The 144,179-nt window shown below is 39.9% G+C and overlaps 2 protein-coding genes and 1 non-coding gene across 9 annotated transcripts; 1 reads left to right on the forward strand and 2 right to left on the reverse strand.

The window, feature by feature from the left end:
• Positions 1-3,479: 3,479 nt before the first annotated feature.
• FAM114A1 (family with sequence similarity 114 member A1) lies at positions 3,480-72,175 on the forward strand. Of its 2 annotated transcripts, XM_047091481.1 has the most exons (14): positions 3,480-3,529; positions 13,881-14,233; positions 25,029-25,116; positions 38,640-38,753; positions 38,882-38,982; positions 41,822-41,956; positions 45,819-45,971; positions 52,179-52,302; positions 57,723-57,814; positions 59,506-59,667; positions 60,826-60,965; positions 64,142-64,214; positions 68,600-68,653; positions 70,480-72,175. In XM_047091481.1, the coding sequence occupies exons 2-14, from the start codon at positions 13,889-13,891 to the stop codon at positions 70,579-70,581; spliced, it is 1,683 nt and encodes a 560-aa protein (XP_046947437.1). In that variant the 5' UTR covers positions 3,480-3,529; positions 13,881-13,888; the 3' UTR covers positions 70,582-72,175. The 2 variants fall into 2 exon arrangements, with proteins under 2 accessions (XP_046947437.1, XP_046947438.1); XM_047091482.1 differs by lacking the exons at positions 3,480-3,529; positions 13,881-14,233; positions 25,029-25,116; positions 38,640-38,753 and having other exon boundaries at positions 38,882-38,944.
• LOC124521387 (U6 spliceosomal RNA) lies at positions 11,596-11,702 on the reverse strand. Its single transcript, XR_006964485.1, has one exon. It is a non-coding gene; the product is annotated as a U6 spliceosomal RNA (small nuclear RNA).
• Positions 72,176-89,260: 17,085 nt separating the features above from the next.
• Positions 89,261-141,771, reverse strand: TMEM156 (transmembrane protein 156). Of its 6 annotated transcripts, none has more exons than XM_047092368.1 (8): positions 141,610-141,771; positions 114,960-115,229; positions 113,174-113,434; positions 110,149-110,268; positions 106,967-107,014; positions 100,809-100,851; positions 92,710-92,812; positions 89,261-89,877 (listed from the first exon to the last, which is right to left on the reverse strand). In XM_047092368.1, exons 1-8 carry the CDS (start codon positions 141,695-141,697, stop codon positions 89,818-89,820), a joined length of 993 nt encoding a protein of 330 aa, XP_046948324.1. In that variant the 5' UTR covers positions 141,698-141,771; the 3' UTR covers positions 89,261-89,817. The 6 variants fall into 6 exon arrangements, with proteins under 6 accessions (XP_046948324.1, XP_046948323.1, XP_046948326.1 ...); XM_047092367.1 differs by having other exon boundaries at positions 106,967-107,050; positions 141,610-141,770; XM_047092370.1 differs by lacking the exon at positions 100,809-100,851 and having other exon boundaries at positions 141,610-141,770.
• Between the last annotated feature and the right edge of the window lie 2,408 nt (positions 141,772-144,179).

The following is a 144,179-nucleotide window of genomic DNA, read 5'->3' on the forward strand; positions in this document are numbered from 1 at the left end:
GCCCCATCCTCCCTCTGCTCCAGCCACACTGGCCACATTACCATTCTCTGAGTGCACCAAGCATGCCCCCACACTGCTCTTGCAGTCCTCTCTGCCTGAAACTGTCCCCACATATCACCATTGTTCACTCCTTTACTTCCTTAAAATCTACACTGAAATGTCACTTTATTGTCAAGACCTTCCCTGACCACGGTTACTCCCACCCATGATATTCTAGACCTATGGACACTATACATTGCTTTATGTCACCACCTGATATGTTACCTAGTTAGAGTCTATCTCCTTTTCAACAGAATGCAAATTCTAGAGCAGCTAGAGCAGATCTAGGCACATACTCAAAAAAAGTTGGGTTTAATGAATGGTTGTGATGTAGGCAGGCTGGGGCCATGGACCCAGAGGGGGTCCCACAGGACCAGCCAAGAGGGTCCTTGGCTACACACTGGATAGAAATAGCCAGGATGGAGTGAGAGCAGAGTTTGTTGATGATACAGAGACAGTGCACATACAGATAGAGCATCTGGAAGACTCAGAAAGGAAAAGGAAAGAGAGTCTCTTCTTTGTTCCCGGTCTGAAGTTTTTATTGAGGACTGTGGTCTGGTGTATGTGTCCTCTCAGGCATCCAAGAACTGGTTACAAGAAAGACAAGTGTCCAGGTATCCTCCATAACTCACTTATTCCTTGGAGCCAAAGGGTCTTGGCATTGAGATGTCTAGCACCAATGGTCTGGAATAGGCACATGATGGGTTTATCCGATCATTCTCTCCCAGTCCTTTCTTAGATGTTATCTATTGTGTTGGAAGACTAAAGAAATCATTAACTCCTTGTCCCTTACAAGGAGGGCATGCATTATTTGTACTATGAGGAACATGTATGAGTGCAGGTACTAGCAAGAATAGAAGCAAGAAAAAAAGCAAGAAGGAGATTTTTATGGAGTCCTTCAGCTTCCCTCAGTTGAACCAATTTGGAGGACAATTTCAAGTATCTAAAAAAGGTGACCTGGCTATTCCATTTCTAGCCTGCAATATAAGACAATATACACAAAGGAGGCCATTGCAGCACTATGTGTAATAGTGAAACATGAAATACACTAGATTTCCATCAATTGAGGAATTGATAAGTTGTGGATAATTGTACAATGGAATCCTATAAGGACTTTAAAATGAATGTACTAGATCTACAATCTATGAACATAAATGATTCTCAAAAATATAATGGCACATAGGATGTTATTTATACAATTTAAAACATTGAGGGGTGCCTGGGTGGCTCAGTTGGTTGAGCATCTGACTTCAGCTCAGGTCATGATCTCGTGGTCGGTGAGTTCCAGCCCCACATGGGGCTCTGTGCTGACAGCTCAGAGCCTGGAGCCTGCTTTGAATTCTGTGTCTCCCTTTCTCTGCCCTTCCCCTGTTCGTGCTTTGTCTCTCTCTCAAAAATAAAATAAAAACATTTAAAATTTTTGAAAAATATAGTATTTGTGGATAAAGAGATGTGCAGTATAGAAATATGGGTGGAGAGGATACACAACAGCTGGAGGATAGTGGGGACCTCCAGGGAAGGTGAAGAATGGGAGGGAGTAGATTTCAAACATATCTGTAACATTTTTTTTTCTTTTAAAAGAATGCTCTAGGGGTACCTGGGTGGCTCAGGCCGTTAAGGGTCCAACTCTTGGTTTTGGCTCAGGTCATGATCTCACGGTTGGTGAGTTTGAGTCCTACATTAGGGTCTGTGCTGATATCGTAGAACCTGCTTGGGATTCTCCCTCTCCCTATCACTGCCTCTCTCTCTAAAGAAATAAATAAATACACTTAAAAAAATAAATAAATAAAAGAAGGTTCTAAAATAAATATGACAAAAAAGAAAAGTTATTCAATCTTCATATTGTCATAATATTATCTACTTTTTTCTTATACAAACATTTGTCATATTATTCTCTGCTTTCCTATATGTCTTAAAGAATATTTTATTCTTTAATACTCCCAAATATTTTTAATGAATAAAAAAATTTTAAGTTGCAAAAAATAACAACTTTTGAAATAAATCCTGGTGGACTTAGAAGCAGCAGCATTTCAGTAAAAGGGCATAATTTGCAGTCAGCAACAAAACCTGTTGCTGGAGTTGCTTGCCCCATATTCTGTTATCGGAAAGGTGTGGTTTGGGTCAAAGGCGAAAAGGAAACCAGCCGTGAAGAGGGAATGTTTGATCGCGCCGCTACCGTTCAGGTCAGCAGGGAGGGCAGGTGTGGCAAAGGTGCTTGCTGTCCTTAGGCGCAGAAGTCACAAGCCTGGTGTTTGCGTCCATGGTTCACCGAAACACGCCTGTCACACCTTTCAAACAAAATCTGCTAACACTCACAATTGCAGAACTCAGAACGAATCACTTTTTTTAAAAATTTTTTTTTTAACATTTATTTATTTTTGTGACAGAGAGAGACAGAGCATGAACAGGGGAGGAGCAGAGAGAGAGGGAGACACAGAATCTGAAACAGGCTCCAGGCTCTGAGCTGTCAGCACAGAGCCCGACGCGGGGCTCGAACTCACGGACCGTGAGATCATGACCTGAGCCGAAGTCGAACGCTTAACCAACCAAGCCACCCAGGCGCCCCAGAACGAATCACTGTTTTTAAAACTGCATTGTCCCTAACTTATATAAAATATATGTACACGCATATATATTTACAAGAAAAGGTTTATACCATACATGACACTTTTGTAAACTTCCCCTGCCCTACACTTAATATTCGGCTATGGCCTGCCTTCTTTGCTGTCAACAAATCGGATGTAGAGTTATAATTTTTAATGGCTACAACATATCTGATTGTTTGAAGATGCTATGGTTTACTTCACCAATCCTTTATTGTGGGACAGATTATGACCGGGTTTTCTCGGGCACAAACAACCGCAATAAACATCCTTGCACATACATACTCGCACATTGGCTTAAGACAAATTTCGCAGACGTGGAACTCCTGGGCCAAAGCTACTGCTTTTGAATTCTGATCCCCATTTCCAAACTGGCCTTCTAGAAAGTGTTTTTTGCTTAGTTGGCCGATTTTAAATCGAATTACGCTCCCACAAACAAGGTAAGGGAAAGCTGTTTAACGCACAATCGAGGCATCAAAAACTGGCCGAACTTGAGCGATCCCTTCCCGGGGAAACTGTCCGCAGGGTTTTCCAGCACTTTTAAAGGTAGGAAATGGATGCGGAGAACCCCAAGACCTGCCCAGGGTGGGGGTGGGCATCCGTCCGGCTCTTCCTGCGAGCACAGAGCTGGAAAAGCCTAGTTACCCCGCGAGAATCCCGGCCCGGCGGAAGAAGGTGCCCGGGAGCCTCGGCTGCGCTCGGGCGCTGGGGCGGGGCGCCCGCGGGGGCGGGGCTCCGCTTGGGCCGGCCGCGGGGCGGGGCAGCTCGGCCGGCCGCCCCCTTGTCCCCCCTCCCGGCCCGCCCTCCGGCCGCGTCCCCGCCGGCCCTGCCGACGTGGCGGGGCGGGACCCGCCCGGCGCTCCCGCGCGCACTCGGCCGCCGGAGCGGTAAGAGCCCCGGGCACCCTCTCCCCTTCCCCTTCCCCGGGAGGGCGGGGGAGTGCGAGGACAGCCGCATCTGGGTGGTGGGGAGACCCTGCCGTCTCTCCTTGTCCTGGTCCCCAAATTCTGCCCTCCGCTTTAGTGGGAAGCCATCGACAGGGACTTGGCACCGCGCGCGGGACCCGGGAGGACCGGACTTGGGGGGTGAAGGTCTGGGGAGGCGCGGGAGGCGCGGCCGAGGGCCCTGTGTGGGTGCGGGCGTGTGAGTGTGTGTGTGTGAGTGTGTGTCGCTCCGGGTCCACGCTCATGCACACACCCACACGCCCGCACTCGGGGTCTGCCCCCTCGGCCGGCCTGAACCTCCGCGGAGACTGCCTTGTGTTCTCAAAGTATCCGGTCGCGGCACCAAGCAAGTCTGAAAAAGTTTCTTCAGTGCCCCAGGTCCGAGTCAGAGGAGGCTGCAGGATCCCTGCCGCCAGGGGCACAGAGGGAGCAGCTCCCCATAAGGCAAAGTCCTCCATCCCGGGGTTCGCCTGTCCTTGGCCCCGGAAAACCGAGCTCTGGCCTTGACCTCCCAGCCAACTTCAGCATCTCTCTTCCTTCAGCTTCACACGCTCTTCCACCCCAGACAACACCCTAAGCTAGTGCTACCTGGATTCACATCCCCCAGGCGGAGCCTACCCCCTGTCCCCCGCCCCTCCCCAGCCCCCCACGCGCTCACTCACTGATCTTCCACTATGCAATCTGGTGAGTATTTCCAGCTATCTCAGATCTGGCACCTGAACTTCACCGTCCTTTCCTAGAGTAGGAAGGCATCTCTGTCTGGGCTAAAAGCAGTATCTGTGCCCCATTCATCCCGTCAATTCCCATCCTGAGAATTAGAGTTACAAGCAGGTGGCTTCTAAAATCAGTCTCTCTTGAACTCCAATTTGAGATAACTAAGGAGACAGCCTGTCTGTTCAGAGGCCTCTTTCTGTCCTCTTTTCCTCCTAGTGCCCCTTTCTGACCTCACCCATATTCATTCCCAGTTCTCTCTGTCCTTTCCTCCCTCAGAACCTGAGCTCAGGAAAGAATCTGCTAACTGTTTACTTACATTGTAAGCTTTGAGTGAAGGAATGAAACTTCCAGGGTGGTATTTGAAGCACAAGAGAGCCAGTGCAGAAGGAATTTGAGGGTGAATGGGGGCCTTCTAGAAAATCAGAGATTCAGTTCATATAGGTAGCCCTTTATTTAGAAGTCCAGCATATATCAAATATTCTTCCTTAATCAATATCAAACAATATATTTCAATTCCGTAAACATCTGAGGGTTAGAAACCAAGCTAAGTGCTTGCTGGTCACAGTCCTGGAGGAGGAAATGACACAGAAACAAATACTCCTTATAAATGCCATAGAAGTTAGTGCAAAGTATCACTGTCTCTCTCACACACACACACACACACACACATACAGCATGGAAGAAGGAGCAATTAGTTTTTTGGAAAGAGTGGGGCAAATTAAGGAAAATTTCAGGGTAAGAAATACACTAGACATGGAGAGACAGATAGGAGTTTGCAAAGCAGTTGAAGGTAGGGCAGCCGAGGCAGAGGAACCAGATAGGCAAAGGCAAGGATGTGGGAATGTTTACAGGCTTGTTGGTAATGATGGGAAGTCTGGTGAGGCGAGTGAAGGGTGCATTAAGAGTTACAACAGGTGGAGAGATGGGAGCTGAATTACGAAGGCTCACAGATGTCATGCAAAGGTGTTTAAACCTAATGGTTTTTAAACGAGAGCAAATAGGTCCCATCTGTGTTTCAGAAAAATACGTAGGAGACAGGTGGAGGTGAGACCAGAGGACAAAGAGGCTGGGGCTCGGGCCCACCACTTGTTAAGCTTCATAGGTGGAGAACTCTTATAAGCTAATTAACCTCTCATCCAGAGGTTTTTTTGTTCCTGCTCCTTCACTGACCAGCCCCTTTAAAAAAATTTTTTTAACTTTTTTTGTTTAATTTTTTGAGAGAGAAAGACAGAGTGTGAGCAGGGGAAGGGCAGAGAGAGAGGGAGACACAGAATCCAAAGCAAGCTCCAGGCTCTGAACTGTCAGCACAGAGCCCGATGCGGGGCTCGAAATCACGAACTGTGAGATCATGACCTGAGCCAAAGTCGGATGCTTAACTGACTGAGCCACCCAGGCACCCCAGCCCCTTTATAAAATTGGGCGCAGTGATTTTACAGTCTATCCTGCTACCAAACTCATATCTTGCCAAATGAGACCGTTTAAAAAAAAATCTGTCCCCTGCACTACTATTTCATAAAATGAAAGACATTTTAATACCAAGGAAAGCATGCAGGCTAAACTTGCAAGATGAAGGCAGTCCTTTAATTTAATAAATTTAGACTGACAAAAAAACTTGCTATCTTGTCCTCATTTTTCTCTATCATCAGGAACTGGTCCCAGTCCTGCAGTTTTTGGTGTTCGGGAACCAAGTATCCAGGTCATTTTGTCCAGTTTGTCTAAGAGCAGGAAGTGAGGAAGCCCACCGACAGTGCGTTTTGTACCCACAAAGAGAGGGTGGGGCCAGGGCATGCTCTTTCCACCTCAGAATACTGTCTCTCTCTCTCCCCCCACTATTCCTCCATGCTGCCTCCTGGCCCAGCCACACATTCATCCTGATTATCTAGAATTCCTTCCTGATACTGGGCATTTGCACATACTCTGATCCTATCATGCCTGAGTAACCATAGCAAAACCATTTTCAAGGTTCTCCCTTGCACAAGGTCAGTCTAATTCGGGCACATCGTTCCCTTATTGGATGTGCCGTTTTTTTGTCATCATTTACCCATTTCATGTTAGCTGAAGTTGTTTCCTGGACCTTCATTGACCAGGAATAAAGTGAAAACAGATTATTCATTTTCTGAAGGATAGTAGTCATGGCTTCCGCTTTAAACTTATTTTTGGAGCCTATGATGTTGCTGCGCCAATACCTAGCATAGTTCTGGGAGCGTTTTAGGTGATGAATGAATTTACTCATGAAAAACTAACTTATTCCCAGCCCACAAAGCCTCCTTTATATGCCACTCTTCCTCTCCTTGAAGTGTTCTAAAGAAGCCTCCTTGTTTCTCTGGGTTCAGTTTCGCCTGCATCAAAACCACAAGACATGGCTGCAGTGATCAATGTTCCAAACCATAAATCAGGAGAGATTTATAAGTCTGATTGCTTCTGGGGCCCCCAGGCCGACATGGGGACTGTCCTAGGAAACACAGTGTGTATCACAGCTGTGGTCCTGGTGCACTCTGACAGTCACTGTGCAGACACAGCTTTCTATTTAAAACACAACAGTTTCTAATGGCCTCAGATAAGAGGGCACAGTGTTAAAACTGATTTCATCTCTCCTATCATAACGCCCAGAGTAGACAAAGGTCTATCAGAACAAACAAATGAAAACAAGTTTTGGTTTTGGTTTGGAGAAAATACAGACCTGTAACAGGCAGAAGTCAATATAGATTAAAGATACATACAATTAGAAGTTAAAGGGCGCCTGGGTGGCTCAGTCAGTTAAGCATCTGACTCTTGATTTCAGCTTGGATCATGATCTCTCGGTTCATAAGTTTGAGCCCTGCATTGGCTCTGCGCTCAGAGTGGGGAGCCTGCTTGGGATTCTCTTTCTTCCTCTCTGCCCCTCCCCTGCTTACACATGCTCGCTCACTCACTCTCTCTCTCTCTGTCTCTCTCTGTCTCAAAATAAATAAACATTAAAAAAAGTTTAGGGTAAATATTATGGTGACCATTTTGACTCTCTAAACGGATGTGAAAATACAGTCTTTTTGAAACTTGTAAGTTGTCCATAAATATTTTAACCAGTATGGGTTCAATACCTTATAGCTAATTTGGGGCATTTCTGAAGGAATGGCTTCCTGTAGCTGGTGGAATGCAGAGCAGCTCCAGGGAAGAGAGGTTTCTGTCTCTGCAGTTTTTCTACAATTGACCTAAGGCAATTTGGCCATCAGCTTGTTCTGAGAAGCTTGATGAAGTCCAAGCTCTCTGACCTTTAAGGCCTCTGGCATGGACTGCTCTACAGGCAGGACTCGGCTAACCCAGTCAGGTTTTGGGGTTCTCCCGAAAAGCATAACTAGAAGATCTCTCTCTCAAAGACCACTAAACTGCTGAACCCAATAGAATCTTATGCCCTGGTAATAGAAGGGTGGATTGCACCTGTATGTTATTATTTGCCAATCCACATATCTCAGGCATCTTCTGTTTCACGGGTGAAAAATGGCTTCTAATATCCCTTGTGCTAATTAGCACATCCTGGGGTTCTGATTAAAGGGGATGATGGTTAAACCGTCTCTAGAAGTGGACACCAAATTACAGATTTTAAATGCTAACTAAAGTCTTCTGGAGAGGACATTCCTGAATAGGGCACTTCGGTGTTACCCAGCCACCCCTAGGCTGTAAATTGCAGCAAACCTGCATACATGTCACACGATATATGCAGAAGTATTTTAGAGTACGTTACGAACAGCATTGCAACACATTTAGGGCAAAGCAGAATCAACAACAACAACAAAAAAAATGCTTTTTTATTTGCCCATGAACGTTTATTATAGCCAGGTTTATCCTTACGTCCCTGTTTATAGAAAAGTGAAATAGTTTGGAGTGCCTTAATAATCCAGATTAATAAGGATTTTCAAATTACCTTACAAAGAAATGAAAATATCAGACAGTGTCTATGGCCAGCTATTGATGAATAAAAAATGGGAACAAAAGTGATGTTGAAGCATCATTTATTCACAGGGCCATTCTCCTAATGCCCCTAGGACACAGGCAAGGATAGGACAAATTAAAACAAAAATTTCTAGATCATGGAAACCAAGCAATGTTCTAGACCATGGGTCAGCAAACATTTTTGTAAAAGGCCAGATAGTAAATATTTTAGGCTTTGCGACTTTATGGGCCATATGGTCTCAGCTACTCAACTCAGCTGTTGTAGCGCTAGAGAAGCCACAGACAGTACGTAAACAAATGAACATATCTGTGTCCCCATAAAATTTGATTTACCAGAACAGGCGGAGGGCACAATCTGGCCAGCAGGCTATAGTTTGCCAACCCCCAGCCCTAACCCAGTACTGACTCTGAGATTTTCAAGAAGATTTTATTTGTTTACAAAAGGACAGCAGCTTTTCAAGTACCATCACTCAGTTCTGCCTTCCTCCCACGACCCACAGCAACTGCCTTTTCTGGGCAGTGGCCTTGTTTCATTCTTTACTATTTCAACTAGGCATTGGCCTAATCATTGACACACTATCTCCAACCTTAAATATCCTAAACTTTATATACCAGCTAAAGGGAAGTATACATTTTTTTTTTTCTATTCCCACCTATAGACTTGTTTATAGGAGTGTTATTACTGAATCCAAGGATTTTTATTTCAAAGGAGACCTTCTAGGGGCATCTGGGTGGCTCAGTTGGTTAAGTGTCTGATTCTTGATTTTGGCTCAGATCATGATCTCGTGGTTCGTGGGTTCCAGCCCGGTGGTCAAGCTCCGTGTTGGTGGTGCAGAGCCTGCTTGGGATTCTCTCTCTCTCTTTGCCCCTCACTTGTTTGCACTGTTTCTAAAAATAAATAAATAAACTTTAGAAAAATAAAAGAAACATTCTAACTTAGTTAACCTGGAGGTTAAGGAACAAAAGAAAGACGATATGGATCATTTGGAACCATTAGCTGTAAGATAGCTCTTGAGTAGTAAATGGGGTAAAGGCATTTTCTGTTTGCTTTCATTTCAAATTACATTTAAAAAAACTTTAGGGGCGTGTGGGCGGCTCAGTCGGTTGAGTGTCTGACTTCGGCTCAGGTCATGATGTCACGGGTGAGTTCGAGCCCCGCGTCAGGCTCTGTGCGGAGCCTGGAGCCTGCTTTGGATTCTGTGTCTCCCTCTCTCTCTGCCATTAACCGATTCTCACTTTGTCTCTGTCTCTCTCAAAAATAAATAAACATTAAAAAAATTTTTTTAAATAGTAATAAAAAATATAAATAAATAAAAAAATTTTAATTCCAATATTGTTAACATCCAGAGTTATATTAGTTTCAGGTATACAATATAGTGATTCAACAATTCCATACATCACTGGTGCTCATCATGGCAAGTGCCCTCCTTAATCCCTATCACCTTTTTAACCCATCCCCCATCCACCTCCCTTCTGGTATCATCAGTTCTCTAGAGTCTGTTTCTTGGTTTGTCTCTCTCACTCTCTTTTTTTCTTTGCTTGTTTGGTTTGTTTCCTAAATTCCACATGTGAGTGAAATCATACAGTATTTGTCTTTATCTGACTGACTTATTTCGCTTAGCATCATACTCTGTAGCTCTATCCAGGTAGTTGTTGCAAGTGACAAGATGTCATTCTTTTTGGGGGGTTGAGTTATGTAACTATATATATATGCCACATCTTCTTTATCCATAAATCTACTGATGGACACTTGGACTGCTTTCTTGGTTTGGCTATTGTAAATAATGCTGCTATAAACATAGGGGTACACCTTCAATCTAGTTATCGTACTACTGGGTATTTGCCCCCAAAATACAAAAACACAAATTCAAATTACATTTTAATCTCAAGCCTCTGAAAATATTCATCAAACAACACACATGTTTGTTGAGCTTCCCACTAGGTTCAAACAACCATGTTAAGTGCTGCATAAAATCTGAAAACAAAACACGGGAGCTCCTTGTGTTCATAGAATTTACAATATACTGTGATAGGAAAACACTCAAGTGACTCTAAACCAAAGGCAAGTATAACTGTCCAAGGTGAGGTAGATGCAAAGCACTCTGGCAGTTCAGAGAAAGAAAAATTCTATCCAGTTGGGAAGAACAAAGAATGGAGGCAGTACTTATCTTAACTGGGTCTTGAATGTGTTAAGACAATGTATTGAACCAACAGCTACATGAGGGTCTTTTGTGAATGTCAGGCATTGCATGGATACTTACATTGTCTTGGTCCAGGTTTTGGAAGGGAATGGTGGGAGATACACACAGTGGGAACAGAGTACAGAGGTGCTTGGATGCCAGCTGAAGCTTCTCACCTCCTCCCAATAGTAAGTGGGAAACCCCTAAGGATGTATGAACAGGAGGGTGAGGGATGGGGAAGCGAAAGGGAGAGCGACAGTAGAGATCTGAGTCCAATGTTGAAGTCATCAACATGAACCATAATGAGACCCTGATCTAGAGTGGTGGCAGTGAATAGAAGTAAAAATAAAAGAAAAGGCATAAGTTCTGAATAAAGAGCCTCTAGGATTTGGGCACTGGGAGAGAAGAGGCTGGTGGCACTGTAGTTGGGCTCTGACATGGTTCAAATCTCAAATATGTCACTGAAAGTGTGACTTCTGAGCCTCAGTTGCCTCGTCTGTAAAATAGAGCTCATAATATCTAACTCACAGGAGAGAATACATGTAAGGAGCCTAGACTTAATAGGCGCCCAATAATGATAGGTATCGATATTACATATTCTTGAGAGAGTGAAAGTTTAGTTAATGACAGCGCTGAGGTTTTAAGCCTAGGTTATTGGGAAAATCTAGGCACCATTAAAAGGAACACAAAAGTCAACAGAAAGAACTAGTATTAACAGTAAGACCACAGGTTTCCTTTTGGATGGGAACAGTTGTCCAGCTGGCCATTAGAACTACTTATCCAGAAGTAGAATTTTTTTATGAATATAATTTGTTGTCAAATTGGCTTCCATACAACACCCAGTGCTCATCCCAACAAGTGCCTTCCTCAGTGTCCATTACCCACTTTCCCCTCTCCCCTACCCCCCCATCAACCCTCAGTTTGTTCCGTGTATTTAAGAGTCTCTTATGGTTTGCCTCTCTCCCTCTCTGTTTGTAACTATTTTTCCCCCTTTCTTTCCCCCATGTCTTTCTGTTAAGTTTCTCAAGATCCACATGAGTGAAAACATACGCTATCTGTCCTTCTCTGACTGACTTATTTCACTCAGCATAATACCTTCCAGTTCCAGCCATGTTGCTGCAAATGGCAGGATTTCATTCTTTCTCATCGCTAAGTAGTGTCCCATTGTATATATGAGCCACATCTTCTTAAAAATATGGAAGCTTCATGAATTTGCGTGTCACCCGTGCGCAGGGGCCGTCCTAATCTTCTCCGTATTGTTCCAATTTTAGTACATGTGCTGCCGAAGCAAGCACTAGAATTTTTTTTTATTAACAGCGTTATTAACATATAACACTATAGGTTATATGTATTATATATATTCTTAATATATTGAGATATAATTCACCTACCACAAAATTCACTCAAAGGAATTTTGAAAGTTCAGTGGTCTTCATATATTCACACAGTTGTACGGCCATTACCACGATCTAATTTTAGAACATTTTCCTTGTGGACAAAAGAAATCCATACCCATTAGCAGTCATTCCCTCCTCATTCCCCTTCCCTTCTGTCCCTGGAAGCCACTAAATTACTTTCCATCTCGATGGAATGAGGTAGATATTTGAAACTCACGACATAAGAGTGGTGTGTGAAACTGTGAGAAAGGAATGTGATTCACCAAGGGAGAGAATGTAGTACAAGAAAAGGTAACAGCCAGACAACCTTGGGGAATGGCTATGTGAGGGGACAAGAGGGCTACATGTGCACGTGATCCTAAGCCCGTACCTCCATTTGGCCAGTATGTTAAGTGGTTTCTTACATACTGTGGCTTTCGTGACAACTTGAGGTTTGACCAATTGGTAAACACCGAGGTCGACAAAAATACTCACTGATTTGACTGAGACTTGACTTCTGGTATAGTGAGAACTCTGTGTTTTCATTTTAGCCTAAGAAAATTATCATCTTGGGGCAACTGGGTGGCTCAGTTGGTTGAGTGGCTCTTTTTTTTTTTTTTCACCGTTATTTTATTTTTTTATTTTTTTAATTTACATCCAAATTAGTTAGCATATAGTGCAACAATGATTTCAGGAGTAGATTCCTTAGTGCCCCTTACCCATTTAGCCCATCCCCCCTCCCACAAGCGTCTGACTCTTGATTTCAGCTTAGGTCATGATCCCAGGCTTGTGGGATTGAGCCCCATGTCAGGCCCCATGCTGAGCATGGAGCCTGCTTGAGATTCTCTCTATCTCTCCCTCTACCCCTCTCCCCTGTCCTCTCTCTCTCTCTCTCAAATAAAAATTTGTTAATTTTTTTAAAAAATGAAAATTATCATCTTGAACTAGCCTTTTAGATCTGTACTGTCCAGTAAGGTAGCCACTAGCCACACATGCCTATGTAAAATATAAAATTAAATCATTTAAGAGTTCTGTTGAACAGTGCTGTTCTACATGACACACTAGCTTGCAAACTTGGTAAAGAGTTTTCTGCTTTGTAGGTAATTTCATAATAGTGACATTCCTCATTTGACTTAATACCTTACTTCTTTCCCTTCCAATTCATCCTGTGTTTCCCTGTGTCAACTATTGTCCAGCAGAACCCAGGCCTTCACCAGCTGGTGTCCAACAAAGCACACTTATGTATATATGTTGCTTTCTCAATGTGAATCTCTGATGACATCACAAAGCTAAATGTCAAGTCATTTTTGATCAGCTCCCAGGTATTTTCTATGCTTATTCTCATTATTGCTGTGATTGTAATTAATACAGTGATATTAAGTAATTTCACAGACACAGATAATACTCATAGTTCCATATACATATCCCTGCATACCAGGTACAAGATCCATGAAAGTTTAGAGATAGCATTGCACGGTTGCATTAGTTTCCTATTGCTGCTGTAACAAATTGCAACAAACTTAGTGGCTTATAACAACACAGATTTATTCTATTACAGTTCTGGAGGTCAGAAGTCCCAAACTGGTTTTCACTGGGCTAAAGTCAAGGTGTTGGTAAGCCTGGTTTCTTCTGGCATCTCTGAGGGGAGAAAGGTTTCCTTGACTTTTTCAGCTTCTGGTGGCCGCCCATATTTGGCCTGGCCCACGGCCCCTCCTTCGTCTTGATCACCCCAATCTCTGCTCCTGCTCTCTCCTCACCTTTTCCTCTCTGTAATCATATTTCCTTCTGCCTCTCTTGGAGGACACTTATGGTTTCATTTAGGACCCATCCAAATAACCCAGGATAATCTCTCCATCGCAAGATCCTTAATTTAACCATATATGTGAAATCCCTTTTGCTATGTAGGGTAACATTCACAGGGTCCAAGGAACAGGACATAGATACCTGTGGGGGCCATTATGCAGCCTACTCCAAGGTTATGTAAACCTTCTTATCGGTAGAAGAAAGTTTACTCCTACCAGATTTAATTATTGGGGGCTTTGAACAAAGTTTAGCAATTCCGATTAAGGCAGAAAGTATTTGTAATCATGTTGACAGATATTAAAATGTCTGACGATGCCGGTGACACCTCAGCCACTGGAGACAAAGCAGAAATTACCAAGATGCCCAATAGCAAGTTTTTACCCAAAGAGACAGAAGCACACTGTGATTCAGCTACAATTCCAAATGAGCCAACACCAGCTGACGCCACAGAAGATGGGCATGAAAATGCAACCATTCAGTGTGCAGAGACTGCAAACACCCAGCACCCTGAGTCCCAACACTCCAGTGCCACGCAGCATCCCCCCAATGGAGAAGTGACTGAGGATGCGCTTGCTGAATGCATTGACTCCGTCAGCCTCGAGGCGGAACCTGGATCTGAAATACCCCTGAAAGAGCAGAGTAATCCGGTAAGAGCGGTTCATTCGATTCGGTTCAACCTGGGTTCTTATTGACACCTACTGTGGGCACAGATTTGTGCCAAGCTCCGTGGGTGGGGGGTGGGGATTCAGAATATACTATGGCATCACCTCTGTCATCAAAAGTGTGTTGGGTGGTGAGAAAAGGCATACATGAGAATAATTGGTCATTATGTTATTTGCATTTTGATAATTACAGTAATACTAATAACAGCCACCAATGACTGGACACATCATTGTGCCAGGCACCCCACTAGCCACTTTCGGGTCAGGTAATTCACTCCATACGACAGTTCTTTGAGGTTTTGAGATGGATATTATTAACCTTAATTTATAGATGAGGCAATCAGGAGGCAGCTTAGTGAGATATTAAGCTACTTGGTAATAAATGGAAGATATTGAAATATTGGACATAAAGAGTCCAATTTATTAACAAGCCTGATTCCACCCTAAAGAAGTCAGTGTTTCTTTAATACCACTTAAATTTTAACACATATTTACAGATCTACTGTGGGATCTTAAACATTCAGATCACTATTTGATCATCAGCTATACCACTTTCCAAAGGACCAGAGGCAGAGCATGTTCATTGCCCCTTCCCTTCAGTGTCCACATCTGTCTTTTGAGGGATTAAGATAGACCAGTGTCTCCAAATTGGTACCGTGTACAACGTCAGTCTGACCAACGAGCTGGATTTTCTTGGCATTTTTACCTTCATCCACGTGGGGACTGGTGGGGATGGAGAGGCTCCCAGCATGAAAGAGGGAGGCAGGCCACTCCCCTCCAGTCCTGTGCTTTCCACAGTGATGGTACAGGATGGGGGGCGGGGGGGAATAGCGGTTTTCCTCAACCAGGCCCCAGCCCTGCTCATCTGAAGTATGCCACCAGAGACCACCTCCGTGTCTGTCCTTGAAGGGACAATACGACATGCAATGAAAGGGGGAAACTAAACAGAGAACCAGTGCTGGGCATTCCCTCTTGAACCTATCATTAACACCTATCATTAACCTATCATTAACTTGAGCAAGATACCTAATTTCTCTGTGCCTCAGTTTTTCCCTCTATAAAATGAAGAAGTTGCACATGAAGAGCACTAGGTATACTTCTGACTAATATTTTGTGATTCTTTTATTCAATATCAGGCTTCTTGTGCCTCTGTTTCTTCAAAAGGTTTGACTTTTAGAACTATTCTAAAATGAGATGGACTTCCTCAGGGAGGAGGGGGTTTCCCACGTCTGGAGATGTTTAAACAAAAGCAAACAGTGGTTTTGTAGGGATGTCATGGAAGGGATCTGAGGACCAGCTGAGAGTTTTTATGAGATATGGTACACATACAAGGAAAGTTGTGTTTGTGAGTTCCAAGAGTTCACAGACTTCAGAGCCACCATGGACCCCCTAAGGGATTAAGCACTCCTAAACCAGAGGCTCTCAACTCTAGTTGAACGTTTCAACCACTGGGAAATGTTTTATTTATTTATTTATTTATTTTTAATTTTTTTTTTTTTAACGTTTATTTATTTTTGAGACAGAGAGAGACAGAGCATGAATGGGGGAGGGTCAGAGAGAGAGGGAGACACAGAATCTGAAACAGGCTCCAGGCTCTGAGCTGTCAGCACAGAGCCCGACGTGGGGCTCGAACTCACGGACCATGAGATCATGACCTGAGCCGAAGTCGGACACTTAACCAACTGAGCCACCCAGGCGCCCCTACCACTGGGAAATGTTTAAAAAAATGCTTGGGGCACATAGGTGGCTCAGTAGGTTAAGCATCCAACTTCAGTTCAGGTCATGATCTCACAGTCTCTTAGTTTGAGCCTCGCGTTAGGCTCTGTGCTAACAGCTTGGAGTGTGGACCCTGCTTCAGATTCTGTGTCTCCCTCTCTCTCTGCCCCTCCCCCACTCGCACTTTGTCTCTCTCTCAAACATAAATAAACATTTAAAAATGCTGATGCCAGGGTCCGTATTAGTCTGGGTTCTCCAGAGAAATAGAGCCAATTGGATATATATTTAAAAATCCTATACCTATATATACCCATATGCCTGACTCTGGAGACTGTTTGCCCTGCACGCTTTCTATTGTGGGAAACATTGGTTCTCAATTTTTATTATAAAAGCAACTGTTAATAAGTATCTTTGTACATTAAGAAAACCATATTTTCTGCACCATTATGACCTGACCTGACCTAAAGAAACTATACTAGCTCCACTAATTCAAAGTATATATGTTCCTAATGGATAGATTATACATTCCAATTTCAGACTTCTAATAATGATAACAAGACTGCTAATAAAACTAGTACAAAAAAAAGTCAGTATGCTCCTACCTATCCCCCTTCTTAATTTTTTGAGCACACTGCTTTTGAAAGCACTTTGTAAACCTCCTTCATGCCACAGGGTTAGAGCCAATTAGTAGACAGGTATTGCCCTCCTTTCCCTACACGACACTGATAGTTTTCAAGGACTTGGAAAGGAGAGCATTTCTTCATAATGAAGCATCACAAAAGTATCTGGATGGAAGTGCAAATATTGGCCAGCCAGCTTGGGCCTGTGGCTCTGGGTGTATGTGTTTGGCATTGCACCAGAAGCTCAGTGAAACCAAGATGTGGGAGGAATGCCCATCAGTATGTTTGTTCTAAGAAGGTAGAAAGCCGATATGGCTGGTGGGAGGGCCGTGAGGAAAGAGGGTATTTCTTCCACCAAAGTCATATATAAACCCCAGGTCATATATAAACCCTTCTAAGTAGGTGCAAATTTAGTCTCTTTCTAAGGATTACCCAGAGAGGGGGTGGGTGGTTCAACTATCTCTCTTGGTAACCTATCCTTTTAAATTAAAATTGGAAGTCACTGTTGTGTCTTGTCTTCAAGCATTGTTCATTTGCTGTTTTATTGCCCTTGTTGCATACTTATTAAAAGAAATCCTTAGCAATGATGAAAGCAACTATTTTTCTGTTGATCCAGAAGAGAATTAATTTTGCAGAAAATCTTGAATCGAAAGTTCATTTACAAGTTGGCTGTTTGGATCTTGAACACAGGTCCCTTGAGGAATGGCGGGTCCAGTAGGAAAACACCCAAGAAAAAAGCTGACTTGATCCCAGGCATATCTGAGCCTAAAAGAATCTCATTATCCCTTTAAACAGCTTCTATGGGAAAATAACACTTTTAACAGAAGAAAAAAGAAAAAAAAAACCTGGCAGAATAGCCTTTGAGAATGTATAAACCAGTATCTTCTAGGACACACTGGATTTTGCAAAAATATGCTCAGATGTGTATATATTTTTTTCTTTAAGTGACTTGTATCTGCATAGTTATTTTGGGTCTGAGTCCCCTTAAAATCCCCATTATTAGCTTCACCTTTGCCTGAGTCAGTCCAGTGGTTGTAACCCGGCAGGTAGGGTGGTGTGACCAGGAGGGACAAAGAGAAGAGGAAGAAGCCAGTGGTTCTGCCAGCTGCTTAGCTGGCACCTCTGCTTTGAAGGACCACACCACTGACAGTTTATGTACTCAGAAAAGACATCTCTGTCTTTGATGCTACTTCTTTTTCTCATCCATTCTGACATACAGACTAGAGGTCACTGAGTTGAGACTTCCTGCGGGATCTACTCTACAACATCCATGAGTGATGATTCCCAGACTTACTTGAACGTTGGAGATTAGACTAGACTCTCTAAGGCCTCTACCAGCCCCATGACACCACGTGTTGTGCCTAGGAATCTGAGTGGTGCAACTATCTTCAGGATGCCTACAGTCTAGTTGGAGAAAGGAGTGTTGTATAAAAGTAATTATGGCATGTCTTATAGTACTAGATAGGACAGACACAAGGGAAGCCTTAGATGGGGCACTTAAATCGGTCTTCAGGAGGTGGGGATGTCTTCAGACTCAATTTAGAGATGTTTTTCTTAAGTGCTAGTCAGGAGTGACATTTATTTCCAGAGATTTTCTGGGAAGTTATTAGATACTGGCCCATCAGTTCCTGTAAGATCCAATCTAGACCAAATTTCCCTAAGTTCTGAACACCAAGAAATGTTACCCAGAGTGGGGAAAAAAGTCATCTCTACTGTTCAACGCCAATACATAAGGCCAATTATGAAAGTAAAGAATTCTAATGTTACCACTAAAGGTACTCGCAAAGGAAAACATAGACTACCACTGGTTAGTTCTCTCCCTAGGAAAGGAAAAACAGAATATATTACAAGCCATAAAATTGCTGTCAAGGGAAACAAAGAAGAGAGAACATAGACCAAGACTCACAGATGGCAGATTTTTGCCACTTAAATAAGTAGAGTTTGCTTCTGTTTTTGTTGTTGTTGTTGTTGTTGTTTTCTTGTTTTGTTTTTGAGTATTTCCTCCTTGAAGACTACTCTACCTGATGGCACTCAGTTTTTGGCTTTGGTGGATGCTGGTGCCATTTGGCCGTAGAGGGCAGTACCTCCTAAATCTGGTAGTATTATTGGAATAACCTGGGGAGCTTGTTAAAAATTCAGATTCCCTGGCTCTGCACTGAGATTCTTATTCAAAAGATCACAGTGGAAGCTAAGACTGTATTTTAGAAATGTTTTTTATTTGTTTGAGAAAGAAAAGGAGGAGCAGAGAGAGAATCCCAAGCAGGCTCTGCACTGTCAGCACAGAGCCCCACACGGGGCTGAATTCCATGACTCTGGGATTATGACCTGAGCTGAAACCAAGAATCAGATGCTTAATTGAGCCACCCAGGCTCCCCAAGACTCTGTATTTTTAATAAGTTCCTCCAAATGATACTCTTGCAGTCTGTAGACCAGTGTTTGGGAACCACTAATACTAGGACATGGAAACAGCTAGTTGAAGAATCAGGTGAGATTGAGAAGATGGTGAGTTCAGTAGTGAACATGCCATGGGACATCCAAGTGAAGGTATTGTGTGGGCAGTTGGTTATAACAGCCTGGAGCCCGGGAGAGAAATTTAGAAGCCATTAATATTTGGATGTTATTTAAGAAATGGGAGTGGGTGAGATTGTCTAAGTGGTATATGTGAATAAAGAAACACAGAGGCCAAGGACTTGGCCCTGGAAGTTTCCTGCCCCTGAGCCAACTTGGCTCTTAGATTCTTTTTGATATGTTGTGGTAGCCAGTAAAGTAGTTGAGACAGCGAGAGTTACCTCTTGTCTTCACGATCTTACCATCACATTCTATAAGGGAAATCAATCACAGATCTCATTGTACCACACTGACATTTTAAAATTGAACATTAATTAATAAGAAAATTAAAAACAGATCATGAGAACTGTTTTCATGTAGACTTGAGAATGTCCCATCGTTCTGTCCTTTCAGGTGCTTTGACCACCACCCTGAATGAGTTTCACTTAAGACAAATGCCTAGAATTCTAGAAGCAGGGTTTTCTTCCCTTAGAGCTGGCATCAAAAAAATAGAATTCCCTGATGTTCAGAGTTGGCTAAAACGCCATTTAGCACAGGGCAAAAACCTTTCTTATGTGCTATTAATAAAAAGAGAGGCTCTAAAATAAATGTAACCATTTGTAAACCTTGAATACCTTTAATATCACCATGTAGAACCCCTTTCAGATATTCAGAATGCTATTTAATAAATAGTTCATCAGTTAAAACCCACTTCTGCAATTCAGTATGCTAATTAGCAAAGCATCAGCTGTTAATAAAGACACAGATAATGGAAATGCTCATTATATATGTCTCTGGAGTATGGCTTTCATGATTAGGATGCCAGCTGACCACCCTGAACTCCAGCATATTTTATTAGGATGCGGGAAGCACTTGGATTATAACTTAATTAAGGCATTCCCCCTAATATCACAATATGCATTTGGCGACTTTCTAACATAAACTGAAATCATAAAAGATGGACCAAAAAAAGTAAGAGTCAGAAGATAGGGCATGGAAGCCATGAGTATAGAGCATTTTAAGAAGGTCAAAGTAGTTAAGCTTCAGATGCTAGTGAAAGGTCAAGAAATAAAATGACTGCAATGACTCCATGACTTTGGCCACAAGAAAGCCATTGTGGCATTGATGAGAATGGTTTCATGAAGCATGGTGGCTGTGGGAGAATACTGTGGCAGGTGGAGTAATGGAGGGGGGTAGATACAGCAGGTAGGCACTTTTTGTAAAAAGTGAAGAAGCAAGATGTGGGGCAGAAACCAGATAAGTTTGAGACAAAATTTCTGTCCTTGTGATTTTCATTTGTAGGTTTAGAGACGGAGGAAGCACGTACGTGGTTAAATATGGGAAGTAGCGGTAGAGAAAGGTTGAAAAGCCAGGAGAGAAGGGAAGACCAACCTATCCAGGCCCAGCGGTGTTCATGTGGAGGTGATAATTTTAACTGAGAAGACATCACTTCCATAATGCTAGATGCGAAGGAAGTAATTGCGAGTGCGGGGTGCAGTTAGATCGAATTTGTATTTAGATGGGTATTTGGTGTAGGCCGGTGTGTATTTTGTGCATAAAAAGGACTACTCAGGCTTTTAATATGGTTTTAAACAATTAGTGTTCAATGTATTAAGGTTATAAATTCAAAAATGCAATTCTTCCTAGACTTTATGTTCATCTCACGAATCTTATTCTATTTGGAAGTTTAGCAATATTGAACACTTTCAAGGGATTTTGATGAATGGTTTGTCCTTTTTACCAACTTAAATATGTTCAAATATCTTTAAATTGTGTCTATACGAATTTAATGTATTCTGTTTTCTGTTTAAGTACCTCATTTATCTACTCAAACAAAACCTTGCTGAGTCCATAGGAAGTGCTATAAATCTATTAAATAATGGGTTGGACCTAAAGACCTGTTAGATGCCAATACTATGCATCAACTTAGGAAGATTTCAACTTAAAATCATAAGTCTAATCATTCAATTATTCATTTTAAATTGTCTTTTTAAAGTTTCACTCTAATTTCTTAACCAATTGTGCAGAAAAGACCAAATATGCATAGAAATATTAATAGCATGACTTTGATGCTTTAAACCTTTCTATATTTGATTTTAAACATTCTCAGAGTTGAATGATGCATACTCACCAAGGAAAAAAATTACCTGGAAATAACTGAGGCCATTTTTAAGCAAATATTTTGACAGAACTTCAGGCATCCAGAGCAATTTACATCTTCGCTGAATGTCACACTGAGCCCCTTTTTAGAGCAGCTATGTCATAAGTAACAAAACTTAAAAAGGGTTTGGTCTCACAGATGCAAGCTGTGTGTAGTACCTAATTCTTGATTTACTTAAGACATAGGATAACCAGGTTGATCTTTGATCTTTACAACAGGTACCTATGTTACTATCTAACTGTTAAAGTCCTTTGAATTCAATGGAATTCTAATATTTGTACATTTTTTATGTCTAATGATACATGTAAATTTGATAGCGTAAAATAAATTAATGTATTTTTTATTTAATGATAAGGACCTTTAAATGGAACACCAGATATGTAAATATCTTTTCTACTTAAAGAACTTTGAACGTGATGGAATCCTGCATTCTTTGTATTCTTAGGACCACACAACAGCTGTGGATGTTTAAATGATCTCCAGTTGAGGGGTGCCTGGGTGGCTCAGTCGGTTGAGCGTCTGACTTCAGCTCAGGTCATGGTCTCACGGTTCGTGGGTTCGAGCCCCGCGTCGGGCTCTGTGCTGACAGCTCAGAGCCTGGAGCCTGCTTTGGATTCTGTGTCTCCCCTCTCTCTGTGCCCCTCCCCTGCCCATGCTCTGTCTCTCTCTGTCTCTCAAAAGTGAATAAAGATTAAAAAAAATTTTTTTTTAATGATCTCCAGTTGAGTTTTGGGTATCCCTCTTGATCAAGCCAAGTCTGATTTTGCTCTCGAAATGAAGTCATAATGTTCTGAGAGTTTATGAACAGGAACAGGAAGTTAAGAGAGTTTCCATCTGGTGGCTTCTGTGTTCTCTGTGAATTAGGATGTGAAGCTGACTGTTTGCTTTAAGTTTATTTATTTATTTTGAGAGAGAGAAAGAGAGAGAGAGAGAGAGAGAACAAGTGTGGGAGAGGGGCAGAGAGAGAGAGAGAGGGAAAGAAATATCCCAAGCAAGCTTCATACTGTCAGCGTGGAGCCTGACACGGAGCTCGACCTTGAGATCATGACTTGAACTGAAACCAAGAGTTGGACTTAACCAACTGAGCAACCAGGCACCCCAAAGCTGTTTGTTAAAGGAGGTGAGGGTTACATGGGGTGAAGGTGAGAAAAAAGTTTTAAAATAACCATATTTGTTTAATGAAAGATCTGAGTAGATCCATGCCCCCTACTTTATAGACTCATAAGCCATTTAAAGCAGAGACAATACTCAAGATGAGAATTCATGTTGAACATTTAGTTTATATGGTTTTTATATCAAATGTGCACATTTAGTCATTTGAGTATTTGCCATTGATAACAAATTTTCTTTGCAGCTGATCACGAGGTCGCAGCTCAATGTCAAAGGAGCTTTATTAATAAAGCAATTGAAGCATTTATACTGCAAAATATTCTAGACTCATTTAACATTTATTTTCATTTGCTAGTCAATTACCAGCTGTCAGAGCATATTAAGTATTATAAATCTGAGTCAAAAGCTGTCACCCCTAAGTGTATTAACTCTCCCTAATCACATAGGTAGTGATTTGTCCTGTAAAAGAATGATATTAATCACCAACTTACATCTGTCTTCATGATGGTATAAAATTGCCACTGGCTTCCATTGCAAAAGTGAAGTAAATCAATGTAGACACCAAAAATGAAAGCAGACAGTCATGAATCATGAGTATTTCCATTCATGTTAACAAGCTCCTCATTGTTTCCAGGCAGAAATAAATGTCAGCCAACTTTCAAAGCTTTTTTGCTCCTTAGTGTTAAAAATGTAGATGATGATGATCACTAGTTAACGTTGATGGAGTTTTTATTATGTGCCAGGCATTATGCTCAAAGTTTTATATGAATTATTTCTTTTAACATTGACAATAATCCTGTGAGTTTATTGGCTCTTATATTTATGGTTCTTACACTACCATACCTTTCATTTCATAATGAATAAATGATAGCTTGAAAGACTTGAATAACTTGCCCAAAATGGGAGAGCCTGGAGTCAAACCCAAGCAGTTTAATTCCATAACCTCTCCTCTTGACCAGTATTCTACAGTGATGGATGGTGTTTGATATTTACTAGGTGAATTGGTTAAGAATGCATTTGGGTACAAATAACTAAAATCCAACATATAGTAGCTTACCCAATAGCAACTTATTTTTTTCTGGCTTAACAAAAAGAATGAAGACAGGCGGCTACTCATATTGGTTTAGTAGCTCAGCAACGCCAGGACCAGTGACTCTGTGATTCCCTGAACTTTCTCTCATGGCAGCAAAAATGGCTGCTTCAGTTTCAAGTACCACATTTATATGCAGGGCAGGAAAAAAAGGATGACGGTAAGAGTTGGCACCAGCCATAACTGTGTAGTTTGTCATGAAAGCAAAAGCTTTCCCGTTTACATCTCATTGGCTAAAACTGTTTGACATGTCCACCCTCATCTGCAAAGGTAGAAGGCAGCAGGGAGAAGGGGGAGGCGGAGGCTGATGGACCAGCCTTGGGTCCAAAGTTATAGGCTCTACAACCTCCGTAGGAATATTTCACTGAACTTTCTCTTTTTTTGGAGTAAAGAGCTGTGATTCTCTAACACCTCATGTACTACTCCGAATGTATTCTTGCCTCATTTTCTAGAATGTATTCCTAAATAATAAGGGAAAGCTGCAGTTCCACTAATTGAGTCAGGGCTCATTGGTTACAAGCAACAAAAACTATTACACACTGAAGAAAATGGGTGACTTTCAGTCATTTATTCAACAAATAAATGTATTAAGTACTCATTGTATGCCATGTACTCTTCCAGGCCCTGGGGATATACCAGTGAACAAAACATTTAAAAAAGAAACAGACGGACAGACTTACTGACTATGCAGGAACCTCATGGAACCCAAAGATAGGAATGCGGTAGGCCCTTGAAGAGGGACAGGAACCAGGGGCCCAGAAGCTGTCAGGAATTCAACAGCTTCTCTCCGCATATCTCCTTCATCTGCTCACTCTGATTTCTCTTAATCTGTAGTCACCATGATGGATAGAATATGGTCCCCTACACGGCCTGACTTTTCATCTTCTATTCAAGCAGCCAGCTCAAGCTGAACCAGAGTCCCTCAATCTCAATCCAAATACTTAGGCAGAAGAAGTTGAATCCACAGAGCCCGGGGACAGTGAGAGATATAGTTACAGTGGTCACTGTGAGTGGAGTGGACACCTTGAACGGCATCTACCTCAAAAGGCTACCTGTTGCTGCTGCCCATCCCCCAGCTTATTGGTGCTCTTCTAGACACTTAGCCCATCATCCCTCAGAACTCCCTCCTGTCACCCCAGAGGTTAGTTACCTCTAACCTGGAAGAGGACATTTGCTTACCTATGTTAAAGTTGCCCATTTAAACTTTTTCAAATCACTTTGCACCCTAATATGGTAAATGTTTTCCCGCTCACAAGCCTCGTCCCTATCTTCCAGATAATGGGATATTTGGGTCTTTGTTAACATCAAACTTACTTCAAGCAGAGCCCTCAGAAGCCAACACCACTACTAATCAATTTTGTTCCAAAGTATGCATTGAAATGTGGGTCAGTGTATTCTGTTATGGCCCTTATAAATGCGAAGCCAGGGAGATATGGTTATTTTTTTTAACTTTCTTTTTGTTTCAAACCAATGGGTGTTTTTTCACTCATGCGTGTACTGAATTGCTAACCTTGGGGCTAATTTGTTTTTCTACAGGCTGTGGATTCCCCATCACATGGAGGGGGATGGGCAGGCTGGGGCTCCTGGGGCAAATCTCTGCTCTCATCAGCATCTGCCACAGTAGGTAAGAATTATATGTTGCATTTGAATGGATAAAGTTCAGAAGCCTAATAATAGCATTTGACATTTTGATCATACCATGTACTGATAGAGTTTAACATTAGCCCATGAGATAATAAGAGCAAATCATTTTTAGTGCTTGCAGCTCTAAGTACTTCATGTATATTGATACATTTTTCCTCAGAATAACCCTACAAAAGAGGTATTTTGGGGGAGCGTCTGGGTGGCTTAGTCGGTTATGTGTCCAACTTCGGCTCAGGTCATGATCTCACGGTTCGTTTATTCCACCCCAATGTCGGGCTCTGTGCTGTCAGCACAGAGCCTGGAGCCTGCTTCGGATTCTATGTCTCCCTCTCTCTCTGCCCCTTCCCCACTTGCACTCTGTCTCTGTCTCTGTCTCTCTCTCTCAAAAATAAATAACCACTTAAAAAATAAAATAAAATCTTTAAAAAAAAAAACAAAGTCAAAAGTAGGTGGGCTGAGATTTGAACCTAGTAGTATAGATTTAACCACTATATTATATTGCCCCTTAAAATGTAAGATTTGAGCTCTTATAATATATTCTTAAAGTTTTGTCCTTATCATCCCACCAGAATGTTTTAAAATATACAACTAACCTACTCTGTGAAAAGATTTGGGGTATTTCAATAAAATATGCAGGTATGAAGGATAGAGTAAATATCCCAAATTGATAGAGTTAACTGTAATTGAGCATTGACCTTGACTCTGAGCTTCTTGGCTGCCAGTAGATTATCAATATTTCATTGAATGATAAACCAAAACTTAGTTTATCTAGATAAATTTATTTTCCGGTGTTGAATTTTTGAAGACATTTCTTGTATCAGCTCTGTGTGTACAAAGAGAAAATATAATGGACAGTGTCTTCATCAGCATAGGTTTGGCAAGTATTCTTCGTGTGACCAATTCTTTTTTTTAAATTTTTTCTTTTAGATTTATTTATTTTTGAGAAACAGAGTGAGACAAAGGGTGAGCGGGGGAGGGGCAGAGAGAGAAGGAGACACAGAATCTGAAGCAGGCTCCAGGCTCTGAGCAAGCGGTCAGCACAGAGCCTGATGTGGGGCTCGAACCCACGAACTGTGAGATCATGACCTGAGCTGAAGTCAGACGCTCAACCGACTGAGCCACCCAGGTGCCCCTTGTGTGACCAGTTCTTATGTGCATCTTTCATGAAAACTGAAGGAATAACAGCAACATGTCTAAGATAATTTAACAAAGGCATTTCATCTTGAAGGTGGAGCAAATGAGGAGCAGGACAGGGAAGCAGTAGGTAATGTGGCTTTCAGATCATCTAAGTCAAGTGTTCTCAAGGTGTACTCCATGGCTGTAAGGATCTTGTAATGGGCCATAAATTGGTCCAATTCACTGGATAGGAGGGATAGGAAGGTCGAAGGTCTTTTGCCCCACTCTGATGGCCCATGGTCACAGTTTAAGGGCCAGCTGTCCAATTTGATAGAATTTAGACTGTCTGGAAGAATTAGATAGACTTCATTCCTCTCTTTCCGTGTCTGGAATATCAGGGAACTCTGGCAAGAAGGAGATGGTGGTCAAATAAATGTTGGCCTTTGGGGAGGGCCCGGAGAGCAGATTTTTTTCTGTTGCTGATTTAAGGGGCCAGGTATGCTGTGGATTCTACATATGCAGATGGAAAAATCAACCGAGTTGAAGTAGAGGAACCTGTTTGGTTTTCCAAACAGGAAAGAGTCTCTTCAAGAGAGTGAAGACAGGTACCTGCAGCCATCTTGCTTCCTAGGGAAAACATTTGAGCTTTTAGTGGCTCTCAGATGGATCTTGCCACTGACGATATGTAGGAATGACATGCTTTCTGACCCCAAAACTAAAAATGTGGAGTCCAGGAGCGCCTGGGTGGCACAGTCGGTTAAGCATCCGACTTCAGCCAGGTCACGATCTCGCGGTCCGTGAGTTCGAGCCCCGCGTCAGGCTCTGGGCTGATGGCTCAGAGCCTGGAGCCTGCTTCCGATTGTGTGTCTCCCTCTCTCTCTGCCCCTCCCCCGTTCATGCTCTGTCTCTCTCTGTCCCAAAAATAAATAAACGTTCAAAAAAAAAAGAAAATTAAAAAAAAAAAAAGTTCAAAGCTTTAAAAAAAAAAAATGTGGAGTCCAGAAGTTTTTGACATTTGTTAAATCATGGAACAGTAAATAATATGGTTTCCAAATTACACAGCTCTCCTCATGGTTTATGTCATAAAACATTACAGTCTCCTGGATGCTTCCAATAGTGGTAATGGTGTCCACATCTGCCCTGGCTGATAATGAATTTGGTGCTTTGAAAAGTTCTATTATAGACCAAGGATTTGCTTTCTTGTTAAAAATTTAAGTATAAGTTCCTTCCACAGTAAACACTGAAATCAACTGCCCTGTGGGGAGCAGTTCAGGTGTTTTTTGTACACTTACAAGTGCACCTACCTGAATCTGCTCTGCCCCCAGTTCAGTCTGTCATTGTTTCTCACCAATCAGTGGCTACACCTGATCATTTGACTTTGTGCTTCACTGGATCCATATGAAGTTTTCTATCCACCAACCGCCAGCCTGTTAAACTTACTACTCCGTTATCTTCTTAGGTGTCCTGTCATAATCTGACCTTTGCACATATACAGCCTAGTGCAGCTGTGGTCCAGTGGACTATGTTCCAAGGCCTCTGGGATTTGTTGCCCAGTTCATATGTAACCAGTAGACGATGCTGGCTTTACTGCTTAAAAAGCAGGATGTGATTCTTGTGGCAGGTCCCACCCCATACCGGTGGGCACTCATCTTTTAATTTGACCTGAAGTCAGTGTGTTAATCTATAACCTATGCTTGTATTTGGTGTTACTCTTGAAGTTTCCCTGTGTCTAAGGCACCACGAAGATGATAGCTGTTGGATCTTGTTAATGTTACAACCACTTTAAATTTCTGGTGGTTCTCACCTGGCTTTGTACACTGATTGAAAAAAGCCTAGAGGCGCCTGGGTGGCTCAGTAGGTTAAGCATCCGACTTCGGCTCAGGTCATGATCTCACGGTCTGTAAATTCAAGCCCCGCGTCGGGCTCCATGCTGACAGCTCAGAGCCTGGAGCCTGCTTCGGATTCTGTGTCTCTGCTCTCTCTGCCCCTCCCCCGCACTTGCTCTGTCTCCATCTCTCTCTCTCAGAAATAAACATTAAAAAATTAAAAAAAAATAAAAGAAAGCCTAGAGATATAACTGCTGTGGACCAGCAGGATCGCTGTGCCAGTCACTGTGGCCACTTTCTCTTTTATGGTTAGTGGAGATATGGTTCATCTGAGATTGGCATTTGCACATTGCCCCATAAAATAGCGGAATGAAGTTCCGTATAACCTCTTGTATTCGTTTCTATTGCTGTATAGCAAATTACCACAAATTTAGAGGCTTAAAACAATGTATCTTAATTATCTCGGTTTCCGTGGGTCAGGAGTTCAGGTCGGGGATTCCTGGGTTCTCTGCTCAGTGACTTTACCAGGCTGAAATCAGCTGTGCCAGCTAGCTGTATTCTCATTTGATAGTCAGGGTTGTCTTGCAAGGTTGTTCAAGTTGTGGGCAAAATTCAATTCTTTGAGGTTGTAGAGCTGACACCCCCATTTTCTTGCTGGGGATTGGCCAGGGTCACACTCAGCTCCTCCAGGCTGCCTTCAGGGACTTCTTCAAAGCCAACAGGATAATCTCACCCACACTTCAAATCTCTCCCGTTAGGAAGGGCCTAGTCCCTTTTAAAGGCTCACCTGACAAAATTCAGGCCCACCCAGGATGATCTCCTTTGATACACTCAAATTCAACAGATTAAGGACCTTAATTATAACTGAAAGATCCCTCCACCTTTGCCATACAACTGTCACCTAACCATGGGAATGAAAGCCCAACATTTTCACGATGACCCTGTCGTGCCCAGAGGGGAGGGGATTACCCAGGGTGTGTACGCCAGGGAGCAGAATCTCGCCCTTCCTACCCTACCCTACCACATTTCCCTTTTCTGTTTGAAATCCTCATCATTTACACCACTGAGTCCAGAAACTTCATATTTTTTGTGCCTCTAGCGACATGCTGGAATTGTTAGAAGCATTTAAATCTTGGCATTCTTCTCATTTGCAACCAGCAATGGCCAAAAGGCACATGAGGGAGCTCAAGCAAATTTTGAAATGTTGATGCTTCTCCTTAGAATCCTATTAGATAAATTGGAACTATTTTTAGAAGAGTAGAGCCTAAACTGGTCCATCACCACTGGTCATCGCACCCCCAATAAATGCAATAGCAATAACACTGAATACCATCCCTAAGTTACTCCTAAGGCATATTTTGGAGATTTCTGGCCAAATCTCTCTGGAGATGCTGTGACTCTGTGTAGTAATAGTACCTAAAATAATAGCAATACATACTTTAAAACTGGGTAAGTATCTCCATGGATGTGATAGAGAACTAAAACTTGTAGCATAAGGGGGTGGGGGTGGGGGGCTGAAGTTTACGGGTTCCAAGGCTGGAGACAGGCAATGGTGGTAGTTGGGAGATTGACTCCCAAAAGATAATATGGATCACAAGCGTCCCACAAATGGAGAAGTGCCATAGCCTGGCTCACAGCCTGAAACACAGGGTTGGAGTAGAGTTTAAAAAGTCCTGGGTGCCATCCTGGATTGTCGTCTATATTAAGTTGCTACCTAGGGAATGAGAGAAGCAAGTCAGGGACACCTTCTGTTATGTATGGCATAATATCCACCCAAGACTTTGTAGCACTAATAGTTTATTATCACAAGGAAAAGAGACATTGGAAAACAGAGCACTCCCAGCAGTAGATGAGCTCTTGAAGGTTTATAAATTGCCTGTGGAAAGTAAAGAAAGAAAATAATCACACATTCCATTGCAATTGACTCCCGCTCAGAAAGCTCATGTTACCCCCAGGGTAATTCTGGTTGCAGACACAGAAGTGCAAAACACGTAGTTGGTAACAAAACACAGAGCTGTCAATTGAGCACTAGAAATAGAAGCCAATACTTCATACACTTGTTGAAAAACTGCAGTCACAGTAGTTGGAACTGTTCAGAGTTTGCAGGAGAGTACTTGGAGAATTGAAACATTGGAAGGTGGTTCTCTCTTAGAAAGGGCGCTGGACCAGGAATCATAAAGATCTGAGACCTGGTCCTGACTGTTACTAACTTGTGATCTCAGAGGACAGTCACTAACTACAACACCATGCACCTTATTTGGATTAGATTCCTTATTTGGAAAAGTATGGGTGGGGGGACTTAAGAAATTCTCAGATTCCTTCCACCTTCCAGAATATGATGATTCGTTAGTCTATGACTATATATAGAAGGAGAAAGATATTTATAACCCCTATGCGAAATGGGAAAACGCAAAAAATGATTCACTTTTTGCTACTTTGTATTTTCGTATTTGGTCTTTTGCCTCACTACTTTGACCCCAAGGTTAAGGGAAAATGAGAAGAAATGGCCTCCCAATACTTGATATAAAATCAAACAATTCTCAGCCAACAATTATTTCTGGAGAGACTATAACTCTTACATTAGCTCCATCCACAGCTACGCTGTCATCATGTTCTAAGAAGACTTGATCACATGCCACCCGTGTCTTTGGACAAGTTCATAAAATGAAATTAAAATTGTTATCATTTGAGATCCAGGCCGAAGCCGGAATGAAAAAGGAAAATATAAAAAATAATGATTTTGATGACCATTTCAAAGCGATGCTGTGAGAACCAGATGTGATTTCCCGCCAGCATCTGAGAGGCCTGACTTTTTCCTACACGATAGACTGGTAATCAAAATGAAAGTCAACAATGCTGAAACATATACAGATAGAGCGAGGTACAAATTGTATAGTAGAATACAGCAACTTGTTTCTAGATATTACAAAAGTCCTAAATGTTTTTTTTTTTAAATTCTAGTTTTGACAGTTTTATAAGTCTAAACACCATACCTGAGGAGAGAGAGGTGTATCTGATGTGTATATTTTTACCTTTTCAAAATTACCATTGTTCCCCTTTCCCATCCTCTTCCAAGTTATACAGTTTTCCCCTTCTGCACATTTTAATGAAACCCTTCCACCAGCACTGTCAGAAATAATGACAGCGTTTATTCCAGAGAATGGCAAACTCGTCAAAATGATACTACAGTGAGAACCCTTAACTGGGTAAATCACTATCGATATCACATGGATTCATTTCTGAAGGTGACGTCACTGATCGTGTGAAAATTCTCCAGGATCATTAATACAGACAATTATAGGATGATAGGTCAGTGCATAGAGTTTGTTCACAATCTATGAATAAGACCGAGGGGTTAATGAATGTCTGTTTAACTGCCAGACACGTGCTATCGGTTCAGAGACATTTCTTGTCAATTTTGAACCTAAAAAGAAGTGAGTATCTGACTACGGAGTGGACACCAAGCCTTAGAAGGAAGGCTTTCCCAGAAGGAAGGTGGAATGGATCCTCTTTTTGCTGCACTGATGTTTGCTTTAGTTGAGCACAGCCAACATCATCTGTGTTTTTCCGAACAACTACTACTCACGACTTTTTATACTATCTTGAATTCCTTGATAGAAGTTGGAGATGCAGCCAACTTATTGCAGTTTATTTTTAAACTGTTGTATTTCTCAGGGCACCTGGGTGGCTCAGTCGGTTAAGCATCCGACTTTAGCTTAAGTCATGATCTCACCTTTGGTGAGTTGGAGCCCCGCGTCAGGCTCTGTGCTGACAGCACAGAGCCTGGACCTGCTTCAGATTCTGTGTCTCCTTCTCTCTGCCCTCTCTCATTTATATTCTGTCTTTCTCTGTGTCTCAAAAATAAATAAATGAACAAACAAACATTGAAAAAAAAATTTTAACTGCTGTATTTCTCAAAAACTCGCCCAGAGTTTAAACTGATACAACTTTCAGAAGAGCAATTAGCATTATGCATAAAATTTTAAATGCACATACCTTCTAACCCAGTAGTTCTGCTGATCCTTTGAAAAAATTCATTAATATATAAAAAGATGTTCAATACAGAATTCACTCAGCAAATGCTTACTGTTCCAGACACTATTCTAAGCACTGGAGATAAGGCAGCACAAGACACAAAGACCCTTGCCCTAGCAGGGCTTACATATGACTGGAAGGAGACAGACAATAGACAATATACATAATAAATAGGAAATTATATAGAGGGCTAGAAAGTGTAAGTCTCTGAGAAACATAAAGTGGAGTAGGGAGCACAGGTTAAGGTTTTAAAATGGTGGTGAGGGATAGGTCTCAGGGAGGTGATAACGGAGCAAAGACCTGAAGGAGGTGAGGGAGTTGGCCGGGCATATATGAAAAACTTAAAACACCTCAAGTATCCATCCACAGAGCATGTTAGCTATTTGGATGTAGTGCAATGTAGATGTTTGGAAGAATAATCTATGCAACCATTAAGCTTTTTTTAAGGCTTGTTTATTTGTCTAGAGAGAGAGAGCACAAGAGAGGGAGGAACAGAGAGAGAGGGAGACACAGAATCTGAAGCAGGCTCCAGGCTCGCAGCTGTCAGCACAGAGCCTGACATGGGGTTTGAATTCACGAACCGTGAGATCTTGACCTGAGCCAAAATCAAGAGTCAGATGTTTAACTGACCGAGCCACCTAGGCGCCCCTCTATGCAACCATTAAAAAGAATGAGGTAGGGGCACCTGGGTGGCTCAGTCAGTTAAGCATCCAAGTCTTAATTTTGGGTCAGGTCGTGATCTCACAGTTCATGAGTTCGAGCCCAGTGTCGGGCTCTGCACTGACAGCACAGAGCCTGCTTGGGATTCTCTCTCTCCCTGTCTCTCTCTGTTATTCCCCTGCTCATGTGCCGTCTCTCTCAAAATAAATAAATAAGCACTGAAAAAAAAAAAAAAAAAGAATGAGGCAGATGAGTGTTGTAGGTCAGATGCCTGGGGGAGACACAGGCAGAAGTTAGGCTGTGGAGTTTCACTGTGAAGTGCTCTCAGGATCAAGCCTTGCAGGAGAGTGAAGGATTGGGAAGCAGAACTGGGCCATCAGAGAAGCTGAACTGCAATGCAGGTTTGTCAGAGGCCTCAGTTTGTCCCCTAGGGAGCGGCGGAGGGGGTGGGGGGTAGGGTCAGGATGACTCTCCAGAGATGTCCCCCATAATGCACAGGGCACCACACTCGGCCCCTACCACCACCTGCATGTGCCGTATGTTTTGAAGTAGAAGAAGCCTGGTCCGGAACACTTCTACATAGATATATGCTTTTTAAAAATGTTCTTGAGGGGCGCCTGGGTGGCGCAGTCGGTTAAGCGTCCGACTTCAGCCAGGTCACGATCTCGCGGTCCGGGAGTTCGAGCCCCGCGTCAGGCTCTGGGCTAATGGCTCAGAGCCTGGAGCCTGTTTCCGATTCTGTGTCTCCCTCTCTCTCTGCCCCTCCCCCGTTCATGCTCTGTCTCTCTCTCTGTCTTAAAAATAAATAAACGTTGGAAAAAAAAAAATTAAAAAAAAAAAAAGTTCTTGAAAAAAAATCACAAGAAACAAATAAGGGTTGTTATCTTTAGAAGGAAATGGGGGACCAGGGGCGCAGAGAGGAAGGTAGGGTCACTTAAAGTCTTTTAAGAGCTCCAAGCACTTTTCCTTTTTGAAGTTCCTCTTGTATCACAGCAAATGTAATGAAACACAGCCCTATGCCTCATTAAATATATAATTTACAGGGGCGCCTGGGTGGCTCAGTCAGGTTAGTATCTGACTCTTGATTTCAGCTCAGGTCGAGATCTCACGGTTTGTGGGATCGAGCTCCACGTCACGCTCTGTGCTGACAGTGTGGAGCCTGCTTGGGATTCTCTCTCTCAACCTCTCCTTCTGCCCCTCCTCCTCTTGTGCTCAAGCACTCGCTCTCTTTCGCTCTCTCTCAAAAATAAAATAAACATTAAAAACTTCTAAAGTAAATAAATACATAATTTACATATGACTATGTAAGAGTTGAATTCATTGGAACTGTGGCTGACCCATTGACCTAATATCACATTTTGAATACATTTAAGTAAGTATTGATTAATTTCTATTTCCAATTTGCATATTTTCCTTTCTGTCTTTTAGAAGCAACATTTTTTTTCAGGTCTTAAACGTTTCCATAGGCTTTTATAAGCTCATAGACTCTACTGTCTATTATGTTAGTAAGTCACCAGAAGTAGTCTAGGGAGAAAGAGGCTGGCCCACCTTCTGTTGTCTGTGATTCTAAACTCTTTGAATTTGGTAATATAAATGTTTTTGTTTTAAAAATCAACCAGGTAGATCAGGAAAGTGAAATTATGAGTTTTTTTTAAGTTTCTTTTATATATATCCATTTCTTAAAGAAAAATAAAGAAATGGAAAAGAAGGAAACATTGTATTAAAAATTAAAATAGGGGGAGTCCTCTGAATGAGTTAGCTGGTCCCCTGCGTGCATGGGCTTTACCATATGGGACCAGTAGAAAGTACTCATGGAGGGGCACCTGGGTGGCTCGGTTGGTTAAGTGTCTGACTTTGGCTCAGGTCGTAATCTCAAGGTTCATGAGTTCAAGCCCCACATCGGGCTCTTTGCTGTCTGTGCAGAGTCCACTTCGGATCCTATGTCTCCCTCTTTCTCTACCCCTCCTGGCTCATACTCTGTCTCTCAAAAATAAATAAACATTAAAAAAAGAAGAAGAAGAAAGAAAATACTTGTAGAGTCAGCCAGTCATCCAGGGTGCTGCAGAGAACTACTCTTGCTTCCCTAAGTTACCTCTTGGCAACAAATTAGTTTCTTCCTCCACAAAGAGGGGAGACCTCGCTTTAATGGGTTTTAATCTTGGTGGAACTCACAAAATAATGGCTTGGTGATATCATGTGCTTTTTGAGGGAAAAAAAAAATTAAACTGATGTATAAGATAACACCACACAGCATCTAGGATCTGTGCCTGCACAGCATGGGGATGATTCTAAAAACATCACACCTGCCAACCCCTGACTGAAAGGGGCAGAATTAGAAGAAGATTTCACTCCAGAAGTGGCCTTTGCCTTGCTGTCTAGTCAAGGTAAGGGAAGGCCAGTAATTTTAGCATAAGCTAGTTTTTTAAAAATAAAAAATCAGATCAAGGATCTGATTTCCAAGAAGTTATAGAAATGGGACTAAAATGACATTTAATCCACTGTAAATGGCATATAAAACTTTCTTAATATAGCATAATGGTTAAGCGTGTAAATTCTAGAGTTAGGACTGGGTTCAAAACCTGCCTCTGCAGGTTTGGGACCATGGGCAAATTATTTCATGTCACCAATATCTCAGTTTTCTCCATTGTGAAACAGGCATAATAGTATCCCTTATCTCATAGTGAGAAGATTAAATGAGATAATTTACTTTACTAGAAATAACTAGTCCAGTGCCTGGGACATAGTAAGTGTTCAAAAAATGTTGGCCGATACCAAGGGTATCATGTATTTCTCCTTGGTGATTTTACAGAACCCTGGGAGATAGATGTTACAATCCCCCTTTCGAAGAAGACACAACAGTAGAGACTCAGAGGTTAAGTAACTCATGTAGATCACACAACTAATAAATGATGGAACCAAAATTCCTCCACAAGACTCCAGACTCCTAAGTTTAAGATGTTTACCACTAGGGTATAGGTGAGAAATTAAACACCAGCCAATCATTTAACATTTGCTTTAAAATGATACCATATCACAGCATATGTACAACATTATTTTGTTTTTCATTTATTTATTTATTTTTTATTAGAGAGAGAGCAGGGGAGAGGGGCAGAAGGAGAGAGAGAAAATATTAAGCAGTCTCCATGCTCAGCACCAGAGCCGGTCATGGGACTTGATCCTACAACCCTGGAACCATTCCCTGAGCCAAAATCAAGAGTGGGGTGCTCCACTGGCTGAGCCACCCAGGCGCCTCATTGTATAACATTCTTATCTTCTTTGCAATACTCACCTATTTTTGCTGCAATAAGTCCAGGGGTAAAGGATATTCCATCTTTAGACCCATGGAATTTGAAGGAATTTCATTTCTTTGAGGATACTTAGGGTTCACAATGATGTGTGAGGAATCCATAATTATACACTATAGTATTATTCGTATTTGTTGTTGTTGTTTTTCTGCTATTGGTAGAACCTAATCAGTATCTCTGAGAATGAATCCCTCACAGTCAAAAGGCAAAAATGATTCCATATATTACTTCCTTGTTCTGGGCACTAGATGTCACACTAAGTAAAGTTTTAGAAGTTATTCTTCAAAGTAGGGTGTGGCATCATTAAACCTTATCTGTGAAGAACCATAGCTTTCTAATTTTAGTAGAATGCACTAATGATGTACTTTCACTAACAAAAGAATTCAGAAAGAATATCAGAAAATATAATTGGGGCAAACTTAAATATGTGCAATTCTTTGTATATCAATTATACTAAGGAAAGCTGTGGCAGTATGGGGGGGGGTATGGATGGGTGTGTGTGTGTGTGTAAGTGAGTGTGTGCATAGGTGTGGGTGTGTAGATGTGTGTGTGTACGTGAGTGTGGGTGTATAGGTGTGTGTGTGTGTTTATGAGTGGCTGGAGTAGCAACGTAGTGTCATGTGTATTAAACAGACACATCCCATTTATCTGAACACAAAAATGGTATTTCCTTCCAGAAACAAAGTAACTTTTCTAGAGGCAATTTATGGGGACATACCCCTAATCATGTATGTTCTGAGATGGTGAGAAGCTGTTCTTCCCTAGGAAAAGAATCAGAGATGGTCCTCACGTGAAAGGGGTATAAAAGGCGAAATAGGAGATAATGACAGTGTGGTCCATTAAATCCTGCATGTTCTCAAGGAAGGATGTGGAATCATCTTTCTTATATGGCTTTCTCAAAGAAAATGTAGCAGACTCCTCCCTGTCTTCTCCAACTCAGTTATGCCTTTATGTTAGCCCTCAGAAATCTCAATGAGAATCCTATTTGAGATTTGTATGTATATTCTTTCCTTTTGGAAAATATGTGTGTTTTTAAAATATGGCAAGTAATATGGACTCATACGTAAATAGGCTAGATGGTATCTTGTAACTTGAAGGTGTTACTGAAACTTCAATAAATTTCCATTGAAATGCTTGGAATTTACTAGAAGCTAAAGAGAATGAGTTCAAGCCTTAGTTTTAGCAGTTATAGGTCATGTTTGTTCCAAGTAACTTGATAATGAATTTGAACTGTATCTAATGAGCTGCGCATGAATATAGGCATATGTTTCTTGTGAAATTAATGTTTTAAACATTGTAAATAATGTTATTTAAGTTTCCCTGTTTTCTAGATAGTGTATAATGACAGGTGGTTTCCACTGGATGTAATTAGTCCTCTGGTAAATATTAGTGCCCTGATTATGTTAAGATCACTCTGATAAATAAAGTTACAACTGATAAAATACTACTATTTGGGTTTGGGAGTCATCTGTGTCTTTCTCTTATTCAGGAGATGGACAGTGGGTCATTTTAATGGTGCCTTCTAAGACTAGGTGGTTCTCTTTGGCTCTCAAATCCTGCCATGACATGGGATTTTTTTCCCCCACATATTAATATTGCTGCTGCCTTTGGTTTTAGCAACTGATGTTGCCTGGGTCCCTGGCAAAATCGTTTTCCCTTTCTTCCTGTGATGCTAAGGGGGAGGTGAGTGCTGGGACAGTGGCATCCCAGGCTGTTTCTCCAAAAGAACTCAAAAAGCCATTTTAGGACAGTCAGTAGACCATTAATTTTTGTGTTCAGTGGAAACTTGAGAAAAGCTGTGGTTCATCATGGGGGCCTCTAAGGAGAAAAATTAATTGGTCCAGAATAAAATGTAGCCAAGACTATTTCTCTGTCAGGCCAGGGGTTGTTTGTGTGTGTGGCACACGGTGCTTGGATGAAGAGGTCAGCTCTGTGTTTACCAAATAGTTATTGAACACCCACTGTGCTGGGCTCTGGAGACTATAGGCATCTTGGCCCTGCTCAGATGGCGTAAAGCCAGTGACCTCCAGCCTGGCCGACGACTGTAGGAGCTTGCATGCAGACCGTTACTGCTTAGGACAACTGGCAGAGCCACTGGGTGCTCTTCCTGGTTTGCTCACTGATTGGACTTTTGATTTTGACATGTCAGCTCCAGACCTTGCACTCTCCGCACTGAAAGAATGACTAACACTTTGAAAGAGCATGCTGGGCCTCACCCGATTTCAGTTCGGTGACTATTAATTGAGTGTCTGTGACCGGGCTAGGCCTGCAAGGAATTCAAAACTGAATGATGCATGCCTGTTTTGAGGAGTTTAGAAGAGAGTAAAGAGGAAAAGACAGGGATCCTATTCACAGATATCTTGGATTTGGAATCCCAGGTTGCTAAGCAGACCGTCTGAGAAACAAATGAGAGGGATTGCAAAGTCCATGCTGTTAATCACTACATGCTCTTGCAACCGGGGTATACGCCTACAGCTTACAACAGCTCTGGAACATGAGCTATCGAATTGCAGACTGTGGGTTTCTATTGTATTGGGAACGGTATTTTTATTTCCTGGCAGGTCATGGATTGACAGCAGTCAAGGAAAAAGCAGGAGCCACACTACGGATTCATGGTGTAAACTCCAGCTCTTCTGAAGGGGCCCAACCTGATACCGAAAGTGGAGTCCCTCAAAGTGAGCGATCTGTTTATCTGGGGGCTTCTTGGACTTCAGCTGTATCGCACTATGTGCGCAAATAGAAGATTTCTAAGTCCGGATCAGTAGACTGAACTCTAAGAGGATGTTTCTCTCCTTACTAGCAGATGTGGCCACAGATCAGAGTCCCACAGAAAGCCCACCCACTTCTCCCTCATCCGGGTCTCGGGGCATGCTGTCCGCCATCACCAATGTGGTTCAAAACACAGTAAGTCGTTAGCTGCTTTCTCTGTTTTCCCTGGTCTCTCCCAGTGCCTTCTTTCGATATCTGTGTTTACCCGTGACCTAGATACATCAGAGAAAAGATGGTCTTGCTCATAACTTCGGACTATGGTTTTGTTATGCTTTCTCCTACAGAGTAGGCGTAACCTTGGCACCAAAATAATAAGAGCAAATGAAATACATTTTATGTTTAAAAGAAAGGACTGCTCAGAAGGAACGTTTTCAGTCTGCTGTAACAGTGTCCTTTCCAACAGCTGCAAGGACAGCCTCCGGCTGGGGAGGAGAGAGGGCTCTTTCTTAGAGCGGAGACAGCTGGTTTTCTTCGATGGTCTATGTTTCTTTTTTTTAAAAATTCTTTTTAACGTTTATTTATTTTTGAGAGAGAGAGAGACAGAGCATGAACGGGGGAGGGTCAGAGAGAGGGAGACACAGAATCTGAAGCAAGCTCCTGGTTCCAAGCTGTCAGCACAGAGCCCGACGCGAGGCTCGAACTCACAGACCGCAAGATCATGACCTGAGCCGAAGTCAGCCGCCCAACCGACTGAGCCACCCAGGCGCCCCAGGTCTATGTTTCTTAATCTTCAATTTGAAGATTATAAAGCCATTCAGATACCAAAAAAAAAAAAAAAAAAAAAAAAATGCTGGTAAGGAATTGGAAACAACATCCCGAGATGTTTCTGAAGTGTTTCCAGATAACTAAGACCAACATTTTTCCCCCATCTTAACCTCCCATTCCTACTCTCCCCATTCCTTAAATAACCCTAAGTTTATCCCCTGCCCCAGATCCCTGTCTGCCTCTTCAAGAAGCTCATTATTGGCAGCAAAACACTGATGAATAATGAAAAAGCGGGGAGACACCCCAGATGAGATGATACAGCTAGCCGGTCTTCAGTGTCAGGAAGAAAAGGTTTTTTTCTGCTGTGTAAAAACCAACCAACTACTTTTTCTAGAAGTATAGTTGATGTCCAATTTATTCATTCATTCATTTAAAAAACAAAAAGGTGGGGGCACCTGGGTGGCTCAGTCAGTTAAGCGTCTGACTTTGGCTCAGGTCATGATCTCACCGTTGGTGAGTTCGATCCCTGTGTCAGGCTCTGTGCTGACAGCTCAGAGTCTGGAGCCTGCTTGGGATATTCTCTCTCTTTCTCTCTCTCTGCCCCTCCCTTGCTCACGCTTTGTCTCTCTCAAAAATAAACATTAAAAAAAACTTAAAAGAAAAAAAGGTAATCAGCCCTCACTATGTGCCAGGAACTATGCTAGATGCTGGGCATATGTGGACAAACAAGAGGGCACAACATCCTGGAAGACAGAGCCAACTCAAAGGTGAGTACAGTGCAATGTGGGAAGAAGAGGAAGCTGTGGACACACATGTGAAGTCGTCTTACCGGACTTTGGGGTCAGAGCATGCCAGAATTAGAAAATGCGTGCTCTCCTCCTTGCAACTCAGGGCCCTCTAGACTAAGTAGGCTGAATGAGAAGCAGCAAATGTGTTTTAGGAGTCAAACAGCAACACATGTCCAGTATGCCTACATGTGGAGGGGGTCGGGTTGGGGATGGGGCGGAGCTCTTTCATATCCCCGGTTATAAGAAATGAATTCATCGTCTCCCTGAGTGACAGCGCAGGGCACTCTGAGTTTGTCTTCAGCACCCTCAATTCCTTTTTGCGTTCTCTCCTACCTTCTGATACTTTCTTTTCCCAAGTTCCAGACATTCCCACCAGCTTTGCCCTTAATCAAAGTCTCCATGTCCTTCTTTCTCCCATTTTATTCTCTACTGAAGTAATCCCTCGTAGAATATTAAAAGACATAAATCAAATCATGCAAAAGTATGAATTGTGATATCCCATAGTCCTTCCACAATATACGTGTGTTAAAATCTGTTTTCTGATGTGAATATTGAATGGCCCCCAAATCTGAAAACAGCGTCTAAATGTCCAAGATGGAAATGCCTACTAAAGTATATTAATTCAGCGAAGTCTAATATTGCTAATGAAGCAAAAATTATGAAGATTGGAAAATGTACACAGGCAATAATATCTTAATAAAATATAATGTGTATAGTTCATGTAAGGCAGAAAAAACACAGATGTGTGCATAGTATAATTGCAGTTGTGTAGTTGGAGTATATGAACAGAAGCTGTAAAGAAATGTAAGCAGTTCTATTTATATGAACAGTTTATGTGAGTAAATCTTGGTTGTTTTGATCTTTCTTTTTTAAGGAAAACAATGGCTGACAAGAGGATTTGCAGGATCACTGTATGATGGAACAGTTTCTAAAGGCAGCCGTATATGGAAATCAACCTGTCTTATTTCATGAATATACTAATTATAGGCAGTTATTGCTAGTTTCTGAAAGTATGCAAGGGCCATCTGAAACAGCCTGAGGGTCCCATACTCCAAGGCCCTAGATTAAAGAATTTGCTAAATTGGCAAGAGTATTTGACATTTTAATAGACTGCTCCAAACAATTCTGTTACTCAGGTTAACATTCTTTCAAACAAAAACAGTAATGGGATCACCTATTAATTTCATGTCTTAGATACGTATTCTATTCATACACATAGAGCCAGTAAAAATTAATCCCAAATATGCTTTGGTTTTTCCTAAGCATCCTTTTTAAATAATATTGTATGCCCTACAAATTATATGCCATATGTCCTTCCAAGGAAAAGAAAACAGCATTAAGTGGATGTTAAATCCCTGATGAGAAAAAATTGTGACTTCATATTGATTTTAATATTTGCACATAGTGCCTTCTGCGAGTTTCTGACTGCTGTGAAATTGCAAAAGGCAAAAGCTAATCTCATGTGATTATCTCATCTGCAGGGTAAAAGCGTCTTAACGGGCGGTCTGGACGCTCTGGAATTCATTGGTAAGAAAACCATGAATGTCCTTGCGGAGAGTGACCCAGGCTTTAAGCGGACCAAGACACTCATGGAGAGAACCGTTTCCTTATCTCAGGTGGGATTAAATACTTTTGCCATCCTTTCTTTCAGTCAGTAAAGTAAATACCTTTTTATTTATCTTTTTTAATAGGTATTTTAAAGCATGTGATTTAAATTCAAATGACCTAAGACAGTAGAGAATGAAAATTGAGTTTCTAATGCACCTGTTCCCCAGCCACTGGGTTCCTCATGGGAGGCAAACGCTATTAACAGCTTCTTATGGATTCTGTCAGAATTATCATATAGCTATAGATATGGGTATAGACATAGACAGAGATACAGATACATATATACTTTTGCAGACAAATGGTAGCATGCTAACCACACCCATTTGTACCTTGCTTTAATCACTTAATAATTTCTTGAAGATTATTACATTTTTGCCATTTGTCTTAGTCCACACAGGCTGCTACAACAACATATAAGACTAGGTTTCTTATAAGCTACAAACATTGATTTCTCATAGTTCTGGAGGCTGGGAAGCCCAAGATCAAGGTGCTGGCAGATTTCAGTGTCTGGTGATGGCCCATTCCTGGTTCATAGATAGCCATCTTCTCGTCTTCTCGCTGTGTCTTCACATGGTAGAAGGGGCAAGAAGCCCTGTGGGGGCTCTTTTATAAGGACACTAATCCTATTCATGAGGGCTCCACCCTCATGACCTAATCCCTTCCCAAAGGCCCTACTTCCAAATACCATCACATTGGGGATTAGGTCTCAACCTATGAATTTGGGGAGCGGGGCACCGGGGTGGCTCAGCTGGTCGTGTCCAACTTCAGCTCAGGTCATGATCTTACAGTCCTGTGAGTTTGAGCCCCATGTCAGTCTCTGCACTGACAGCTTGGAGCCTGGAGCCTTCTTCAGATTCTGGGTCTCCCTCTCTCTCTCTGCCCCTCCCCCACTGTGTGCTTTTGCACACACGCACGCTTTCTCTCTCTCTCAAAAATAAATAAATAAACTTAAAAAATGAATTTTGGGGGGACACAAGCATTCGGTTGAAAGCATCATTGTATGTATTCCAGCTCTACTACTTTCTAGCCACATGACCTTGAGCAGGTTACTTAATTCTTCTGTGCCCTGGTTTACTCGCCTGTGCACTGGGTGCAACATCAATACCTACTGATAGCTTTGACGTAAAGATTCAGTGAGTTGGAAGAGTACTGGACTCTTAGCAAACACTCAGGAACGGTAGTTATTGTTGTTGTATTACTGTGTGTCAATATAATAGGTGGAAATGGCATCTCATTGGAATTTTAATTTATAGTCCTCTTACTATGTGCAAGGATGGGCCTCTCTTCTCACACTTCAAGTTTTAAAGTTTTCCAACCCTCCTTGGGAAATACGATATGAAGAATTGAATCTGTGGGGCACCTGGCTTGTACAGTCGGTAGAGCATGCGACTCTTGATCTTGAGGTCATGGGTTTAAGACCCATGTTGAACGTAGAGCTTACTTAAAAAAAAAAAAAAAAGAATTTAATCTGTGTTTTGCTTACCTATAGTAGTTAAAGAACTTAAAAGTAATATTTATTTTCTTTTCCAAGTATAAAACCCTAATAGTGAACTTGCTTTTTCGGACGGCACATGCCCAGTTCATGCTCCACAGTGCGGACATGCTCCTGGTCCCTTCCTCTGTAACAGGCAGATATGCCAGGTCTGTCTCTGCCTTCCTGAAATCAGGAGCAGCTGATACAGCCCCAGATTTCATAAATTTCATAGGCTCAACACTAGGAAGTCCTGGCTCAACACTAGGAAGCCACTAAGGAGCCATCACTGACATCATGTTAGTGGCATTTCCTGAAAAGCTTTTGTTTTAAGCTATTTCCTCTGGTCTCTTCCAGAGTAACCTTCATATAACCACTCTGATATTATAGCTCAGGTCAGGACTTGGCAGGATCATCTAAACCACCAGCCTACTGATCCTGCAAAAGAAAATACATTTGTATTAATCAGATAATTAATACCAGATGTTGCAAAATGAAAATGAAACTAAAACACCAACCCCCAAGGATCGATGTGGCTAAGAGCAAAAAAATCTAACTTTCGCTCCTGCAGCGTGAATGTCCCTGTTCAGGGACTCTCTAGATAGCTCTTTTCTGAGTCCATTATCTTGTGGATCTGCCGTCCTAAAATCTTTACTTCCAGCCTCATAGAAGGGGAAGGAATATGGGAGGGCCCGGTAGGTAGGACACTTTAGGACTTCTCCCTGGAAGTGATATACGTCACTTTACCCTCATTCCTTTGGCCAAAACTTCCACAGAGTCTACCTAATTCAACTCAAGGGGCTGAGAAATATAGTTCAGTTATGTGTCTAGGACGGAAAGGGTATTTGGTGAGCATGTAGGAATATTGTTGCCACAGGACTTATATATAAAATTTATATAGATACATATGTACATACTATATATTATATATACACATGTACCTACCTATAAGCCTATATATGTGTCTATATATAAGTATATATGTATAGATATAAATTTCATTCTAGTTAAGAAGGTGATAATGTGGGGGAAATGTGACCAAGTCCAGAAACTGGCTAACTATGCTTCTTTGGCTGAAATTCACATACCTCTAAAATGGAGAATTTCAGGGTGCCTGGGTGGCTCAGTCGGTTGAGCGTCCGACTTCAGCTCAGGTCACGATCTCACAGTCCATGAGTTTGAGCCCCGCATCGGGCTCTGTGCTGACAACTCAGAGCCTGAAGCCCACTTCAGAATCTGTGTCTCCCACTCCCTCTGCCCCTGCTCCACTCATACTCTGTCTCTCTCTCTCTCTCTCTCTCTCTCTCTCTCTCTCTCTCAAAATAAATAAACGTTAAAAATTTTTTTTTAAATCCCCAGTGGTAATTTGATGAGATTGTTTTGAAAATTTAAAATTCAGAGCTTGTACATATTAATGTTAAAGACAGAGAGAGGGGAGAATTCTGTCTGCAGCCCAGTGAGTTTTTGGCTAAGCGCCTCAAGAACCCAAAAGGAGAAATGGGGTCGATTGTTTTATTGATGCACATTAAAAACCACGGTCTGTTCTTCCATGATCTTTCCCTTGTGAATTTGTGGTGGCCACTGTGTTTATGGTGCTCTCCATAGACACTAAAGAACCCTATAAACGTAATGCCCAGTAAACTTAATGAGGAATCAAATAAAAGAGGCTTAGAATCACAGAAAGCAAGTGCAGGAAATTGGGAGTGACTGGGGGACTCGGTGTTCACTTTGCTCTCTTTATTTAATCAACAAAAAAAATAACTGGAGAGCAATGATCAACATGGAGAGGAACTCCATTCACAGTCCTACTTCTCCAGCATCAATAAGCTAATATTCTTCTTTATACTTAGTATCTGATGAGAAATACGTTATGAGTTTATATTTTATTAATATTGTTCATCAAAGATGGTTAATAGCCACCCACATAAAATTTTTTAAAATAACGCAACTCAGATCAAAGCAGACCAGCTTGTGACTGCCTTGAGGTCTGCCTGGGTGCCGAAGTTGCAGTGAACCCTATCACAATAGATTAGACTTTCCTGGTGTGCATCGATTTGCTCGTTATAGATAATTTGGATATTTTAGAAAATAAGAAAATTAATCACACACGGAAAACACTTCAGCGGAAACCACGGTTCGGATGTGCTTCTTTCCAATCCTGTTCCCAGGCATAGAATTTTTGCTTTGTCTTTTCATGTATATAACGAACATGGAAAACTCAAAGTGGAATATTATGTAAAAATTGTCAGTAGGATCAATCAAAGAATCATTGTGTTAGAAATTCCCAAGTAACTAAAACCTACTCTTCACAAATACAAAGCCAGCCCTTATCTCCCCTGATTCAGGAAATGAGGCTTCCCAGCATACACCCAGGACACAAACACTGTGTATTTCTGCAGATGTTAAGAGAAGCCAAGGAGAAAGAGAAGCAGAGGTTGGCCCAGCAGCTCACGGCCGAGAGGACCGCACACTACGGGATGCTGTTTGATGAGTATCAAGGTTTGTCACACCTGGAAGCCCTGGAAATTCTGTCCAATGAAAGTGAAAGCAAGGTATGTCAGCCCTGCTCATGTATAATACCATGTTCACTGGGGCACCTGGGTGGCTCAGTTTGTTGAGCGTCTTACTCTTGATTTCAGCTCAGGTCATGATCTCAGGGTTATGAGATCGAGCCCCGTGTCAAGCTCTGTGCTGGGTGTGGAGCCTGCTTAAGATTCTCTCTCTTCTCCCTCTGCCCCTCCCCCTGCTCATGCTCTCTCTCTCTAAAAAAAAAAAAAAAAAAAAAAAAAAAAAATAACAATAAATAAAATAAAATTCCATGTTCACTAATTTGTTTTCTTATACATGAGAGAAACTGGAAAATCTGCCATTAAAATATCTCATGTTTAGGGCCTTGTTAGTAGTGTGCTAGGGTCACAAATATGATACAGTTTGATGATCCCTCATGCTCCATATTATTTCCTCTCTGTCCTATGCTAAGCTATTACTCCTCCCCGCCCCCAAGAGGGCCAGCAAAATAAGAGTCATCACCACCACACTTCATGGTGCCAAAGTTGCTCAGAAACTTGCCTGTCGGGCTCCTGGCCCTGTGCTTTCTTTTGGTGATGTACCCAGACCAGCGATGCCCTACTAGGCCACATTGCCATATCCACCCAATGAAAACAAAGCAGCTGATGTTTCTTCCAGACTGCAGGGTTTTAATAGAGTTTTATGGGCTAAATAGTGATGTGTTCACCCATTCGTTAAAAAGCTTGGGCCACAAAAGGCAGGATTATCTTGCTGGGGGTTAAAGGTCTATTGGGGGGGCACCTGGATGGCTCAGTTGGTTGAGCATCAGTCTTCAGCTCAGGTCATGATCTCACCATTCATGAGTTCAAACCCCATACTGGACTCTGTGCTGACAGTTCAGAGCCCGGAGCCTGCTTCAGATTCCGTGTCTCCCTCTCTCTCTACCTCTACCCTGCTCTCACTCTGTCTCTCTCTCTCAAAAATAAATAAACATTAAAAAAAAAAAAAAAAGTTCTATCTGGGAATGTTCCAGAATGGAAACCTGGGAATTACCTGATAGCCCTGTACATTCACATCCCCATCACTGTGATCTCAAGAAACAAAATAGAAACAGTAGAAATCAGCAGGGTTTGGGGATTTTTTTTTAAAGGATCTACGTGGGGAGTGGGGGAGGGTAGTTATTTAGCAAATACTCATATGATACTTATATAGTCACTATTCTAAGTGCTTTAAAACTATTAATTCACTTAGTTATATATACAGCTCTTTTGCCTGGTGTCAGGCTGATTGTACTTTGGGGTGTTTTTCTGGCGGAGCCACAGGGTAGCACCTGCTGAACGTCCTGGGAGGGGCCATAGCTCATCTCAGTGACGTTCACTGGGGACAAGCAGGCCCCCTGATGGCAAGAGGAACTTGGAAGTGAGCCTTACAGTAGAGGAGTGATTCTTGACTCTCTCTCGGCCATGTCCTCCATGTTTGCACTTGGAGGGGATACAGACATTCTTGATGCCCACCTAAGCCAGGAAACATGGCCTCTGCCCTATAAGAGGCAATCAAGAACCAAACAGGATGGAAATCCCCCTCCTTCCAGATGATTGAGTTATGTGTCACTTTTCTGTGTTTATTTCTTTTTTATTGTTGTTATCCATGAGCCATCAGGAACAGTCTTGTGGTTAAACTGTTAAAGGGGGTAATTTTTTAAGAACAAAATCATGCCTCATATACAGTTACAAAATGAACGTGAATTAAAGAATTTATTTAGCCTCTTAATTAAATGAAAGAACCAAGCAGATATTATAATTGGTTCAGGGGAAAAGCCAACACACATATTTACGTGGAGTAAAGCAATTTTGAAACCAGTGTGCAAATGGTCATAAACCACAGGAGGTGAGGCTGTTCCTCTGCTGGACAGAATCTATTCACACGTCTATAGACTAGAATTATTTTGCACTGCTCTCAGCTCGTGCAATCCATAGAGTTGTGAAGTTGCTCCCATAGACTCAGAATCAGATAACCTGGTAACGTGTGCTCTAGAAAATGTAGTTTTCCACTGAATCACAAATCTTTCCCTATAAAAGCTGGGCTTCGAGTCAGACATTATGCGATCAAATACCACTCAGTAGCTGTATGATTTTGGACCCATCTTACCTCAATCTCCTTATCTGTGAAATGGGATTAATAATAAAACCTACCTCATAGCAGCATTAAAGAATTAAATGAGATAATCCACGTGAAGCCAGTTGCAGCTTGCTGAATAGATAATAAGTACTCAATAAATGTTAGCTGCCTTTTTATACATGTTTATGTATATGCATATATGAGGTTGATGACATTTTATTTTTACATGCATTCTTATATGTGTGTGTATGTGTGTTGTTTTAATTAAAAACATAACACGGATGTGTGGTCTCTTGTAGTTATCACAGTGGTAGAGAGATTCCATTCTGGAGAGTTCCATTGCAGCTTTCAGCTGTGAAAGAGTCCCAGGTCCTTAGAAAAGAGCCCCAAACGACTGACGTTGCTAGGAAGGAGGTTTGGTCCCTGGAGGGATGCATTTCCCTCTGTTTACACACTGTTCTACAAGCTCTGCTTTTGTTCCCCCAGCCTAGAGATTTTTATAGATGCATAGTAGGGAATGCAGAACTTTTTCTTGGATTAGTAATGCGTTACTGGGTGCTATAAAAAAAAAGTCCTAAAAATATATGGGTCAAATCAGTAGGCGTTATCCTCATTCTAGAACCGTCCAAGATGGGAGTGCCTGGTCATCAGGCAGCTTTCCTGAATTAGGGGTTCAGGAGCCACGCTCTGTCCATCTCATGGCTCCACTAGATCCGTCCTGATGTTCACCTGCCTCAGGCAAGAATACAAATGGAGATCCTTACTGGGGTTGTCAGATTTAGCAAATAAAAATACAGGATGACAAGATAAGCTTTAACTTTTAATAAACAATGAATACTTCATTTTAAAATGTTTTTAATGTTTATTTTTGAGAGAGACACACACACACACACACACACACACACACACACACACACACACACACACACACAGAGTATGAGCAGGGGAGGGATAGAGAGAGAGGGAGACACAGAAGCCAAAGAGGTCTCCAGGCTCTGAGCTGTCAGCACAGAGCCTGATGCAGAGCTCGAACTCACAAATGGTGAGATCATGACCTGAGCTGAAGTCAGACGCTTAACTGACTGAGCCACCTAGGCGCCCCAACAATGAATACTTTTTTAACATAAATATGTCCTCTGCAATATTTGAGACACACACTTACACTAAGAAAATATTCATCATTCAAATTTAACTAGACCTCCTCTACACACCAAATTCTTGGAAGTTAAAGGAGTTTTGAAACAAACTGTTAAAAAATATATATATTCTGTCATCCTACCCTAACAAATACACTTTTATAATGACTTTGAAGGCCTGGTTCCCATTCAGACTTCTCACACTCCTCACATTTCCATACTACCCTCCTGCCTGCTCTCCTGTCTTTATTTCCAGCTATCTCTCACTTCAAGGGCTTTATATGTACATGTGAGGATACCCTAGTTCTAGTTCCATCCACGCCACTGCTAACAGCCACCTCTTAGACCTAGGGGTGCACCCTCCAGTGGATGGTCCTGCCATAAGGAGCACATCCTGAGTAGAGATCCATACAGGCTGAGGGAGGGAAACTTTAGCAACTTTAGTACCTAGAGAGTGGTTTGGAAGAAGGAGTGTGGGCTCTGGGTGGGCACATCCCTTTGGCCCTGTGGACTCCCCTGTGTCTGAGTCTAGAGCATTGGATTCTACCATCTTCTAGGCCCTCTTTGTTGTCTTTATCCCACCAGCACAAGGACAGAAAGGTGTAGAAGGTACACTCCCATTTTTTAAGAGCCTTGACCTGAAAATGATACACATCACCTCTGCTGACCTTGCTATTGGCTAAAACATAGACACATTATATGGAAATATAAAGAATTATTATCATTACTACTCTACTAGATTTAGGATGGCAACAGGCATGACAATGTGGTATACTATAAACCTTATGAAAAAAACTAATCATTTTAATTGCTATTATACACAATAGCTCACAAGAACAGTAAGCAAGAATCTTCAAAATGGCACTCTATACTCCCTCTCAGGGAAAAGATTTACAAGGCAGACTGTCTACCCTTGTGTTCCCATCAACACTTAGCAGAATGCCAAGCATATAGTCAGCATTCTATGAATATTTATTGAGGAGTGCATGATTATTTATTATTGGATTGAAATAAAGATTCAATGCTCATCACCTTGGCATAATGGAATGAACTAGGAGGAAGCAAAAGAGATACTGTAGTAGAAAGATGCTGACAATAGATTCCTTTGCTAAAAAGAATCCTTTCCAAAGGATGCCCAAGGCATACAACCCCAGTGCATTCCCTCCCAGAGGATGGCTCCCCTCCAGAAGACATGAGGAAACCATAATGCCCCACATTTTCACTAAGTGTTGTGCTCAAGCACATTTATTCAATAATTACCTTTTTTATTTTACTCTTTGAAAACTGCTGTTTAAAAATACATCTGAATTGTAGGAATCTGATGTGGGCCTATCTAGGACCCTGAGACCTAATCATGAATATCTGAGCTGAAAAGAAGCTCTTAAAAGGTCAGAGCCAAAGGACGTGGGGGCAGCCATCATGCAGGGTGCGTTTGCCTCCACCTGCTGAACTCCATGACTGATGGGTTTGTGTGGATGCCTTCCTGCCACACTTCCTTCCGGAGCTCCTTGCCATTGCATTCTGTCCTCCTGATATACATGACAACTTCTAGAAAATGTTTTCCTGGCATCCCTGATGCCCTCTCTAACCCTCTTGCTTACCCTGATGTGTGAATCTACAACCATAATGAATACAAAAACATATTCCAGGGGGCATTGCGGCTCCTCTGCTGGTTCTGGCTCCAGAGCAAGTGTTTGACCTGCAGAATGAAAACTTTACTACTTTACAGTCTTATGTCATTTTTTGTATGGTTTTTCCATGCACTATGGCCATTTTGAAAGTTCAAATCAGTCTTCAGATTCACAGAGGATGGCTGGCCATGTGTGCAAATAATTTTTAAGTGTTCACCGCGGTCAGTTTCAAAAGAGGGGCTCTGAAGACAATGAACAGGGAAGTTGTCAACTCAAGCATCATCCTCTGTGAAGTCTCCCTGCCCACCCTCTTGTCTCCCCAAGTGGGACTGAAGTCACCTCCCTGGTGCCCCACTGCCCCTCCATTCACATCTGTCATGGCCGTTAGCGGTTAGCCTGGGCTTTCCTCCTCTAGACTGCAAGATCTCTGAGAAGAAAAATGTCTCATGTGTTTTTGTAGCTCTGGTGTATAACCCACATCTGGCAAGTAATAATGTATGTATATCTGTATATGTAAAACATTTCTTTATGTGTTTGTTTATATGTATATGTATTATATATACATATGTTAATATTCTTTTATGTTAACATACATGACATATGTGTAATTTCTTGACTGTCACTGTAAGTACTTTTAAATACATTATCTCATTTAACCCTCAAAACAACCTTATAAGGGAGATGCTATTAGAACCCATTTTACAGATAAGGAAGGAAAGACATGGAAAGGTTAAATAAATTATCCCAGGTCACACAATTCATAAGTGAGGGACTCATATTTGTTTTTTTTTTTTTTTTGAGAGTGAGAGATAGCAAGCAGGGAAGGGACAGAGGGAGAAAGAGAACCTTAAGCAGCCTCCATGCTCAGCGCAGAGCACAGAGCCCGATGTGGGGCTCAATCCCATGACCTTGAGATCATGACCTGAGCTGAGATCAGGAGTCAGTCGATTAACTGACTGAGCCACCCAGGCGCCCCACGGGGCTCATCTTTGAATTCAGAGTTGACAACATGTGTGTTTTTAACCACTTGGCTACAAGAGCTACCACCACAATTTACTTAGCGTCTGCCTTTTGCACCTGTGTCTCTTCACGGTCACTATTTCATTTATGTCACAAAGGATCACAATGAAGTGTGGCTCTCCCTTTAAAGTTGTAAAAGCTGAGGCCCAGGGAGCTTATGTAACTCACCCAAAGTTGCAAGGTTCATAGGCAGTAAATCCAGCGTTCAACCTGGCATTGCCCTCCGCCGCCCCCCACACACACACCACCAATCGCCTGAGTCCTGGGAGAACTGGGGACGGCCCTGTGTAAATGTGAGTAATGAGAAGAAAAGATGACAGTTACGCTGACCTATTTCTGTTTTCAGGTTCAGTCATTTTTAACATCGCTTGATGGAGAGAAGCTGGAACTCTTAAAAAACGACCTAATTTCCATTAAAGACATCTTTGCAGCCAAAGAATTGGAGAATGAAGAGAATCAAGAAGAACAAGGTAAAGGAAAATAACCGGTTAAACAGCAAAACAAAGTGTTGGTATGATCCTTCAGAAACAGCTGTTAATAAACGCAGCCCTTTGAACAGGGGATGATTTAATGCAAGTGACCCTCCTCCTCGCTTCCAGAACACTCTGTACATCTGCTCTTGTTACAGGAGCTGGTCGCATTGATCTGTAGGGCGGGAACTCCTGACTGACACATCTTCATTTCTCTGGTGGGCAGCACAGTTCCTGACACATCACGGCACACAGTAAACGCGAATGGTCACATGGACCAAGAACGCAGTGCCCTGAGCAGGGCCCTGCTGACTGGAGTTTATGCTCTGATATCTAATTTCGTATCTGCATGCAGTGGGCAGGGCTTTTCATGGATTTCTTCTTGTATTTTTCTTTTCTTTCTTTCTTTCTTTTTTTTTTTTAAGAATTTATTTATTTTGGAGGGGCAGAGAGAGAGAGGGAGAGATGAGCATAGAGCCCAACGTGGGGCTCAGTCTCACAACCCTATCATTACTTGAGCTGAAATCAAGAGTCGGACACTTAACCAGCTGAGCCACCCAGGCACCGCCTGAGAGTAATTTCTTACTGAGGTCATCACCTAGCACTGCAACCACAGTTGTTCAGGTTATGCTAACAGGCAACCATGGCCACACAGGCTGACTTCTCCTGGGACTCTCTCAAGGTCCCATTTGAAACATTTCCGCCATTTACTGGCTGCATGGCCTTGAACAAGTTAGGTAACCTTTCTGAAACTCGTTATCTTCACCTGCTAAATGGAGACAATTATACAGATTCCCAAGGGCTGTTGTGAGGCTCAAGTTAGAGAATATATGTAAAAATATTTATTACAGAGCCTGGCACACAGAACTGCTCAAAAACATTAGCTGGTATTGTTATTTAAAGTGCTAAAACAATGCTGGGACAATAGTAAAGGTACAATCAATTGTAGCTTTTATTTATGATTGCATTTGTTATTACCCACACAGCATAGCGATCATGTGCCTTCATACCCATCAAAGAGCCGGAAGTGTTCTGTGCCCAGGTGTGTTACGTACCTTTAATCAAGGCTCAAGCATGAGAGCCAAGCGCTTCAGCCTCGTTGCTCAGGACAAGATTATTCTAGGCATTTGCAAACTTAGTTAAATACCATCTCCCACTTTAGTCCTTCATAGAGACCTTATGTGCCTTCAGTTTAATGAGGTTTATGCTCATTGCATCAAAATAGAAGACTCAGTTATACAGAACAATAGAAAGCAGTCAATATCAAAGAGACTATTGGAGAAGAATGTTTTTGAGATTTGTGTGTTTCTACAAAAGTCACAAAGGATGACAGCCTTGTCTTTGTTTTAATAATGAGAAACTAAGACACTAGCTGTCAAAGTTCACGCACATGGTATTATGGGCCCAAGATGAACCAATAGGGATGCCTGTTTTCCAGAGTAACAATCACCAGAAAGATCCACATTATTTCTCTTTGGTTTCATGATGCCTAAGGTAGACCTTGATCCTAATGGGGGCGTCATTGAGAACGACAAAAAGAAGATCCCAGATTTCCCCTAATGTCAGTACTGTTGCCAGTGCAACTTAAAGCAGCCCTGCATCCCCAACTAGGGTAATTTCTTAGAGAGGAACCTTGGTTCAATACTGTTAATACTGTTAATGCTACCATATATGATGTGTTTCAGTCGATACAGAGCTTTAGTAAATTGGGCTTTTTTCATATGACAAAAACAACAAAAATTGAAGTCCTGGACAGCATGCTTAAGAAATGGTACAGAACCCTATTACCACCCATAATATATCCATTTTCCCAAAGGGCATCTCCAGATTATCAAAACACTATTAATTTTAATTAATTTAATAGATAAATGTAAAACATGTAAAGAAAAACTGGGAGAAAAGAGTAGCGGGGTTGCCATTAAATCAATCCAGTTATGATGGAGCATGACAACTCCATAGAGGTGGACAGATTATCTAAAAGCTGTAAAGAGTTATCTCATCAGTGGGGGTGAGTGGATGAGCCAGGAACACTCTGAGAGAAACCAGAGCATTTGCATCCATTTTTTTTTCTTGTAAGCATTTACATTCCTAAAGACCCCTTAACATGTAAACAATGTATTTGCAAGTCTTGGAAAATATAACAAATTGTCGTTTTCAGCTAAACTCAACATCAGGCTCCTCTGCCTTTGATAATATTAGCTAATGATTTGCATGATTGTCTTTCCAGCAGTGTGTAATTTTATCACACTACTATAGGTCTCTAATTTGGTTTACCACTGTCATGAAGAGGTTCTAAAAGGCCATTTTCTATTTTTATTGCTTCAGTGAAGATCTTGACCACATGTACGAACCAAGAGTTGTAGTAATAGATATTCTTTGTTGCAACAGTATTGATCATCAGTTTTTATCTACTTCTGTTTTTCTCTACTTCCATTTTTCTCTGTGGCTTTTTTTCCCCTAAGATATCTGCTAAAAGTTATTGGTATCTTTTTCTGTTGTATAGAACAAATGCACATTTAAAAGCTGGAGAGGGGTACCTGGGTGGCTCAGTCGGTTAAGCATTTGACTCTTGATCTCAGCTCAGGTCTTAATCTCAGTGTCGTGAGTTTAAGCCCCGCACTGGGCTCCTGCTAGGTGTGGAGCCTGCTTCTAAAAAAAAAAAAAAAAGTGGAGCTACACAAAGTATTTGCATCCTAATTTAGCATTGATGACTCCCAAATATTTTTAATCTCCCTATGTTATTTTTTAATGTTTATTTATTTATTTTGAGAGAGAGAGAGAGAGAGCAGGGGAGGGGCAGAGAGAGAGGGAGAAAGAGAATCCCAAGCAGGCACTGTGCTGTCTGCACAGAGCCCAGTGCAGGGCTTGATCCCATGAACCATGGAATCATGACCCGAGCCAAAATCGAGGTTGGATATTCAACCGACTAAGCCACCCAAACACCCCAATCTCCCTATGTTTCTATCTTTGTAGCACATAACAACATAGCTGATAAAATTTTAGTGTTTACAAATACTGTCACATTTGTTACATTATTTGATCTTTACAACAGTGCTACAGCAGAGATGGATGGTTTTTTTTATCTAAATTTAGAGGAGGGTATGGAAGCCAAGAAGACCCATGACTAGCCCCAGGCCATATATTCTCTAAATGCAGGAGCTGGGGTAGAACCCATGCCTTCCACAACTAAATCCAGGGCTCTAACTTCCCTGCATCATTGCCTCACACAGAACAAGAAGTGAGAAGAACCAGGCAGTTTGGCAATGAGCCCTTGCTGATGCTGCACAGATGTGTGCCTGCCCCTCTTACTTTGCCTACGTAGGGAGGGTGAGACCAAGACCCCTGCCCAGCAGAGAGAATCTCAGCTTTGTCTCTGTCTCCCTAGCCCTTCATCTCTCCTTTCTTGCAAGTAGCTAATGAGAAGGCATTAGGTTGAAGACTAGGTTCAGGTAATCACCTCCTCCAGGAAGCCTTCTTAATACCCCTCTCAGGGCAAGATTTGGTGCTGTAAAAGCCTTCTCAATCAGTGCGCTTACCTCTTCGGGTTAGAACGATGCTTGTGTCAGCTTCATCCTGAACAAAGACAGCCATATCTCTCTCTCTCTCTCTCTCTCTCTCTCTCTCTCTCTCTCTCTCTCTCTCTCTCTCTCCCGCCAAGGTACACACCTCCCTGTCCCTGCTGCAGCCACCCTGGCCTCCTTGCTGTCCCTGCGCAAGCCAGGCACACTCCTTCTTGGACCTTGTGTTGGTGGTGTCTCTGCCTGGAGATCTCTTCCCGTGCCCCATCTGGTGTTGCTCACCATCTCCTCTTCTGTCATTACTCAAATGGTACCTTCTCAGTTGCCCTCTCACTTCCCGACCGCCAGCCACCCCCATTCCTCTTTCTTGGTTTATACTTCATAAAACTTTCCACCTGACACATATGTTTTACCTCTCTATTTTGTTCATGAATCTGTCTCTCCCCTGATAATATATGAACTCGGGTGATGATAAACTGATCAAGCCAAATGTTTTAAACAAAGACATACAAGTTACTCCGGCTGTCTTCACGAGCTGCTAATTAGCCATTTTGTCTATAAAACAGCAAAGGGCACATGCACACAAGTATTAGATACAGTTTTTCTCACATGGCTTAGTTCTCCCTGAAGGTAATGCCTTTCCCCACTGACACAAACCAGAGGATTTTCTACTCAGAGGGTTTTGAGATCATGTAATCAGGCCAGATTAATGATGCTTTTATTCTCCCCCAAACTGGTGGTAAACCCATTGTAGAATCAATTCTTTAGCACTTAGAAAATTTAAATATGGTTTCAATTCATACATATAAATGAGAAAAAGAAGTAAGATTATAACTTGTAAAAAAATCGTTTTTATTGGGGCACCTGGGTGGCTCAGTGGGTTAAGCATCTGACCGGCTCAGGTCATGACCTTGCGGTTCGTAAGTTCGAGCCCCGTGTCGGGCTCTGTGCTGGCAGCTCAGAGCCTGGAGCCTGCTTCGGATTCTGTGTTTCCCTCTCTCTCTGCCCCACCCCTGCTCGCAATCTGTCTCTGTCTCTCTCAAAAATAAATAAACATTAAAAAATTTTTTTTAATTTTTTATTGACCCGCAATGACATTAATTTATTTTTATTTGATGGTATATTATACATAACATGATATATGTGATCTATATATTATTCTATATGATATAGTTTACCACCAAACTGTTTATTTAATAAATACTCAGTTTAGTACCTATTATGTTCCCGGCCACTGTGTTGGATGCTCTGGATTCAGGAATGAGCAAAAACATATACCATGTCTGTCCTTAGGTAGCTCCCATTCTGGAGGGAAGATACACCGTTAAGAAGTAGTATAGGACCAACAGGTGTCCTCGGAAACCTTGGGAAATTTCCCAAGAGATACAGTGTAGTTACATCAGATAGTGTATGACCCACGAGACTAGTTCTGCTTGCTCAGCACTATGACTCTGTGGACAGAAAAGGGTGCCCTGGGTATTATTAGAGTTGCAGTGCTAAGCATAACAATACTCAAGGTCGTAAATACAGTGTTGTCCCAGGTCTCTTCCACCATTCGTTTGTTCATTCAGTCATTCTTTCAACAAATAGCTACCGATCACCTATAGCTGTCAACAAGACAGACAGGTCCCTTCCTGCCCTCACGCTGCCTTCAGGTCAGCCTGGGGGCACCCCAGCTACAGCTTTGAGCAACGAGGCTGGGGCAGCCCTCACGTGGCGCTGCCCGAGCATCGTGGTGCTTGGGAGCGAGCAGCTCATAAGCTGCCCTCTGGCAGCCGGGGAGCAGACTGCTGCAGCCCTCACTTTCACTTTGACTGCGGGCTGTAAGGTTCGGGGAGCTGCCACATTCTGAAGGAGGAAAAATAAATCACGTTTCTTACTTCTGTCATTTTCTATTTCCAGCCTTAGAAGAAAAGGGAGAAGAATTTGCTAGCATGCTTACAGAGCTTCTCTTTGAATTACATGTTGCAGCCACGCCTGACAAACTCAATAAGGTCAGCACTAAGTCTCAGTTTTTATTGTTGTTGTTGTTTTTAAAGTTATCGGTTGTAAAATTCAAGAGATCCACCTGAAATGGAAAAACCCCAAACCCCAAATGGCACATGGTGATGGGGGGAGGAGAGTATGAGGTCACTAATTAAGATTCCAGGAGGCAACATAATGAAGTGTGATGGGAGAGAACATGCTAGACTGTGTCAGGAGACCTGCCTTTTAGTTGCAACTTCACCAGTAATGACCCTGTGACCTTGAACAAGTCACTTCTCCTCAAAATAGAATTGTATATCAGAGCAGTGGGTATCTTCAGCATAGGGGAGGGAAAAGGGTACAGAATCACTAAGGGGTTTTTCAAACTCCGTCTCCCCTCCCACGCTGCAGTGATGTGCCAGAATCATGCAGACAGAATCCCCTCAGCCGAGTCAGCCACACGCCCCCTCCTGCACAGAATGCTGGTGCCACGTGGAGTCTAAGAACCATCCAGCTTTTTCAGTCTGGGTTCTTCTAATTGTACCACAGCATGTTTTGCAACTTAGTGTAAGGACTTGCCGTGGAGTTTGTTAATGAAGACACTGCGTATTAAGTACTTAAAACTGTGTTATTTTTCCCATTCTCTTTTTTTCCCTTCTCTTTAGCAAGCAGTAGTTGATGTAGGCCCTCACTTAATCAAGGTGGGTGAGGAAAGGGCAGGATGAGGCAGTGAGGGGGAGACATGAGTAATTTCTTTATCTCAGATAGAGGTCACCGATTCTGGCAGGTCAGTGACTTGAACACAGTGGGAAATTGCCTCATTTATCTCTGTGCAGCACCTGCCACTGCTGTGTGTGTGTGTGTGTGTGTGTGTGTGTGTGTGTGTGTGTGTGGTGTCTCCAAGGTCCCACTGGCTTGTGGACATAGTCAGCTAAGCTTTAAGATGAGAAGTAAGTTTAACATAAGCTCAGATACAACTTTCACTTAAGCAAACAGCTTTAAACCGTAATGTAAAAACTCGGTGAGTCTGCCCTTTCTAAATTCAGAGAATGACAGATGGGGAAGGGGGGTTGTTCTGCTTGTTCAATTTAGCCATAATTTTTTAGGCTTACAGGTTTCTCAGACTGCACTCATGTGAGATTAAACTAGTCATGGAGCAGCTCCAGGTCTTTCCCACAGCTCCTCTCCTCCCCCCTTGAGGTCTAATGTCTCCATGACGAGGGAAGAGAGAACAGATCCATCCTTCACCTTCACTGCATGATACATTACTAGGTTCATGAAACATTAAGGGTTTCATGAGCCCTATCAAATGAGGAAATTTGCTTTAGCAATGACCCTGGCTAAGTCTCTAACCTATATATAAAAAAGTACTGTTATTCTTTTATAGTTGGTCATGAAAAGTGAAAAATATACTATCGGTCTTTCAAGGTGACTGTCCTTTTTATTCTTACCCGTGTATCCTTTCACAGTGTGTTTTAAAAAGGTCCTGCAGTGTTCTCGCCATACTTTCTATTCTTTCCCCTTTTCTTACTTTATATTCACCAGAAAGCACCAACAATGTGCTTTTAAGGGGACTAAGGAATTGCCTCATCACTTTTTGAATGCACAGAGAATCACCCTTGAAGGTTTAGGGCAACTTTACTGTAGTCTGGGGATTGGAATTTCTTCGTCTCCCAATTTGCATAATAAACGAATTGCTTTGGTTGGGGGGCCTTTGCAGGCCATGAAGAAGGCTCATGACTGGGTGGGAAAAGATCAAGCTACCGTATCAGTAGATATGGCAGAAGAGGCAGAGGAGAACACCAAAAAGGAAGAAAAGGAAGAGAAACCAGAAAATCCCGAAGAAGACAAAAAGGAAGAGAGAAGAACTAAGACAGTTGAGGTAAATTTATTTGAGATTACCTAAAGAGCAGTAATATTACCTTTATTTCACTAGTAGCCGAATTTCAAGTGAGGAGAAAGCACTTCATTTTCATTTGTACCCTATTTCACATTATAGAAATATGAGTATTAATGGGATAAACACTAAAATTTCTCGATGCCAAGACAATTCGTGACTTAGCATAGATATTGTAGTTTTTCTCCAGAGCTTTACAATGAAATTTAAAGGAAAGAAGATCTTTAAGAACATAGTTGATTTATCATTAGGATAAAACTCCATCTTATATGCAAATTTGTAACTATAAAAGGTCTTTATGCCCCATAAACTAATGAGGTAATTGAAGCTTTTTCCAGAAAAAAACTTCATGGCCATGGTTTCTACTCTATAGTTTAATAAATTTATGTGAGCATAATTTATAACCTGTGTTCAAAAATGAGTTTGCAATAACTTCGCTTTTACATTGAATTTTCATTTTAGAGAAAGTAGATTTTAAATTCGATCACTATAAAGAAAAATGTCCAGTGAGGTTGACTTATTCAGCCATTCTTCCACAAGCATTTCTGAGCAGCTGCCTGTTGTGTGCCCAGAACTGCTCTGAGAACTAGGGATACAGATGTGAGTGTTTCCGTGACACCAGGGACCCGGCAACACCTCCATGTTATGGCAGCCTTTCTACTTAGAAAAGTCTCTGATATACCCATTCACCTTTGGGTAAACTTGTCAGGCCATTTTTTTCCCCAAGAAATATATATATATATTTTTTACAAGTTTATATATGTATGTGTGTGTGTATATATATATATATATATACACACACACACAAGTTTATATATTATATATATATATATATATATATATATATATATATATATATATATATATAAAAATTTGTCAGGCCATTTTTCCCCAAGAATTATATATATATATATGGAAAAAATTTATATATATATTTTATATATATAAATTTTTTTTCATTATAGGGTTGTTGTTGTTGTTTTAATTAAACTCTACCCCCCATTGTGGGGCTTGAACTCATGACTCAGAGATCAAGAATCGCATGCTCTACCAACTGAGCCAGCCGGGCCCCCCACATTATAGGATTTTCAACAAAGCTTCTGCTCCATGAATAATTTTCTTACTTGCATTTATCTGTTTCAGGAAGTATACATGCTGTCCATCGAAAGTCTGGCAGAAGTAACAGCACGTTGCATTGAGCAGCTGCATAAAGTAGCAGAGTTAGTTCTTCATGGGCAGGAAGAGGAAAAACCAGCTCAGGACCAAGCAAGAGTTCTGATAAAGTAAATGTTACTTTTAATTCTTATTTTTCCAATTTTACATGTATGTGCCATTCAGATACACACCCATAGAGGCATACACACACCCTAGGCTACTAAAGATTTAAATTATAAGGCAACTAATTCTATTGTTCCGTGGTCATCTTTAAAAATAGACTCTCTTAAGAATCACAAGATTCTCGGGGCGCCTGGGTGGCGCAGTCGGTTAAGCGTCCGACTTCAGCCAGGTCACGATCTCGCGGTCCGTGAGTTCGAGCCCCGCGTCAGGCTCTGGGCTCATGGCTCAGAGCCTGGAGCCTGTTTCCGATTCTGTGTCTCCCTCTCTCTCTGCCCCTCGCCCGTTCATGCTCTGTCTCTCTCTGTCCCAAAAATAAATAAACGTTGAAAAAAAAAAATTAAAAAAAAAAAAAAAAAAAAAAAAAAAAAAAAAAAAAGAATCACAAGATTCTTTGCTGAATAATGTTAACAAGAATAAGAACAATTAAGTAGACATTCTAGGGATTATTTATGAAGAGATTTAAGGAAAGAAACACTAAATCATTCAAGGATAAGTGTTTATTTTAATAGATCAAAGTCTTAAAAGTACAGACCTTTGAGGATAATTGCATTTTTAATGTACCATAAGAATAGAGAAAGGACACCTTGATGCAGCTTCTCAGCTAGCTTCCCAAAGATATTCAAACGCACCCCCATGGTTCCTAGCGACTTATACCAGCTCTGCATATTCTGAATTCTGGCAGTGATGGTTGTTGATGCAAGCCAGTTTCCTGTGGATTGCATGTGTGTGCATATGTGCTATCATATGTTACAGTCTTCCAACAAATAGTAGCTATTATTATTAGTTTATCTAGTGGAATAAAATGTAACCGTATGCACATGAAAATAGTTGGTATGGAGCTGAAAAACAAGCCATCAGCTCTTACCCGCATGTCTGTATGCCGTAGTGTGGAAAATTAGCACAGATCCAACACCTTCTCATTACTACACAGACACAGGAGCCGAAATAAGAGCCTCCTAAAAATACACAGGTACACAACACACACATCTCAATACACTCATTCACTTTGCTAGCTAACTAGTCTTTGCTTATTACTGTATTTGGCATTGTAGGTGGGGAGCAAATGTTTAGTCAGAGAACTTCCCAAAAAGTCGACATTAGCATCTTTGTACTACTGGTAGCATTTTTCCTCACTTGTAAGGAGGTGTCATCTAGTCTAGATTTTCCTATCTAAACATGTGAAAATGAAAGGTGATCTAAGAACCACACAATCCTGCACGTAATAGGCTTAGGAAGAATATGTAGTCACCTCAGTCTATAGAAGGAAGAGGAAAGGGAAAAATAGGAAACATTTAAAATATTGAGGAAGACATCGAAGTGGTATTTTATATTTGTGGTGTTTGTTTGTAAAGGGAGAGTGTTCACAAGTCCCTAAGTATGTATAGCAGGACCTTATTCTTAGCATCTCTGATTTCCAGTCCAGATTATACCAACCTTACCAAGCTGCACCAAGCAAAAGGTCGTAAGGCCTCCCATGTGTCTGTATAATAAGTGCCTTTCCACCCACCTGCCCAAGGCCATAGACAAAATGGCTCTGGGCTATCCCCGGACCTTTCTCCTGACCCTTTCTGCAGATAAGTTTTGCATGGATGGATGGAATGGTAGACAGATAGATATAGCCCGACAAACCTAAATACATAGCTTAGACAGAACCCCTATTTATCAAAACAAAGCTCACTGCTCCTGACTTCACTAGATCTTAACATGTAAGAGTCTTAACTTGGAGTTACTATTTTTCTAATAGCATTCTAACCACTATTCATAAGAGTCGTATATACTAGTTATAGAAGGAAATAGATAATATTCACATTGTTAGGTTAATTGGATTGTTTTTGGTTTTTGTCATCATCTGTGATGTTATGACAAATGTTGCCTTGTTAAATATTTGTGCCCGTCTAGCATTATTTTCCTGAGGTAAAGTCCTAGTAGTCAAATGGCTAGAATAAACTTGGGGTTTTGATAGAAGTCTTTAAAAACAGATTTTATAGGGACGCCTGGGTGGCTCAGTCAGTTAAGCGTCTGACTACGGCTCAAGCCATGATCTCACAGCTTGTGAGTTTGAGCCCCACGTCGGGCTCTGTGCTGACAGCTCAAAGCCTGGAGCCTGCTTCGGATTCTGTGTCTCCCTCTCTCTCTGCCCCTCCCTGCTCATGCACTGTCTCTCTCTCTCTCTCTCTCTCTCTCTCTCTCAAAAATAAATAAAAACATTAAAATTTTTTAATAAATAAACAAAAACAGATTTTATAGGATCTTTATTATGAGGTACATAATAAAAACTTAATCAAGAAATTAAGAGACATCTGAATTTGAATTCCAGCTCTATCACTTATTACTGCATGTCCTAAGCAAGTTACTTAATCTCCTTGGGGCACCTGGCTGGCTCAGTCAGTAGAGCATGCAACTGTTGATCTCCAGGTCATGAGTTCAAGACCCAAGTTGGGTGTGGAGCCTACTTCAAAAAAAAATTTACTTAACCTTCTTAAGCACCAGTTTCACCATCTATAAAATGGGGATATTAATGTAATCTTTAAAATCACTATGAGGATTAAATATGATTATGCATATAAAAACACTTAATGAATGCTCATTATTATTTCAAAATGACCAAAAAGCTAGAGAAAAGCCACTTGGCAAGAAGCTTATACCCCTAAACCTATGGAGCTCAAGCCTCAAATTTTCCTGCATATGCTTTTGATTCTAAAATGAGGTAGGGTGAGGGTGCCTGGGTGGCTCAGTTGGTTAAGTATCCAACTCTTGATTTCAGCTCAGGTCATGAGCTCAGGGCTGTGAGTTAAAGCTTTGAGCTGGGCTCTGCAGTGAGCTGTGAAGCCTACTGGGAAGAAGGGAGGGAGGAAGAAGGAAAAGGAGAGACAGAGGAAGGGAGGGAGGAAGAAAGAGATAGGGTGATTATTCATTAATTATGCATGCAGAGAAAAACCAGGATTAGATTAAACTATGATTGTGAACCATGAAAGATTATTGAGGGAAACATTTCTGCAGAGCATCTTCAAACTTGTGTGTGTTCTTTTCAATGAATATGGTATCAGTATCAGTAATTTTCTTGGTTTTTAAATTATTTTATCTTATGGAAAATCCCCCCAAACCTCCTATTTTCTTTCAGATTAACTACTGCAATGTGTAAAGAAGTGGCCTCCTTATCAAAGAAGTTTACGAATTCTTTAACCACTGTTGGGGTAAGTTTGTCATAGTGATTTTCTTTTCACCTGTTTTGGGAGATGAGCCTGTGAGGAACTGTGAGAAGTGCAGTGCCTTCTTTGTTGGCTCCGTAAAACAGAAGCCGCGCCACGATGTTTACTAAAACCAGGCCAGGAGCACCTTCTGTTAGAACAGGGAACTTAGGGCTCTCATCTGACTGGGTTCTATCCTGATGCTGCCATCTCTGACTTACAAGGTATTAAGTGGGTCTTGAAACATCTCTGGGCCTCATTTCCTCTATTTGTTTAAAAAGAAGTCAAATAAAAGTTCCTTTCATTGCATAATACTTGTGATATATAATTCTATCTATCTATCTATCTATCTATCTATCTATCTATCTATGTATGTATCTATCTATCCTATGAAAATAATTTTGAATACTCACATTCACTATTGCCCTCAGAACCTGTTGTTTATGCCACCCACTGTGAGAGGTTTCCTTATTATTACTCTTCAACTTTAACCAAAAGAAAAAAATTCTACCTGTTGGCATAAGTGTTTCTATTCTCAAGGTAACAAGTTTGAAAGGTTTGGTGTTTGGAGGTGTGGCCTCTGGTTATTTTCTTCAGAAGCCAGTCACATTATATAACCCTACCTTAGTGGGATTGGGAAGACAAGTGGAAAATATTCCTTTTTAACCTTTCTCTTTTTAAAAAAATTTTTCTCCTTTTTAAAAAAAAAACGTTTTTTAATGTTTATTTATTTTTGAGAGGGAGAGAAACAGAACTGAGCAGGGGAGGGGCAGAGACAGAGGGAGACAGAATCTGAAGCAGGCTCCAGGTGCTGAGCTGTCAGCACAGAGCCTGATGCAGACAGAGCTCCAACTCAGGAACTCATGAACTGTGAGATCATGACCTGAGCTGACGTTGGATGCTTAACCTCTGAGCCACCCAGGCATCTCCTCCTCCACTTTAATCTTTCTACTTTTTCTTTTAAGGCCCTGGATTCAAGGGCAGATGATTCTTGCCATGAGAAACAGCAAATTTTATTTCCTTTTTTTTGTTAGGGTGTTTTTTGGTTGCAAATGTGTTAGTTTCCCAGGGTTGCCATAATGGGTACCATGCAAAGGGGGGGCTTAAACAAGAGAAATTTATTGTCTCACAGTTCTGGAGACCGGAAGTCTAAAACCAAGGTGTCAGCAGGGACATGCCCTCTCAAGAAGCCTCTAGAGGAGAATCCTTCCTTGCCTTTTCCAGCCGCTATAGCCCCAGGCATTCTTTGGCTCATGGCAGTGTAACTATAATCTCTTTCTCTGCCTTCACATCATCCTCTCTTTGTGTATTTCTGTGTCCAGATTTCTCTCTCCTCATAAGGACACCATTCATATTCGATTAGGGTATGACCAGTGGGACCTCATCTTAACTTATTACATCTGCAATGACCCTATCTCCAAGTAAGGTCACATTCTGATGTCTTGGAGGTTGGGATTTCAATATATCTTTCTGGGAGTACATAATTCAATCTATAACAGGAAGTGACAGAAACAAGCTGTACGTAATCTAGACAGAAAGGAGACTTTATTAAAGGCAGTAGAGGAATGTGAGCAGCTGTGGGGATCCGGCACCAGAATATGTATTCCCTCTCTCTCCAAAACATTGCCATTAATGTGACTCAATTGTAGCATTTCCCAGACCCCATGTCTCTCCATTCAGATTCTGAGTTCCTGGGTGAGACTACTGAAAGGCTCATCAGTGTGGGTCACAGGTCCGCTTGGTATCACCCGTAGTGACTGGGGACAGGATCATATCATGCAGACCTACCTGGCTGCTGGGGTGCACTTTCCCCCCACCCTGCTACCCACCGAGGCCAAGGTCAGTTCTCAAAAGAAGTGGAAATGATTGCGGACCTGACTGTCAGGAAATGTGTGTTTCCCACACTTCTGTAAGCGACTCGATTAATCAGGGATGAACTACATACCACCTATCCATTCTGTTGTCGAGGAATCTGGTTTGTTTCTCCTATTTTGTAAAACATCAACCCTTATACTTGTATAATTTGGGGGCTTCCGCAATAAGAGCTTCTGTATGTAGACAGAGTGAAGAGGGAGACAGAAGTTCGTTGATATGATAGGCTTGATGAAATGCACGTGTGTGCTCGGTGTTGTCTGAGTGACAGACACCCAGGGACTTTGCTGTAACTGCCAGATTCACAGGGAGGTGTGAGGTCCTAATCAGGATGACATGGCCTCGGCGACTCAGCTTCCCAAAGCTTCTCACTCTTTCCCCAGTTCACTAGGTGGGAAACTGAGGCCCAAAGGGGTGAGACAGATGGCCAACTGTTTCTCTATGGCTGCCTACTGATGAGGATATATGTGTCTGTGCGTGTGTGTGTGTGTGTGTGTGTGTGTGTGTGTGTGTGTTGTATATTGTATATGATTCACATTAAACATTCACTTGTTTACATTAGTGGGTAATATTCACAGCATTGCTTCCCATTTCTCTTGACATGCCATCTTCCAGTACAGTGCTTCTCAAATCTTAATGGGAAGGCAGATCACCTAGAGAACTTTTTAAAATGCAAGTTCTGAGTCAGTAGACCAGGGATGAGGACTGAGTTTCTGCATATCTAATAAACTCTCAGATGAGAACAATGTTCCTGATTCACAGTGTACATTTTGAGCACCAAGGCTCTAGCTACTGGGCATGTACTTGAACGTATACATATGTACACACTTACATATATGCACATGTATACAAATGTTTGCATGCGCAAAATCAAGAAGACACACGTTACCACTTTGGAGAAGGAAAAAGCTAAAGCTGAGTTTACTGAAATGCCGTCCCATCCCAACACTACCCCTGATCTTGTGCTAAGATGAATCATTTATATCAAGTTTCTGTTTTCTAAAACAGCCGTTATTCATAACTTGAAGTTAATGAGTGTGTATTGCTCTCCAGACTCCATTTAAATTGCTTGCACATCTCATTGATTCTGAAAGCCAATGTCATTTTATTGCCCTCGTTTTGATTATATTTTAGAGGTTTATTGATAATCAAATAAACATGAAAGCAAATACCATAATGGATTTTCTGGTTAGTTACTAAAATGACTGGGGTTTTAAAGAGTTTTTCCCCAAGACTCCATTATGGTCTCCCCAGTAAGACATTACTTTGCCCTCAGTAAAGTAGTGTCAATGAGAGTGGGCTGCTCTGGAAAGATCTATCTCATTTATATATTTTTGTTTACCATAAAGTCATCTGGATACAGTAAGGAAAACCAGCCTATTAAGATTGCCCTCTGTCTTTCCAGTCCCTTTAGTTATTTATTGTCTAAGAGTAAAGTGAACAGTTAGATAGAGAAGACTGTTGATTGATAGACCAATAGTGGAAATAATGATACTAACTAATACTAGCTCTCATTTTTTGAACACCTACTTAATATCAGGCTCTGTATTTTGTGTGCTTTACATATATTCATGTTTTGCAAAATGGAATCTCCAGATCTGTCTGTAAGTTGTACTTAAGAATGTGTTAATTTTCTACTAATCTGGAAGACGCACTCTGTAACCAAAGACCCATGTTTGCACTTAAAAGAAAGAAAATAAGTCTAGACCAGGGTCAGCTCTAGGGTAGACTAGTAAGGTGCTTAACTCACCCACAGATGTGAGAGCTTACCTTGCCCCCATGCCTCCCCAAAAAGACAAGGAAACAACTTCAGTCATCTAGATACATATTTTCATGTAAAATTTAAAAAAGTGGGGCGCCTGGGTGGCTCAGTTGGTTAAGCATCCGACTTCGGCTCGGGTCATGATCTTGCAGTTTGTGAGTTTGAGCCCTGCATGGGGCTCTGTGCTGACTGCTTAGCCTGGAGCCTGCTTTGGATTCTGTGTTTCTCTCTCTCTCTCTGACCCTCCCATGCTCATGCTGTCTCTCTATCTCTCTCTCTCAAAAATAAATAAATGTAAAAAATTTTTAATCAAAATGAATGCAAAAAGATCCTGATGAACCAAATATCAACATTTTAAGTAGAGACAAGATCCAGCCCTATACTTGGGCAACTCAGCCTCACTCACCTCCCCATAATCCCAGATGTGCTACAAACTTTCAATAGTTAAAAAATGTCTGAGCTTAAATTTCTAGCTATGTGACCTTAAACAAGTTACTCAACTTTCCTGATTCCTATTTTCTCATCCTTACTTTAGGTTATCATGGTACCTACCTACCTACCTACCAGGATTTCTGTCGAAATTAAATGAGATTAGATAGAAGCAGCACCTAATGTGAAGTCTGGTCTGTAATAAACATTCCACTTCTCCTCTTCCTCTTTAAGAGATCCCTCTACAAAGCCATCATATGACATTTCATGTGGCAAGCTTTATACTATGAGCACCTAATCTGTCAATTTCATCCTTTTGATTCCACAGAGCAACAAGAAGGCTGAGGTTCTTAACCCCATGATCAATAGTGTATTGCTAGAGGTAAGTGGCCCCCAGAGAGAAAGTGCTTCTGAATCAAAGCAAATGTTAGAACTACTTGTTTTGTTTGTCTTTTTCCCAGGCAGCAAGTGTTATTCCAGTTCTAAATCTTATCATCAACAGTCGCTTTTGAGCACATTTGTGTAGCTCAACCAGCTGTAAACCCTTGGGTGAAGCAACAATACCTAATTTTCAAGAATTCCTGATTATAAAGAGAAACGCTAAGCTTGCACGTTATTTCTGTTGCTGTTTCCTCCAGCAGAAGCACATTTCTGCTGCCAAGTTTGACACCAGATTTAACACTGTGATTATTGGCTGCAATGAGGGATTCTTGCTCAATGGTGATTTTTGTAAAAATGAGCCCTTGTCTCCATTCACGATCACCTTTGGTTTAGCCGGGTCTAAGCTTCAGACTAACAATATTGACAAGTTGACTGTTTAGCCTCTGTCTGTTCAGTGACCAGAGGCACTGTCCTCAGAGATCACTCACTCCCTGGCCTGTCGGCTCACCAGGACTTTGTAACACTGATACGAAGCTGTCCCGATATTGCTGTGGTTTTACCAGAAGCCAGTGACAGAAGAGAGAAGAGGCCCCGGAGGCCACATTCCTGAGTCATAGTCACGGTGTCCTACCTGTGGCTGGTGGAGGAAAACCTTCCATCAGGGGCCCAGCTATAAGGACCTGGCACATCTATAGCCCCAGGGCACCCAGCTGAAGCCACGGGTATTAACCAGTTTGAACACGGGCAAATGCATATACAGTTTTTTGTTGTCTGAAGTAGCTGTCAGTTGCAGCGTTTGGAAATTACCAAATACAAGTCAGGGAAGGCTACCTATATATTTATAATGTTTGTAGAAATTGTGCCTTACTGTTAGGGAAAACTACCAAGGTACAAAAGTAACAAAGTGGTGACATCAAGTGTTACCATTTAGGACACAGCCACGCAGTGGGATGAAGTCAACCAGAAGGGACAAGGAGCTATAGGGGCAGGTTCTGGAGGACACAGCTAAGAGGAAAGCCAGGCAGTCAGATGCAGAATATGGAACAAGAAAATGTCTCCCCTGGCCACCCAGAAGGCATCGGCAGATTAATTTACTATGTCAGTCATGAAGAATATGAAGTCAAGTGTTTATTTATTTCCCCGGTGGGAGTTTTCTTATGTTTTAGTGACCTGAAACATTACATAGCCTCTCGACCGACCGCGGTATGCAAGAATACCACAGAGCTTTGCTTCACTATATGCTAACTAATTTGGATGTAAATTTTAAAAAATAAAAAATAAAATTAAAAAAATTCTTAAAAAAAAAAAAAAACAATACCACAGAGCATGAATGGCAACATCAAATATCCAAACCAAGTAGAAGGTACCCATATGCATTCAAGGATTTGCCATGAATGATTACACAGTACTATCTCCAGTTCGCTTTATGTAGCCCATTCCTGTTTATTCATCTCTAGGTTAGGGCAAACTAGAGCTTCCTTCATACTGTGCTTTTGTGTTATTTCAGGACAGTGGGGTTGGTCTGGGAGAGGAATAGGGAAGACTGGATATATTTGGTCATGAATATACACATATCGATGTAGCCTCAAAGTCCATGGAAATGACTTGCCTCATGTGAAGTGAATTCTTCTATTAGTATAGATAATTAAGAGCTGAACGCATTTCATCCAAAGGACTGTGTTTACAATTGCCTTAAGCACCAACATTAAAGGAAAAATATTTTAAAATATTGTGAGGTTTGCAAGGAGGGACCATTATCAAACTGGAAGGATTGTCCAGGTTGAACTCTGCAAACAACCCTTGAGCCACATTTCTCCCTTCTCCCAGGGCTGCAATAGCACGACATACATCCAGGATGCCTTCCAGCTGCTGCTGCCTGTGCTGCAGGTCTCACACATCCAGACCAGTTGTTCAAAAGCACAGCCGTGACCTGGCCAGACTCCCATCTAGTGAAAGAAAAGGCAGGCCACATTGCTCTGTTATATATCAGTGAAGGGGATGTTCTCTGCACATCTGGCCACAGACGCCCTTTGAGGACTCTACAAGCAATTTTGCACGGACAGTATGGAGAACGCAAGTTGAGAGAGAATATCATTTCTCTTAATGTATATGGTTGTTTTTACAAATAAGTGTATTTCCTTTATGTTAATTTAAGTTTACAAGGCTTTATATTGATAATTTCCTTTAATTTGAAGTTCATTCACCAATATTCATTTCCATTTTCCTGGTCAAGCATGCTATATTTAGAAATTCATGGGTAGATCCTATACTTTTTATTTAATCCTTTAAATTCCCACCTTTAAATGTCCCATTCTTATGGTATTACTTTAAATCAAATCTTATACTGAACTTAGTTTTGTTCCATAAATATGGCAAAGATAACACTACTTACAGATATTACCTATTATAGTAAAAGAGAAACATAAATATCTCTTTATAGTAATTCATTCTGAAAACAAGCTTTCATTGAACTCCTACTGCGTGCTCACAATAGAAGAACATGATCTGAACCCAGGAAAAGAGTAGTTAGGTACTCTAAGTAATCTTTATGCCCAATGCGGGACTCAAACTCACAACCCTGAGATCAAGTTGCAAGCTCCATCAACTGAGCCAGCCAGGTGCCCCTAGACAGATGCTCTAAAAGAGGATTAATAATAATTCTTAAAATGCTTAAAAATCCTAATAAATTTTCCAAACCTTAAGAGTTTTGATGAGCAAGGTAAAACTAGTGTTTTTGTTTTTTTTAATGTTCTGCTCTTCGATGTATTCTTGTATTTTTCCATACTCCTTGGACTTTTTGATCCCAAACTTTATATATGGCATGAAAATATATATGAAAGGGGGGTACTAAAGAGTATTCAGTTTAAACTAGACTTTTTGTGACCATAAGTACATGATAGCATAATTACAAAGCCTGGAAATATCCGAATAGAAAATTAAAGGGATTTGAACACAACACACCCCCAGACTGCATCTTTAACTCCGAGTCAAGCTATTGTATAAATACACACATCACACTCCCCAGTGGTAAATACCATCATTGCTTCTAAAGGGCAGAAAATACTGATGTGTGGCTTGACTAACTGGTAGATTGATCCATGACAGATTTCACTGAAGACCCGGTGGCCAGGAGAGGCATTGTCTGTGAACACTTCTCCTGAGCTCCATACACTCATTCTGGTGGGGGTTCATCCGAGCCCCATCAGCATCCCGACGGGCATTGTCACAAGATGTCTTGCTCCCTGGTTCTCTCTAAGGCAAATGAACCTTGTACTTTTATAGGGGTGAAAATCCTTTGTTCACATATGCTTTCCCTCCCCTGATAGAGTAGACTGCCTATGTTCCATACAGGCAAAGTAGGAATATTTTAATATTATCCTGTGTCTTATTAGCATTTTACTTGTGTCCTACATTTCATTTTGTGTATCTCCTGAAACAACCAAATAGAAAACATAAGAATAATTATTTACAATCTGGAAAAGAACCCTCTGAGGAATCAATTAAAGATGATTTTTTTTCTATTGTTTTTTGATTGCCTGAAATGTTTCTGATATTAAGTCTAGAGAAAAATTAACTGCCAGAAATGCAATTACCTCTTCATAAATTTGGTAGGTATTGTGTACAGAGCAGAGGAGAGGACTTAGATTTACAATTTCTCCACAACAGATTTTTTAGCATCAGATGGATTTATAGATGTTAACTGGAAATGTAATGGAAACAAGTAGTTTCAAAGGAACTAGATTCCCAGAAACAGGCTTTAAGCCCAACTTCACCCATATAGTTTATAGAAAAATTTTTAATCACAAAATGAAATAGAAATCTGTAAAAGAATAAAAGAAATAATTGTTCCTTAAAAAGTGGTTGACATTATTTACATTGCATTTACATATCTTTTAATGATAAAATATCAAAGGTTGCCAGGTAGAAACATAGGCTGACAGATGATTCCTGGGGCCTAGCTCAATGGTCTGTGAATTACATTATTTAACAGAGAATAATCACTTAAAATATATCCACCCTCCAGGATTGCTCTCTTTCAATACTGTTTTTCATCATCACTTTTAAATAATTGCTTCTTCGCTTTGCTTTAAAACCTAGCAAAGCACAGGATCCAAATCTGGGCAAATGTCAATCAGTTACTGAATGAATGATTTAGCAGGCTTACTTTGGAAGTTTTGTATTCCTTCAATAATCCTTTACATAAATTGGGTTCGTTTCACTCTTTGCAATTACCCTGAACAAGTGTGCCAGTTTTTTTTCTTACATCAAGTGCAAACTAAGTTCCAGTCTAAATAATGAATGTAGTCCTATGCCTGTGCCTTATTAAATAAAAAACATCAAAAGTGTATTTCCAATTCAAAGCAAAACGCATCCAAGAAAAATTGCTTTGGGGTATTGATACATACAGCTCTAAAGGGTAAAAATTGAGCGCCAAATCTTAAAGCAGAGGCGTAAGCTTGAATATTCTATCCCACTGAGGACAGAATTCTGTCTTTTCTCTGGGTCTCACACTGGGCTGCACATCACACTCATGATTAAATGCGTGGTGTGACAAGTTGAGGCGGTGGCAGGAGTCAGCTGGGGTATGCGGCAGCCTCAGCAACACCAACTAAGGAACCATGGACCTCAGCAGCAGAGCTCAGAGGGGATGAAGAAGCACCAGCCTGGGGTGGGTTAAAGGAAGCTGCTAAATGTAGAAGTCTGAACCCAGAAATGAGAGCATTTCCTGTGCTTTGTAGAAGTCAGCTGACCCACCAGGAGCTCTCCTATCTGGAAAGTCACCTTCTGCACAGGCCAGCCACGCTGCACTTTTTAGAAACCAGAGCAGGCAGATTTCAATCAAAGCCATCCCAGAGGTCTAGGAATAACATCTTAGGGAAGTAATTTAGCAAAAATGCAAAAAAAAAAAACAAACAAAAAAACAAAAAAAAAAACCTATTTCTCTTCTTTCGTAAAAATAAATAGGGAGAGATGATTGATAGATAGATAGATAGATAGATGATAGATAGATATAGGTAGGTAGGTAGGCAGATAGAGTGTATGCTGAACAGATGGGGTGGATCATAATACATGATTTCAATCCATGTTTAATTTTGTAAGTGAAATTATTCTTCAGCATCAAGGTAATTTTTGTAATGTAAAATTTGCCCTTTGATCTTCCTCTTAAGGATGCTGTACATTCTGGGGGCACCTGGGGGGCTCAGTCAGTCGAGCATCTGACCTCCGCTCAGGTCATGATCTCGCCATTCCTGAGTTCGATCCCTGCATCAGGCTCTGTGCTGACGGCTCATAGCCCAGAGCCTGCTTTAGGTTCTGTGTCTCCCTCTCTCTCTGCTCCTCCCCCACTCATTCTCTCTCTCTCTCTCTCTCTCTCTCTCTCCCCTCTCTCCTTCAAAAATAAAGAAACATCAAAAAAACTTTTCTAATGAAAGATTTTTTTTTTAATTTAAAAAGGATGTCCTGAATTATGATACTCAGATCCAGGCTCAACTTGGTTTCTTAAATGATTGTGTTTGTGAAGGCACATCAGGAGAGATCACACTGAAAACCCATCTTAAAACTGCAATTTTGCCTTCACAGCCACCCTTCACATAAAAGAAAAAATCATGTGGTTCACCATGTGTTTTGTTTTTCTAGATATCTCATAATTTATTCAGGTTTATGTTCATTTTCTGTATGTTCACCCATAATAGATATTCCTCTACAATATCCACTATTAAACAAATCTGAGGAGAGGCATCATTCTTTTCATCTTTTTTTTTGCTTAGATCTGAAAATAATCTGAGTTATCCTGTCCTTTGAGCATCTTACCTTTAGTAACTATTAAATTATTACAATCCAATGGTAAGAGATGGTGTATTTGCTATTTCTGGCATCTAGGGTCATCATCGACTGGGAATAGAAGATGAATATAGTTAGAATTTTGTGTTGGGATTTAAGCTACATTTGCCTTTGTATGGATCAGAGAATATTTTCCTCTGCATGAGTTGTCAGCCAAAAAGCAATGGGATTATGTCTGCCTTTGGTCACTGCTGACTCACTTGACAGGCCTGTCTCTTCTATTAGTCTCAAAGGAATTCTATACTGCAGAAGAATAATATGTACAATTTTTATATGCCTGCAATGAGTACAGAATTTAGGGTGATTCAGAGATGATCCATCTCCCTGCCCTGGGTTTCACCGCTGGGCTTCTAGAACTGCCATTTGGAGGAAAAAGCCAGCGTAGAAGCCAAGGCCAGATGGATGGAACCTTGGCAAAAAGCAAAGCTAAGCCTCTGCCTTTGAGTCCCTGCCATCTTTCTCCTTTTTCTCTCTCAGGATTTTTTTTTGACAGTTAGTAAATGCCTCTCTTCCAGGATCAGCTTTTACAGTCCTGACTATCTCTTCTATATCTCTTCTTCCCTTTCCCTTTCTCCATGTTTATGCTATCCTTTTCCCAATTACCTCATCAGAAAACAATCCATCCAAAAGATTGCAATAATAAATAATATGCATTTACTATCTGCAGGACACTGTGCCGAGTGTTTTATAAGCATTATCCCATTTAATCTCCATAATTCCAGTATTGGGTAGATATTATTACAATCTCCACTGCCCAAATGAGAAGAACACTGAACCACAGAGACATTATATAATTCATCCAATGTTACACAACTAGTAAAACAGAGCCAGGATTCAAACCCAGGGCAGTTTGACCTGACTAGCTAGCACCTGAAAGTATTATGCACAGCCTCCAAACAAAAGAAACATAATCTGTTATTTTTAGAGACATCTGAACACTTAACATGTTTAGCTCTCTTTACACCATGAGGTGGATTTGTAGCTGAAAGGTTTGGTTGTCAAGCTTTGGTTGTTTCCATGCAACTGAGGACAAACTGGGACTAAAGAGACACAGAATGAAGCCACACAAGGTCACCCCTGGATTATTCTCACCCCAGGCTAGCCACATCACTGGCTTCACAGACATTTACATCAAGCAGCTTCCTGGCCATCAACACAGCATCCTGTCTCACAGGCGCCTTTGATATGCCTAAAATGGCTCCATTTCCTCCTCCCCCCCCCCCCCCCCCCCCCCCCCCCCCCCCCCCCCCGCCTTTCCCTGGTGCCAGGGAAACCCATTTGTAAATCACCACCCTTCCCTTCCTGAAAATCCTTAACCCTCTACTACCTGCCTGGAGCATTGGGACTTTTTTTGTTTTCCTTGCCTTGAAGATTATCGACTCATCTAGGCAGCTGTTTAGCTGATTCTTTAGTACCAGGTGCTGTGAGATACTAATAAATGTTTTAAAGATGTACTAAATAACGCCTTCTTTTCTCTAAACTTGGTGTTGTTCTCTACAAAGCCCAAGAAATGGTGGTGATGGCAGTAGTGGTGGCATTCTTATTTATTGAGTGCTTACTATGTTCCAGACACTTTACCTCTGTGATCTCATTTAATCCCCAATGTCAGTCTTATGAGATAGCTACTATTACCGTACCCATTTTGCAGATGAAAAAGAAAGCTCAAAGGGATTAAATAATTTCTATGTTATCCAACTAGTAATTGGAAGAGCCAAGGTTTATGTCCAGGCACTATATAAAATGCTAGACAGAGCCCATGGACAAGCAGATATCTGGTCATAAAAAGGACTCTCCCTTGGGTTGAGTTCTCTTCAGCCAACATCTGGGCTCTTTTCTTCCCATCCTGTGGCTCCAGGCAGAGATAAATTGTTCCACAAATCTCCCAGTCAGAGACCTAACCACATTTTTTTCCTGCCAATGCCTCTGATTCCAAGAGAAGGTGGGCAACCTATATACATCCCATTCTCTCTCATGTGATAAACCTCATATTGAGTGATCCATTTCTCACTGAAACCAATGATTGCCTTTTTTGACACTTGTGTAGAAAAGCTCTGGTTTGCTATCTCTGCAGAAAAAAAAAAGAATCCATAACTAGGAAATGTGATAAAGGACAAGAAACCAAATGATGAACAACAGGGCAGAAAGACTGGCCAAGCCATTTATGTCAGAAAGAATTATTTGGTCCTAGAGGGCATCTTCTGTCAGGGATGTATAGGATACTTTCATTCCAGAAAGCCTCACAGCTCCCTCCCTCACTTGTTCCACATCTTTATTTAAAATCCACCTTCTCAGCAAGATCTCTCCAGGTCAAATTTCAGCCTTCCCAATATTTTATACTCCCTTTCCCTCCTTTGTTTTTTTCTCCATAGGATGTATCATTAGCTAACATCCTTTGTATCTTACTTGCCTATTATATGTCTCTTGCACTAGGATGTAAATTCCATAAGACAGAGATTTTTTTTTTGTTACCATATTCCCAACACCCAAAGCTGATGCTTGGCACATAGTAGGTGCTCAGCAATTATTTATTGAATGAACAAATACATCAAAGTCTGTAAATACTGAATGAGAGGATGGAAACAACCATATTATAGGGCAATTAATGAGAGAATGTCTGGTTGAGTGACATTATAAACTGTTAACTATTGAAGTAATTGTGTCCATTTTAATGGTATTTGATGTTTTAGGAAAAATGGATATGATTTGGAGGCTTAGAAATATATGAACATTTTTTCCATTAAAGTGAATGAAATTTACATTTTTTACTTAGAAGAATTCACTCTATGAGAGATTTTTCAAGACTCTTTGTCAGGCATGGATAGACTATGATGAAAAATTAAGGCCACTTAAGGGCCCCTGGTGGCTTAGTCAATTAAGCATCGGACTCTTGGTTTGGCTCAGGTCATGATCTCATGGTTCATGGGATCAAGACCTATGTCAGGCTGTGCCAACAGTGTGGAGCCTGCTTGGGATACTCTCTCCCATGCTCTCTACCCCGCCCCCACTTGCATGATCTCTCTCTCTCTCTCTCTCTCTCTCTCTCTCTGTCTCTCTCTCAAAAATAAACATTTAAAAAGAATTAAAACCCAGACACCTGGGTGGCTCAGTCAGTTGAGCATCCAACTCTTGATTTCAGCTCAGGTCATGATCTCACGGTTCAAGCCATGCATCTGGCTCTGTACTTACAGCCTGGAGTCTGCTTGGGATTCTCTCTCTCTCTGCTCCTCCCCCACTCCCATGCTCACTTGTGTGCTCTCTCTCACTCTCTCTCTCTCTCTCTCTCAAAGTAAATAAATAAGCTTAAAAAAATTAAAACCACCTAAATAAGTAACTATGGTATACTGATGCTGTGGAATAATATGCAACAGTTAAAAAGAATAAAAAGAATGTGCCTTAGTCATTTTGGACTAGTATAACAAACACAGCATAGACTGCCTAGCTTAAAGAACAAACATTTATTTCTCCAGTTCTGGAGGCTGGGCAGTCCAAGATCAGGGTGCCAGCAGATCCAGTGTCATGGGAGAGCCCACTTCCTGGTTTGCAGATGGCTGTCTTTTCATTGTATCCTCACATGGCAGAGAGCAGAGAGAGAGCCAGGAAACAAGCTCTCTGCATCTCTTCTTATAAGGGCATTGGTCCCATTCATGAGGGTTCCCCTCTTACCACCCTAATACCTCCCAAAGGCCCCATTTCCAAAACACTGGGGATTAGGCTTGAACATATGAATTTTGGGGGACACAAACATTCAGTCCATAGCACAATGGAATAGACCTCTGTACTAACAGATCTCCAAGACATATTATGCAGCGTAAAAAGAAAGTCACAGTATGGCACTTGTAGAAAGTCTATCTAAAATAACACATGCACCCACATCCCTAAAGAAGATCTAGAAAGATACACGTATAACTACAACAATGTTTGTGACCAGGGGTGGAAAAGGTTGTGATAAGGTGGAGGAGAACTTCAGAATTTTGTAGAGTGATTAAAGGGGACTCCAGTGTCATTTGTAATAATTAAATATTTTTATAATGAAAATGTATTAATGGATGACTTATGTAACATTTTTAAAAATCAAAACAAGAAGCAAAAGAAAATTGCTTCTGATCAGGGAGATAGGGGATAGGACCCTGCCAATGACTTCAACTATAGAACACACAAATTATTTTTCAATAGAAGAGCCAGAAATGTGAGTGAAGGCATCTACATGCTTTGGATTTCTTCATCATCAATATTCCTATAAGGTTCTAAGACAAATTTGATGACCATGCAAATTTCTTTTTCCTTTCCTCAGAGAAGCCCAACCCAAATGCGTAGTTTGTAAAGGCTGTGATGATGTAAACAGAAAAATTTGTCATTTCCATCCCATTGGAGAAGGACTCCAAAAACTTTCTCAGCCAGATAGTCTCTGTAATCTTCCTACTAAACCCAAACAGCTCTGAGATACATAATGGCCAAAGAAGCAATTTCAAAAACTTCTGGAGGGAAACACCACACAAATGAACGAGTCTGTGGTTCAGAGTTATTAGCTTGATGCCCAAATGCATATCATATTTGCAAGAGGCAGTTTACAATCTGCTCTTCTTGACAAGTGTAGCACAAGGGGATTTAAATCCCTGCATTTGCAATTTCTGTCTCTCTCCAAATTTATGGCAAAATTGTAGACACGAATAATGTGTCAGGGTTGAATGAATTGAGGTCTCTGCTCTCCTCCTACAGCTCCATTTCATTCAAAGGAGAGTAATAAATGGAAAGTAAAGCAAAGTCTCAGTAGATAACGAATCCGAGTCCTAATGACCTTCCTGAACTACAAAATGGATTTGTAACTTATTTGGCATTGCCCAGACTATTTGGTGCCTGTAGTGAGGTGTGAAAACATTTGGGCCATTTTGGGGGACAACTCTGCATTTGAAGCATTTCCTCAATGATTCATGAAGGGTCAGAACTACCTTTCCCTGGCAAGGTAAAAATCTATCAATGGTAATGAAAGACTCGTTTCCATCCTGCCCTGTACACTACCTTGATGAGGTTGTGATTATTAAGGAGTCTTGATCTGTTCTGCAGCCCCTGGGACCATAGCATGACCATTTATATAAGATATGGGTGTTATAAGTTAATGCCTGCTATGCCATACCTCTCTTTCTTTTAAAACCACTTGGTCTTTGGCAAGGATTATAAAGACTCACATTTACTCTAGCGAGGTCATGTGCAGAATAACATATTTGCTTGCTGAACAGTACCCAGTCTGTCACTTGGCTGGTCATCTCTTTCTTGATTTGCTGCAAATACAGCAGTTGGTCAGTCATTGCTAGGTCATTGATACCTAATGAGAATAATATATGTCAAATGGTCTGAAATTAGTTGGCTGAAAAAATGAAAGACTTGTTGAATTTTAAAAGCAGGAATAAAGTCCTCCATGTTTTTCATCCAAATATTGCCTTTTTGTCTCTTTGAGGTAATCATGTTTTTTCTTTCCAGGGCTAAAATGGAAACAAGTCATGAGGTAAAGAGAACATCTATTGATTTTTATGAACCTATACTGTTCGTTCATTCAGTCATCAGCCATTCATATATCTGTACTAGGTCCGCAACATCTATTGTGTGTGTTCAATTTGAAATTCACTTTGCCCTTCTCTCATCCAAAATAATGTAAATCAGTTTGAGCAAAGAAATCCAGTAGGTATATTCATGGTTTCTGCGAACACCCTACTCTATGCTAATGACACCCAAATTTCTACCTTGAACCCTGACATCACTCCTAAATTCCAACCAGAGTCAACTTCCTACCAGACATCTGTACATCAGTATTTCGTATCCCACTAAACTTAATCTGAATATGTCCAAATTAAATTCATAATCTTTCCTTCTCCTCCTACATTCTCTGTTGGATGCAGTGTTACTTCTGCCAGAAGCCTAGCTGCCACCCTAGGCTGCTGCTTCTCTTTACTGTCAACACCTAGTTGCCAAGTGCTATTGCTTACTTTTTTGTGTATCTTCCTCCATCCCATTGCCCCTGTCTTTTTTTCTTTTTTTTTTTTTTGACAGAGAGAGCATGCACACTAGTGGGGAAGAGAGGCAGAGGGACATAGAGAGAAAATCTTAAGCAGGCTCCACACTCAGTGTGGAGCTCAGCATAGGGCTTGATCCCATAGTCCTGGGAATATGACCTGAGCAGAAATCAAGAGTCAGATGTTTGGTGGGCGCGTGCACCATCTGCTAGGGTGGTCGTTTTCCACACTCTAATTTTTTGAGTAACGGCGCCATCTTATCCTGGGCATTTGTTCATTGAAAATCTGTGGCTCAGAACAGATTTACTGGTCGGCTCTGTCTGTTGTTCATCTTTTGGTTACCTGTTGGCCATCATTTGAACTACACCTGGATGTGCAGATCTCAAATTCATGCCATTTACCACGGGGATCTCTGGTTTTGAGCTACTGACGCAGCCTTTCGTTCAGAGAATTGGGTTGAATTGAGCTAATTATCGTTCAGACCCTCAAAATAAAAAAATACTTGACCTTAAAAAAAAAAGTCAGATATTCAACCAACTCAGCCACCCAGGCACCCCTCCATTGCCCCAGTCTTGTTTCACTTTTTTCTTATCTGTTCTATGAACTAGTGTAATAGATATTGAAGGGTAGCAGAATATGCCACCCAGTATATGACTGTAGGAGATCAGCATATGCTACTCCAAAATATGCTGCTTTGGTATGTTGATTACTTTGAGCTGTAGGTACTTGAAAAACAGCAAATGCAGGAAGAAGTTTTTCTGAACTCCCCTTATCTTCCTAAAGACAGATCCCCAAAAAGAAACTCAGTTGTCATAAATCCCTTCCCCTGGAGTTTCAATAATCAGAGAAGATTGACTCTTATTACAGGACACAAGACTAGAAGTAACACCACATCCAAATGGACTTTGGAACAACCTGTCATACCTCATCTGTTCTTCTCAGTGCCCACTTATCTTTCCTAAAAATCATTTACTTTTCCCTGAGAGGCCTACATCTCCACCCCCTTTCCCTATTAAGATGGTATATAAGCCTGAATTCTAAGCCACTTCTCTGAGTTACTCATTTTCCCCTGGGTATCTCTAATGTTACGTGAGGTTACAAGTTAATAAACATCTGTTTGTTTTTCTCTTGTTAATGTGATTTTTACTATTAGGGTCTCAGTGAAGAACTCAGAAGGGTAGAGGGAAAACGATTTCTCCTCTTCCACAACACCAGCCTGATGTCAGGACAGGCCCCAGGCCCCCTCCATTAAGATGGTGTCAGCACAAACTCTCTGAGAGTGCAAATCTGGTTACTCCCCTGATCAAAACCTTCACTGGCTGGCCTCAGCATTCCTTTACAGTCTGGTCCTACATTTTCCAGCACCTTCATCAGTTCCTCATCAACTCAAGGATCAAACTCACAGAGATTCTTGCTGGCTGCCCCCAGCACCATGCTCCCTCTCACCTCTATGTAGTAGCAATTGAACATATGCAGCTACCACCATGCATTGGCTAGATAGAGCCCATGAAGGACCTTCATGGATTGAAGTATTGAACAATATTGATGACATCATAGAACAACACATTCCAAAATCAATACAGTATCATTAGCACAAATGAAAATGTGCTTTAGGGGCACCTGAGTGGCTCTGTCGGTTAAGCATCTGACTTCAGCTTAGGTCATGATCTCGTGGTTCATGGGTTAGAGCCCTGCATTAGGCTCTCTGCTGTCAGGGCAGAGCCTACTTCAGATCCTCTGTCCCCCTCTCTCTCTGCCCCTCCCCCATGCTCACTCTCTCTCTCAAAATTAAACATTTTTAATAATGTGCTGTAATGGAATTTATTTATTTATGTTGAAATGTTTATTTATTTATTTTGAGAGAGAGAGAGAGAAAATTCCAAACAGGCTCTGCACTGTCAGCACAGAGACCGACATGGGGCTCACACTCACAAACCATGACATCATGACCTGAGCCAAAAATCAAGAGTCCACCTCTTAACCCACTGAGCCACCCAGGCATCCCTGGAATTTATTATCTTTGGACTTTTTTTTCCTCTCATTTTTTTTTAATTTAAATTTTAGTTAACATACGGTGCAATATTGGTTTCAGGAGTAGAATTCAGTGATTCATCACATATAACACCCAGTGCTCATCCCAACAAGTGCCTTTCTTAATACCCATCACCCATCTGGCCCATCTCCTACCCATCAACCCATAGTTTGCTGTCTGTCATTAAGAGTCTCTTGTTTCTGTTTCCCTCTCTTCTCTTCCCCCACCTTCCCATATGTTCATCTGTTTTGTTTCTTAAATTTGACTGGATTGTTTTTTAAATTTGGCTATAGAATAACTGCAAAAGTGGGATGAAATTCCATAAAATCTTCCAGTGTCTCAATCTTCTCTTACTGCAATGATTCAAAAACTGGTATTTAGGGATAATCAGAAATTTTAAAAAAGGGTTTTCCTGAAAAGTGTGTTTAACGATTAATAAGCCTTCCCCACCTCCCCCTTTTACAAACCGAAGGGACTTCCCAAACCTTTTAGCTAGTTATTACAGACTGGAATGCTCCAAAAGGTGGATTTAAAGTGCAGTCTTTCTCCAGGTTGAACAGGGAAACCTGGTTTTAGAGTACCGGTTAACAGCAACCTGCAGTCGTGCTCCTCTGATTGCAATCTGCCTTCCCTCTATTCCAATATCCTTTGCTGTAATAAATCATTCTTTCAGTTGTGCAGTAGCATGTAAGGGCTGCCTGCTTAATCTTTAATTGGTTAAGCAGTTACAAGCTCAAATTATATAGTGTGAAAAATATCACAATAGATCACAGTATTGTCAATTTCCCCCGAAGAACTCTGGCATTCTCAAGCTTAACAAAGCCCATCTCTGTCACACATTAATTATTGCAATGTCCTTGAAACCAAGAGTAGCATACTTATTGCTGTTTGCAAAGAGAGCATACTTCTGTGTCCTGCATGTCAGCCCGCGTGTGTGTGTGCGTGTGTGTGTGTGTGTGTGTGTTTGAAGGACACATAGATCTTGAATTAGGGCCTCCCTTTCCGTACATCATTGCTCAAGTGCCTTTATATGGGTTCCTTCCACCCTGGCCAACTTACCTTTTAAGACTCAGATTACATCCCCTCCCCTAGGAAGTCTTCCCTCACTTCTGTCTTCCTCCTTCATTTAGGTGCTCCTTGTCTGGGCTCCCCTAACACTCGTTCCAGGAGTCCACAAACACTTATCAGGTAATTTCCATATCAGGCATCTAGCTTGGTACTGGGAATTCAAAGATGGATAAAACCAGTTTCTCAAGGAGTAAGCCCCAGCCCAGGCCTTTCCAAACTGTCTGGGTCACCTGTCTCTGCTATGGGACTATGCCTGGTATAAGGTAACTGTTATATTAATAAATGGATGAATAATTAAAAGACCTCCACTTCAGCAATATGTTAATAATCAAAAGCCTTAATGTGTAAGGTACTCCAATTAAATTTTACTGTAAACTGGTAATAAAAATTAAGTCTTGGTGCTGAGATGGTGGGGGAGGTTCTACACTGCTCAAGTATTGTGGTGGTATTAATTAAACAGGAAGGAAAGATGGAGTCTCAAACACTGGCTTGTTTCAGACATAGGTAAGTCAACCTGGGTCCCAGGGCTTATACAATTGGTCCTCAAGAGAGGCAGGACAATGTCCTCTCGCCTCCTTCTCTGACCTCCCTTTTGCTCCCCCATCACCATCCATCCCATCGAAATGAGCACAGTCTCTAGAATATGGCCTATGTGATTTCTGTCTCTGATGAAATTTCTTGCACTAAAACATGCCATTGAAAAAGATCATTTTGCTCACGTTAATCTAATTGTTCTGTAAAAAAGCAACGATTACTGAATAATGGAGAACTTTTCTTCTAGTATTAGTCTGTTATTTAGATAGCTAGAATAAAATAGACAAGTTTTTAAAATACTTTTTTTCCTGCTGAATTTTTCACTCTGAATAAAGCATAAAATAAAGAAAATCTCGCTATGATGTAATTATTAAGCACTGTTGGTTTGTTTTGGTATCATGGAACTTTGTTAGGATAAATTGTTTAAAAAATAAAACCTGTATCATCCGTTTGCCAAAATAGGCGGGGGAATGGAGATGATATCCTATCTCTGTGTAGCAAATTTCAAGTAGGAAAATGTGTTTGAACCCAGTAAGCAGAAAGAAACTTTCCAGGGACTCGATTCACAGCCTTTCTTCATCCATGTGTAGGTGTTTGTGCATTGTAATTACTATCTTTCACCACAGGGGATCTTGAGATGAGTTAAAAGATTTTAACGCCGATAAGTTAAATATTTGTTGAGCCTTTTTTTCTGTTTTTTTCTTTGTTCATTTGTTTTGTTCATTAAATTTCCACATATGAGTGAAATCATATGGTATTTCTCTTAGCATTACACTCTCTAGATTGATCCGTGTTGTTAGAAATGGCAAGATCTCATGCTTTTTTTTTTTTCAAAAAAATTTTTAACGTTTATTTATTATTGAGAGACACAGAGATGAGCAGGGGAGGGGTAGAGAGAGGGGAGACACAGAATCTGAAGTAGGCTCCAGGCTCTGAGCTGTCAGCACAGAACCCAACGTGGGGCTCAAACTCACAAACTGTGAGATCATGACCTGAGCCGAAGTCAGTCGCCCAACCAACTGAGCCACCCAGGTGCCCCTGTTGAGCCTATTTTATGAGCATCTAGAACCCAAAGCTTTAATCTGTGCAAGTCTTCTCACAACCACCAAATAATCCAGTTCTGCAAAGGTACTTTGATACATGGGTAGACACAAGAGAAGCATTGCTGCATAGCAATACTTGTGGTAGAGTATTGTTTGTAGCCTCCAAGCATTGTTGGAACCCAGAGATTCATGATACAAAACCCCCATTAGAAGTGCTTATGAAAGGCATTTGTATTGGATAATATTTTTCCCAAGAAAAAGAAACTTCCCTTCCCTACATAGAGAGTCCAAGAATAAGATGCAACAGAGGGTTAAGAGCATGGAGTTTGAAACCTAGACCACCTGGGTTCAAATCTCAACTCTGCCACTTAATAGCTATGTGACCTTGAGTAAGTTACTTAACCTCTCTGCCTTAATTTTTACACCTGTAAATTGGGGTGATTGATAATAGTCCTTACCTACTGATTCAAAACTGGTATTTTGGGATAATTGGGAAGGAAACTGGTATTTAGGGATAATTGGGAAGGAAAAAAAAAAGGATTTTCCTGGAAACTGTGTTTAACTATTAATAAATCTTTTTTTTTACATTTTTAAAAAAATTATAGGGACATCACAAACATTTTAGTTTGTGATTGTGCATTGAAATGCTCCAAAAGGGGGATATAAGGTGCAGCTGTGAGTGGTATGATATAAAACCAATTAACTAATAAGTACCAAGTGTTTAAAATAGTGGCTGGCACATAATTAGTGCTACAGTCGCTCCCACTTATCCGGGTTTCACTCTCCTCGGTCTCAGTTACCGGTGGTCTGGAGGGCAGATGGTCCTCCTGATGAATCGCCAGAAGGTCAGAAGTAGCCCAAAACTGCATCACAAGGCCTAATTCATTCATCTCCCTTCATCTCATCAAGGAGGCATTTTATCGTCTCACATCACCACAAGAAGAAAGGTGAGTACAGTAAGCTATTTCAAGAGAGGGACCACGTTCTTATAACTTTTCTTATAGTACATTGTTATAATTGTTCTCTCAGGATTATTGTTAACCTCCTACTGTGCCTAGTTTATTAATTAAACTCTAGGTGTATATGTGTAGAAAGAACATAGTGTACATAGAGTTCGGTACTATCCGTGGTTTCAGGCATTCACTGAGGGTCTCAGAACATGTCCCCCACGGACAAGGGGAGACTACTGAACCATTGTTAATACCCTCCCCAACTCCTACCCCAACATTTGGCCCTTTTGGCAGTGATTGTATGAGCTATGACTGCCCTAAAGCAACTGAAAAAAGTTAGACTTGGAAGTGGAAAATAATCACTTTGAGAACCCCACCCCATACGCTTCCTTAGAGCAAACCACTTCCTGTCCCAACATTATTTTCATGTAAGGGGAAAATAAACATTTAAAGACAGCTAGAAAGAATCAAGGCTCCATATAAGGATACAAACTGATGCCTGTCATTACCAGATGCCAAATCCCAGAAAGGACTATCTCTGAAACAAGTGTTTAAACTAAACAGAGCAAATTGTCAGTTGGGGGAGGGGAGGAGTGAAGGTTTTTTTAAGTCACTATTTTCTATTAAGCATTTCAGAGAGAGAGAGGGGAGAGACAGAGAAGGAGGCTCTGGTTTGTACTAAAAAGGAATTAAAATAAAAAGCAGACTCCAGTTCCCTGGGCAAACGAGCCCTTGTCTTAATCTCAGTTCTGTCACTGACAAGCTCTGTGATGTGAACTTGGGTGAAACCCTCAGCCTCCAGAGCTTCAGTTTTCCTCAGCTGTAAAATGGAGGAGTTAACCAGATGATCTATAAGATTTCCTACAGCTCACACATCCTATGACTTTACTAAATAAAATAGATGTTAGATGTTATATTCAGCAGCCAACAGAAGCCAAGTCTGGAAACTTAAGCAGGAAAAGGATATTTTACAAAGATATTATTGGTAGCTCACAGAATCAAAGGGAAGGCTAGAGAACCAGACTCAGAACCAAGGCAGTTTGATGGGAGTTCGGGGTGTGTTGGGGAGTTTAAAAGCAGGAATGACTCAACTCTGCTGCTGGAATGAATAAGCTCCAGTCATTTTTTTCTTGCCCATACATCATTGCACCTATAAACCAAAGTCCTGATCAAGAAGGTCAAATTGGTCTAGCTCTGGCCACATGTCATCCGTTGGCTGATTAGCAAGAAACTTTGATTAACAGTCCTATCAAGACATTGTTCCATGGGTCAAAGGTAATTCCCTAAAAGGAAATTGGCATACAGTTATGAAAGAAATATAATGCCTACTGTGTGGCTCTTCATTACAGATGTGCCTGCTTTTGTAATATCACACACTGATACCACTCTTCTGTGTGAAAATGGATGTGCTATTTTTACAGTCCATCTGAAAATAGACATAATTTTGGAGAGAGATAATGATGCCGTGACAACTTTGTGGAGACCCATCATGAAAGTTTCGGCACTGAGACATGCTTAAAGAATAGCCTTAGCACGCCTCAAGAGATTGTTCTGGGGGAAAAACCAAGCCTGTGTTTTATTTTTAAACACATCTCCCTGCACATCTCCTTGGAAGTGAGGAGAAACATTCACAGAGGCACCTGACGGTTTTCTTCTTCTTCCTCTTCCATGCTTACGGAACCCTGTTTGGATTCTGATGGTCAATTCCTCCCCCCTCCTTAAGAACCACTCAAATCATGATCCTGCTATACTAGCCACAAAAGTGGCTGGGTACAAAAGCATATTTTATATACTTCAGTCTAGGACTGAATCCACATATTGTTCCTGAGATCACAGGCAAATTGGTGAGCTTCTCAGGCCTCAGTTCCTTAGGGACAATGACACCTGTCTCCAGGAATCATTGTAAGGAAGAAGTGAGACTATCTGTGGCATGTGCCTGACATACAGAGGGGCTCAGTAAATTGTTCTTTATCCAAAAAATATGTACTAAGAACTTTCTGTAAGCCAAATATCATGCCAGCTTCCAGGAATATTATGGTGAGCAGAATCAGTCTAGAAAGGGAGGTAGACATTAATTGATAACCATGAAAATAATTGTAAAAAGCAGATATTGAAAGGGTTATGAGGGCTGAGAAAGTATATACTTGGGAAATTCCACCTCTCCAGAAAGGTCAGAAAAAAGCTATCTTCAATGCTGCTTAAAGCCACCTTCTTGAAAAGCCTACCCTGCTTACCCCCAGCTGGAAATGATTCTACTGGCCTGTGAATTCTCAGCAGGAAGCGTGGAGCCTGTAGATGACATTTATCTTACCCTATCTTACCCTTGTGTCTAGCATTATAACTAGGAGTAGTGTACCCTGTCTCCTCTACTAGAGTATAGATTCTTTGCAGGCAGACACCAGGCCATCCACATGTTTGAATGCTTCACAATATCTATTAAAGTCTATTATTTCAATAAATAAGTGAAATTAGCTTTCAGGAAGCTGCCACAATTTAACAGAATTTGAAGCTTAATTTATGCCTTTTGTAAGCCAAGTTCCCATTGATTTCCAAGTCATTTGTCTGAACATAATAGGCAATGTTCAAGGAAACAATAATTTGGCCTATTAGAAATCATATAATATCTATCCCTCAAGGAGTGTGATATCCCTCAACTCCTGCTGAATAGTCCCAGACCTGATCTTGACCTGTTAATCAAGTTTACAGGGACAATAAAAAGTGAGACTAGTAGAATTCCATTTTCCAAATCTTCAAAACCTAAATGCCATGATTAGAATCTCAGTTTGTGATCTAGAAAAAGAAAGGAGAGGAGAGGAGGGGAGAGGTGGGGAGGGGAGAAGAGGGGATGGGAGAGAGGGAGAGGATACCAAAAAACCCTCTGTATGCTGAATCATTCATTCCTGTTAGTTTGCTTAATATTAAACCTGACCCTGCCATTAAAATCTAGAAATCTTCTCAGAAAAGCAATTTTAACCATATAATGATGCCAGGAGATTAAATTCCACCTGAATTCTGGAAAGGTATTTTTATATTTTTCAATGTTAAAAATTGTCTATATGTGCTCTTATTGTAATTAATAACTATAACTACTCTTGACATCAGTGATAGCTATAAATAATATGAACGCTGAGAGAATCAGAAGAAACATTTTGCTACTATGTTTCAATATTCAAGTTTCACTTAGTATTTCACTTAAAGTCATTTGATTTTGGTATCTTTGAATTTTTTAAAGCATCCTCAGTGCCAAAAGGAGACAAAATTTATAAATCCAAACAAATACATTAACAAACAACCCAGGCCCTCTTAAGTAATTTGCCAAATAGAAACAATCCCTCTGTATAGGAAAACCCATCAAATCAGAATCTGCAATGTGGGCTAATGAGAGAAAGGATTTTCATCCTTGACCTTGGTTTTTGGTTCCTTTCAATATCAAAATCTTGAGGCCACTGTAGTTGTATAATGATAGATAAACAAGGAGAGGAAGCATTCCGTTGCTGTTTTTATGGGTGTCATCAGCTTGTTTTCCATGACTCATGATGGCTTCCTGAAAAAACTCTGGTTTCTTTGATCTCGTGGGCCAAATGAATGCTCTTGAGCCAGTTTTCATCAGCCAGTGACCATTCCTACTGTTCCCATTGTGCATTCTCAGCTGGACCCATATATTTACTAGTTAACTCATTCCTGAAATAAAATTATGAGTATTCTTCAAAAGGGTTTAGTCCAAATGGTCCAGAGGAATTCAGAGGGATATTCTGAAGATAAAGAGAAAAAAAGACAAATATTATTCATGCAAGAATGTTATTATCTGAAAAGAATTAGTGGAGAATAATTTTTAAACCATTTATTAAAACTGTGTCTTATAAGGACACCAAAAATCTTCTCAATACCACTGATTAAGAGCTCTTTCTAATCCTGTGGTAGACAATGGAGCCTCCATTATAAACCTAGGAAGACAGTGTGGCTAGTGGTAACAAACATCTCAGCCTAGGACCCAGGAAACTAGGGTCTCCTCAAGCCTCTGTCACCACAGTATGTTTGGGTTATTGTCCTCTTCTATAAAATAAAGTGTAAGTGTTCACGCAAGTTTCTTTTAAAGAAACACAGAAGTTGGGACTTAATCATTCATTCAACAAATACTTATTGAACATGTATTATATACTAGGCAGCATTTCCGTTGAATGAGCTGTCTCTCCATTATGCTCCTTGAGTCCCCTATGAATGAATACCTGTATCATGTTATTGGCACTCAATCTGATTTCTCCACTGACTGCATGTTACTTTGCCAATGAGCAGCAGAATTCTTGGCATACAGTAGGTGCTCAAAAAGTATTTAGTGAATGAAAGGGGATCTCTTCAAATGAAAGGTTGAACATCCCAGAACGAGGACCAGGATGAGAGATATCAAGCATAATATTTCATTAAAGCAATCACATGATTACATTAAAGTCTACCTAGCAATTTCTAAGCCAACAGCAGACTCTGATTCCACTAAGACCCAAACACTAAGACCTGCTTCTCTCTAGTCCTGAACACAAATATATACTTGGCATTCATTTTCCAGTTTGACATTTTGGGCCATTTACAGTCTATCCCTTCGGTTGCCTCTCTAGATCTGCACTCCACTTCTTTCCCACCCTACTGTTACCCTCGAGGCCAGTCTATATGAACTACCTCAATCCAGCTCCATTGTCCTCTAGCTCTGATTGGGTTTGACCAATGGTAAGTACTAGCACATCGGGGAAAGAGAGAACAGCCAAACTGAGATATTTATTCTCTCTTCAGGGCAATTGCAGGCTGTTGTGTCACTTGGCCATAAGTCACAGTCCTTATCAGGCAGCCCTCCCCATATATTGTGTGTGTGTGTGTGTGTGTGTGTGTGTGTGTGTGTGTGTGTGTCTGCGCCTGTGCCTATCTTTCTGGGTTCCTTGCCCCTTTAGTCTTAGGGATAGTAGCAGTGTCCTACTGTTAACGAGTTTTAGGGTGCTGCACTCTCTTTTTGGGTTTTCCCACATCTCGGCTTAATAGACCCTTTATTAAACTCACCTCAAATGATTCAGTTTGAGTATACTATTGGTTTCCTGCTAGAATCTTGACTTAAAGTGTCATAAAGAATAAATGATCTAGTAATGCACACACACACACACACACACACACACATACATTGGACTATTACTCAACTATAAGGAGAATGAAATCTTGCCATTTGCAATGACATGGATGGACCTAGAGAGTAATAATTTGCTTATTATATTAAGCAAAGTAAGTCAGTAGAGAAAGACAAATACCCTATGATTTCACTCATATGTGAAATTTAAGGAATAAAGCAAACAAACACAGGGGAAAAAGAAAAGAGAGGGAAACCGAGAAACAGACTCTTAACTATAGAGAACAAACATGGTTACCAGAGGGGAGGGGGAGGGGGGTTGGGGATGGTGAAATAAGTGATGGGGATTAAGGAGTGCATTTGTTATAATGAGCACAGGTGTTGTATGGAGGTGTTGAATCACTAAATTCTACACCTGAAACAAACAAACAAACAAAGTCTAGATCATTTATTCTTATCACCACCAAGGACAATTAAAGGATACTAATAAATGCTAGTGTCTTTCCTCTTCCCTGTTATAATTTTTACATCCCCTACCACAGCTATCAATAGTGCCTTAACATAACAGCTACTTAATAAATATTTGTTGAATAAATGAAAAATAATTCTAAGAGGGGTGCCTGGGTGGCTCAGTCAGTTTAGCGTCAGACTCTTGATCTCAGCTCAGGTCTTGATCTCAGGGTCGTGAGTTCAAGTCCGCGTTGGATTCCATGCTGGATGTGGAGCCTACTTAAAAAATATACAGTGAAACCTTGGTTTGTGAGCATAATGCATTCCAGAAATATGTTTATAATGCAAAGCACTTGTATATCAAAGCAAATTTCAAGAACCATTGGCTCAGTAATCACGTGATGTTCAGCATCATGTACTACTTGTATTACAAGACATTGCTCATTTTTCAAGCGTTTATCAAGTTAAAATTTATTAGAAATGTTTGCTTGTCTTGAGGAACACTCACAGACAAGTTATTTACAATCCAAGGTTTTACTGTATATACATTTCGAAGGCACTTCTGACCATAATTTGGGATTCAAGCACATGAAAATCAATGTACATTAGATTTATTATCAGATCCTATATTGAGGGAAGTTTTTAATTTCAGTAATTGAGGATCAGTGGGTAGTCTGGCTTTATAAATTTACATTCTCTCTTTTCTCATGTTCTGACTAAAGAACGATTAGCCTCCTGGAATTATATATGACCCAACCTTAGGAAACAGCCAAGGGATGAGCTGACATCTCAGGGGCACATGTTGTTTAATAGACTAAGAGATTAGTTTATTGGTCCTTCCTAGACCTTGGAGAAAATAGTGATTTTATTTCATGCCATCTAATTCATATGAAGTACTTTTGCAAGTTCATCACCTTCTGTCTCCTACACCCAGATAGAAATGAAGTTTGAGGTAAACTGCATCTCCTTGGATCTTTCATGTTTATAACGAATAAAGACAAATCATCAGTAAAGCCCAGTCTTCACTCACCGTGTATACTGATCTTGCAGATGCATCGTGGAAGTAACTTCTAGTTCTGGTATTGGAGGAAGCGCTTTCTTGACCGGAGTCAAGGGCAGTCTCTGCTTGGTCCCTATTTTTTAAGAAGGAAAGCTGTTCTGGTCTGTATGCAGTCAATAGCAATGCAAAAACAGATACAACATTTTCCAATGTACTAAGAGAACCATACCCTCCATCTAGCAAGGATATTGGTAGTTTCCATCACTTGCTAGATTTCCTGTCTACAACTGTGACACCTTTAACCCATTTCTCTCAACTCTGTTTCTTTCATTTCTCCTCCCCACCCCCACTTCCTGAGCACAAGACCTGCAGCATAGTTAAAGGGGGAGCAAAGTAGAGAAAAACATTCTTAGCGTTCAATGCCAAGTAGAAAGAAAAAAACTTTAGTTGGAAACTGACTACAAACATTTCCTTCTTTGCATTTTGTTAAAACAGGTCCCTAAGAAGAATATCAAGGACATCTCTGATTTCAGGGACAATTTTAGCAAGAAGCCAAGTTACAAATCAGATGAATTCTAATCTGTCCTCCTTTTCTAGGACTATGTGACATCAAGTCCTTCTAATATTATCTTCAGCTGACTTCAAGGTAGGAGGTGAAATTTCAGACCCATGGCATATGGTCTTTCTTTCATTCCACTGGGATCTGGGGTCTTGCTTTTCTGGTTTTTATATTGAAACTTGAGTTTTACATAATACATGTAGTTTTTGCTTCACAGATGTCTCTTCTTTTTATACAAAGCCCTGGACATGAATGGAAATGAGGTGACCTATAATTTAAAAAGAAGTTTGAGCAGCTGCTTCTTAAGAAGACAAATCAAAAAGGAAGATTTAAGTGTAATCAAGAATATGATGCTTATCAAAGGAAATTTTTTTTAATTTTTTAAAATTTCCATATGCATCAAAAAAAAAAAAAAAGAATATGAGGCTTCTTATCCATGAAGATGATTAAACACTGGTATAGGTTACCGAAATAGAAATACTGTGAAACCATCTGTCAGAATTATACTCTTTTAATTAGAAAAAAATTTAATAAGACTGATTTTTGTATTTAATTTTCTGAATAAAGAATACAGTCACATGATTAAAATTTTATAAACTAGGGAGGGATATTAGGCAAAATGTCTTCCTCTTTACCCCATTTCCTACAGACAGCCACTTTTTACCACATCACATACATAATTCTTTCCCTTCTTTCCTTCCTCTGCCACAGGAAACCAAAGATTTTAGGTTTTTTTTGTAGACAGATAGATGATATAGATACACATACATAGATTTATATGTTCATATGTGTGTATATGTTATTTTTATCTTTATGTAAATGATAGCATACTATACACATGTATGTATATGTAATGATCTATCTCAGAGATCTTTCCCCATAAATTCTTCCACATTCTTTTTTACAACTTTCTGGTATTCCATAGTATGGATGTATCATCAAAGCACCTTCCTGTCAGATTGTGTCTAATCTGGTATTGTAAACACACTAGCAATAAACATTGTATATATGTCATTTTTCTCCTAGATTAGTAATCCATAGGAGAAATCCCTAGAAATAGAATTGCTGGCTCAAAGGGCTTGTACATTTGTAACTTTGATAGTTATTGCCAAATTACGTATCACAGCAGTTGTAGCACATTAGCCTCTTGGTTTACCTTAGTAAAGTATAAGAGTGCAGAGCGCCTACTGCCTCTGGCCCCAGAGGGTGATGTCAAACTTCAGGATTTTTACCAATCTGGTAGATTAAAATGGCATTTCAGTGTAGCTTTAATTTTCATTTCCACCTGAATGTAAGCTCAACAGAGATCTTTGTTTGGTTCACTGCTGTGTCTCCTATACCCAGAAGGCCAACATTATTGGCACATAGTAGACATCAAAATAAAAAAAATTTTAAAAAAAAGTCTTTTGAAAGAATTTATTCTGAATGAGGCCAAACAACTTTTCATACATTTAAGAGCCATTTGTAGTTCCTTTTCTATAAATAGTCCATTTTTATCCTTTACTCATTTGCCTACTGGTTTATGGTCTTTTCTCCATTAATTATTAGAACTTCCTTATTTACCAGGAAAAATTGCTTATCGTATGTGATGAACTGCAAATAACTTTTCCCTAACGGTTTTTACTGTGTTCATTCTTGTAGTCAAATTTATCAGTCTTTTAACTGAATTTTGTGCCATGGATCGAAAGCACTACTTTGTGGTTATAAATGGATTCTACTGTTGTTTCTCCTATTACTTTTATGGTTTCATGTTTACTTAAAAATTATTGATGCTTTTGAAATTTACCCTAGCAGTATTGTGAACTCTGGATTAAGCACATTTTTTTTTTCTCTAGATGATTATTCAGTTGTCACAACACCCTTCATTCAGTAGTCCTTCTCTTTCCTACTGATTAGATGTGCCCCTTTTATCATTTACTCAAGTCCTAAACTTTCTAATTTGTCATTAGATATTTTTCTCTACTTATGTACCAGTACCGTGGTGAAACAGATACTTCTCTTCTTTCTTATTCCATGTCAATTTTTTCTTGGCTGTTACTGACAGCCTATTTTTCATCAGGATATTAAAATGACCTTGTTTATGATTTAAGAAAAATTGGCATCTTTATATATTCATCTTCCAAATCGAGAATATAATAGACCATTTGTTGTTGTTCAAGTCATTTTTATGTCTCTCAGGAGCATTTTTCTGAGGTTTACTTTAGAAAGATCTTATATGTTTCTTTATATTAATTTTACTCCTATTTTATCTTTTTATGGCTGTTTCGAATGCAGTATATCTTCTAACTGGTTGTATTTACATATATGAATGCCATCAATTTTTTTGTATTAATTTTGTACCCTATCCCTATTGAATCTTATTTTTAAAGAATGTTTTTAAGAGAAATCTGTTAAATTTTCCAGGTACACAAAGTGATCATTTTACCTTTCCAATTTGTTAACCAGGTATTTCTGTCTCTTACCTAATTGTGTTGGCCAGTACTTTGAGGATGGTGGTAGATAAAGTGAAAATATTGGACATTCTTGAAAATTTCTGACTTTAGCTAGGCATGCTTTTAGTGTTCTCCTAGTAAATATGATTCTGGGTTTTTGAGACAGATATATTTTATCATGTTAAGGAAGTACTTATTTATTTTATTTTGGGAAGTTTTATGAAGGATGGGCATTATTGTGTGTCAAATGCATTTTTTAGGATGTATGGAGATAACCAAACAAATTTTATGAGTGACATTAATAGATATCTCCTAATGGAGAACTGTTCCTGTATTCTTGGAATAGGCTCCTCTTTATCATAGTAGAAGTGTTTATGTATGTATATATACATATATTTTTTTAAAACTGAGCTACTGGATTATTTTGCTAATATTTGTTTAGAATTTTTGCACAGAAATGAGAAAGGATGAAATATGGCCTTTTGTAGCAACGTGGATGGAACTGGAGCGTGTTATGTAAGTGAAATAAGTCAGACAGAGAAAGACAGATACCATATGTTTTCATTCTTATGTGGATCCTGAGCAACTCAACAGAAAACCATGGGGGAGGGGGAGGGGGAAAAAAGAGAGGGGGGGGAGGCAAATCATAAGAGATTCTTAAAAACTGATAATAAACTGGGGGTGGATGGGGGGGTGGGAGGGAGGGGAAAGCGGGTGATGGGCATTGAGGAGGGCACCTGTTGGGATGAGCACTGGGTGTTGTATGGAAACCAATTTGACAATAAATTTCATATTAAAAAAAAAGAATTTTTGCACAGAAATACATAAGATTGCCCACTGATTTCATTTTAGACACAATCTTTCTTAGTTTTAAATATTACTAATGTTGGGATGCCTTAATGGCTCAGTTGGTTAAGCGTCCCACTCTTGATTTCAGCTCAGGTCATGATCTCACGGTTCATGAGTTCAAGCCCCGTGGCAAGCCCTGCAGTGCAGAGCCTGCTTGGAATTCTCTCTCTTTCATTCTCTCTCTGCCCCTCCCATGTGTGCTCTCTCCCTCTCTCTCAAAAGAAATAAACCTAAAAAAATAAAAAACATTTTAAAATAATAATAATAATGATAATAATAATAAATATTACTATGTTTATTTCAAAATAGAACTAGGAAGCATCCTTCTTTTCTATGGTCAATAACAGTTTAAATACCATTGGAAATATCTATTTTTTAGAGATCAGTAAAAAATTCCCCTGTGAACTGCTCCTTCTGTTACTTTTTCAGGGATAACTGACAAATTTTCTATTTATTCTATGATAATTGTTTTGTTTAGATTTCTATTTCTTCTGGTATCAGGTTTTGTAAATTTTTCCAGAAAATTATTGATCTTAATTAGAGACATTAAAAAGTAGTAACTACTCTTTAAGGGACAGGAGTAGATGCCTTTTTTAAGCCATTTCAACAGATATTAACGACCCTTCCATTACTGTGGCAATGCTAAAATAACTGCCAAAGTTAGAATTCCTCCTTTTAAAAATATATATATATATACATATACATATATATATATATATATATATATATATATTATTTGAGAGATAGAGGGCATGTGAGCAGGGGAGAGGGGCAGAGGGAGAGAGAGAATCTTAAGCAGGCTCCACACTCAGTGCAGAGCCCAACAAGGGGCTCAATCCCATGACCCTGGGTTCATACCTGAAATCAAGAGCTGAATGTTCAACCAACTGAGCCACCCAGGTGTCCCTAGAATTCCTTCTTATATTTAACCTTCCAAAAGGTAAGTGACAAGGCTTTCCTGACTGGTTAGGACAAAGGTGAGAAAATGAGACCAGTCTTTACCTAGACAGACACAAAACTCTCATTTCCTTGCTCTCTTCCTCAAAGGGCCATTGCACTTGACCCTGTTAGCATCCTTTATTTTTACCTTATTATCAGTAAGAACAACCACATCTATGGGGCTAGTTCTATCATCCCCATTTGTCTCACACTGAATCTGTGATTTTTGTCTTTCTAAATATGTGCTTCTCAGAGGTGGGTGTGGTAGGCAGAACTCTAAGATAGTCCCCGAGATTCCCACCCCCTGGGGTAATGCCCCATTTAATCCCCTTCCCTTGAGTGTGGGCGGGACCATGAATGGGATGTAGGTTACATTATATGGCAAAGATGAAATTTCTGCAGGTGTATTTAACATTCCAAATCAGATGATTTTGAGTTATTCAAAAGGGAGACTATTCTGGGTGAGGCTGACCTAATGAAGTAAAAGCCCTTGCAAAAGAGATGGGGCCTTCCCTGAGGTCAGAGAGGATCTCTTGTGAGGCTTAAAGAAGAAAACCACCATGCTGAACTATGGAAAGGGTCAGGTAGCAGAAGACTGCAGGTGGCCTCTAGGTCCTGAAGCAGCTTCTGGTAAACAGCCAGTAAGAAGCCAGAGGCATTAGTAAACAACCGCAAAGCAAAGCAAAGCAAAACAAAACAAAACAAAACAAAAAAACCCTCAAAAAATGACTTCTGCCAACAACCTAAATGAGCTTAGAAGTAGAGACTCCAGATGACAATACAGGCCAGCTCTCATCTTGATTTTAGCCTTCAGACCCCGAGATCCAGCAAAGCTGTGCCCACATTTCTGACCCACAGAAAATGAAATAATAAAGGTGTGTTGTTTTAAGCCACTAAACTTGTGGTAATTTGTCACACAACAAGAGAAAATTAGTAAAATGATCAACAGAACCTTGGCCTGAAAATTACCAGAACCTGGATTTAAAATGAAGGTTCTAGGGACACCTCGGTGGCTCAGTTGGTTGAGCGTCCAGCTTCGGCTCAGGTCATGATCTCACGGTTTGTGAGTTTGAGACCCGCGTCGGACTCTGCGCTGACAACTTGGAGCCTGCTTCAGATTTTGTGTCTCCCTCTCTCTCTGCCCGTCCCCCACTTGTGCTGTGTGTGTCTCTCTCTCTCAAAAATAAATAAAATGTAAATAAATAAAATAAAATGAAGGTTCTAGGGGCACCTGGGTGGCTCAGTTGGTTGAGCATCTGACTCTTGGTTTCAGCTCAGGTCAGGTCATGAGTTTGAGCCCCACATCAAAATAAATAAATAAACTTAAAAAAAAGCTGTGCCCACAGCTTTTTTTTTTTTTTTAAATAAAATGCAGTTAATAGAACTCTGTCCCAAATCTACTGAATTACAATCTCCCTTCAAAATGGTCCAGGAGCCTGAAATTTTACAGACATCCAAATTAATTCTGATGCACATTAAGACTTCAGAATGAACTTGCCATGCAGATAATTGCTTAGACAATCTTTGACAAAGCATCTGATACTATTCAGAAGTTGAGATTTGGAGACAGTTCTTTTTAAAGTTAAAATATCGGGGCGCCTGGGTGGCGCAGTCGGTTAAGCGTCCGACTTCAGCCAGGTCACGATCTCGCGGTCCGTGAGTTCGAGCCCCACGTCAGGCTCTGGGCTGATGGCTCAGAGCCTGGAGACTGTTTCCGATTCTGTGTCTCCCTCTCTCTCTGCCCCTCCCCTGTTCATGCTCTGTCTCTCTCTGTCCCAAAAATAAATAAACGTTGAAAAAAAAATTTTTTAAGTTAAAATATCAAAAGAACCTATTCATGAAATTAATTACCAAAGAAAATTAACAGAGCTCTTTTGGTTAGAAAGCCAAACTATTCATCATTTGCTGATTCATTTGGTTTGCTGATGTTGTATAATATGGTGTAACCGTAATTTACTACAGAATGCTATTATCTGTCAAAATGATAGCTAGTTGCAAATAACTCTCTAGTGGTACATTATATTCTGTTTCTCCTAGTACCCAAGGACATGTAACTTATATGCTAATAGGAAAACTTCTGAAAAATTGATAAAAAGGCAAAAAGGTAGAATATATGTCATTTTGATGCCTTCTTCAGAATAGCTAAGATGGGTGGGATATTTTTCTAGTTCTACACTGGGAAATAGAGTTTCTTTCAAACAAAATTAATTCACTAACACTAGTTAAGGCAGCAGAAGCAGTCAGGAATATCTTAAAACTTCACAGAAGTCTATTCATGAATTTGTCAAAAGTCTGAACCAAACATTTCTTTGACTTTTTTCAGGAACCTCAGAATGGGTTTTGGCCTTCCTGAATCTAGTGAACAAAATGGATTTCCAGTGGTAGAAACTTTGATTAAAAATAAAACTCCATGCCTTGTGTTCTTGAATAAACCTTCATCACACTGGCCATGACAATGTCCACATTGTCTCTGATATTTTTCTTTTTCTTCTTCTTCTTTTTTTTTTTTTAGATTTCTATCACTTTTCAGAAGTGCTTTACATCTATGACATCTGGTTTGTAACTTCAATTCATCCTTCCAAAGTAATATTTGATTCCCACTGAGTAACAGAAACTTGCAAGGTGTTTTCTTCTCTTTGTTCCTGATGATTTTCATGTCAAAGACAAGGTACTTCTCCCACAGTGAAGGTACCTCTAAAACTTCCTCATCCTAGCCACGATCTCTTCGCTGCTTAGAGAATTTGTCCCATCGATTTTTTATATTCATATTTCCAAAGCTACCGGTTCAGCTATCCTTGGTTATGAAATTGGAAAGACAAAATAGCTAAAACCAAAACAAAACGAGGAATAGTAAACAGGACTAGGTATCCTGTACCATATATGATTCTGTGACATCTATTTCCCCGATAGTGAATTTATCCAATTTGGTTGTAATTGCTTATTTGTCTGTCTCCTTGTGTGCAAAGACTGTATTTAATGCAGTTATATTCCCCAGAACCAACCTTGCAGTATGACACATAATAGGTAAAAATATGTGTCGAATGACTGAAAGAATGTCATCTAACTTCTTTGTGCCTCATTTTTCTTAATGAAAGTGCATGGGTACGAGCTGTACAAGAAGTCAATTCTGGGGTGCCTCCTAGGAACTTGGAGATAAGGAAAATAAGATTGTCCTCTGAGAGTTAGCCTATAAAATCAACTCATAACCACAACAGAAGCATTATCTTCAGCAATCATTCCCAGGTCAAAGCCTATTAAATGTTAAAAGTGCTGAGCCATCAAGCTATCCCTAAAATGGGGAAGAAGGCCTTTCAAGCTGTGTTGGCAAAGGAATCTGCTTTAAGACCTACCAAGCAAGCCTTGGCCGTGATTTGACTCCCAGCATGGTTTTGTCTGAGGAGAGAGGGCACACGTGTTAGCTGTCAGAAGTGTTTGGGTCCGTATTTTCTCTCGGTTGTAATACTCATTGTGAATCAATACGTTGGCCTTCTTATAAACCTGTTTTGTGAGCTGGATTACATAATGGATCTTTTTTGGTGAGCCACCACTGCAGGAGGCTGAGCCTTCAGGCCTGAAGAAAGGCTCTGGACCAGGTAAAGTCACCAACGTGAGGCACCTGGGTTGCCTTGTGGGTGGAGCAGGCATGCAGCCTCAGCTGGCAGTGGGTACTCACACCTGAACTTCCTCGTGACTTCATCAAAGCCAGTGTGGTTGCCTTGACGCTAAAAGGAAGAAACTCAAGGTAAGGGTAAAGGAGGTAATAACGATGTATTCTGATGTACTTTGAAAAATAGAAAGCACTACCAAGTGCAAAGCAGAATATTTTTACAAGCCCACTTGAGAGGGCTTGGAATTTAATAGGACCACATTTTGCTCAGCAGGGGTGGGCTACGGATGGCTAACCCTGGAAATGGTGACCTCGGGGCGTCCTTCCCCTCCTTGTACTTTGGGAGATTCGGCCATGACTCCGTGGAGACAATGGCAATAATGTCTAAACTGTTATCCACAAAGTACTTGCTTTCCTTATAGGAGCTTCTCCAGAAATGAAGGAATGCAAGTTAATCTTCACAGATCACTGTAGTCGAGATGGATGCAGAAGTTCTCCGATGGTTTGGTGATTCTTATTCAGTTCTCTAATCTGGCTCTGAGAAAACCTTCCAGTCCTATTTCTTCTTATTGCCCTAGGAATGCAGAACTTCAGCACCGCTATGCACCCTTCTGACCTTTTCATCACATAAAAAACATTGGCACTTTTGTGCAAGCCCAAGATAGCTAGTTGCTTTTTAGGGCTAATAGAACCAATTATGGTAGCTTAAAATAGATTTCCATTATTCAAGGAGCCAACTCTCTACTGTGTTCAAATCTCCATCTGTTATTGTTAACAGTGATCCTAAAACCACTCAGCTGTTCCAAATCTGGCCAGTGTGAAAATCAAATGAGGACGGGGAAAATACACGACTGCAAAATTACCTAGAATTAACAACTGAAGAGAACAGACAGCTGCCAGTACTCTGAGCCATTGTCTCACTTGCCAGTTTGTTCACACTCCAAGGAATGAAACTGATGAAGTGTTTAAAAGTTATAATTTAGGGGGAAAAGGGTTTTGAAAGGTCTTTGTAAGACAGCTGCAGCCATTCTTTCAACATAGCCAATGTAGAGTTGTATTTATTTAACAAATATGTATTGGGTACCTACAGGGTAAGCTGGGGATGCTGTGATGAATATTATCAGGTCGAGTCCCTGACCTCAGGGAGCTAACTGGCTCATGGGAGCCACATCAATCAAACAATAACACAAATATATAAAATAACAATAGTGATCATTGCCACAAAGCGAGATTTGTGGCGTTACGAGGATGTGTGATATACGGAATTGCCCTGGTCTACAAGGTCCAATATGACTTCCTTGGGGAAGTGTTAGCTGAGCCAAGATGGGAAGGGCCAGTGGGAGGAGGTGAGGTCTGCAGGGAGTGGCTAGTTCAGGCAGGGAAAGTTTGTGCGAAGATGGAGATGTTTATCTGCATGTGTTTTATCTTCAGTTCTTCCAGGCCTAGCACAAAAGGCTATCACATAAAGGCATTCAGTGGATGAATAGATAAATCATCCTATTCTGCCTATAGATTCCTCACACTTAAGAAATTCTTTCTGCATGTAGAGTCATCTTCTGCATTCTGATCTACTCTGTAACCCACCAGATGGCTGCAACCTTTACTGTTTTATGAACCCAAACCCGTAGTTTAGGAGTCGTAAATGCTACAGTTAAGCAAGTAAAAATTAAATTTCCATGTTACTTTGCTTGGTTGTTGGACATCTGGCACGAGTAATTTATCTTCTTTTCTGCTGGAAATCGAAAGCTGCTTAGTCTTTATTATGCTGCCCATAAACATGTTGCAAATTGTAATTTTACATTGCCATTCGTTTTATTTGTGGGTAATACAAATTACTGGGTCATCCACTTACTTTTGGCATTTAGTAATTCTCTTTCACAGTAAAATTCCATTTTCTTTCCTTCATGGTCCCTAAGAACCCACTCACATTAACTGCAAAAAACATATCACTAACGCTGAAATGTTACTTTGAGGGAGACTCACACTGTCACACACAAGCTCCTACAACCTTATACAGGGTAGAGAAAATGTTTCATCTCGGTCTCCAGTGTTAAATATAAAAACGCAAGGAGAGTTGTGATCTGTGGCTTGACCCAGCAGGAGTCAACTCCTCAGTTCACCATAGTCAGTAAGTGGTGAGCCAGACAGGCCGCTGGACAAAATTGAGTTTGAACCCTCACTCTGCTAGGAACTGCCTGTAAGTCAGTTACATAAACTCTCTTAATTTCAGTTTTTCTCATCAGGAAAAAAAGCGACATTGTTGTGAAATGAAATACAATGATGTCTGTGAAAGTTGCCTGATAAATGTTTATAGTTGAATTGGGTTTCCCTTCTCCTAAGGCACCGAGGGGTAGAATTTCCTTAACTGTGCTGTCAGCTCTGTGACAGCAGAGACTGCTGGTCTGTGCCCCTGTCCCATCAATGCTTAGCATAACACATGCCCCTTAGTCGGTATTCAGTAGATTTGGGTTGAATATTTGAAGGTGAAGAATTTCAAGTTTTAAAGATTCCTCCATATTCTTTTTTTTTTTTTTATGTTTATTTATTTATTTGGCAGGGGGAGAGAATCCCAAGCAGGCTCTGTACTGTCAGCTCAGCATCAGACACGGGGCTCAATCCCACGAACCATGAGATCATGACCTGAGCCGGATTGGACCCTCAACTGACTGAGCCACCCAGGTACCCCAAGATTTCACCATTTTCGATGGCCACAGAGGGGGAGATGACATAGGCCACCTCACTGGCCTATGCAGCAGGAGTGAGTAGAAGCTCTAGTCCTAGAAACCTGGTGTCATAGATATTTAGTTATCGGCTATCCAACATGTGGACATCTCAGGGGTGCTCTCAAAGACGCAGGAGGCCAGAGGGCAGATATTGCTGCTTCCTGGCTCCAGGGTACCAATCTGTGGCTTGCGCTCATTCAACCAGATAACCCTCCTTGGGGCTTTGATACAAAGCTGAAATGGTCAAAGGGTAGCTCTGGAAGCTCGGAGGGAGTGTTCAGTGGTAGTGATCCGATCAGAGACATGCTCACCAGGCCACTCCCACTGTGACTTTGGCTGTATTTTTGGCTGCCTGGCCTCCCTTAACTCTTGTCTATTTTGCAACCTCTGAGTGCCTAACACGTCTGTTGTTTCTAGGGGTTACCTACTGGTTTTCCAATATGTTTCCTTTCTGGCAACCCAGCCAAGTTGATTGCTATTGTTTGCCTCTGATGATTCAGGTCCTAGGCCACTGCTCCTGCCCCTGACTTTGGTCTGCCGACAGTGATCAACCCTTTAAACACTGTTTTAGGGATACATTTCAAAGTTGCTTTTGTATAGTTCTCAAAATTTCTTCTTCAAGAAGGTCAATGTATTTCATTATTCCTTGATATCCTTAGCAATGCTGCAGAATGAGTTATATGTTCTTTAATGAAGTAGAATTATGTGCCCTCTGATCACTCTCACTTTGTCTTCACCTTTCCCAAACCCCAAGATTCATTTCTTGCTCATCTGCTCTTTCTACTTCATACTCATTTCCCCTCAGGGTTTCTGTGATTTAATAAGCTTTTATTGTGCACAAACTACGTGCCAGATATTATGTCAGGGACAAGGATCCGAAGCTGAATAAGAGAGTCATCACCTGTGTGAAGATAACAATCCACTGAATAACATGGGAAGTAGATTGATGTCAAGACAGGCAACCTAAGCCACCCCGTTTCTCAAAGCCAGGAAGAAAATATTAGAGACACATAAAAGCTTAGGATTTGATTCTGCGTGCCATCGCTTTCTACAGCAATGAGATATGCTTACTCTCCCAGTGTTTGCTCCAGAGCGGGTCGGGCACTGTGCAATGCCAGGGGCTGGGTACTCTCTCTGTTTCTCTCTCATCCTTTTGAGGGTGTGAGCCTATCTATCTCTGTGTGTACATGTGTAACAACGCTTACTTTGTACTACGTGAACAACTGGAGAGGCATTCACGACAGCAAGCCGCTCTGCCAAATGTGACTGTAGTCTCTGCTCCCTTTGAATAATCTGGTTTTTTTTTTGTTTTTTTGTTTTTTTTTTTACTCATGTTACTGCTTCTCCAGAGAACCATGCTGGCACATTTTTTCCTTGCATTCTCACTGCTGCCTATAATCCATCATTACAAAGAGAGGCCTTAAAAACGGCACTCAAGGGAGACATTATTTCCTTTCCATTTCTCTCTCAGAAAGAGCAACTTATAATAGGAGAGGAAAAATTGCATTTAGGCTAAAGGATTATAAATAACAAGAAAGAATCTGCTTCTCCTCCCCCACTCCCCCAACAGCCCTTAAGATGCTAAGCCTCAAAAGGACTCTTGATTTTTTTTTTTTTTTAAAAGGCCTTCACCCCCTGGCTCGCTCTAAACATTAATATTATATACCTGGTCATAAAGCTAGAGGATTTTTAATGAGAGCTATTAAAGGGAACGGATGCCGGAGACAGTTTCCTCTGGTGAATGGAAATCAAAGGCTCATAAATACAACTTGTGAGGTTAGTCTTGTGGTTAGCTAGTACTTTAAATTTGTGATTCCCCTGATTATATGAGTTGGCAGGGGGACTATTGACTTTTTCTCAGACAAAACTGCACGGCTCAAAATTATGACTTGAAAAGAGTGAGAACCAGGATTCCTAAGGCCCCTGACAAGCTCCGCAGAACTGGGTTAAAACATTCCTGGTATATGAATGTCAGGCCTGGGAACCGCCTAAGAGGAAGAACAGGGGAAATACCATTTCTTCCCTATAAAAATGAATTTTGGCATCTGAAACAACCTTATGATTTTAATTTCATTAATCCAACAAAATTGTCACTGACCGCTCAAACCACACTGACCCACATTTGGTTAGTATCAAATGATCACTAAGCTAACTGCTTATTATTAGCCATAGGTTAGTATTTTACTGCTCACACCGAGAAGAGAGTCTGCATTTTTTTTTTTTAATTGAGTTCTTTGGGTGCATTCATTCCAAGTTTCCCTCAAGCTAGGGGTCCAAGTACATGCTAATCTAAGTAGATAAGAAAAGTCTCGGGAGCACAGTTCCCAGAAAATGCTGGGCACAGATCTGCATGTGGCTGCGATGCAGTTGCAGCGGGGGCCTGAGGCTTTGTTCAGTTTCCTTTCATTTTTGAAAACCGTTTGTACACCAGACTTGAAGCTTCCCCTTATCTGACTTCTCACAAAGTATGAGGCAGCCGGCTCACTGGCTAATACGCCAGGAGCTGTAGAAATATCACTCATGATTCTGTGGTTTTCCAAGAGTCGAGGACAGGACGTCTCCCTGATGAAGGAGAGGACTTTGCTCATCTCACATTCTCCCTCTCTTTCTTTTTAATATGACTTGACAGCTTGAATTCAGAAGGAGGCTTCACAATTAGGAGATCGAACCACAGCGTCTGTGCTAACAGCTCCCTTAGCCGCTCTAATTAGGGTTCCCTTATTCCATTTCTGTTTCTCGGGAGAGGACAGGGGACTTTTTAATTGGGGCTATTAGAAGTTCTCTTTACACAATGACACCCTTTGCTAAGTGAAAGCCCTAGCAAAAGCCATGCCCACTCTGCAATTACTCCTTGCAATTCTGAGGAATAATAGTATCTTGTCTCATTTAAAAATAAATCTGAAGCTGATTCCTTATTGCTTTCTCTCCTCTGCCTACTCACATGAATTTCTTCTTGCCAATTAGGCAAACTTTCCATTATTTAAGGAGCTAGTTTTGATCATGACTGTCCCCTGATAGTAAGACATATTAAACTAGATTTCATTTGCCCACAGCTCCTTTTTTCCAGATACAAGGCCAATCTAAATGAGCTCAGATCATTCGATCTTGGGTCTACAGTGGAATAGTGAAGCACTGGGATTTTCAAAGCCATGCTCTGTCTGCACATCATAGAACTCACCTGAAATGACCCGCACGTTCAGTGTTCGCAGTTTCTCAGAATCCTTTCCTTTTAAGAGAACAAATGTACGTTCGTATTTATGACCTATTCCAAGAACAGAAATTAAATATTTAAGTGATAAACAACCACATTCTTAATATATATTCCCCATGTTGACTCAAAGGATTACCAAGGAAAATGGGCCATTCACAACAGGGTCGGGAGCCACGAGACATTAAGAGCTTTCCTTATTAAGTTCTTTTCCATGAGCAAATACAGGTTCTTTCTAAAGCAAGCGGTTTCTCCACTACCATAAATGCCATCATGCCGTCTCCTCTAAGGAAAAGCACCAGCTGTCATGTATAGGATGTTATTATTCCTTACATTATTATATATACATAGATATGTACAGAATATTTAATGCATATTGACTTTTTAATGTCTATTTATTTTGAGAGAGAGAGAGCACAGAGAGAGAAGGAAACAGAGAGAATCCCGAACAGGCCCCATGTCATCAGTGCAGAGCCCGACGTGGGGCTTGAACTCAGGAACCATGAGATTATGACCTGCGCCGAAATCCAGAGCCAGACGTTTGACTGAGCCACCCAGGCGCCCCTTTAATGCATATTTAATGTCCTAAATGGTGTGATATTTTTTCATTACTTTACATGCTTGGATTTGTAAGACAAGCCTTCAAAAGTCACTAAGCCTGTCATTTGTGTAGATGTTCATAAGATTTTCACTCCCCACTATTGGTTTCTTTCTAGACATTTTCTCTACCTAGCTACTACTATCTCTCTTTCCTGATATGCAATTATATGGAAAAGCAGATCAAGAAACTCAAAACCATGCACTATTTGCAAATAACATGTTCACTTAAAATAATATCTTTAAAACCAGAAAGACCTCTGGGGTGCCTGGTTGGCTCAGTTGATTAAGCTTCTGACCCTCGATTTTGCCCCAGGTCGTGATCTCACAATCTTGAGATCAAGCCCCACATCAGGTTCCACGCTGGGCATGGAAGCCTGCTTAAGATTCTTTTTCTCTTTTTCCCTCTGCCCCTCTCCCACATGTGTGCGTGCACTCTCTCTCTCAAAAAAGAAAAAAAAAACAATAACAACTAGGAAAACCCTAGGTATTAATTCTGATATTTTATTAGCTGTATAACTTTGGAAAAACCATTTAATCTCTCTGAGGCTCAGGGTTTTCTTCATCTATAAATGAAAATAATAGTACATACCCTGTTTACATACTTTGAGAAGCTAGTAAAAAAAAAAAGCTTCTGAAAATGCTCTGAAAATGGTTATTCTACAAATACACAATGTTGATGATATTATTATATATTAGCCTTATATACTACAGTATCAATGGTAAGACTTGATATGAAACTGCTTTCAGAAATACCTGCAACAAATACATAGCCTTAAGAGTTAACGGTACCTGCACCCCAACCTAGGGGCAACCATTTGTTCTGCCTACTGAGATGCCCAGCACAGCCTTGCCTGGCAAAGAATTTAAGAGTCTTGGGCGCCTGGGTGGCTTGTTTGGTTAAGCAGCTGACTGTTGGTTTCGGCTCAGATCATTATCTCACGGTTTGTGAGTTCAAGTGTTGGGCTCTGCACTGACAACGTGAAGCCTGCCTGGGATTCTTTCTCCCTCTCTCTCTTCCCTTCCTCCACTCATTCTCTCTCTCCCTCCCTCTCTCCCTCCCTCTCTCTCTCTCTCTCTCCCCCTCAAAATATATAAATAGACTTTAAAAGAATTTAAAAAAAGAGTCTTAGGAAATACTCCAACCATCCCAATACTACTCTCCCTTATTGAGAACTACTATGCACTAGACACTGTGATAAACTTCTTCTAGAACCTCTTTAACGCAATCCTTACCTGTGGGGTAATGGTGATTATTCTTGTTTTACAGAGGGGAAAAAGGGGACATTTAGATCTAGTAAATACCTTGCTCAAAGTCACATAACTGATGAGTGATAGTACTAACATTCTATTCTGTCTACCTATCTCCAAAGCCTCTTCTCTTAAGGATACATTTTAGACTGTCTTTAAGTGACCATCTACTCATATTGTAAACTATCGCTCAGGCGTGATATTCAGCCAGTAAAGGCATAGACATACCCCGGAAGTGTCATTGTATGCACAGGTACACAGTAGAAGAGCCAGTATACGCATGGGTAAACACCCAAAGGGTTAATATATGTGTGAGTTCACACCATTAGGGCTACCTGAGCAGTTTACAGTCAATGTCCATCCTGATAGATGGATGCCTGAGTCATACTAAATTTTTTTTTTTTTGAGAGAGAGAGAAAGTGTGTGTGTGTAAGCGGGTAGGGGAGGGGCCCTGGGTGAGGAGAGAGAATCCCAAGCAAGCTCCACACCCAGCACAGGGCCTGATGTGGGGCTTGAACTCACAACCATGACATCATGACCTGAGCCAAAACCAAGAATCAGCTACTTAACTGAATGAGCCACCCAGGCACCCCAAATTAAATATTTTTAATATCATCCCTATTGCCTGATTTCCAATCACACATTTTAGCTTTGCCCAGCCAAAAATCTACTGACACCCTTCTACTTATGAAAGAATGACTCACACACTCATCACCTAGAGCCACTCTGCTCAAGATCTCCAATTCTGAAATTCTTTATCCTCACTCCCTACCCTTCTACCTCTCTTCTGCATTCACTTCCACTGAGCCTCTGCTCCACCTCCAGCCCTTTTGAACTCCTGCCTAGCTTCGCCTCCCCTCTATTCTCTTGTCTGAGTAGAGAAAGATACATGAAGCGTCTTGAATGCTGACACTGTGTCTCACTTATGCTTCTTCTCCTTGGGTAACCTAGAACTGCCACTGACACGCAGTGGGTGCTCAATAAATGGCAAACTGAACTTTAAAAGGAATGTACATCTAGGGGCACCCGTGTGGCTCAGTCAGTTAGGAGTCTGACTTCAGCTCAGGTCACGATCTCGCGGTTCATGAGTTCGAGCCCCACGTCGGGCTCTGTGCTGCCAGCTCAGGGCCTGGAGCCTGCTTCGGATTCTGTGTCTCCCTCTTTCTCTGCCCCTCCGCCACTAGAACTCTGTCTCTCTCTCTCAAAAATAAGCCTTAAAAAAAATTTTTTTTCAAGAACGTAAATCTATAGATGAGACCCTAAATGAATTGTGCCAGACAACAGATTTACTCCTCGATACTTACTCTGCCACTTCCACACTCTTCTGTGGCTTTCAAGTATTTTGTGGATAGTGAGGATGAGCAAAAATATAAAAACGACTAGAACTAAAACGTACCAAGTGATCTTCATGGAACAAGTGAAATCTGCAAAGAAAAAAAATGCCATAAAAATACAATAAAATGAGTCAACAGAGAGAGGCCATATGGCGGTGTGGTTGTATTCTAGTACATATTCTAGCCTTAACTGAAAAGCTAAATATCTAACCATCACTGTTACAGGGTCATTTGCTCTCCTGACTTCTTCCTTGACATATTAAATGGGTGTATTAAATGAAGAAATTTGACCAGGGAGCTTCCATGGGTTCATTTAGCTCCAAAATTCTAGGTTTAATTTCACTTACAGGTTATGCCGGCAGTAGTTGCCAGGTAGTTTCTATCACTAGGCTAAAACCACAAAAAGCAGAGTCCCAGTATCAGGGCCATTTGTAATTAACAGGTGTGACCCTGGGCCAAGCAGCCAAAAATTGTATCCTCAAGTTGACCAAGATGCAGTGAGCGTAAGGAAGATGGAGAAGAAAGAGAAAGACAAAGAGAAAGGGTTGGAATGAGGCATATAAGAAGAGGCCAAAGCAGATAAATAGTCAGACTCCCCTTTCCGTACAGACTTTCACTGCAATGATCGGATCAGGTGCACATATTAATTAGATAGCTACCCTAGCCTACAGAAAAAAAGCTTGTTCATTCAAATGACAATGAGGCTCATGGGAAGGATAGTCCCCAGCCAGCAACAGTTTAGCACCATCTCCTTTGCTGCCATAAAGACACTGGCCAACCGACCTGTGAATCGGTGACATAGCAGAAGGTGACCTCATCATGTCCAAGACATAGCTGTCTACTGACTTCCCAAGCCACCCTGTGGACCCTCCTCTTTGCACACAAAACACAGTACTTACTCAAGGTAGCAGGATATATAACTTGTTTATACCCTTGGATGTTTGCCCTTGTGGGGTTCAGGTTCATGATATGGGTACCCCTTTCACAGGGGCCACCCCCATGGGCAGATGTACATTATATTGTCATCCAACACTTATTTAGAGAAGAGACTGAATGGAGAAAAGATAAAAGTTGACTGGAACAACAGCCCTCAGCAACTGCCCCCACCCCCCAAATCATCCCAAGCCCTTCAGCTGCAAACTTGCAGTCCTTGCTCAGCAAAGTAAAAGTATGCAGGTAACCGGAATGGAAGACTTACAGTGCCAGCAAGAGCCACGTTGGGCCCAATGGCCAATGTGTCACTGGGCACCAATCGAGCTATGAAAAAAGAACCACGCATTCACCAACTTTATATAACAATAGCAGAATGTCCACAGTTGGGGCCAAACCTGCCTGTACACCCACCAAAGCTCCAGTGCAAATGCAGAAGAATGTGTCTCCCCACATCCCATGCTGCCCACCTACCCCCATCCCTGCAGTCATCTTGGAAAGGATCAAGGGGGAACAGAGAGGAATCTGAAAAAAGTCTGAAGAGACAAATTTACCAGATTGGACTAAATTTAGTTTCACCCCCTTGTAGATAGGGCTTTTAAGGGAGATCAAATCAGTCTCTGCACAGCAGAGTAAAATATGAATGCATTTTAAATCTTCTATGCATGACAAATGGATATACTTTTTCCAGAATACAATACTACATACTTGTATACCGCTGTTATCTTGCTGAGTTATGGACACAAAAAAGTTGTCAACTATGATTTCACTTTGACTAGCATTTATCGATTTTTTTCATTAACACAAAAAATTGTCTTAAAATCATACTTATGGAAGTGCTTATTTTTCCTTTATGTTTTAGAAAACATAAAAAGCAATTAGATGGATACATTGAAAGAAATATAAGTTTTTAATATTTATAATGCAAACCTCTTTATCTTTCAGATTTCATCATTGTTATGATGAAGGCCTACCTTCCAATCTCACTCCTGAACCCAAGGGAACTGACCCCCTCTGTTCAGATCTTCTCTCTTACCCTATACCCACATCTTGAAATACCCACTAACTGCAGAGGCTGTAGGGCCCTGCAGACTAAGTCACAAGAGAAATTCCTTTGAAGCCTCATATTTTACTTTAAAAATGCATATGTATTATATAGTTGTGTTTGCTTTAAGATATATATAATATTTTCTAAATAATTATATCTGAAAAATTAAAGCTTTTAAAGCATTCTAAGGCAATATGAAAGGCTTCCATATATCTGAAATATCAAAAAGCACAGCAACTTACTCTACCATAGTACCTGTCACACTGAATTTACTTGCTTGACCACTTTACATTCATCTATTTTTGTGTCCCTAATGTTAGCACATTGCTTGGCATACAGTAGGCACTTATTAAATGGTTATATCATAAAATGTTCTCAAAAGTAGGTTTTATGGGTGAAGTGGGGCACACTGCTTAGCAGAAAGGATCAATTCTGGCAATTCAGAATAGGGTACCTAGGAAGCTAATAAGCTTAAAAGGGAAGTAAGATATGTGTAAGTTTTATCTTTTGGACTCCTACCTTTCCCTCAGAGCCATCCAGTGACCCAGAGTACCTAACCTGCACCCTGCTTATCTCCATGCTTTGCATGAAAAATCCAATTTTATCCAGTCCTCATTCTCAACTTTAGGAGAAAACATGTTAAGTCAATTCAAAATAAGGTTTTCACAGGCCATCACAATGTACATGAATGTTTACCTTTAAAAATTAATTTCACCCTTTAATACCTAGGTGTGGTGGTGTTACATCAAGCACAGCTAATAGATAGGCATGTCCAAAGTTACTCTGAGGTCTTTCTAGTGCCCCTCAAATCACAACCCACAGATGCCTCCTCAGCCTCTGGGTACTGCTAGACCCCATGAAAAGCAAAAATAAACAGATAAAAGGGCTAACATTCTTTCCAGTCATACTATTTCATCAACAAAATTCAACTATTTAACTTTTAGTGAAGTTAATGTGTTAGCCTTTATTTAAGTTTGTGTCCAATTCTCTTTCCCTCTAACTTCCTTAAATACATACTTTTGACATCCTTTTCTAGGTGCAGAGAAATGTGTGTACAATTATTCAGGTATTCCATAATCCTACAAGTATGGTTCATAGACTTTTCCTCCTTTGGATCTTCTTCCACAATTGCTGACGTTCTGGTGCGGGTTTTAAGATTACATGTAATGTTATGTTCTTCCAAGTGGTCAACTATAGGAGCTACAGTGAAGTTAAAATGTCGACAAGGTGAATGAAAGTCATTTGCCTTCACTTCCGTTGATCCTTTCATGGTAAGAACTAGGAAGAGATTAGGAAAATGTTATTTGCAACATAGTAATACGTGGTAAGAAAGCACACACTACTCAAAACTAAATACCTTACTTCCTCTAGAAAGTAGAAATGAGAAGCTCCCTGCACTAAAAATAATGATTAAAGTGCTTACATATTTTAAGATTGTGAAAACCAGGTGACATTTGGGTTGAAATAGAATTGGGGCATCTCAAGGAAAATACAAACATTTCCCTGATGATTTGTGGGACAGATTATAATGTTCCAAGCGAGAAATGCCTAGTTATGCCCATTTTGAATCCCTGGTCAGCCAGAGAAGAAGGAGAAGAAGGAGGAGGAGAAGGAGGAGAAGAAGAGGAATGGGGGGGGGGGTGGTGGTGAAGAAAGAAAGGGAAAGAAAAGAAATAATGCAAGGAAAGAAAGAAAGAAAAATAATAAATTGATTGCTGTTGTTCTAAACCACTGAGTTTTGAGGTAAAATGTTACACAACCATAGCAACTGGAATAATTTATCAATGCACTGTTTGACATTTCAAGGAGGCAGAGAAGTAGCATCTATGAGTGACCAACCCTTAAAACACTTCTTAGTTCTCTATCACCATAAAGGTATTTTCCCAACTTGCTTTCTGGTGAATTTGACCTAGAATCCTGCAATAGTTGCAGCACTACTTGAATGAGAACCCAGAAAAAGATACCTCTTTTATACTTCATCTAAAGTCAATACCAAGAAATCGCATTCCCATTCTGAAAGAATAGAAAAAATGCCAATATGGAGAGATACCGGCAGCAATCTCACTGAATAGGTATAAATAATAAATCTGATGCTTGGGCCTGAGGCCACTAGTGTATTTTATGACTACAAGTGAATTATTTAATTTCTCAATGATACAAGTTGATTTGATTTAATTAAATAATATATATTCATTCTCAAAATAGATGTGAGATTCAGTTAAACATTACACATAATACAGTTATTCTTTTATTTTTTCATTCTTTAAACAAATATTTATTAAGCATCTAGTGTTAGGCATTCTGCTAAGATCTAGAAATATAGTGAACAAAGACAAAGTCTCCAGCATCAGGAGGCTCACTGGATAGTTAGACAAGTGAAAAGACAATTCATATTCAGTGGATAAATGTTAGGTAGGACTAGGTACAAATGTATCAAGGACTCAATGACTCCTTAAGGAATCAAAGTTCGATTCTACTGTGAGAACCTATAGGTTTACTTAGACATTTTTTTAATTTTTAAAACTTCAAGACCTTTGAAGAAAGCATGCTAAATAATCTTTTAACCATCAAATTACATAAATTATGGTGGCACTTTGATGTATTTTAAGAATAGATATTTTGGTTTGGTAAAGTAAACCAAGAACGAGTAATGTCCCAAAGCCCTGCAAGCCACTCATCAAGAGCCACACTGCTGATTGTTCCAATACCATTGGATTTAAAATGGAATGGTTTATTACTTTTTTAGCAGAATAAGGTGGTTTATCCTTGACAAATTTTATTATCACTTTCTCTTCACTTTTACCTTTTGATGTTTGTTCCTGAGAAATAAAATCCATGAGTTTTGTGGACTCACAAGCCAAACATGAGGAGCACATTTTAAATTCATTCGTGATGCCTTGGCAAATTCTGGTGAAGTTTTGAAAGTTGGAGTGATTTAGAAAGATTCCCATAATAGTCTGAGTTTCTCTTATTGGTTTCAGAAAAGTCACAAAAGAAAAATTTAAAGAGGGGAGTGAATAGTTGAAATTAGGTTGTAAACACACTTCCAGACATGATAGCTCCAATATATTTCCTATAAAGGAAAAAAAAATGTGTTTACTATGAAATTCTGAGTTTTTGTCATTCAAGTAAATACATAACAAGTGCCTGGTTTTTCTTAGGCAGATACAGTATATTTCAGCTTGTCAGTGACAAGAATGTTTTTACATGAATTAACAACATCTATTTCATTTAAATATTTCCTTTAAAAATTTGTCAACATTCCCTATTAATTTTCAGGGAAGAGAAATTGAGACATTCTTGGAAACCTTAACATTTAACCGTCTCTCTTCTGGGAAAGTTTTAATGAACAAACCTTGGGTTCCTCCAAATCCATCTGTCCCAAAATAGAGGTTTAAGTCAATTGCACAGAATTGAACAGGGAATGAAAATCTTGAACAGTAAGTCTGTATTAGTTTCTAAGGGCTGCTGTAACAAATTACTACAACGTTGGTAGTTTAAAACAAGAGAAATTATTCTCTTGCAACTCTAGAAACCAGAAGTTCAAACATCCATTTTATTGGTCTGAAATCTGGGTGTCTGCAGGACCACTGTCCCTTTGAAGGCTCTGAGGAAGAATCTGTTTCTGGCCACCCTCTTCTGGCCACCCTCTTCCAATTTTTGGTGGCCATTGGCATTCCTTAGCTTCTGGCCACATCACTCCAATCTCCGTGTTTCTGGTCACATTGCTTTCTCCTCTGTCCTGTCTTCTACTCTTCTGTCTGTGTCATCTCCCTCTGCCTCTCTTATAAGCATGTTATATTGGACAATTGTGATTGAATTTAGGTTCCACCTGGGTAATACAGGATAATCTCCCCATCTCAAGATCCTGAAGTTAACCATATCTGTAGAGACCTTTTTTCCTTATGAGGTAACACAAGTTCCAGGCATTAGCACGTGATATCTTTGGGTAGCCATTATTCAACCTATCTGAACCTCCAAAGGTGACATTTAACAGAGTGACATCCTAATTTTTATTTTTGCCTGAAGACAAACATTAGATATGGAAACGATGGTATAAAAGAAAGAACATTGTATTCAAAATAAGACAAGGACTCTAGAGCTATATCTGTCATTAGGCAAGATACTTGGACAATTTACTTAATCTCTGTAAGTCTTGTTTTGTTATCAGCAAAATAGAGATAAGACCTCTAGATCCTGCTAACCTCATCAGGTTATAGTAGCATCAAGTGGTATAGTACATATGAAAACACTTTTGAAATTTGTACAGATGTATATTATTTAAAATTCAAACCTATATTCCAAAGTGAAAATTAAAAATTCAACTTTCATTTAAGGTAGAATTATCTGTGAAATAATTCGCATAAGTGATTAAAACTCACTATATAAAAACTGAGAATCCCTATTTAGCAGTAATGATCATGTAAGGAATAGGTAACCTCTCTCTCTCAGGTATTCCTAGTGTGACAGTCATTTGCTAGTAGGAAAAAATAACTCAATTGTCCCTTCATGTGACTTTCTTTACCATTTCTCATATAATCACATAGGGCAAAATAAATGTTTTAGTTTTTCAAATAATGTGGAGTATGATGAAAGAATTACTTCAATTCTTACAGTGATTACTACTAGTCATACATCTTGGCTCAATATTAAAAGAAAACCAGGCTATCGATTGGTATTAAAGAATTTTTTATTTGTGGAATTTGTATTTTAATAATAATTCCATACGTGTCTCATTACTGATGGCTATATTTTTATTATTTAATAAAATTAGAGGCTTGTTTTCAGTCCTCTACATTTGAAATTGTTTCTATAATGATTCACATGTGATTTCTAGCTATAAACACATTTCATACTTGCATTGCTATAAAGGGTTTTTTTTGGGGGGGGAGATGATATTTTACTCAAATCCACAATTTTGTTAACATATTTGTTAATATATTTATAAACAATGTTATGATTGAATTGTAACTAATTTTTAAAACTATTTTCTTCAGTAATAATGTCCCAGGAAGGAGAAAGAAATGTACAATCTGATGGAACACTATAACCTATAGTTTTTTTATACTATTAAAAGACACAAAAACATCTCTTGCCATGTTTCCATTTTACTTACTGGCATTTTTCATCTCACAAAATTTTCCATTTCTTGAATTTGTGTTCCTATGATACAATCTAGATAGGGAAATTTTTTCTGTCAATATTACAATCATCTTATCCAATAAGTGACCAGCTAGGCTTTCGAGAATTAATGCTATATCCTTTATATATGACTATGAGGTAATTATGATGGTTTTTAAACCTTAGTTTTAAATAATTCAATTGGAAAGGAAATAAATAGAGGATATATCCTTCCCTGGTATAATTTTAAGAAATATTAAATTGTACTCAATCATTTTTGTTATCAGGTGGCCTATTTTCTCATCTCCATAAACAAGGATATATGAATTTAACTACTGCCATTAATATTGCTGGCAGTCAGACATCTAAATTCTCACTCCCAGAGATAGAAATGCATTCCAGAATTACTCCAGTACTATGACTGCAATCTCTCAGCATAAGTATATAGAATATTAAGTAGAATTAGGAAAAAACATTACAGGGGCACCTGGGTGGCTCAGTTAGTTGAGCCTCTGGCTCCTGACTTCAGTTCAGGTCGTGATCTCACAGTTCATGGGTCCAAACCCTGCATCAGGCTCTGCGCTGTGTCAGCACAGAGTCTGCTTGGAATTCTCTCTCCCTCTCTCTCTGCCCCTACCCCACTCATGCTTGCTCTCTCTGTCTCTGTCTCTGTCTCTGTCTCTGTCTCCCCCCTCTCAAAATGAATACATAAACTTAAAAATACATTACACTATAGGACAAATGCCCAAGTCAAACTTTTTTTTTAAGAAAGCCAAGAGTAAGGCTATAAAAACATCAACTACCTTTATTTTCTTTTTTAATTTTTATGATAAAGCTTTATCATATATAAGCATATGTAAAATGTGTTGTGTCAGTTGAAGAATGATAAAAATAAACAAACACCCATGTATCTATCATGCAGATTAAGTATATTAATATTACCAATATCTTTGAAGCACCCTATCCCTTCTCATCCCTACATATTCCTTTCCAAGAGGTTAACCACAATCATGAATTTTGTGTTTATCACTCCTTTGCTTTATCTTAGAGTCTTTCCAAGATGTACATATTCCTAAATAACAGTGTTTCATTTAACATATTTTGGAAATGTGTTTGTGTGTGTGTGTGTGTATACACATATATATATGGAATATACTATATGTATTCATCTATGACTTACCTTTTTTGTTTAATATGTTTTAGTCATGTCGCTGCATATAGCTACAGTTAATTTAATTGTCTGTAGTATTGTTTTGAATGAATATACCACAAATTGTTTATTCTTCTGACAGTAAACATTTGGGTTCTTTCTATTTTTATTGTTATGAATAATGCTGCTATGAACTATAGCCCTCATACATTGCCAGTGGGAACATAAAATAGTGCAACCACTTTGGAAAACAGATTTCCATCTTTTATATGTTAAATATATACTTTGTATATGACCCAATAATTCTACTCCTAGAAATTTACACAAGAGAAATAAAAATACCTATACATGAATTTTCATGGCAGCTTTTTTATTTGTAATAACCATGAACTGGAAACAATCCAAAAGCCCAACAACTAGTGAATATATAAGCAATTCCTGGCATACCTTTATAATGGACTATACTATTCAGCAACAAAAAGCAAGAAAATACTGATCCAAACAACAACTTGTACACAATGAAACTCAAATACATTATGCCAAGGGAAAGAAGCCTGATACAAATGATTACATAGTTTATTATTCCATTTATATGAAATCTTAGGAAATGGAAAAATATATTGACCGTGGGAGAAGGGTTTTTCTGCAGAGGAGAAAGAGGGACCTTTGTGGGGTTTTAGAAAGTGTTATATCTTGATTGTGGTGGTAGTTACATTGGGGTGAACATTTGTGAAACCTCTAACTATACACTTACAATTAGAGCATTTTATTGTATGTAAGTCTTATCTCAGTACATTTTATGTTTGAATAATGCTATTATGAACGTTGATGAACATATCTGCCAGTATAAAAATACACAAGTTTCTCTAGTATACATACTGAGTAAAATTGCTGGGTTTTCAGTATGTGTATCTTTGATTTTCCTAGAAAATGCCAAATTGTTATATGAAGTGATTGTACCAATTTATATTCTTTTGTGTGATGTATAAAGGTTCCCATTGACAATACATATTGGCCAAAGCCTTTCAAGTTTTGCCAATTCAGTGAGTATTAACTAGAATCTCACTATGTTTCAAAGTGTATTTTCTTGTTTTTTCTATTTTGACATATTTTTCTGTTAGGTTGTTTTTCTTTTTCTTATTACTGTTTGGGAGTTCTTTAAAATTTCTATTTAAAATTTTAAGAAGGTCTTTAAATATTTTATCAAGGTAACTTCTCACAGATTATGCCTTATCAATTCATTTTCTTTATGATCTTTTAGATAAAAGAAGCTCTAAATTTGAATGCAGCAAATCTATCAATCGTTTCTTTACAATTTGTGCTTTGTGCCTTAAGAAATCCTTTTCCCTTAAAGTTAAAATGAACTTCTAAAAGTTTTAAAGTTTTGCCTTTACATTTTTGTTCTTAATCTATCTGGAATTGGGTACAGTGTAAAGTAGGAAGCCACGTTAATTTTTTCCACATGTGATAATCAATTGCATTAGCATTTATTGGGTAGACTATCTTTTCCTCGCTACCCATAAAGACACCTCTGACATATATCAAGTACCCATGGATATATGAGTGTGTTTCTGGGATCTCAATTTTGTTCCATTAATCCATTTTTCTATCTTGGCAAATTACACTGACTTAATTACTTTTGCTTCATAAAAAAGCTTTTATATCTGGTAGGAAAAGTCCACTCACCTTGTTCATTTGTTTTAAAAGTGTCTTAGCTATTCTTGGCCCTTTGCTCTTTACAATAAATTTTAGAATCAGCTTGTTAAGATCAGTGAGGAACCTAGCTGTGATTCTGACTTGAACCCTGAAATCCATTGGAAAAGAGAGATAAGATATTGAGTTCCTCCTGTCGCTTTTTTCTTCCTTCTTTCTCTATTTATCTGGGCTTTCTTTGATATCTTTCAATGATCTCTCTACATTATACCCCATATACCTTTTGTTAGATTTCCTCCTGGGTTCCTTACTTTTTGTTGTTAGGGCCAACAGTATCGTTTAAGGGTGTGTTTTAAGTTTGTTAGTGGCATATGGAAATACAATTGACTTTTGAACATCAATTTTATTTTTTGCCACTTATAAACTTCCTTATTAACTTTTATTTTGTATAAATCTTTTGGACTTTCTATGCAGATATGCTTACCAACTACAAATAAAAACAATCTTATTTATTGATTTCCAATCCTCATAACTTTTATTTCTTTTACTTATTGCACTACCAGGACAACATGAAGAATAGACATGTTGAGAGAGGGCATCTTTGCTTGTTCTTGATCTTAAAGAATACTTACATTTCATCACTGAGAATAATATTTCATATAATCATTTTTGGAGATCAGTTTAAGGAAGCTCTCTTCTATTCCTAGTTTGCTAATGGTTTTTCATTACAAGGGCTGTTGAATATAATTCAATGCTCATTCAAGAACTTTGAGATGATTGTGTGTTCTTTCTTCTTTAATCTGTTAATACAGTGAGTTACATTATTAGGTTTGCTAATGCTAACTCATCTTGTATTCCAGGTATAAATCTAATTTGATAATTTTACACACCTTTATACATGTTTGATCATTTTTATCCAATTAGATTCTTTTTTTAATTTTTTATTTATTTTTATTTATTTTTTTTAATATGAAATTTATTGTCAAATTGGTTTCCATACAACACGCAGTGCTCATCCCAACAGGTGCCCTCCTCAATGCCCATCACCCACCCTCCCTTCCTTCCCACCCCCCATCAACCCTCAGTTTGTTCTCAGTTTTTAACAGTCTCTTATTCTTTGGCTCCCTCCCTCTCTAACCTTTTTTTTTTCCCTTCCCCTCCCCATGGTCTTCTGTTAAGTTTCTCATGATCCACATAAGAGTGAAAACATATGGTATCTGTCTTTCTCTGTATGACTTATTTCACTTAACATAACACTCTCCAGTTCAATCCACATTGCTACAAAAGGCCATATTTCATTCTTTCTCATTGCCATGTAGTATTCCATTGTGTATATAAAACACAATTTCTTTATCCATTCATCAGTTGATGGACATTTAGGCTCTTTCCATAATTTGGCTATTGTTGAAAGTGCTGCTATAAACATTGGGGTACAAGTGCCCCTATGCATCAGCATATCCATACCCAAGGATATCCTTGGGTAAATTCCTAGCAGTTCTATTGCTGAGTCATAGGGTAGATCTATTTTTAATTTTCTGAGGAACCTCCACACCATTTTCCAGAGCGGCTGCACCAGTTTGCATTCCCACCAATAGTGCAAGAGGCTTCCTGTTTCTCCACATCCTCACCAGCATCTATAGTCTCCTGATTTGTTCATTTCGGCCACTGACTGGCGTGAGGTGGTATCTGAGTGTGGTTTTGATTTGTATTTCCCTGATGAGGAGTGACGTTGAGCATCTTTGCATGTGCCTGTTGGCCATCCGGATGTCTTCTTTAGAGAAGTGTTTATTCATGTTTTCTGCCCATTTCTTCACTGGGTTATTTGTTTTTTGGGTATGGAGTTTGGAGCTCTTTATAGATTTTGGATACTAGCCCTTTGTCTGATATGTCATTTGCAAATATCTTTTCCCATTCTGTTGGTTGCCTTTTAGTTTTGTTGATTGGTTCCTTTGCAGTGCAGACGCTTTCTATCTTCATGAGGTCCCAATAGTTCCTTTTTGCTTTTAATTCCCTTGCCTGTGGGGATGTGTCAAGTAAGAAATTGCTGCAGCTGAAGTCAGAGAGGTTTTTTCCTGCTTTCTCCTCTAGGGTTTGATGGTTTCCTGTCTCACATTCAGGTCCTTTATCCATTTTGAGTTTATTTTTGTGAATGGTGTAAGAAAGTGGTCTAGTTTTGTTCTTCTGCATGTTGTTGTCCAGTTCTCCCAGCACCATTTGTTAAAGAAACTGTCTTTTTTCCATTGGATATTCTTTCTTGCTTTGTCAAAGATGAGTTGGCCATACGTTTGTGGGTCTAGTTCTGGGGTTTCTATTCTATTCCATTGGTCTATGTGTCTGTTTTTGTGCCAATACCATTCTGTCTTGATGATGACAGCTTGGTAGTAGAGGCTAAAGTCTGGGATTGTGATGCCTCCCGCTTTGGTTTTCTTCCTCAAAATTACTTTGGCTATTCGGGGCCTTTTGTGGTTCCATACAAATTTTAGGATTGTTTATTCTAGCTTCGAGAAGAATGCTGGTGCAATTTTGATGGGGATTGCATTGAATGTGTAGATAGCTTTGGGTAGTATTGACATTTTAACAATATTTATTCTTCCAATCCATGAGCATGGAATGTTTTTCCATTTCTTTTTATCTTCTTCAATTTGCTTCATAACTTTCTATAGTTTTCAGCATACAGATCTTTTACATCTTTGGTTAGGTTTATTCCTAGGTATTTTATGCTTCTTGGTGCAATTGTGAATGGGATCAGTTTCTTTATTTGTCTTTCTGTTGCTTCATTAGTGTATAGGAATGCAACGGATTTCTGTACATTGATTTTGTATCCTGCGACTTTGCTGAATTCGTGTATCAATTCTAGCAGACTTTTGGCGGAGTCTATCGGGTTTTCCATGTATAATATCATGTCATCTGCAAAAAGTGAAAGCTTGACTTCATCTTTGCCAATTTGGATGCCTTTGATTTCCTTTTGTTGTCTGATTGCTGATGCTAGCACTTCCAACACTATGTTAAACAACAGCGGTGAGAGTGGACATCCCTGTCGTGTTCCTGATCTCAGGGGGAAAGCTCTCAGTTTTTCCCCATTGAGGATGATACTAGCTGTGGGCTTTTCATAAATGGCTTTTATGATGTTTAAGTATGTTCCTTCTATCCCGACTTTCTCAAGGGTTTTTATTAAGAAAGGGTGCTGGATTTTGTCAAAGGCCTTTTCTGCATCGATTGACAGGATCATATGGTTCTTCTCTTTTTTTTTGTTAATGTGATGTATCACGTTGATTGATTTGCGAATGTTGAACCAGCCCTGCATCCCAGGAATGAATCCCACTTGATCATGGTGAATACTTCTTTTTATATGCCGTTGAATTCGATTTGCTAGTATCTTATTGAGAATTTTTGCATCCATATTCATCAGGGATATTGGCCTGTAGTTCTCTTTTTTTGCTGGGTCTCTGTCTGGTTTAGGAATCAAAGTAATGCTGGCTTCATAGAATGAGTCTGGAAGTTTTCCTTCCCTTTCTATTTCTTGGAATAGCTTGAGAAGGATAGGTATTATCTCTGCTTTAAATGTCTGGTAGAATTCCCCAGGGAAGCCATCTGGTCCTGGACTCTTATTGTTGGGAGATTTTTGATAACTGATTCAATTTCTTTGCTGGTTATGGGTCTGTTCAAGTTTTCTATTTCTTCTTGTTTGAGTTTTTGAAGTGTGTGGGTGCGTAGGAATTTGTCCATTTTTTCTAGGTTGTCCAGTTTGTTGGCATATAATTTTTCATAGTATTCCCTGATAATTGCTTGCATTTCTGAGGGATTGGTTGTAATAATTCCATTTTCATTCATGATTTTATCTATTTGGGTCATCTCCCTTTTCTTTTTGAGAAGCCTGGCTAGAGGTGTATCAATTTTGTTTATTTTTTCAAAAAACCAACTCTTGGTTTCATTGATCTGCTCTACAGGTTTTTTAGATTCTATATTGTTTATTTCTGCTCTGATCTTTATTATTTCTCTTTATCTGCTGGGTTTGGGGTGTCTTTGCTGTTCTGCTTCTATTTCCTTTAGGTGTGCTATTAGATTTTGTATTTGGGATTTCCTTGTTTCTTGAGATAGGCCTGGATTGCAATGTATTTTCCTCTCAGGACTGCCTTCGCTGCATCCCAAAGTGTTTGGATTGTTGTATTTTCATTTTCATTTGTTTCCATATATTTTTAAATTTCTTCTCTAATTGCCTGGTTGACCCATTCATTCTTTAGTAGGGTGTTCTTTAACCTCCATGCTTTTGGAGGTTTTCCAGACTTGTTCCTGTGGTTGATTTCAAGTTTAAAGCATTGTGGTCTGAAAGTGTGCATGGTATGACCTCAATTCTTTCATACTTATGAAGGGCTGTTTTGTGACCCAGTGTGTGATCTATCTTGGAGAATGTTCCATGTGCACTCGAGAAGAAAGCATATTCTGTTGTTTTGGGATGCAGCGTTCTAAATATATCTGTCAAGTCCATCTGATCCAATGTATCATTCAGGGCTCTTGTTTCTTTATTGATACTGTGTCTAGATGATCTTTCCATTGCTATAAGTGGAGTGTTAAAGTCCCCTGAAATTACCACATTCTTATCAATAAGGTTGCTTATGTATTTGGGGGCTCCCATATTCGGTGCATAGACATTTATAATTGTTAGCTCTTCCTGATGGATAGACCCTGTAATTATTATATAATGCCCTTCTTCATCTCTTGTTACAGCCCTTAATTTAAAGTCTAGTTTTTCTGAAATAAGTATGGCTACTCCAGCTTTCTTTTGACTTCCAGTAGCCTGATAGATAGTTCTCTACCTCCTCACTTTCAATCTGAAGGTGTCCTCAGGTCTCAAATGAGTCTCTTGTAGACAGCAAATAGATGGGTCTTGTTTATTTATCCATTCTGATACCCTATGTCTTTTGGTTGGAGCATTTAGTCCATTTACATTCAGTGTTATTATAGAAAGATATGGGTTTACAGTCATTGTGATGTCTGTAGGTTTCATGCTTGTAGTGATGTCTCTGGTACTTTGTGGTCCTTGCAACATTTCACTCACAGAATCCCCCTTAGGAGCGCTTGTAGGGCTGGTTTAATGGTGATGAATTCCTTCAGTTTTTGTTTGTTTGGGAAAACCTTTATCTCTCCTTCTATTCTGAATGACAGGCTTGCTGGATAAAGGATTCTCGGCTGCATATTTTTTCTGTTCATCACATTTAAGATTTCCTGCCATTCCTTTCTGGCCTGCCAAGTTTCAGTAGATAGGTCTGCCACTAGTCTTATGGGTCTCCCTTTATAAGTAAGAGCACGTTTATCCCTAGCTGCTTTTGGAATTTTCTCTTTATCCTTGTATTTTGCCAGTTTCAGAAGATATGTCGTGCAGAAGATTGATTCAAGTTACATCTGAAGGGAATTCTCTGTGCCTCTTGGATTTCAATGCCTGTTTCCTTTCCCAGATCAGGGAAGTTCTCAGCTATGATTTGTTCAAGTACACCTTCAGCCCCTTTCTCTCTCTCTTCCTCTTCTGGACTTCCTATTATACAGATATTGTTCCGTTTGATTGCATCACTTAGTTCTCTAATTCTCCCCTCATACTCCTGGATTTTTTATCTCTCTTTTTCTCAGCTTCCTCTTTTTCCATAATTTTATCTTCTAATTCACCTATTCTCTCCTATGCCTTTTCAATCCGAGCTGTGGTCACCTCCATTTTATTTTGCATCTCATTTATAGCACTTTTAGCTCCTCATGACTATTTATTAGTCCCTTGATCTCTGTAGCAATAGATTCTCTGCTGTCCTCTATACTTTTTTTCAAGCCCAGTGGTTAATTTTATGACTATTATTCTAAATTCTTGTTCTGTTATATTGCTTAAGTTGGTTTTGATCAATTCATTAGCTGTCACTACTTCCTGGAGTTTCTTTTGAGGAGAGTTCTTCTGTTTCGTCATTTTGGATAGTCCCTGGAGTGGGGCTGAACTGCAGGGCACTTCTCCTGTGCTGTCTGGAGTAACTTGTGTTGGTGGACTGGCTGCAGTCAGACCCGATGTCTGTCCCCAGCCCACTGCTGGGGCCACAGTCAGACTGGTGTGTACCTTATCTTCCCCTCTCCCAGGGGCAGGACTCACTGTGGAGTGGTGTGGCCCCTGTCTGGGCTACTTCTACACTGCCAGGCTTGTGGTGCTGCTTTGATGGGATCTGGCGTATTAGCGGGGTGGATCTGCAAGGTGCACAGGGGCAGGAGGGGCAGGCTCAGCTCGCTTTGCCATTGGTGGTCCCCTGTGGGAGGGACCCTGTGGCACCAGGAGGGAGGCAGACTCATCGGAGGGATGGATTCACAGAAGCACAGCGTTGGGTGTTTGCATGGTGCAAGCAAGTTCAGTGACAGGAACTGGTTCCCTTTGGGATTTAGGCTGGGGGACGGGAGAGGGAGATGGCACTTGAAAGCACCTTTGTTCCCCTGCCAAGCTGAGCTTTGTCTTCCCAGGCTCAACAATTCTCCCTCCTGGATTCCTCTCGCCCTCCCCGCTCTCCGAGAGCAGAGCTGTTGACTTTTAACATTCCAGATGTTAAGTCCCTCTGGCTGTCAGAACTCACGGAGTCCAGCCCCTCCACTTTTGCAAGCCAGATTCAGGGGCTCTGCCTTGCCGGGCAGGCTGCCCCTCTACTGCCCCGGCTCCCTCCCACCAGTCCGTGTAGCATGCACCGCCTCTCTGTCGTTCCTACCCTCTTCCATGGGCCTCTTGTATACGCTTGGCTCTGGAGAGTCCATTCTGCTAGTCTTCTGGTGGTTTTCTGGGTTATTTAGGCAGATGTGGGTGGAATCTAAGTGATCAGCAGGACAAGGTGAGCCCAGCACCCTTCTATGCGGCCATTTTCCCCTCTAGATTCTTTTTTTTAAGATTTAATTTTAGTAATCTCTACACCCAATATGGGGCTTGAACTCACAACCCCAAGATCAAGAATTGCATACTCTACTGACTGAGCCAGCCAGGTGCCCCTATCCAATTAGATTCTTAATGTTTTATTTCAAAATATTTTTTTTTAGGAGAGAGAGTGCAAATAGGGGACAAGGCAGAGGGAGAGAGACAGACAGACGGACAGAGAATCTTAAGCAGGCTCCATGCTCAGCACAGAGCCTGACTGAGTCTCAATCCCAGGACCCTGGGATCATGACCTGAGTCAAAATCAAAAGTCAGATGCTCAACCGACTAAGCCACTCAGGTACCCCTTAATCAATGTTTATAAATGAGATTGGCCTGTAAGTTTTTCTTTTTTGTTCCATCATTGTTAAGTTTGGGTACCAAGATATATACTAGCCTTAAAAAATAAATTGGAAAGTACTCCCCTGTTTCTATCTTCTGGAAATGTTTATTATAAAATTATTTTATCTATTCAACCTATTTCTTGAAAGTTTGGCAGAACATGCATGTAAAATTACCCAAATCTAGGGTTTCTTTTAGCAAATATTAACCCATTGGTTCAATTTCTTTAATTGTTGTACCACTCTTCAATTTTCCATTTCTTCCTAAGTAAGCTTGGGTAAGTTATATTTTTCTATAAATATGTCCTTAACATTTTAAATCTATTGACTTAAAGTTATTAATAGTAATCTCTTATTACATTTTAAATTTCTACTGTGTCCTTTTCCAATCCTAACATTACTGTTATTCAGTTTTAATAGACAGAAACAATAACCTGCCAAAAATGTCCACATCCTAATTCCCAGAACCTGTGAATATGTTACATTACATGCCAAAGAGAAATTAAGGCAGAAGATGGAATGAAGATAGCTGGTGCACTTATCTTAAAAAAGGGGGTTGGGGGGAATTATCCTAGATTATCCAAGGACCTAATATAATCACAAATATGGAAGGGAGAGGCAAAAGAGTGTGTCCGAATAGCACAACGTGACAAAGACTCAACAGGCCATTGCTGGCTTTGAAGATAGAAGTTAAGACACAAACCAAGGCATGCAGAAACCTTCCAGAAGCTGGAAAAGAAAAGAAAATGGATTCTCACCTACAGCCTCTGAAAGGGATGCTATTTTTGTACAGCATATTAGTTCTATCTTGTTTTTTCATTGACACACAAATCAGTGGTTATTTTTGTTGTATGCAGTTAACATTTTCAAGATTTATTTAGATAAACCCACGTGGTTATAATTATTGAGGGTCTTTCCCCTGTCATTTCTTGCATGTTTGACCTCCCTTCTAGGATTATATCTTTTCTTCTATAGTTAATTCTCTATAAATTCCTTCTCTGAAGATCTGCTGTTTACAAACTCTCTGCTTTTGTTCATCTGAAAATGTACATCTCACCAGTTCCAGATTGACATTAATTTTACCTCAGTACTTTGCAGAGCTTATTCCACTGCCTCTGAGTTTCATGGTTGCTTTCAAGAAATGAGCTACCTAATTTTCCTTTGAAGAAAATCAGTCTTTATCTCTGGCTGTTTTTGATTTTTTTTTTTCATGTTCTAGAGAATTTTGTATTTATTCTGGTAGGGACTTGTTAGGTTTCCTGAATCTGAGGATGTATGTCTTTCTTCACTTTTGTAAAATTCTCAGCCACATCTCTTCAAACATAGTCGTTTCCCCATTTTGTCTCTTCTCTCCTTTGATAGCTTCATTAGAGATTTCTCCCTTTGTTCTCTATGTCTCTTAATCTGTATTTCATATTTGCTCTTTCTCTGACTCTCTGTGTTGTGTTCTCAGTAATTTCTTCAGATATATATTCCAATTCATTATTCAGTTGTGTCTGATCCATTTATTCTATTCCTTGTGTTTCTACTTCATCTTATTATAATTTCATAATTAGACTTTCAAGTTATTCTTTTTCCAATCTGCATGATATTTCAGTTTCAGGTATATAATATAGTGATTCATAAATCTGCCTGATTATTTTTAATAGTCTTGTTTTTTACTCATACTCATTTGATACCATTTTTTATTGAAACAAACTAAATATTTACTTTATATGATATATCTCATAACCCCAATATCTGAATCCTTTAAAGATCTGATTCTGCTATTTTTGTCTCTGTTGACTATTGTCTGTTCATGTGGGGTTTTTAAAGTTTATTTATTTATTTTTAGTAATCTCTACACCCAACATGGGGCCTGAATTCATGATCCTGAGATCAAGAGTCACACGCTCCTCTGACTGAGCCAGCCAGGTGCCCATAAGCCTTCATGTGTTTTATGATTTTTGACAATAGCTCATGTTACTTAGAATTTTGTTTGGGACATTATTTGAGATCTGATTTGAAGATGTTTTCCTCCAGAAAGGATTGCTGTTTACCTCTGCTTGGTATCTAATACCACATTATCTCAAAATCACTTTAAATTAAATTTCTTGGGGGGCGCCTGGGTGGCTCAGTCGGTTAAGCGGCCGACTTCGGCTCAGGCTATGATCTCGCGGTCTGTGAGTTCGAGCCCCGCGTCAGGCTCTGTGCTGACAGCTCAGAGCCTGGAGCCTGTTTCAGATTCTGTGTCTCCCTCTCTCTGATCCTCCCCCATTTATGCTCTGTCTCTCTGTCTCAAAAATAAATAAACGTTAAAAAAATTAAAAAAAAATAAATTAATTAATTAAATTTCTTGGTATGGTAAAAAAGGAATCCTTATATACTGCTGGAGTATAAATTAGTCTGTCCACTATGGAAAACAATATGGAGGATTCTCAAAAAATTAAAAATAGATCATATCATTCAGCAGTTCCTCTTCTGGGTAGATACCCAAAGGAAATGAAAACAGGAGTTCACAGAGATATCTGCACACCCATACAGTATTATCACAGTATTATTCACAATAGCCAAGATATGGGAATAACTCAAGTGCCCATCAATGGGTGAATGAATAAAGAAAATGTGTTATATATACACAAATGTAGTATTGTTCACCTATGAGAAAGGAGAATATCCTGCCATCTGTGACAAAATTGATGGACTTGAGTACATTATCCTAAGTAAAATAAGATCAAGAAAGGCAGTTACTGTATGATATCATTTATAAGTGAAATCTAAAAAACATCAAATGAGAGAGGGAAGATGGTGGCAGAGTTGGAGGACCAGGATCCTAGGCTCATCTTGTCCTGTGAACACAACTAGATAACTATCAAATCATCCTAATACTCCAGAAATCAACCTGAAGACTGACAGAACAAACTCCACAACCAAAGGGAGAGAAGAGTCCACATTGAAGAAGGTAAAAAGTGTGGAGCTATGGTTTAGGGGAGAAATGGATCACAGATACTGCAGAGGGGAGGGAGCCATGGTAATGGAGAAGGGTGAGAGAGAGAGGCAGAGAGAGAGACAGAGAGGAGCACACAGGGGAATACACAAGGAGAACATTTCCCATAGCCATTGGCTTGGAAAATGAGAGGGGTTATATTTTTTGAGATCTTACAACCAGTGGGGCTTGAAGTTTTGAGGTTGTTTTTTTTTTCAACGTTTATTTATTTTTGGGACAGAGAGAGACAGAGCATGAACGGGCGAGGGGCAGAGAGAGAGGGAGACACAGAATCGGAAACAGGCTGCAGGCTCTGAGCCATCAGCCCAGAGCCCGACACGGGGCTCGAACCCACGGACCGCAAGATCGTGACCTGGCTGAAGTCGGATGCTTTACCGACTGCGCCACCCAGGCGCCCCTGAAGTTTTGAGTTTTAAAGGTCAGTGGGCTAGGCCGGGATAGAGCCAAGAGGCGTCAGGGAGAGAAGGCAGGCAAACAGCCCAGGGGCAGACAGCATGGAAACAATAATCTGAAGAGAGCCTGGGGCACACAGCAGGGAGATTATTTGCTCTTCTCAGAGCATATACCTGAGAGGCAGCTTCGTGGAAATGCCTCTCAGGTAACAAAGGAACTGGTTGTCACCATTTCCCTCCCCACCCCTCAGCATAAACACAGAGCCACTTGCGGGAGGCAGCATAGCACTGACACTGGCTACCTAACTTGCTTACACCAAGTCCCCTGAGTTCAGACTAGACTACTCTTCTCAGTCAAGCTTGCCTCAGTCCCAGCATTGTGGGTCCCCTCCCCTAGAAGACCAGCAGAAACCTCTGCCCACACCACATCTGACCAGAGATTTCTGCATGGTCTCAGTTCTGATGGAAGTGGTATCAGGTCTCATTTCACAAGCAGACCAGAGAACACCTAGTTAATACTTGCCACATTCAGACCAAGAACCAAACACTGCCCACAGCAGGCAAAGAAAGCCTCTGCAAATGACTTACCTGAAGGATAGAGCAGCTAAAACAAAATAGCAGGACACACACAGCATACACCAAAGACACTCCCTGAAGCTCCAGGCCCTTGACACTACATGACCTCCTCATAAAGCCACTACTTTTAGAAGAAGGAAACATAACTGCCTTTTCTAACACAGAGAAGAAGGCAGAGACTTAGACAAAATGCCAAGATGGAGGAATTCATGCCAAATAAAAGAACAAGGTAAGGCCACAGCCAGAGATCTAAGTGAAACAGATATAAGTAACATGCCTGATGGAGAACTTAAAGCAACAATCATAAGTATACTCATTGGACTTGAGAAAAGAATAGAAGACATTAGTGAAATCCTTACCACAGAGATAAAAGAGTAAAGAAAGAATCAACCAGAGATAAAGAATGTAGCAAAAGAGATTAGAAACAGGCTTGATGCAATGAAGAGTAGGCTGAAGGAAGCAGAGGAATGAATTAATGACCTAGAAGACAAAGTAATGGAAAATAATGAAGGTGAACAAAAGAGAGAAAGAATTATGGAACATGAGAATACACTTAGGGAATTCAGTGACTCAATCAACCATAATAACATTCGTATTACAGGAGTCTCAAAAGAAGAAGAGAGAGAAAGGGGAGCAGAAAATTTATTTGAGAAAATAGCTGAAAACTTCCCTAATCTGGGGAAAGAAACAGACATCCAGATCCAGGAGGCACAGAGAACTCTCATCAAAATTAACAAAAGCAGGGCAACACCAAGACATAATTAAATTTGCAAAATATAGTGATAAAGAAAGACTCTTAAAAGCAGCCAGACAAAAGAAGTCCTTAACTTACAAGGGAAGACCCATAAGGCTAACTGGAGACTTCTCAGCAAAAACTTGGCAAGCCAGAAGGGAGTGACATGATATATTTCAAGTGCTGAATGGAAAAAAAATCTGCAGCCATGAGTGCTCTCTCCAGCGAGGCTATTATTCAGAAAGAAAGAGAGATAAAGATTTTCCCAGATAAACAAAAACTAAAGGAGTTCATGATCACTAAACCAGTCCTGCAAGAAATATTAAAAGGGACTCTTTGGGAGAAAAAGACCAAAAGTGACAAATACTAGAAAGGGACAGAGAAAATTTCCAGAAACAACAACAAAACAAGTAATAAAATGGCAATACGTACATATCTATTAATAATTACTTTGAATATAAATGACTAAATGCTCCAACAAAAAGACATAGGGTGTCAGAATGGATTAAAAAAATAAGATCTATCTATATGTTGCCTCCAAGAGTCACAGTTTAGACTTAAGATACCTGAAGATACCTGCAGATTGAAAGTAGAGGATGGAGAAACATTTATCATGCAAATGGATGTCAAAAAAAAAAAAAAAAAAAGCCAAAGTAGCAATACTTACATCAGGCAAACTACACTTTAAAACAAAGACTGTAGGGGCGCCTGGGTGGCGCAGTCGGTTAAGCGTCCGACTTCAGCCAGGTCACGATCTCGTGGTCCGGGAGTTCGAGCCCCGCGTCGGGCTCTGGGCTGATGGCTCGGAGCCTGGAGCCTGTTTCCGATTCTGTGTCTCCCTCTCTCTCTGCCCCTCCCCCGTTCATGCTCTGTCTCTCTCTGTCCCAAAAATAAATAAACATTGAAAAAAAAAATTAAAAAAAAAAGACTGGAGGGGTGCCTGGGTGGCTCAGCTGGTTAAGTGCCCGACTCTTGAGATAGGCTCAGGTCATGATCTCTCAGTTTGTGAGACTGAGTCCTGCATTGGGCTGTGTACTGATAGCCTGCTTGGAATTCTCTATCTGCCCCTCTCATGCTCGTGCTCTCTCTTTCTCTCTCTCTCTTTCTCTCTCTCTCTCTCAAAATACATAAATAAACTTTAAAAAATAAAACGAAGACTGTAACAAAGATAAAGAAGGGGAGAATATCATAATAAAGCGGACAATCCACCAAGAAGATCTAACAGTTGTAAATATTTATGCACCCAACATGTAAGCATCCAAATATATAAAACAGTTGATAACAAGCATAAAGGAACTAATCAATAATAATACAATAATGCTAGGGGACTTTAATAGCTCACTTACATCAATGGACAGATCATTTAAACATAAAATCAACAAGGAAACAATGGCTTTGAATGACACATTGGACCAGATGGACTTAACAGATATATTTAGAACATTTCATCCTAAAGCAGCAGAATACACATTCTTTCTAAGTGCACATGGGACATTCTCCAGAATAGGTCACATACTGGGCCACAAAACAGGCCTCAACAAATACAAAAAGATTGAAATCATACCATGCATCTTTTCTGACCATAACACTTTGAAACTAGAGGTCAACCACAAGAAAAAATCTGGGAAGACCACAAATACATGGAGGTTAAATAACATGCTACTAAACAATGCATGGGTCAACCAGGAAATCAAAGAAGAAATTTTTAAATACATGGAAACAAATGAAAATGAAAACACAGCAATCCAAAACCTTTGGGATGCAGTAAAAGCTGTTATAAGAGGAAAGTTTATACCAATACAGGTCTACTTCAAAAAGCAAAAAAACAAACAAACAAAAAACAACAACAACAACAAAACCCTCAAATAAACAACCTAACCCTACACCTAAAGGAGCTAGAAAAAGAACAACAAACAAAACCCAAAACCAGAAGAAGGAAGGAAGTAATAAAGATTAAGGCAGAAATAAATGGTGTAGAAACTAGACAAACAGTAGAACAGATCAGTGAAACCAGGGGCTGATTCTTTGAAAAATTAATAAAATTGATAAACCTCAAGCCAGACTTATCAAAAAGAAAAGAGAAAGGACCCAAATAAATAAAGTCATAAATGAAAGAGGAGAAATAACAACCAACACCACAGAAATACAATTAGAATATTGTGAAAAACTATAGGCCAACCAATTGGACAACCTGGAAGAAATGGATAAATTCATACAAACATATAAACTACCAAAACTGAAATAGGAAGAAATAGAAAATGTGAATAGCCAAGAAATTGAATCAGTAATCAAAAAACTCCCAACAACAAAAAAAAGTTGGACCAGGACAAGATGGCTTCACAAGCAAATTCCACCAAATATTTAAAGAAGAGTTAATAGGGGTGCCTGGGTGGCTTAGTCAGTTAAGCATCCAATTTCAGCTCAGGTCATGATCTCTCAGTCTGTGGGTTCAAGCCCTGTGTCAGGCTCGGGGCTGAGAGCTCAGAGGCTGGAGCCTGCTTCAGATTCTGTGTCTCCCTCTTTCTCTCTCTGTCCTCTCTCTCTCTCTCTCTCTCTCTCTCTCTCTCTCTCTTTCTCTCTCTCTCAAAAAAGTAAATAAACATTAAAAAAATAATTTTAAAGGAGAGTTAATATCTATTCTTCTCAAAGTATTCCAAAAAATAGAAATGGAAGGAAAACATCCAAATTCATTCTGAATCCAGCATTACCATGATACAAAAACCAGATAGAGACACCACACACACACACACACACACACACACACACACACACACACACAAAAGTACTACAGGCCAATATCTCTGATGAACACAGATGTAAACATCCTCAACAAAGTACTAGGGAACAATGTCACATGTCAAATTTATACAAGAAAAAAAAAAAACAAAGATAAGACTTAATTCTTGGATTTGGCCTTTCACACCTTATAGGCAATGATCATTAATATCCAAGCTATGGCCAACTTGTGTTCACAAACTCTCAAGGGAAATTTTTTCCTTACTCTCTCCAGGGCCTAGGTAAAGGCAGACAAATTTCCTCATAGCCAAACAAGTTTTCCCTAGATTATTCCTTACTCCTTCACAGAGCATGTCACCTTTGGGGTCCCAGTCTTAAGCTCTGGCTTCTGTCTACCATGTATGACCCATGAAACAGACTCTAGGCTACTCAGGTGACCAATCTGTTTACTCTTGCTTACCAGTCTGGATTCATAATTTATAATCATTTTCCACCTTTGAGGAGTTTTCTTATTTTGTTAGTAGTTCAACTATATATTTTGTTGTTGTTCTTAATGTTTTAGTTTTTAATGTTTTATCTCACATTTTTAGATATTTTGTGCCAAGAGTATTTTTCAAGGTTGAATGCAAGAATAGAAGTCTCAACTCTCTGTTGACCTTCAAAAATAAGTGAGAATGTACAGTAAAATCTTCATTGTTTGACAGACAAGAGCAGCTCCAGAAACTACTCTATGTCGAGTCATATTTTCCCAATACCTAGGTTATTTCTCTGTTAACGAGTTGTCGAGGAACTTTGGAAGAAGCATGGATTCTTTCAGACAATACATATTCTAAGTGTTATTGGTTCAGTATATGAAATACAAACTGAAGAAAATAAGCAATTTTTACCACCAGAAACATAGCTAGTACAACCACTTTGGAGATGCATTTGGCAGTTTCTTATCAAATTAAATAATTGAGCTATTTTACTACTAGTTACCTGATAGAAATGAAAACATATTTTCATATGAAGAGTTGTACAAAAATGTTCATAGCAGCACATTTATAATGGCCAATAACTGGAAACAACCCAGTGGCATAAGGGACAAATGCGATATATTTGTATAATGGACTATTTAGCAATAAATAGAAAAGAGCTAGTGATGCACGTAATAACATGGGTGAATCTCAAAAACATTATGCTAAGCTAAAGAAGCTAGATCAAAAATAGATACTGTGTGATGATTCCGTCTATATAAAGTATAAGAAGGGATAAAACTAAACTATGGTGACACAGGTCAGAAAGTTGCCTTGGGAATAGGAGAAAATTTGACAAGAAATGAGCAAAAGGAATCCTTCTGGGAGTGATGGAAATCTGTATTTTGTATGGGGTTGTAGTTACATAGTCACATATAATTGTCAAAATTTATAAAACCGAACACTTAAGATCTTTGTATTTTACTGTATGTAAATTGTGCTTTTAAAAAAATAGCCAAACTAAACAAAACACCTCCAATTGTTTCTAAATAGTTTTAATCAGGGGTGCCTGGGTGGCTCAGGCGTCCGACTTCAGCTCAGGTCATGATCGCTGTCGGGCTCTGTACTGACAGCTCAGAGTCTGGAGCCTTCTTTGGCTTCTGTGTTTCCGTCTCTCTCTGCCCTTCCCCCCCAACACACTCTGTCTATCTCTAAGTAAATAAACAAACAAACAAACAAACATTTAAAAATTTTTAAATAGCTTTAATCATTATTGGATATTCTGTATCATAATTCAGCAATTTAAAAATATTAGCTAGTGTGCCTGGGTGGTTCAGTTGGTTAAATGTCCCACTCTTGATTTAAGCTCAGATCATAATCTCACAGTTCTGAGTTCAAGGCCAGACATCAGGCTCCTGCTGACAGTGCAGAGCCTGCTTGGGATTCTCTCTCTTCCTCTCTCTCTAAACTTCCCCCGTTCGCTCGCTCTCTCTCTCTAAATAAATAAATAAACTTAAAAAAAATACTAGCTGCCAGGAGAGAAAAAAAAGCTAATGGCTTAGCTGCCTAATTACAGAGATATTAGTTAACATACTTTTTTTTTTCCTTTGGTTACAGGTCTGCCTCTTTAACAACTGGTATAGACTCAAAGAGTATCAATTTCAATAGCAAAAGTTTGAATAATTACATTTCCATTTTGGGTTCAGTAATTGAGGCTTCTCTAGTAATACTGAGTTGGAAAGGGTAAAAATACATCATGTTGCAAATGAATGATACATTGATGGTGTTAACCAGGTAAGGAACAGGGGAGTCTAGACAGGATATGGATTTATTCATAGAACATTTGGGAAAGACAATTTAAAATATTTCTTGGGGAAAAGGGGCAAAGTTTGGGGTTACTTTTAATTTATGGTAACAGTATGTGGAACAGTGGGAGATAAGAAAGATTGCTGACTTTACTTGTCAAAATAGGGAAGTAAATGCACATTATGAAACTCTCCATGGGAAAAAAAAATGGTAGGAAAATAACCTAGGGTAAACAGACACATATCTTTTAAGTGAAAGATTCTGTGAAATAAATTTCATACATTGCACAACCTAAAAGTTCTAGGTGGGAAGTAAAATTTTGCTTCAAAAATACAAGAGGAGGATAATAGTGCCTGATCTGCCTAAATCAAAAGGTGGTTATGATGATCAGATAAGAAATGCTTCCTTCAAGAATGTTTCACTTTTATTTCCTTTACAGTATGAGTCAGAAAATTCACTCCATCAACAAATACTTGGTGAGTGCCTCTTAATGTGGCAGGTACTGTCCTAAGTGCTTAAAATATGACCTAAACAGACAAAAACCTCATTTTCATCAAGCTTATGCTCTATTTGGAGAAATCAGACAGCAAAAAGTACACACAATAAGTAAGTTATATAGGGTATGAGTGCTATGGAGAAAAGAAACAGCAGTATCAGGGTAAGATATATTACCGCATTATTATTTTAAAGAAAGTTGTTTTTTCTATAAAAACAAAAAAGGTGTACAGAAAGGGCATATACCAATGCAATGAGAACCTAATAGAAAGCATCCCAAGCAAGGGTTGCTGTATATAATCTAACAGAATAAAACCCGTTCTGCCAAAGCAGTGGAAAGCATTTTATTTAGCAGTGTCTATTTTTTTTTTTTTTGCCAGCATCTAATGTCTACAATATATTTGTAAACATATTGGGTCGATCAGTAGCCATTTGCATTCCATAAAGATTCAGAAAATTCCATAAGAAATAAAATGTTACAACAAAGTAAATCTACCCATCTAGTTTTATTCCTTCTTTGTGAATATTTTCAGAATAGTCTCTCTTGAGAATGATGCTTTGCCACAAATGAGATGAAGTATTTAATGTGTCAGAATGAGTTATTACTTGTAAAAGTACTTGGTATAGTACCTGGTACATGTGTAAGTATTTACTACATTAAAAAAAATTTTTTTTAATAGTTGTTAGTCTATATCCCAGACCTTATTGGGAATTGTTGATTAACTTTTTAAGGAGCCAGTTGATGAGAGAAAAATTAAGTGCCCATTTTTAAGAACTAAGAACACTTTCAGGCAAATTAGTTGCAGTTACTCTTGATAACACTGTTCTTTATAATATAGACATAAGTGATGTGTACATAGGATTGAATACTTCAGGGTTTATCCTAACTTTGTATACTTTGTAAGTTAAGTTCCTTTGTCCACTGTTTTCTTGCAGTTCACGGTCCATTATACTAACATTTCCATCAGAAAGTGTGAAATGCCAGGGAAAATGAAAGCTGGTAAACATAGTTTATGTCAGTTTGGCTCTTACAAGTAAGCGAGGAAGTCAAATAGCTAAATAAAATTAGGTTTGAGGTGTTGTTATCTCTGCTATTCCTGTCTTGCATTGCCGTGAATTATCAGTAAGACATTTGTATGACTACAATTTCTGGCTTCAAGAACTTCTGAGATATTTATATGAGTACATTTTATTTGAAAATAATTGCTTCTCTTAGAGAGTGCTTCTGCAAGCAGGTAAGGAGAAATATTAGCTGATCATTAGAGCTCTGACAGTTATCTCTTTGCAACAAAAATGGAAGGAACATCCTCCCCAGACAGGCCTGGAAGCAACTTTTATGTTTCCATTGTACCTTTTTACATTGCTATTTCAGTAATTACAGTATTGTATTTAATTATTTACCAGTCAGGCCTCCCGCTAACTGAAAACTCCTTGAAGGAAGAGTTGCCTGTTGTTTTTGTAGCCCCGGGTTCCTGGTACAGGTAGACACTATTCATTCCAATTTCAGTATATGTGCTGCGGAAGCCAGCACAGGTAGGCAGTGTTCATGACCGAAGGAATAAATAAATAAAAGATCACTGAGATTGATATGGGTTAAGCAGGTCTCTCTCTCTTAAACACTGTAAGTCCAATAAAAGTTGGTTGGTGAAGTCTCCTGTTTGGGGCAACCCAGGCTCTCTTAATTGCAAGCATCTCTGAATCAAAATATATCCATTCCTTTTCTAACTCCACTATCTACATGCAATGTAAGTGTAGCAAATCATTACATTAACTACTGTATCTTAGTATAAGCTGTCTTTCAAATAAACTGGAAGTATTAAAATAGTTTCTCTTGCCAGTGCATGCTCAATGCAAACTCATTAAAAGTCCAAAACACCATTGAAGAAGTTCCTCTTCTTCAATAAAGTTAGACTAGATAGCTTATACTGTGTAATTATGATAATTGAATATTCTGAGTAATGATTATTCAGAGACTCAGACACATTCTTGATGAAAAATGATCAAACACAGTTCTCTATTTTTAACTTAGGCCTTCAGAGGGTTTATTATTTTGAAATCAAATCTATTAAACCTCATGAATACATTATTCCTCATTAAGATTCCTTCTGAATTCATTTGATGTGTTAACGACGTGGTATCAGTGAATAATTTATAAGTAAAAATCATTTTATAATATTTATCTTAGAAATTAAAGTGAATAGGATGTAAGAAAAAAAAATGGGGGAAAAACCCACAAGTAACTGATAAGAAGAGTAGGACTATACAGGAGAATCTCAAGGTTAATTTTAGCACTTCATGAGCATCTAAAAATTTTTACCAGATATTTTATTTTATGAAATATGCCAGTTGACATGTCAACTCATTTCATAAGGCAACTATAACTGTGATTTAAAAATTACTGAAAAAAATGAAATAATCATTTGCCTTTAGTTGAATCTGTATTAGGCTAGATAAAATGAAGCTATGTGACCTTGTTCCTGGTGATCCATAAACCATTATAAAATATAAAACGTGCACAATTGCATGTGTAAAATATTTTACTCAATCATCAACCTTTCATTTACGGTGGCTGTGTGCAAAATTCCTTCTACCACAAAATGACATCAGGATAAGATGACAGTTTTCAAACATTTTTGTTTGTTGGCCCCAAGGAAGTTCCCTTTGAAATAAAATTCCCAAATAAATCCATCCCCCTAAAGAGTCCAAGGAAATATCTGTGCTGTTCTTGGACCAGGAAAAGCCAAGTGGCTATTTTAAGTTTGCAGAGGCAATATAGGTAGTAGTGAGAGCTGATTGTAATTAGTTGTGAAAGTAAAAACACAAAAATCATTAATGGTTGATTACTGTCAAGACATCTGCCCAAGAAAGAAAAGCTTTTCACATGCTCTGGCAATCACCAGTTCTCATAATACAGTAACCAACAGTTAGCAAATAGTTTATGAAATCTTTTTTGAGGCTGATTACTTGGTTTTCGTTAGATGAACCTGTTTTTTTGGAGATGTGAGGTCCATCTTCATGGCCTACCTTAGATAACTATCAAATCAGCTTACTATTTAAAAGGCTTAAAAGTTGAAATAAGTTATCTCCATTCCAATTCTAACTATTCTCTATATTTTCACTAAGTGGAATCAAGAATTAAAAATATATGTTATGATTGTTTAGTCTGAGCAACATAATGCCAGAAAACCAAGAAAATTTTGAAAAATTCAATCATTCACAAAATTGCACATAGTGTTTGTTTAGCAAAAATATTGTTATCTGGCCGCTTAGTATCATGTGCATGCAATAGTAATCATGGCAGAATGTCATCAAATATAAGCTTTTCCCTGATTTTAAGCAAATTCATATAACTTTAATGATAGAATATAGTGTTTTCTTTTTACTTTTTCTTATTATTAAATGCTAGGGAGCACAACTATTTTCTGAACGCACATTTATATATATTTTAAATCTTTTACTGACATATAAAAATAGTTCAAATTTACATTTATTTATTTTCTTATCCTAGGTTCCAACAATAATATCACAAATCCCTGAAATATCCGCAGAGGACATTTCGTTCCATTTTTTCTCTAGTTACAAATATACATACGCACACACCTGCTGAAATTTGCACCCATCTTATTTTAAATTCTCTTATTTTTCAAAAAGCAACAGTGAGTTATTTGTGTGAAATAGCTGTGGTAGAGGGAAATCAAACACCTTTAACATAACAAATATGACTCGCTTTGTGAAATAAGTCTAGAGTGTAAAAGCATACTTAAAACTGTTTTGAAGGAAACTACTTCAAAGAGCAAAACCATGTGAGATGAATGTAAACTCAATGTTTAAAATCTAGACTACACATTTTAAATATTTCTTTTCATTTTTTATTTCATTACAGTATGCCACAATAATTAAGTACTACAAATAAGGTTACTGTGCTATATAACAGTCAACTAAAATTACAATCTCATTTTCTTAACTTTTCAGACATAGAGCTTCAGCCCAGGCAGCGTGTATCCAAAGAGAGGATCTTTCCTTGCAACCGTTAGCTATCATAATTTTTTTTTTAATTAGAAAAAGAAAAGATAAATTATAATTATGTACTCACCTTTTGGTGTCTTAAAATGTTCTGGCAAGATTAAAATGAATGCGATCACAATTGCCAAAAGTAATTTAAAGAAGGCTGTTTTTGTCATGTCTATTCACATGACACAGTGTGTTCCCCTCCAGTACATTGGTGGCATGTTTCTTCCTGCTTTGGGTTTCATCTCTGCAGTTCTTTAAGTTTATGCAAGCAACTTCATACTCACTTCCTTTTGTGTAAGACTAAAAAAAAAAAAAAAGAGGGCTTGATTGCTTCTCAGGCTTTTGGCTAAGATCGATTGTAAAAAAAAGAGGCCTTGAACTGAGACTTTTTCATTTTGAGTCACTTTCCATTAAGACTACTGTCTGATAGACACTTTCAAACTATCTTCCAAACAAGAAAGATAAAGAAATGATCTCAAGAAGCAAAGATCTTGTCCTCACCTAGATTTGAAGGTGTTTTCCCATTTTTGCCAATGTGTGTGGGTAAATATAAACCCACAATATACACGCCAAAAATAAAATGCTGAAGGTCCGTCATGCCCATTCATTCACTTACTTAAATGATTGTTGACCCCTTGTAAGTGCCAGGCACTGAATTGGATTCTAATGTTCAGAAAACAGTGTGTCTATCAGACAGTAAACAGTACAAATGTAAGGATAAATGTAAGGATAAACCAAAATTTCAATTCTACTTTATACTACTTTGTATAAAGCGGTGGAATGTGACTCATTATCATCATGCCTGTAAACATGTGATAATAGTTACAGAATCTGCACTGTCAGTTCCCATTTCAAAAATGATCTTTCATTATGATAATCCCAGTGAAATAAAATACTTTGTTTTAGAATATAAATGAAGAGTAGGGGAAAATCAAGTTGAATAAAGAATATGTGCGGGCGCCTGGTGGCTCAGTCGGTTAGGCATCCAACTTCAGCTCAGGTCACGATTTCACGGTTTGTAAGTTTGGGCCCCGTGTCGGGCTCTGTGCTGACAGCTCAGAGCCTGGATCCTGCTTTGCATTCTCTGTCTCCTTCTCTCTCTGCCCCTACCCCGCTTGTGCTCTGTCTCTCAAAATTAAATAAATGTAAAAAAAAAAAAAAAAAGAATTATAAATAAATAAATAAAAGGATATGTGCAAACAAATACTTTTCCTCCATTGTTCTTGTTTTCTGGTTTGAAAAAATAGTAGGGATATCTCCAATCATTTTTTCCCTTCTCACTCCCTCTTGTACCCCCATCACCCCATCTGTTTCCATTCATCTCATGTGTTCTTACCCACACAACCTAGGATTTTATGGAACAATGGATGAGTGGAAGAGTAGGAGGCAGGGAACAAAGTCATGCTCTGGATATATTGTGAGTATAAATGGACTGTCTCATCTTCTGATTGGGTGTGAAGATTTGATGGGCAGACAGGAATCATGGGTTAAGAGACCTTAGAAACTGAATCTAAGAACAGTCAAAATGGGCCTAAAACTTCAAACATTAGACTTATTTTTATGAACAGCATCAAGGATCATTCTAAGGAAGAAAGGAATTGATAAGAGTCATTGCCTGCACAGATTCCTGGACTGAGACATAATTGTGTTATATGTCCAGCAGTACCTTCAGTAAAGATGCTGATGGAAAGGGGTGAGTAACCCTATCCCTTAATTCTTTCCCATCTTATGGGTGTCACTAAGTTATAGTGGACTTTCTACGCCTCATTTGACCCTGTTTTGGTTCCCTAATTTTTACTTATGAAAACAAACATTCCAACCATAATTTTACTAATGGAGAAGAAATTGATCAAGAAAACATTTACTTGATATTACACCACTAAGTTAGTTTAGTTTAATTCCTTTATCAATTTTCTTTAAAAGTGAAATTAAACCACACCACCAGTGTGTCATCTCTGATTTAGCAAATTATGAGGACTATGATATAAACTCATATTTCAGGAATCTTTTATTGTCCATGATTCTACCATTATATTTGATTCTAAATTTTAGAAATACTTTTGATCATTTTGCCTACTGCTTAAAGTGTTAGCCGAACAATGGCTAATGACAAGTTCCAAATATCCCCTAGGTCAAATCCTCCAAGATTCAATGGCATGGGTTAAAATTAAAGAGTCAAAATATCTTGCCTTTTTTGACTGTCAAAATTTATTCACTAAAATGTTTTATAACTGAAATTGCTACATAAGGTACCTCATTAAATATTTGCATTTTAAATACCAGAAATCACTAAAATTTAAGAATTAAGTGGCAGTTTCTTGTAGGTAATCCAATTTAAAATGATAGTTTCTTAGAAATAAATATAGGTTGCACTAACTTTTGATTATTTAACTTTTTCTTTTCTTTTCTTTAATGATTATTTATTCTTGAGGGAGACAGAAAGAGAGAGAAGGAGAGAGCATGCACAAGCGGGGTAGAGGCAGAGTGAGCGAGAGGAAGACACAGAATCCAAAGCAGGCTCCAGGCTCTGAGCTGTCAATGCAGAGCCTGACGCGGGGCTCAAACTCACAAACCATGAGATCGTGACCTGAGCTGAAGTTGGACGCTTAACCAAGTGAGCCACCCAGGTGCCCCTAACTTTTTCTTTTCTTT

The sequence above is a fragment of the Lynx rufus genome, unplaced genomic scaffold (assembly GCF_022079265.1).
Source record: "Lynx rufus isolate CCGP_SWC_20201006 ecotype Redwood Valley unplaced genomic scaffold, mLynRuf1.p SCAF_3, whole genome shotgun sequence".
NCBI lineage: Eukaryota > Metazoa > Chordata > Mammalia > Carnivora > Felidae > Lynx > Lynx rufus.

Bases quoted from the DNA above. Each gene is read 5' to 3' on its own strand.
- TMEM156 (XM_047092367.1), bottom strand. From the start codon at position 141,697: ATGACAAAAACAGCCTTCTTTAAATTACTTTTGGCAATTGTGATCGCA. The intron at 107,051-110,148 runs GTAAGTATCGAG...TTCTTGGAATAG, and splicing joins AAGAGTGTGGAAGTGGCAGA to GTCATAAATACGAACGTACA. The intron at 89,878-92,709 runs GTGAGTGAAGAC...CTTTATCTTCAG, and splicing joins CTGCAAGATCAGTATACACG to AATATCCCTCTGAATTCCTC.
- FAM114A1 (XM_047091481.1), top strand. From the start codon at position 13,889: ATGTCTGACGATGCCGGTGACACCTCAGCCACTGGAGACAAAGCAGAA. The intron at 38,983-41,821 runs GTAAGTCGTTAG...TCTCATCTGCAG, and splicing joins CCAATGTGGTTCAAAACACA to GGTAAAAGCGTCTTAACGGG. The intron at 59,668-60,825 runs GTAAATTTATTT...TATCTGTTTCAG, and splicing joins GAAGAACTAAGACAGTTGAG to GAAGTATACATGCTGTCCAT.